This window comes from Cydia splendana, chromosome 15 (genome assembly GCF_910591565.1).
Source record: "Cydia splendana chromosome 15, ilCydSple1.2, whole genome shotgun sequence".
Classification (NCBI taxonomy): Eukaryota; Metazoa; Arthropoda; class Insecta; order Lepidoptera; family Tortricidae; genus Cydia; species Cydia splendana.
In genome coordinates, this window is record NC_085974.1 from 35,338 (window position 1) to 150,708 (window position 115,371).

At 42.0% G+C, this 115,371-nt stretch overlaps 3 protein-coding genes across 3 annotated transcripts in view; all 3 read right to left on the minus strand.

The window, feature by feature from the left end:
* The window catches only part of LOC134797345 (microsomal triacylglycerol transfer protein), an 18,676-nt gene extending 15,088 nt beyond the window's left edge, over nt 1–3,588 (minus strand). The window contains exons 1-5 of the mRNA XM_063769567.1: nt 3,279–3,588; nt 2,686–2,883; nt 2,069–2,167; nt 1,591–1,755; nt 1,340–1,492 (exon numbers count right to left, since the gene is read on the minus strand). Coding sequence (XP_063625637.1) covers nt 1,340–1,492; nt 1,591–1,755; nt 2,069–2,167; nt 2,686–2,883; nt 3,279–3,488 — 825 coding nt within the window. The 5' untranslated portion in view covers nt 3,489–3,588. The remainder of the gene's footprint in view (nt 1–1,339; nt 1,493–1,590; nt 1,756–2,068; nt 2,168–2,685; nt 2,884–3,278) is intronic.
* A 1,530-nt stretch (nt 3,589–5,118) lies between these two features.
* On the minus strand, nt 5,119–70,311 carry LOC134797452 (calpain-A-like). Its single transcript, XM_063769693.1, has 17 exons — nt 70,180–70,311; nt 58,761–58,948; nt 45,786–45,831; nt 45,236–45,350; nt 21,377–21,561; nt 18,517–18,660; nt 17,286–17,460; nt 16,937–17,151; nt 11,682–11,854; nt 10,972–11,127; nt 10,142–10,331; nt 9,662–9,734; nt 9,428–9,481; nt 8,589–8,843; nt 8,235–8,328; nt 7,740–7,795; nt 5,119–6,978 (listed from the first exon to the last, which is right to left on the minus strand). The coding sequence occupies exons 2-17, from the start codon at nt 58,879–58,881 to the stop codon at nt 6,952–6,954; spliced, it is 2,079 nt and encodes a 692-aa protein (XP_063625763.1). The 5' UTR covers nt 58,882–58,948; nt 70,180–70,311; the 3' UTR covers nt 5,119–6,951.
* An 11,946-nt stretch (nt 70,312–82,257) lies between these two features.
* On the minus strand, nt 82,258–106,667 carry LOC134797380 (ring canal kelch homolog). The gene is made up of 15 exons (XM_063769602.1): nt 106,423–106,667; nt 104,913–104,966; nt 102,445–102,598; nt 101,329–101,469; nt 101,000–101,083; nt 100,632–100,811; nt 100,402–100,541; nt 99,559–99,667; nt 99,214–99,375; nt 94,380–94,500; nt 94,066–94,198; nt 84,995–85,177; nt 84,608–84,765; nt 82,530–82,670; nt 82,258–82,401 (listed from the first exon to the last, which is right to left on the minus strand). Exons 1-15 carry the CDS (start codon nt 106,449–106,451, stop codon nt 82,325–82,327), a joined length of 1,866 nt encoding a protein of 621 aa, XP_063625672.1. The 5' UTR covers nt 106,452–106,667; the 3' UTR covers nt 82,258–82,324.
* Between the last annotated feature and the right edge of the window lie 8,704 nt (nt 106,668–115,371).

Here is a 115,371-nt window from a genome sequence, read left to right on the forward strand (position 1 = left end):
TACTGACAGGGCAGTTTTATGTGATGTTACAAGTCTAATTTTTTTTATTGCAAATACAAATTTATTAATTTTGTTGCAGACTATTAGGTATTTGTTCTTGAGTGGTCGACTGACTCCTATAATTGCGACCCTAATGTCATGACTAGCAGGAATATAAACGCATTGCAATTTCGTTCGTAGCTATTCTTGTATGAATGATACATATCCTATCCGTCGCCAACCGCGTAATTACAGCAAAAATTAATTGACTATTGATATACTTACCTTATCCCCTAGCAACAAGGTTTACATTGTAGTACCTAAACTGTGTCAACAGTTCGGGTAGGGGTCAGTGCGCGTGAGATAAGCGGCGCTATCTCCACGAACTAAGTTCACGGACGCGATACGCATTGATTTAACAGACGCGCCGCGCTGACGCTGACGTGGCTTTACGACATGGGCTGTACATTACATCACGTACAGATAATTGGGAAAGCTTTTGTTACTCAAAGTTCTTGTGTCTTTATGATTATAAGGTTTCATTTTGCTGGTTTATTTTAATTTGTTATATCGATATCCCTACTATGTAATACTAATGATGCACAAGTAACTACTCTGTCTGTCTGTTAAGGGGATCCCATGCCCCAATGACCTTCGAACTGAATCCCTTAGTTTTCTAATGTTTTTGTAGCTTATCATATTAACAACAACGGCTTTAAGCAATATAGTATCCCAGATTAACTTCAAAGTTCATTGTCTTCGAGATATTTGGCATCAAATTGAACAATTTTAGGCCAAAAAACTGGTTTTCTAGCCATTCTAAAAATAAGTATTCATCTTTCAAAATCCAGTAAACAAAAATGGAGATAAAAGATTGAAGAACCGATAGCCGTTTGCCTTATATGTAATTCTATCTGTAGTGCAACAGTAGGAAATACGATTCAGAACGAGTAAACAATCGATGAAAACCTCGGGTAGCCTCTTAACACTTAAATGAAAAGCTTAAATTACTGGAGTACTGGACTGATTTAGATAAAATTTGGTAGGTATGGAGATAGTTGTACCAATCGTCATCAACATCATCCTACGCAGACGAAGAGGCGGGCAAAAGCTAGAAATATTATAAATGTAAAAGTTTGTATGTTTGGATATTAGTATTTTTATTTCTTTAGACTCAACAATGTTTTATATGAGATAGAGTAGTTTGCAATGGCATCGACTTGGCACCCTTGGCGGTGGTAATGTATGGCCGCGTCTTACTATGCGTAAAACTTTGGTGGCAATTTAATTAGCGTGGAGAGGACTCCAGTAGTAGTATAGAAAACCCAGACAAAATCTGTGAAAGAGAGATAGAGAATACCTTTGGCTCATCATCGGATTGGGGTCTCAGTTCAAGCGGTAGTGGTGTGGGCTGCAGTACGGGTAGACGCTCTCGCGCAGCGGCTAAATCTGCAGGAGACGCGGGCGCCGGCGCGGGCGCACCCGCGCGGGCCAGCATGTGCAGTGCGCGCGCCTGGGGAATTATATACAGGAATGAGTATTAGAAAACAATGATTAGAACCAGCGAGATGATGACTATGAATGATCACAAGAAAAGAAATATTGATTAACCTTTAGCGCGTGTGATGGGTCGGTGCCGCGCAGAAGCAGCACTTCATCAGCAGTGATACTGTCGAGGACTCCAGCCGAGGTAAGTTGGTAGCGCACGACTCGCCGCCGCTCCGCGCACCCGTCGTTCTCGTCCTCGTCTACCGTTTCTTGCCACGTGCATTGCATCTGGAGACAACGTAATGAAGTACCTTGAGGGGTATTTAAATCTAACTTTAGGTTTAAAACACAGACATCATTTTTTTTTAGATTATTTTTGGCTCTGCTCATACATGGCTACACTAATTTGTGAGAAATAGCTAATCTTTTATCCTGACCAGTTGAAAATGGTGTCTAAGACTCTTACTTAGGAAACTTAAAACTTTTTACATACAAATAAAAAAGTGGTAAGGAAATTAAATAATCTACATACTTATTAAATCTATAATAAATCATTTACGTCTCCGAAAAATATAATTCCAGTATATTTATAAGCACAAACCTTGCTTTTCCTGAAGACCAGTTCGGAGACGGCATCATAGTGCACATGACAGTAGCCCGACACATCTGTCTCATTGCGCTCACCCTCCTCTGCTTGGAACTGAACAACAAACAAAACATTTTTCATCACTGATCTCTTTTACACAGTACTTAGCTGTATTTGTTGGCATAGGTATTTTGTAATCACCATAAAGTCATTATCCAAAGAAAATCTCTTTGTATTCAAAAGATTATTTAGACATAGAAATAGAGGTTCTTATTTGCATCCTACTACATCATTAACTGAGTAAATTATTATGCACTTCAGAGACATCTTATATTTAATTGAACCCACATCTAATTGCTGCATGTGTTTATCATTTGTTGCAATATTTGTTTGTAATCATCACAAACTCATTATCCAAAACATCACATTGTTTTTAAAAGATAATTACGTGTATTTATCATTAACTCAGTAAGTTATTAATGTTATTATGCAAATCATAACAATATAAATAATTAATTAAACCAAAATCAAATTAAATCATCTGAACATTTAATGATGATTTTTGGTTTTTAAGATTATTACTATTGTATGTGTGTTAGTCTGTAAATAAGATATTTAATTTAATTAATAACCTGGAACAAACTGATGAGAGCCTTCTTATAGTCCAGCACATCAGGAAGGTCCGATGGGTCAAGAAAGGCCTCTGTAATGTGGCCTTCACTCCACACGGCTAGGAACTCGGAGCTGGGCATGGAGTCCCATATAGAAGGCTTCGGGAGGAACTCTGCATTCCGGTGCTTGCCTCGGAGCATCAGCTGAGGGGACTCCAGCTGCAAAATGCGGGTTTCTTATAATATGTGAAATTATGGTTAAGTATGTTTAAAACAGACTTATTTAATTAATCCTAAACTTGTTTTAAAGCCTAAACTTGTATATAAAAAGGTAATAACTTACAACATAACAAAACTATGTTTTGTTTTTGATACCACGGCCACAGCCCTGTACTCACTCATTGTACTTTTAACACTCATTTTACTTTACCTTGACCTATAGACTTTAGACCATTTGATTATGAAGTAGGTATTATATTATACATATGTTCATGAACATAATTATTATCAATCAGTTATAACATAATGTAAACATGGGAAGAGAGAGCACATGAGTATGATATAGGAAGTTTTAAGTTATGCACAAGCCGGTAGTATAGGATGCGCAGGAGTACCGTGAAGTGCAGCAACAGCCCTTCTTCCAGCGGCTGCGCGCGCAGCGTCAGCGCGGCCTGCAGGCGATACCCCAGCTCCCCTCCCGTGGTCGCCGCGTCGCTCAGCAGCACGCTGGACGCCACCGACCAGCGCGAGGCGCCCTGTAGCGCCGGCGCCGGCTCCGCTGCGCCCGCAGCCAGATATGCGCACGCGCACAACAACACCAGCATCGTCAGCACTTCGCGTCCACGTCACACTGCTCCCGCGCGTCCTGGACAACTAGGGACACGTCCCGTAACTCCGGATATTGCTCGTAAACTGTCAAACTTGCCGGCTTTGCTAAAACTAGAACTTTGTTATCTGTTTACGTCATTACGCTATCGATACTTTTGTTTCAATATCGAAACTTGATGCTCTGTCTTTGTTTTACACTTATTTAGTGACGGAGACAGTAATAAAATGATACGAGTTGACGACTATGACCATAGAGGTACAATAATGTCAATAATATAGGGAGGGGCCAAACGACCGAACGAGATGCACTTATGGAACTTTCAGTAGGAGTAGCAGAGAAAGCGGTATTATTGCTTGTCCTTGTAACAGTCTCACTTTTTGTTTGTTTTTCACCTTTTTATTAGTATGGATTATGGTGGGCAACAAATGAATTCGACCAATCACAGTGTCGCTTTTGCGTATGTTTTGTCCCTCACGGAGGCACGCGTATACCACTTCTATACGATCCTACCTTCTATGACTATGACAGCGACAGTGACGTTTCCCCGCTATTGGTCACACTGAAATATGAGGTCTATGATTGGTCACCGTTTAAAGCGCCGAAGTTGACGAAACAAATGGCGGGAGATTTGTTTACATTTTAGAACTTTGACCGATCGTTAAATCCATTCATAATTAATTTTAACTGCAGGCCCCAATTTCACATCGGTGACAGGTGCGACGAATTGTAAAATCACTGTTGCTGACGTCACAGACATCCATGGGCTACGATTACCACTTACCATCGGGCGGGCCGTACTTCTGTTTGCCACCATCATTGTATTATTTAAAAAAACTTTATTATATCGGATAAAAACAGATATTTCTCCTGCGAAGTTTCTGACAATTGTCAAAGATTTAGAAGAATTGTAGGTAATTCTTGACAGGTAATGAGTTATATGTCGGAATTTCGTGACAATTGTAGTGTTTCTTGTGACAATTGTCATAAACTTAGCAAGAGAAATATCTGTTTTTTTCCGATATCATAAAGTTTTTTTTAATAATACAATGATGGTGGCAAACAGGAATACGGCCCGCCCGATGGTAAGCGGTAACCGTAGCCCATGGATGCCTGTGACGTCAGCAACAGTGATTTTACAATTCGTCGCACCTGTCACGTTGGTGAAACAGGGGCCTGGTCGCGCTTTTTGGTGCGTGACTAAACTCAAGGCTACTGTATTTTGACATACACTACATTTAGATACTACTGGATTAATAACGATGTGTATTGTTTCATCACGGTCTTGCACTTATTCAGATTTAGTCACTTCCTTATTTAATTATAAAGACGTGTATGAATAGTATAAGGACAGAATATAAAGACGCGATTAGCAAATCATTCTTAGAATCATATGACATCACCACACCATCGCCATTCTAGCGAGGAACGGTAATGTAACGGGACGAACGGGTGTGATCCAGTGTCCGCTTAACAGTTTTAATGGTTTCGATCTACAAGTAGGTGAGTATTATATTCTTTGGTAGGTACTAAAATTAGTAGTTTACAACCTACTGTAGTAACTTGTAACTCTGTAGAATTGGAACTGGGAAGTTGAGAACATGCAATTGTAAAACAAAAATACAAGCTGTTTGAAAATAATCTTTAATAAATAATTTAAATTGCACATGAACATTTGAAACTTATTCTATTAAATACAGCAATAAATATAACTGCCAGATATAATATCTCATTCTATAACAATATCTTAAACTTATTAGGTCGAAGGCACACTCAAGTGGCCATTTGGGGTTTTTATTTCGTAGCAATAAGGCTGGAAATGGCTACTCAAGTGTGTGTTCGTTGGTACAATACGTTTAGCGTCTCATAGGAATGGCGGGCAGGCTCATAGCTCTGTAGTATTCTTTTTTGAGGTCCTCAGGCTATAAATAAGAATAGTTAAAAAAAATATATTTGTGTGTGAAGTTAGAGAGGAAGTGAGACTTAGACACAGTTGACAAATAGACCGAGGTATGGTCGCTACTCGCTAACACAAAACTGTGACTAAAATCGACAACCCGATTTCGCACGTAGTACCTAGGTACACATAGGCACTCATCTCATCGGATTATAGCTATTCGAGTTTTGAATTGTACATATCGCGCGTAAACTCGAAAAATCGACGTGCTGTGAAATTAGTTTTGTTTTAGCGATCCTTTGCCTGTTTTTATTCATCTCGGTGGAGATAAGAACAGAGGAAATTTTTAAAGGAATATTTAGTGGATACTCTTAGCAAATGTACACAGTAGGAAACCTCACAGTTCATTTGTTATACTATGGTATTATAATCCGCCCGCCTCGCCTACTTAAGTATATCACAAGTGAGTGCAGCAAAGTGCACGTTTACGTTTGTACTGTACAAGTGTACACAGTTTGGACGGATTGGTCTTTGGTCGCCGCTCATACACCTAGCGTGCGCACACGCAGCGCCGGTCGATTTACCACAGAAACGTTCAAAAACATGCATAGCCTCCTAAAACCCAGAAGCTTCAGTTTTATTTTTGAATTTGGAACTTTGTCGTATTAAATGAAAGTTAATATTACATTAGATTTGAAGTAAGGCCATTATAAATCATTTATTTTTTCGTGATAAACTTAGTGTACATACAAAAGTAACATTATAAGGTTTAAAACATATTATTATAATTACATATTGTTTACCACGAAATGGGCTCGCCTCAGCATAATGCTGAGCTGAGAGTCAGCGCTGATCATCCGGCGAGTCCATTTGTGGGCCACGATCGCAGCTGTACGGCACGGCCTCGTAGAACGGAACGCATCCACTTGCGGCGGCTGCCAGCGCCATCTGGCCTACGGGGATAAGAGCCTCTGGGACTCAGGAGGTTATGTCTAACACCGACATGAGCAAGAGAGAGGGACGATTGGACGAATGTTATATTATGTTAGCTATAAACAACAATATCGTGATTGTTTAGAAGTAAAATGGTCAAGATTGTAGAGACTAGAGAAGTAATGGATAAATATATATCTCTCCAGGAGATACGCCACAGACTTCTCGTTAATAACAATTGGATAAATATTTAGATTTTTTGCACCACAATTTGTCCCTTTGTCCCTGAATTTTTGTGGTAAATCGTCCTAGCATACTGCAGTCACACAAACAAATAAAATAAGTAGGTAAACATAAAGGTTCCGCAACAGACAACAGCGGGCTCAACAACATGCGCGCTGACGAGTAGACACGCGCGTCAGGAATAGACAGACAACAGTGGGTCCAACAACACGCGCCTCAGCAGGACACCAACAACAGCGGGTCCAACAATACGCGCCTCAGGAGTAGACCGACAACATTGGGTCCAAGAACACGCGCCTCAGGAGGACACCGACAACAGCGGGTCCAACAACACGCGCTTCAGGAGTAGACCGACAACAGCAGGTCCAACAACATACGCGCCTCGCGATCACGAGTAGATCGTCATCAGGATCATCTGTGGACAATAATATTTATTTATTTGGTGGATATTACAAATACCTTACAGATTAACATATACACGATGATAATCGGTGATCAGGAGTAGAAAAATATTAATATCTAGCCCAACTTAAACTTATAAGGCTAGGTCTCACGCAATTATCTCATTGTTTAATTAATTAAAAGTTAAAACATAATTAAAACTAATAACCACTAAATACATGGTTATCCTACATGAAGTAACTACGATACGTCAAGTGCCATCGATATGGCGGGAAATTTGACGGATCTATGACTTTGTTTATGCATATGACAATGACAAGTTATTACCTACTCATAAATTACAATTGCCATTAAGTTTGTAAAGAGGCTATAACTCATAGATACCGATTAGTAGAGTGACAAGGATTTTAGGATAAAATTGATCTCATAATTAAAATTATGACAAAAAAAAACAAGTTTGTTTCCATGTAATTACGACTTCAACGTGATCTACATCGATTACCGAGTATGTTCCTGGTCACCGATTAAAAATCATCGAGTATGTATATGCATTTTATAAACTTAAAAACTAAACACTATTTACGCGACAAAACGGCGTAATATATATATATATCGGTAAAACTTTTACACTGGCGAACTAAAGTAACCCTTTAACCGGCAAAGACGTCAAATGACGCGCGCGTTTATATAATAAGCTCAATATCAACCTTCGATGAAGCGCCGCACCACTCGCACCACAGGTAGCAATTATTAATAAGTAATTGTTATACGAACCTCTTCCAACGAGAGAGGATTGGACTTCAACTTCGTGTCGAGGAGGCGGTAACGTTCTGAAAAATAAAAAAATAATGTGTCAATTGGAAATGATTTCTGCTGTAGGTAATTAAACTAATTAATCATCATCTTCCTCGCGTTTTCCCGGCTTCTTGCCACGGCTAGTGGGAGCCTGGGGTTCACTTGGCAACTTATCCCAAGAATTGGTGTCACTTCTCGTAGTTTTCACGAAAGCGACTGCGATCCGACCTTCCAACCCGTATGGGGAAGTAGGTTTTAATGATGTTTCCTTTTCTGAAAAGTGACTGGTAATTATACATAAATTTATTCTAGGTACATAAGTTCCGAAAAAACATTTGTACGAGCCGCGGTTCGAACCTACCCGCGATTTCCGGATTTATAGTCTCAAGCTATTGAAGAAGGTCTTCAATTTTATTCAATTGTTCTTCTTCAGTAATTAAATCAGTAGATAATAAAAAATAAACTTCTACGCACCGTGCGCGAGGTGAATTCTAGCAAGCGCTAACAGGAACGCGTCGGCCGCCAGGTGCGCCTTGGGTGCGAAGCGGACCACGCAGCCTTCCAACACCTGGGGGAATATATCAAATATTACTTCTAGGTAATAATAATATGGCTATCATGGCCGCCCTCCTGTGCGCTGTCGTTACAGTACAAAGTAAGGTGAAGCTCGACTCATAGCGCTTCGACGACCACATTCGCCACATTTTCTACCGAGGCACTTTCAGCGCTCTGCCATAAATCACGCCCTACATACGGGGCTGTGCTCTCACGCTAATAAAGTTCGCGGTCGGCACGGGCACCGGACGGGAGCACCAGCACACACAGCACCTTGTTGCTGGCGTGCACGCCGGCCTGGCGCAGCATGTCGCGCGCGCGGTAGGCGGAGGCGGCGCCGCAGCGCTGGTGGCGCGCCCACACGCCGCGCCACAGCGCCAGCAGCCGCGCCAGCGCCGGCACCTCCGCCGCGCGCATGCGCCCCGCCACGCACGAGTCGCGCAGCGCCACCAGCGAGCGGCACAGCGCCAGCGGCACACCGCCCAGCCCGCTGCGGCGCAGGGCCGAGCGCAGCTCCGAGGCGTCCACCTGCGCAAACGCATATATGCATATAGTTGGTATACCATGCAGGCACGGCGGGGCGGCAGGGGACGGCGACTTGGCATGCAGTGCTATGGAAAATGTGTCGCTGCGCAGTTGCGCCTCGTATCGGTTCAATAAAACCGGTCAAGTGCGAGCTGTGCGAGTCGGACTCGCGCACGATGGGTTCTGTACCGTTACTCAAACGGCAAAAAATCATGTTTGTTGTATGGGAGCCCCACTTAAATATTTATTATATTGTTTTTAGTATTTGTTGTTATAGCGGCAGCAGAAATACATCATCTGTGAAAATTTCAATTCAACTGCCTAGCTATCACGGTTCATGAGATACAGCCTGATGACAGATAGACAAACGGACGGACAGACAGATAGCGGAGTCTTAGTAATAGGGTCCCGTTTTTAACCTTTGGGTACGGAACCCTAAAAAAAATGAAAGACAACGAAATGATTATTAATGAAGCCTATGTGTAATTTGTACAGTAATTTTTTTAATAATTATGGCACAGATTAACTCACAGTCTAATAATTATATGTATAGTACTTATACATATTACATTATTAGCTTAGCTTACCTCTTCTACTTCCTCCTTTCCGAACAGCTTGACAAGCGTCGCCCGCAACTCCGGCTGCCAAGTATAAAAACAAATTAAAAAGTACCTATAATATAATTGTGTTTTTAGTTTTAAGATCTATTTTATAATAATATGTATGCTAGTTTTAAGGTATTTATCTATGGGCCAATAGTTGCCTGAAAATAAAGATATTTTTTTTCATCTACATGGTCGTTATATAATAATAGTACTGACTGGTATCGGCTGCCGCTCGTCCGGGAACTCGGCGTTGATGCTGCGCACGATGAGGTTGTCCTCGTTCACCTCCCTGCAACACGCAACTTACTGGGTATTACCTACTTTGTGGAGTGCTACAAACGCAGTGCCGGTGCGGTGCCGCTTAGTGAAGCGAATTGGGTATCTGTTATTGCTCAATTCAAGGTCACATAGTGCACTATAGCATATTTTTGACTACCACATAGGAGAGGTTAAAATTGGAATCTATGGTTGGTAGTTGGTAGCCTACGCTCAACACAGCAGGGAGTGTGATGAAGGTCGCTCAAACACACGTGTACTTATCGCAGATACATATATACGTGTTGGTCGCTTAACACACGAAGTATGAAAGCGGCCACGGCGAGCGCGCGCCTCGCGATGTGGTGCCGGCAGGTAGGCAATGTCCTGCTCCTGCTGCATGGTAGCTGATAGTGTGAGAAAGGCACTGCATGTACACACCATATATCAGCATGCTGGTCGGTCAGCACCCTCAGTAGAAAGGCGGCCTCGGTATGTGCTCGCCTCGTGTGTGGCACGAGCAGGTACTCTCCTGCGGGCAGGGTGAAGAAGGTAGCGACCTCTCGTGCGCGCGACCAGTGCGTCACGTCGAGGGCTCGAAGGCCTGCCAGCGAGCGCGGCGCAGTGCCACCTGAAACGTAGCAAATGTTTTAAAAACCGGGCAAGTGCGAGTCGGACTCGCGCACGAAGGGTTCCGTACCATAATGCAAAAAAAAAAAAAACAAAAAAAAAGCAAAAAAAAAAACGGTCACCCATCCAAATACTGACCACTCCCGACGTTGCTTAACTTTGGTCAAAAATCACGTTTGTTGTATGGGAGCCCCATTTAAATCTTTATTTTATTCTGTTTTTAGTATTTGTTGTTATAGCGGCAACAGAAATACATCATCTGTGAAAATTTCAACTGTCTAGCTATCACGGTTCGTGAGATACAGCCTGGTGACAGACGGACGGACGGACGGACGGACGGACGGACGGACAGCGAAGTCTTAGTAATAGGGTCCCGTTTTACCCTTTGGGTACGGAACCCTAAAAACGGACTGACAAGGAAAACTATGAAGTAGCTGTAATAATAAAATATTCTAGTCATAAAACAATAATCATATGCAACTGATTGTCAGAAAGTTTGTGTAGGTACTTACTAGGTGATAACTTGACACCTTGAGTTAAATGAAGATTTACCTCTTAGTAATCGGAATTTGATGTCAGTTCTTTCCTTAATTCCCCACATAATAATACCATAACTGGGGCACCTAATGTACATAATTTACCTGGAGGGAGCTCGTATAGAGCGAACCCGACTGCCTTTAATCTTGTCCGTCCGCGTGGGCAGTACTGCTGTAACACGGACACTACGACGTGGCACTTGCCGGCGCCCGCGCAGCCCGGGATCGATACGTGGAATTGCGGGTTCGTGCCTGTCGTCTCTGGAAATGTATAAGTTGATGTCAATTAGTGTGTTACAATCAGTAGAATGAGGAGCATAACATTGTCGGAGGTTGTTAATCTTTTCAAAATACTCAGTGAGCATTTGGGAAACTTTGCTTGTTGCTTCGCTTCTGGTCCTTTACTGATGATTCAGCCAAGCAGTGCTGAACTCAGCGCCGATAAGAAACCGGGCACTTTTATTTGGCAGTTCACGCAGAGGAGTAGGTAGGTACTTCGGCTACATTTTTTTTTTAATTATGAATTGGTCTGTATTTCATATACTTAAACCGTTGTTCTGTCTCCTAATTTATAACGTCCTTATAAGCATCCTAAACGTCCGCCGGGTTATAAGTTATAACCCAGCAGACGTTTAGGATGCTCAATACAAGGTTAGCTTACCTACTGTAGCCTCAGGAGGTCTGCCCGCGTTGACGCTCCTCCCCCACCTCCTCCTTGCTAGGACAGCTCGCCATGGTCTCCTGGCGTCGAGAGCTGGCTACGGCATCCAGTCATCAGGTCCAACGTGGACCAGCTCCAAACGAGACAAGCTCACCTGTAGCCTCAGGAGGTCCGCCCGCGTTGAAACCCCTCCTCCACCTGCGCCTGGCCAGCACAGCCCTCCAAGGTCTCCTGGCGTGGAGCGCTGGCTCTCGCATCCAATCGTCAGGGCCAACATGAACCAGCTCCAAACGCGCGAATACGCAAGCGAAGTCGGAGAAGGACATCCTGAAATACATACAAACACAGTTGCATAATAGTTATTTACGATACAACGAATGGTGATAAGATAAATTAAAACACGACCGAAGGGAGTGTTTTAAATCGACACGAGTTGAGTGAGTTGAGATGACCTATTCGCACGTGTATCGTATAAAGTTTTACAGTACATATGACCCTTTACATTTTCGACAGGCACGAAAAGTGCTTCTCCCGCACTAGACTAGTGCGGGAAAGTAGCAGCAGCCCCTAGAAACACTATAAACAAATAGGTAATGTCATATACAGAATTTAAAACGAAAGTTCTCAGCCAAAGTGTTAAATTAGTTAACAAATTGGGTGCAAAAAATAAGTAATGTTTTTTTAATTTACAATTGAAGCTCTTTCAAATGATACCTCACTTGACCAAGTATACTATTAGTTCCGAAAAAACGATTTTCTGATCTATCTCGTCGAGCAATTAGAACAAGTCCTAAAGGTTCAGTCACGGCACAGTTGACTTGTAGTGTGGTGCAGTGGATCCGAGCAACACTGTGCAACACGGTAACGTCGGTAACATTAGGTAGAACTTAGGTACTTATTTAGATACTTACGTAATGTTGCACAGTGTAGTTCCACAGTTGCTCCACAAGGGATTACCGGTGTGGATGCACCTTTAGGGAATAACTACCTCAAAAATAAAAGGGCAACACTAAAAAATCTCAATGCAGCATAGTAATGATCTGCGCGGAAAGCGCATGAAGCTAACTTTTCCCACGACCTTAGCAGCAAGCAAGTTAACAATAATAGGTAAGAGATCTTGGTGTGTATTTTAGGTACCTAAATACCTAATTATCGGAATGTCAGACAAAAAATCGTAACCTCAAGTTAGATAACTGAAGTAAATGGTGCAGTTCAGCTGACAAACGGCGTTATCGGTTCTCTTAATCTAAAATTATAAATTAATTTAAGAGCGTCATTATCAATTGAACATAAAGTCGATCAAACTTGAAATACTTGGCATTTTGTAGAATGTTTTAGAGTTACAAACCGTTCTAGGATCATTAACAGGAGCGGGAAAAAAATTATATGCCCTTAACTTACTCGTACAAGAAGAAGAGGTTTTTTTATCCACAAAAGTCTGTATGACCCATATTCTAATATATAGGTAGTAGTAGAACAGCTAGTCCAGTAACGAACGAACTACGGGGCTCTCTCCGGCCGGATTGAGAGCGTGGGAACCGGCGCTTGCGCAAGTACCGCCGCGCCGCGCTGCGCCGCTCATGTGCCGCGCAGTCGCCGGCGCTCCCATTTCCTAACTACTACAGGATATATACTTACTAGTTTACTATTATTTACAATTACAGGTACTGTTGAGTCAGGCTCTCTGGCGAATTATGCGCCGAACATCGCTATATTAACGTCTCTATTTTCCATGTAGTGTTACACCTTTTGGGAAACGGTCGAATAGATTAGTTCACAACCGGTGACAGCTTAGTATGTTGATGGGCTCGGTGTTGGTGTTGGTGTTGGTGTTGGGACCACAACACTGCCGGGAGATATCGACGCAGGCCATTTACTTTAAAATAACCCTCATAAAATAACTTCCGCTTTGTTGCAAATACTGCATATTGCACTCAAACTATGCATTGCTCTATACACGTGCGAGGTATCAAATGAAAGCAGATTTATAGACATTATATTTAGTTAATACGCTACTCCAAAATAGGGATGTTGCGGATAATCGCATCCGCATCCGCGTCCGCGGAACATCCGCATAATTTTCAACATCCGCATCTGCATCCGCATGAAATCGATGCGGAGCATCCGCATAATGCGGATGTCGACCAAGTCGGTAACAGGAACGTATTAGCGGCGGCGCCGGCTGCGGCGTAAGTGCAAGGTAATTTCGTCATTATATATAACGAAATCGTCTAGATCCCGAAAAGTCGGCCAAGTTACTGTTTATTAAATAAAACGCACCTATATTCTTGCTCAAATACTAAATGTTTCGTTTTTTTTAAATAATAATTGCTAAAAATGTAATATTTGACGTTTTTTAAGTACCAAATCTTGACATCCGCATCCGCTTCCGCGGATGTCAAAAAATCTGCATCCGCAACATCCCTACTCCAAAACATACTTATACAGTTGGGTTTACACGAATAGTTTAGGAACTTACTGTGTTACTTTTTAACAAAAGATATTTAAAACTAAAGCAGCAGTTTTGCGCCGAAACGTATTGAATTTAAATCAACTCATGATTGACCTATCCGTCTTACGTTACTGACTTGACCTAGGCATCGGCAAGTAAAGTAATAACAAGGTCAGATAAGTAGGTAGTTCCGTAGCCTAGTTTTGGTACAGCCTAGGTTAGTCAATCCTATTGCGTTTGTTAAAAACATAGATATAAAATTACATAGTAGCGTGCTCACACTTCCAAAGTGGTAAAATGTGTGTCCCCCTCCCCCTGTAACTTCTAAAATAAGCGAATGATAAAACTGAAAAAAATATGTGATGTACATTACCATGCAAACTTCCACCGAAAATTGGTTTGAACGAGATCTAATAGTAAGTAGTTTATTTTTTAATACGTCATAAATCGTAAACCGCAATTTTATTATGTTACTTGCTGCTACGGAATCCTTCATGGGTGAGTCCGACTCGCACTTGGGCCGCTTTTTTTTTAAGCTGAAGTTAGATGACTTTGTGACTTTATGTATTTAAGTAGGACCTACGTATAGAGCTATTATTATATTAACTTTACCATCCATTTCATTCCATTATAATTTGTATTCCATAGTTGAGCAAAGAAACCGTTTGGCGTATTAGTGTAGAATTGTAGATCGTAAAAAACTACATATTTAAACATTGTGAAGATTGAAGATTGTGCGCCGACAGCTCGACACAACAACGTCAATGCAAAATCTTATTCTAACTTAAGTCTTGCATTTAAAACTTCTATGTCTCCAAGGAATACAGTAACCTTATTAAAATTCTGTGTATTTCGCCTATATATCCATTGGCCATGTCATGTGTAAACAAACAGTGGTATTGTCGTGTGTTCGCATGCAGTGTTCGCACGGCCCGACCCGGCCCGGCCCGGCCGGCTGACCCAGTGCGTCGTCGGTCGCTCACCTCGCGCATGCGCGGCGGCGCGGCGCGGCGCCTGGGCATGCGACAACAACAATAAACAACCTGTTTGCTGCGCCCGCGCCCGCGCCGCGCCGGCAGGTGGTTGTAAACAGAGAACAGCAGGTTTGGTTTAACTATGTCTGGTACTGGTACGGAGGCGGAGGTCAGTTATTGAACAAATATTTAAGGCACATACATACTACACATCGGAACCGTATAGCGACGCAGGCGAGTAAGCGCGACGCGACAGACTGTGAAAACAGGCTAATAATACTGAAATTAGATGATAGATTATACATCAATTTAATTAAACTTAATGCATCTTTTTATTATAATATATGTGTGAAATCTCCGACATGACCTGAACATACACAAGCACACCCTCTGCCAGTAACACAGCTATATAAATAAATATATGAAAATATGTGCATGGGACTAACCAGTCCTCTTTTAAATACATATACTTAGCTTTGAAAGACGATGGTCTCGCTGTACGAAGCTGGCGTCCAGCACATGTACCACTTTATACAAACCACTTTATATTAAGTTTTATTTAATGAATCAATCATAACTTCACAAACTAACTCGCAACTTTCATACGAGCGAAAAAAGGAAGTGTGGTTTTCTTACCATAGACAATATAGAAGCTGTTGCCAGGTCTTCTTCTTCCTTGCGTTATCCCGACATTTTGCCACGGCTCATGGGAGCCTGGGGTCCGCTTGACAACTAAACCCAAGAATTGACGTAGGCACCAGTTTTTACGAAAGCGACTGCCATCTGACCTTCCAACCCAGAGGGAAAACTAGGCCTTATTGGGATTAGTCCGGTTTCCTCACGATGTTTTCCTTCACCGAAAAGCGACTGGTAAATATCAAATGATATTTCGTACATAAGTTCCGAAAAACTCATTGGTACGAGCCAGGGTTTGAACCTGCGACCTCCGGATTGAAAGTCGCACGCTCTTACCGCTAGGCCACCAGCGCTTCTGCCAGGTGTAATATATAATACATCGCGGAAGTCCGCGACAAACAGTACTCTTAACTAATCATCGATAGACCTTAATATACCCTTACAACAAGGTGTACATCAGTCGGATCGGACGTTAGGCAACGAGCGGTGCGCCGCGTTCCCGCGCGGCCGCGCCGCGTTCGCGCGCGCGATGAGGGCGTGTTGAGAGCGTGAGGCCGGCGCGATCCGCGCTCGCCCTGGCAGAACAGGCATCGCGTCGCCATCACGCGGCACGTACGCGGCGCTGCGTCGCGCCGGCTGTTTGGCCAGGCCTTTATGAGTCTTATGACGCTGTCCTGAGACTCCTGAGTGCTTTCGGTAAATTATCATCATTACTCGGATACGGATAAATGATAATTATCGAGATAAGACGCGGTAATAACGTGAGTGCCTTTCTCAGTCGAGTTTCTTTTTATTTTTTACTAACATTTACGTGATTCAAGAACACGACTGTGAAAGGAGTTACCGGAGTCTTTAGAACGTCATAATTAATAATACAGTGCTTTATCGCGAAGTTAGAAAGAATAGGCAAGAATAAGTTTGGTTTCTTATCGCATATCGAATGCATTCATAAGAAACTCCCCTTGTGAATGTATTATGTAGTGTATGCGGCTACTTCCTTGCTAGAACCCAATATGGCCCCCTCACAGTCAGCCATCTCTGTCAATGCCGATGATTTTCACTATACAGGTCATTAGTGTCATTACACTACTTAGTACCTACCCATACGCCTCACGAGAACTCGCCGGGAAAGAAAGATCATGCTTCCTGCTCGTCTCTACATATCTCTCACTACGCGGACAGGCCTAGTCACTCTACATACATAAGCCTCTACATTACACACATAAAAGGTTCCTCCTGACAGTCCTAACCAGAACTCATCAGTCCACATCCGTCAACGGATCAACGCCCTCTACTCCGCGCTCCCCCTCTCCCGCTGTCGCCACACACCTACATAAAGATTCTCACCAGAACTCATCAGGATGTAGCGCTCTTGCATCCAACGCGTCTCTATCCACATCTGTCAACGCCCTCCACTCGGCGCTTCCTCTTGCCCAGGCGCCGCGCCACGCGCCGCGGCCGCGCACGCGCACCAGCGCCGCGCCGCCGCGCACGCGCGCCAGCCCCGTCACCACGTACGCCTGCCCCGACGCCAGCCCGGAGCGCCGGCGCCATGTTGACTCCTTTTCCTGGAGATATTAATATTTGTGTAAATAGGTAGAGTTAAAGTCTTAGTAGAGCAGTCAGCGTGAAGGATTGATCGAGCTATCACTACCTCTTCCGCTCTGTCTGCATGTATACTCACGCTAGGAGTAGCGACGATAATGGTGGAGCGCGGCGCCGCTGAGTGCAGCACTTGCAACGTCAGCGGCTGCGGCTGCCGTTGCAAGGAGAAGGATTGAACTATCCCTCCGGTCAGTTCTTGCAGGGCTCGCGCGGTGCCCTCGGCCGCCGCGCCCGCTGCGTGCATGGCCGCGTACGACCCGTACAGCCTGCCATACAAAAACAACGGCTTTAAGTTTGATCGCTGGTTATTTCTAGACACGATCTGTAGAAACATTGTTTGCCTTTGTACTGCCTATCCTGTGCCATAAATTTGTGTTTTGTACAATAAAGAGTTTATACATACATACATACATACATACATTCTTTTAACATACAAAGTGACGGTGTAAATTTAGTAATTTACCACTTTTTAGTTGTCTTAACTGTAGGTATAAAGTAAAGACAGCTGGGGATTTTTATACTATACTGCCATGGAGCAAGGTACAAAGTGGCCCATAATTCAACGTCCTTGAGGCCATAAAGAAAAAGAAGATACTTACTTAAAATTATATGCCTCCTCCTGCCAGTGCCAGCAAGCGTGACCAAAGCAGAGAAGTTATTCAAGAGTCGAAAAAACAGTAACAGAGTTTGTTCTCCACTCGTGGTATGGCTAAAGTGAGCATTATAGAAACAACTCACTTGGCGTAGGCCTTCTCAAGCAGCGGCAGCGTGAAGTCGCCTTGCCGCGCGGTGGAGGAGAGCAGGCGCGGCACGACGCCGCGGCACGGCAGCCGGTCGTCCACCACCACCTCGCGCCACGTGCCGAACACCCAGGAACTACTCACTTGGCGTAGGCCTTCTCTAACAGAGGCAGCGTGAAGTCGCCTTGCCGCGCGGTGGAGGAGAGCAGGCGCGGCACGACGCCGCGGCACGGCAGCCGGTCGTCCACCACCACCTCGCGCCACGTGCCGAACACCCAGGAACTACTCACTTGGCGTAGGCCTTCTCTAACAGAGGCAGCGTGAAGTCGCCTTGCCGCGCGGTGGAGGAGAGCAGGCGCGGCACGACGCCGCGGCACGGCAGCCGGTCGTCCACCACCACCTCGCGCCACGTGCCGAACACCCAGGAACTACTCACTTGGCGTAGGCCTTCTCTAACAGAGGCAGCGTGAAGTCGCCTTGCCGCGCGGTGGAGGAGAGCAGGCGCGGCACCACGCCGCGGCACGGCAGCCGGTCGTCCACCACCACCTCGCGCCACGTGCCGAACACCCAGGAACTACTCACTTGGCGTAGGCCTTCTCTAACAGAGGCAGCGTGAAGTCGCCTTGCCGCGCGGTGGAGGAGAGCAGGCGCGGCACGACGCCGCGGCACGGCAGCCGGTCGTCCACCACCACCTCGCGCCACGTGCCGAACACCCAGAAGCGGAACCTACAAACACAGTCAGTCAATGCCATCGAATGCATGTCAACGACGCTTAAATATAACAAATGATTCGATCCTATCTTGAAAGTTAAGCATAAGTACTGGACCCACTAGCTGGTTGTGACTTTATCAACAAAATACAAATACAAATATCTTTATTTCACTTTAAAATGTGGTACAAAAAGATGTTATAAAAGTATATCGTGGTCACACACATTCCACCAGAAGCTGGCATGCAAAACTATAAAAGAAAACAACATCTTGTTTTGTTGTTGTCATAAAGTCACAACCAGCTAGTGAGAGCATCAAAATATCTCGGATGCAATGTGACTACATTCAACCCTTGTCTTGGTTAATAATCTACGGTAATCTATAATATATAAGTATGTAAAACATCTGGGAAAGATAAAACTATTGTTTTCTTTTCTTTCCTATTCTAGTTCTGATTTTAAAACTAGCCTCTACTAGTCTACTACAAGGAACAGTATGATGTGGGCAACATGACAAGGAGCTGTGCTGCGCGTGCGCGAGCTGCCGTGCCGTCCTCATTACCTATCACGGCGCGGCGGCGCCCATTAGGATTCAGGAACGACCCGCCGAGTTATGGTCGTATGCGCACGTACTTGTCCACACAATTACCTGGCCAATTGTGAACCTTACTGCAACGAGATAAAGCCCACGAAAGCTCTGTGTATTACATCCACTACACTACGGCTTTAAGACAAAATGCCGTATGTCTCTGTCACACCTATATATGAAGATGTGCTTTTAGGTTGCTAAGAGTGAATATGCATGAAGGCACGTCCTTGTGGACTATATTTGGGCAACGTCGCGAACTAGGCTACCCTTCCTAAATGCCTATGCATAAATTATTATTAGTTACCAGCATACTTTATGCATATTCTTATGATTATTATAATCACAAGACACTGAGCGAAACATAACAGGCTTCAAGTTTATTTTATAAAAGATAGTAAGTAAGTAGTAAGTCCTCGTAAGTGTCGTCATCACAAAAGTACAAATTTCATGAATGTCTGAGGTATGTATATGTATACCTAATCAGTAATTGCAATTTGTACCCAAAAGTAAAGTGTAGCAGCATTATCCGGTAACACACTCTACTCCACCACGCATAAAACACATTAAATTCAAGCGACCGACCTGACTAACTACTTACTCCCTCATTGATAGAACTTAGCACACCTCCTGTTATATTTTTGTATTTTTCTAATGAACAAAAATGTCAAAGTGTAATTAAAAAGTGTGGCAATGTATGTGATCATTAATAACAATTGTCCATGAAAATGCGTATGAAAGACGCCTCCCCCCTTCCCCGTGCGAGCTAATGATGAGGAAGGAGCTAAAGCTAAGAAAGAGGTGTAATTAGTAATAATTAGGGTACGATACGAGTCAAGTTAGCTGGCGCAGTCGCGCGCGGCCGGCGCCGGGGCCGACTCCAGCGCTAATAACATTCATGATTATTAGGCGGTTTCTGATTTTAATAACAGGTTATGAATTAGATCTGGATTAGTTATGGATCAGATCTGTCAATGTCCAAAGTGACATTTTTGATCGAGGAATTGACATTTTTTCAGACATTAAGTACAATATGTTTTCATAAGCATACGTATTTATTAAATATATTAAAAACGGGTCACTCACGTATTTTAAGTCGAAAAACGCTCGACATGTTTCACTCCGTGAAAAAAATAAAATGCGTGAGTGACCCGTTTTTAATATAGGTATTTAATATGTCTGTGTGTGTCTCACGGAAGTTTTGTCGTAGGTACGTATTTATTTACCTTAACGAAAAATTATATTTCTCATCTAGTCAAGTCAGTACAGAAGCTGGCTCCTTAACTGTATAAACTATAAAATCAAATACGTGTAGAAAAGTACAAGAAAGCAATCATCGGATTTATTTACTCAATATTAACCATTGACCATTTGATTAATCAATGATCACATACAAAAGTAAACGTCACCGCTATAAAAGCATTGCTGTCGTGATCATCACAGTTATAGAAATAACATACTAAAATATAACGGCAACGAGTGGCCTGCGAGTTTAGATAATAGCCGGTTAAGTAGGACCAACGAATTCAATCGATCGTTCAAATGCCGCAATGTATCTTATATCAAATGCGAGTATCGGTGACATTTGGAGAGGCTATTAGCCGGCATCGGCAGGGTGCGGTGTGGGAAGGTCACGGATTGGATTGTATTGTCGTGTTCCACCGGCGAAAGATAAGTGCCCCAGCGATTTCGATATCGATGTGCCTAAAAGAACTATCAAATAAATACGGCACAGTTTCCTTAAAAAAAATGATCTAGTCATTGTTATTGATTGCGGTGCCTATATTTCTTTTTTTTGCACAGTATAAAACTGTTCAAATGGCATACTTAATGCCTTAAGGTTTCTCTACCAGTCAACAATTGGGTCTTTAATGGACATAGGTATGTGGTAACTAAGTTAACTGACAATGCATCATACATTTTATTCCAAAGAGATACAGTTTATAAGTATGAATGGTCATTTTAATCCTGTGACCGTCAGCTGACGCGCGCGGCTCTAGCCCAATATTCACCTTCGTGCATTCCGGCAAGGTTCATGATGGCGCGCCGCGCCGCACACGATAGGCGTCAGGCTGTTGCTGTTAGTCGTAACATACTATGACAGTTTCTTGAAATTATTTCAATTCAGGGGTTTACGTTGACATACGTGAAGGCGCCCCTGTAGTGGTCCCTGAAGGAGTGCGGCGGCGCCACGCGCGCCAGCAGGCGCGGGGTGGACGCCAGCGCGGCCGCCGCGGCGCAGAGGGCGCCGGAGCCCAGGGCGCCCACCTCCACCTCCCACGCAGCGTCCTCCGCATCCGCACCCAGGAATAGTGGGGCGGAGCTCAGCTCCTAAAACAACATCAACAACAAGCCGTTACAAATAGTGTACACGACGACAACTCTCAAACAGACATAAGGGTTAATGTAAACAGGCAATGTACAATGGGTTAAGAGGCATTCCGCTAAAAACTGATCTTGTAACTACGACATTCAGATGACACCTCTAGACTCCTTAATGTACATTTATTTATCAAATACTTAGGCAGACACAATCATTTTTCCTACACCGTACACAACCCAAGTAGCATTGCAAGCTGTATATAAGCTGTATTAAAGTTTATTTGTATACTATAAGCTGTACAGTTAGGCTGTACAAAGGCTGTATAAGCGCTTATACAGCCCTTATAAGTAAAAAAAGGGCCCAAATTATACAGCCTTTGGCGGTATTAGACCTGTAGAGTAGCTGTATAAGCAATACATAAGCTGCATAATAGCTGCATTACAGCTATATTTCGGTGTAACAGGAAACCTTAACACTACAGATAATCTCTTATAAGTACGATATAAGAATATAAGTTTTAAATGAGTTATAAGAAAGAATTACAAGAGAATAATAATCATTTAAGAAACTAAAATGTCTTAATCTTGTTCATTCGTAATATAGTAATGGCGACAATAAAGTGTTATAGTGGATGGTAAAAGTAAAAGTAAATATTATACAGGACTTGAATGGAATATTACATTATTGGTAAGTGCGGATTATTATTTATTGTGAACCTGTGTATCTTTTCTGGCAAAATATTTACGCGCCTGCAAAATAACAAAGAGAAACCATAAGGAAAATATCAAAAATCGGTAAAGTTACTGTTTGTTTTTAAGGTTAGAGTATCAACAATATTTATAAATATTAATTCTAAGGCTAAACAATTTATTTTAGCTGGTAATCATAACACGGCGTTAGTCTGCTAAATATTTGCAAGTATTTCTTTAATTATATTTACAAATACGTTTTTTTTTATTGTAAAATGGCGACAATTTTTAAACAGCCTACAGGATAGTTGGAGAGCATTATAATCTTAGTAGCTGTGCTGTGTAATAAATGGAGTGTCTATTACAGCTTTTGTAATTAAAACAGCTTTATAATAGAATATTTGTATTCGTTTGGCTGTATTTCGGTTCTCCGTACATAAGTTATAATTCTCTTTAGAGATCCGTATAACAAATAAAAAACCGGTAGTGTAACTGTCATATATTCCTTTAGTTTTATAATACACTTATTTTCAGAAATCATTACACTACTATACTTATACGAGTGTAAAATAACGCCAAAAGATTCTTATAAGCGACTCTATCAGTAATACAGAAAAAAGCTGTACAATAGCTGCCATTTATTCATTTGGTTTGTTGCGAACGCAACCTTTATTTGTATAATACAGTAACTAAACGCAGCCGTCGGGCTCGGCTAGTATTTGGAAGCTTTTTCTAAAGCACCAATAGGAGCGCTCCACATATTATGTATCGCGGCCAATTAGAGGCACCCAAATCTTAACCACTATTTTCGGACATTCAAATTATGCAAATCACTCTTTCATCAGCCTCCATACGATTACCACACCACTTTTACATTTAACCGTTTAGTCAAGGAACCCTTGTAAAACCAGTACCTGGGTGGATTTCAGCACAAAAAATTTCACCATACAAAAAATTAATTTTTTTAAATGTTTAATTTAACACGATTCTAGCTGAGTAAAGTAATGGGGGGCTGTATATTGAGGATATGTATGGTATTTATACAATCATTTGTGGCTTATATTTGAAGTTATCGCTTTCGGAAAATAAAAACGCAAGATGGTGATGACAACCATGGTATGGTAATGACTCTTTTATAGACGGTAATGACACTGCATGTACGGTAATGACGATTTGGGAACTAATTTACATATGTATTAAAAACGTATTAAAAAAACAAAAACTTTTTTTAATTGTAAGACTTTAGAACTTTAATAAACATTACAAATAACATGTTTTTGAACATAAGACTAGCTACATAAATTATTTTTAGAAAATTATAAAAAATACATTTTATTCATATAAATAAATATATAACAAGTATTTTTTTTGTATAATTTTAAATAATTTATGTTCCGAAATAGGCAATTTATGTATACATTTATTTTTTTGGGTCTTTTCAATGTTAAATCATATTAACAATATTGTACTCTTATTATCAGTTTAAACCCGCATCTTCTTTTATCTACTGCATAACTTGGTATTTATGTCATATTATAAAATTACTGGCTTACCAATGAGCTTAATTTTTATGATATATTACTTTTTTTTATAGTTTGATTCATTGCACAAGTTTGTATTTTTGTTGTTTTATTAATTAACTTTAAAAATAGCTATAATGATTTAAATCCATATATATGTTGTTTAATAGCTAAACATTAATATATAATCAGTGTTTTATAAGTTGCAAGACCCCTACTTGTAATGCATGTCATAAGTTACAAAATGTTAGGTATTGGGTCCGGTGACTACCCAATGGTATAATTATTAATTGCTGTAATTATATACATCAATTAATATAATATTAACAAAAAACATAAAGCCATCACGATAGTGAGCCAGTACCGTAGCCTAAGGTCGCTTAAAACTTAATTGCTTGTTTAAATACTTTGTTTTAACACGACTAACATGCAAATACAGACTCTAAGTTGCACGATTTACATTATTAGATTATAAAAAAAAAACATTTGTATGTTCTAAGTTCTAAATGACCTAAATTTTGCCTACTTCAGTCAAAATGTTAAATAAAAACTAAGCATCCTCTAGTGTGAAAAAAATAGTTATAATATCTTCTTCTAAATTTATTCTACATTTATAAGGTAGACATTATATAGTGTTAGAAGACATAGAGAACGTTTTTCAAACATACAGCTTAATTTCATAATGAATTATAGCAAAATAACTAGAAAAGTTTCTGAGAACCGTCATCACCATACACATGAAATCATCACCGGTCGTAATTTTTTCCCGGTGATGACGGGTATGGTGTTGACGATTTGAGAGTTTCTTGTTTTTATTTCTAGAATACGAATAATAGTAGTTAATGTCTATGCTACACAATAAACTTCATGTAGTTTGCCATTCATTTCAGTAATTATTTCTAATATATCATTTGTAACTTTTTTAAACCAAAGCATAACGGTGATGATGCTCTGTTGTGACAAACTACGTTTTACAAATTTGTTCGTAATATTTCTCACGATTCAGTGATGTGACTTTATAGTGAAATCATTTTTGGCATTCTATACTAAAGTGAAAAATAGGGCAAGGACCTTTAGCGGTATTTCGTTGTTCATACACCGAGATAAGCTCACATTGACATTACCATGACGGTGTTGACGAATATTCGTGACAAAATTTTAAATATTTTTAAATGTACTTTCTCGGTGAAGGAATTATTGCATATTTTTTCATGTCTTAAACAACAACATGGAAAAGATATAAGTAAAAGAAAAATCGCAATCGTACGATAGGTATGCTATAATTTTCACTGCAAACAAAAAGGTTCAGATTTTTCCGGTCGACGGTGATGATTTTAGACACATAAAACATTTTATATAAAAAAAAACTATTAAGTTATTGGAGATGGTAATTGAAGGAACATGAAGATAATAGTTCTTAAAAACATATAAAAAAGTTGCAACTCGCACAACCTACTAGTTTTTTTTATAAAGACCGAAACATAAGTTTTCGCTGGATTTTGAAATCCACCCACCTATTGAAATTATAATAGTTTACTTCAAATCGAAGCTTTTTATTTGAGTCGTCGAGATCCTGACCTGCACGGCGGCTACAGGTTTTATAATACCCTTACAGACAGAAGTTATACAACTACTATTCTTATAGAAGAGTAAGATTACGCCATAAGAAATAGCTTTAAAACGGGGTTTACAGATACATTTGTACAGCTACAAGTGCCAAGTGATACTACAATACAGCCTGTATACAGCTTTTACGATAAAATTAGCTTGTAGTGTTTCACAACACTTAATGTTTTAAAACGGAGTTGACAGATACTTTTGTACAGCTAAAAGTGCCAAGTGTTACTACAATACAGCCTGTATACAGCTTTTACGATAGAATTAGCTTGTAGTCTCTCACAACACTTTTAGTTTTATAGTAGATTTTTTATATTCTGATAAAGCACCCCATGCTTCCGCAGAATCCTTTATAATGATTTTATACAGCTTGAGCTGTATAATGTCTGTAAAGTACCTTTTATACAGCTTAAATCTTTTCTGACACTCTTATACGTCCCTTAAATCACTCTAAGTTCTTAATTGGCTGCTATATTGATGTTGCCGACACTTCCATGCTACTTGGGAAGTGATGGTATACGAAATTGAAAAACGTGTTTATAGTTGTTGTGTATATTCATGCGCAAATATTTATTTCAATACCTAGCAGTTACAGCTGTTTTTAAATGCGTGCTGGAAGGGCAGAAGATCTCTCTGGCCACCTAGTTGACAATTTTGGAGCCATCACTTTGACTAGAATCATATTCATTAAATAATTCGTTTAAGCCCGCCGAAGCGACATGCATACAGATGATTCCCACAAACGTTTATGCATTTAGGTACTATGCAATATGCATTGAGGTCTGGACGTGACGTCAAAACCAAATACTTCAGATTGACGTGTCCGGCTGCGGCGCTTTAAATTGACTGTACCTAAATAATGCAATACTGTGCATAACGAAACGATACCTTATTAAGGTATCCGTGACCAGCAAAGTAAGTTACATATTACTATTGTGCTTTGATACCTGTGATAAATAATAAATAAATATTAAATGGGCATACCCCTGAAACTTATTGATTTAACTTCATCATCATCATCATTTCAGCCTATATACGTCCCACTGCTGGGCACAGGCCTCCTCTCATGCGCGAGAGGGCTTGGGCTATAGTCCCCACGCTAGCCCAATGCGGATTGGGGATTTAACTTAACCTTGAAATAACAAAACAGTGTCAATACCATTCACATTTTGCGGAAAGATCTTAGATGCATTTCCTAGCTCGTACTTAATTGCGGAAGGAGGCTCGGAGGCTGCCGGAGACGCACGTCTCGTCTGAGCGCGCAAATTGCGCGATTATCGGCGCCGGCGCAGCGCGACGCGCATCCCCCCTCCCCCGGTGACCCTCTGGCGCCGCTGCGGCTGTCACTGCGCATGCATCTTCCACGACCGGTTCAGACGAATACAACAAGAGCGGCATTTGATCAGTAACCTTTACCACGAGTCACTGACAACACTGGCGTATACATTTAACGAACTTATTTTTTATGCATCTCGCTTATATTAGTAGGAGCGTGATGTATAGAAAGTAAATTACGTAGATGTTATAAGTTTAAACCTACACTGTGTAGTGTTGACACTGTCAGTGACTGAGGTATGTTCGTTTATAATTATAATGTTCTTCAGAAAGAAGCTACATAGTAAACATCAATTTATTAGATTATACCCAATTTAAGCGCCAGATATGCCACATCTAATCACTGAGCAGGCATACGCGCGGTTAAGCACATCCATATTTTTCTACAACCACAGCTCTAATATCCTAGTTCACTCTACATCTCAATGCTATTCCAGTGCAGATTAGGACTTAGGAGCTACGTACATTGGATCCAATTGGCACGTCGCTCCGGTGTTTGAGCGAGACAACGCTATGCGCCTATTATGCGCGTTTTATAACGCGCAGAGCGACGACGTGCGAATCGGATCTAGTGTGCTAAGCTCAGCGCCTTAAGGACGCCACACGAGAGGTTTATTTTCTCATCTCCGACACCGATAAGTTAACCTTATATATACGTAAACGAATGATTACATGATATCCCGCTCCGAGAAAGTCATTGATCCATCACAGCGTGCATAATTGAATTTACACACTTTTTCAGCAACCATCAGGCACGGTCACGCATCTATCTTTTTCTAAGGACAGAAACTGGCATCATAGAATAGATAAAATAAACAAGAGTTTCCACGGTACGGTGCACGCGCGGTGTTCCGGTGCGGGTTAAGAAGAGAGTCGCTCGAATCAATCAATCGAGACTTTGTAAATGAGCAGGTTTAGTTCCAACCACAGACTTACATATACCATAGATGAAGCAAATATCACGATTTGTATTGAAACCAAGCGTGCCGACTTTTTACGTCACAGCCGCAATTTAGTGATGGGAAATCCTAACCGATTCAAAGACGCCGATGCCCCTCTGCCCCGCCTCTCTGCTGCTGCTCGTAGCTCTGCCTCTGCTACGATTCAATTGTCTTGCTCATACTCATAGATTTTATATCTGCGGTCTCGCTCGCTCATTCCCGCTACCCCGCGAACCTCGCCACTGACAGACGAATGATAAAGACAGACGAATGATAAACACAGACGAATGATCTTCTTCCCAACTTTTCCCTGGATGACTGGATCATGTGGAAAACAAAAATAGTCCTGTTTTTTTAACACAATACAAATTTATAAACATACTAAACGTATAAACATGTAATCGTATATGTTTAAATTACCCTCGTTTTTAAAGGTGTCGTGTAAAATTAGGACATGATTTTTTTTTATCAATAACTACTAAAATAAATTTTATAATAGTTAATATCATTCATCTGTCCGATATCAATTAAAATCGTATAGTAGAAGCGATCGGTAGAACGAACAACACTACTCGCTAAATTTGACAGACGAATGATAAACGGCCTGTTCCACGAAGTCGAAACGATGCGCGACAGTATCGCTAGTTCCGATATTCATCGTCTCTTAACTCACAACGTCAGATCAAACGCTCAAAGCAAACGCGCAATGTAATGTAAATATAGTTTTGTAACGTTAATCTATTGTTACTTAGGTATATTATTGGAATCACAATATGGAATACTTAAAAAATTGTTTTAAAATGAATTTACGCATACTATCATTTTAAAATTACTTACCCGTGATAGGAAATAATATTATGTCCTTGCCCTTTGGTGCTTGCAATTTTTGGGCTATTGCAGTTAATTATCACGCAACGAGGCATTTTTTAATTTTTTACGGACTACCGGCTGCAACAACAGGCGCGCGTGGAATGTCAATAGCGACGGCCAACGGTCGGACTTCGGACACGCGAAGTAGATGCATTTGCGTCATCTATGGTATATTTAAGTCTGTGGTTCCAACATTGATATATGAGTGATAAACTTCAAATGAATAGATGACTAGTCTCTATTTAGCTAGGTCTTTGGTCAGTCAGAAACACAACTTATTTAAGAGAATAAGATTGTGTGTGTGCAGCTCATTTTGAACACCGCACTCGTTTAGCTACTTTTGATGCCGACTGTCTTAAGAAACAGTTTAAACTGCTACCCCTACGGATAGGTAAAAAATATATATATTTTCTTAGAAATAAGTTTAGAAACAAATCCGAATATTTTCAGCAGCAAAATGTTTTTGGCTGTTGCCAAGCAATCTCATTAATAATATTAGTATAGTAGTAGGATATACCGCTCCGAGAAATTAATTGGTCGATCGCGGCATGCCAAATTAAATCTACATAGTTTTTCAGTGATCGGGCACGGTCAGCGGTCACGCATGCGCCGCAGCGCCGCGCCGCGCCGCGCCGCGCCGCGCCGCCGCGCACGCGATAGTTGCGCAACCGATGCGCACGCGCACGTCAGCTTAGGGTTGCTAACTTGCCAGGCGGCAGGAACTTTCCTATATTGTATTAATGTATAGCTAAAGGGTGGTCCGCACTCCACAGATAGAGGCCGCTTTTTGCAGCCGTTTATGTGACTACGAGAATAAACAATTGGATTAAATATTAAATGCATTTATTGTAAAATTATCCTAATTTGCATTTCTGTAACTTAAATCCTGTAAAAAAAATATAATGAAACGTACCGAGTGCTAATACCGAGATAACTCAATAATAGAATTTTACAGACGCGATTCTGAACTATAATACTATACTATAGCCATACTATAATACTGACTTTGCATCACTTTCGCACTTTCTTTAAAAACTAGGAATTTAGCCAGGATTAAGGACATTGGGTACAAGATTTGTATCTAAGGGTCTGTCGCATCATTTGTTTTATCATATTTGTAAAAAAAATTATCAGCCTTTCTATCGTCCGAAGATGTAAGAGCGATAGAGGCCCTGGTAGCCCTGGCCGCTCCAGCCCGGGCCGGGGCCGGGGTTCCGGGGTGCCTGACCGACGGAACTAATTCCGCGCGAAGCGGTGCTTAGGAAGCCTATTCGAATTGCACTAATTAGAATAGAATGGAATAGAGGGCGTTTATTTTATCTTCCTCGCGTTGTCCCGGCATTATGCCACGGCTCATGGGAGCCTGGGGTCCGCTTGACAACTAATCCCAAGAATTGGCGTAGGCACTAGTATTTACGAAAGCGACTGCCATCTGACCTTCCAACCCAGAGGGTAAACTAGGCCTTAATGGGATTAGTCCGGTTTCCTCACGATGTTTTCCTTCACCGAAAAGCGACTGGTAAATATCAAATGATATTTCATACATAAGTTCCGAAAAACTCATTGGTATGAGCCGGGGTTCGAACCCGCGACCTCCGGATTGAAAGTCGCACGCTCTTACCGCTAGGCCACCAGCGCTTCAGGGCGTTTATTCGTGACAAAAAATAAAAGAAAACAACAAGTAACACAACAACATAATAGTCACGAAACGGTCCCGGCTCAGCATGGTGCTAGCCTGCCTATTACGCTGATGGTCTTCCGTCGGGGCCATGATCTTTTACAGCACTAAGTTATAAAAAAGAACACATTAAAAAAAAATGATTTCATTCTCTCTCTCATTATCTCTCTTTTTTCTTGTATCGAATAGTATTTATCTGTGATTGGGAAATGATCGCGGGGCATCATGAAACTGCCTACCTACGACTACGAGTAATTATTGCTAACAGTTAATACAGTACATTCATGATTCGTTGCGGACGAGGAGGAGCGGAGGCGTGATATTATTAGTACATCAAACCTAATATTTTAACGTGTAAAATAATCCAAATCAAAATTATGGTATATTTGACAAATCTCTAAGGCTACCTTTCCAGTTTCCACTGAGGCGAAGATCAACTAATTACTTATATTGATTATATAATTTCCGCACATCTCTCATCATAAGTTCACGTTCTTTATTTGCAATTGTCTCCGCTCATTTCGGCTTAATTGAAAAAGCAGTTACTTAGGTGCTTCTACTTTCTAATCTGATGCTAGCAACCCGGGAATCAAAAAAACTATTTGCACCCAGAACTGTTCAAGTATTGATGGAAACAGTACTTTAATGTATGTATATAGTCACGTGACTTCTCGTAGCATCTGTCATCCCAATACGTTTTACTTTTCGTGTAGCGTTTGTCGATGTACAGTCGCCATCAGACATATCGGAGCGGCCAAGGTGTTCACAATATCTGAACACGCACTCTAACGCCACGACAATGTATCTGCTGATGGCGACTGTACGATAGTCATCTTGGCTAGGCCTCCTGTAGGTGGCATAGGAATATATAACATCTACAGACGTACCTAGGTATGTGAGTGTCGGTTTAGTGGTTACACTGTCACTTCTGTTCTGCATTAAAGCGCGCGCGTGCGCACAAGGATGTTTGTTGGGTGGGAAAGCGCGCGCGCAGGCTTGTTGTTCCAATCTCATAGTTATTCCTAAACGGCGAGTACCGTCGCCAAATAGTTGAGACCTCGAGGGTAACACACTTTAACTATACTCGTAGAGCCCGATTAGAAGTATGTAGATTATGCTGCATAATGATAACAGCCGTATTCGAAGAATGAGATACGTTTTTGTTTGAAGAAACGTCAATTTTGACACTTGTTTGACACTGACATATCCGATCCATATTATCGTTTCAATATCTAGTATTTGACGTATCTCATTGTTCGAATACGGCTGTAAGTTTTTTAGTGACACTGAGGTAAAAATAAAAACCTAAAAACTAAAAATTAAGACGTACCTATCGATGGATATTTTTATCCAAAAAATGTTAAGCATTTATGTTTTGGCTTCTGACGAAACATATGTACATATATCCGAAAATCATAATTGTTATGAGTTTCAAAAATCCTATTATTTTTCGATGTATGTAAGGCCGTAAATTAAAAATAAATAAATAAATAATTCGTTTATTTCGACCAACTTAGGATCATATTACATTAAATTACTAAAACACAAAACAATGTTGTTTTGTAATATAATGTGGTTTTTTACGCGACCTACGAAAGTACTATTCCTTTAAAGTCTTTAGGTTTCTTCAAGAAGCATAAGGACCCTTCTGTAATGTAAAGCCACTCTGTAATGTAATGCTCAGAAATATTTCGTTAAAATTGGTCGGGCTATTGGGTTGGGTGTACCCAGTAATCTGCTCATCCGACTCGCCTGCACCAACAGTAATAACACCAGCGCAAACATATCGCGACAAACACACACTAATAGCTTCTTTTGTTTAACACACACAGGACATTGTGATTGCTAAGCTTTTAAGCCTCACGTTTCAACATAAGTATATTCAAATAAGATTTCTAAGTTCGCGACCCGCTTCTCTTCAGTTTCGCGAAAGTCTTTGTTGGAGGGTCTCTGAATAGGTGTGTAGTTGTAATGGAGTGTCGCTGAATACACATTGTGTAATTGCGTATAGACGGCAATGAAATATAATATGCGATATGGTTGCGATGTCTTTAACCAACAAACTGTCAATGCATTGTGGCATCGTATAACACTGGAAATATCGCAGATACACGTGTGGATTAGGTGTTTTGTCGCTTCAAACTATTTGAAGACTACCTAAAGTACCTAAGTATTGTTTTCTGCCCCATTGGCGGCAGTAACCCACTGGCACTGCCGCCAATGCAATGGGGCAAAAAGGCGTCCGCAAATTGAAAGACGCAGCCCAACGCAAACGAGGGTGTCCAGGATTTCCGATTCCAAAATCAGACTGAAAAAAACAACTAAAACGTATCGTATACTACGTAAAAAATATATTTATTTTTATGAAAAGAAGGTGAATGTGCATTTCATTTCTTGAAAATCACATTTTCGAAATGTCAATCTTCGCACCCTTTCCGTTTATTCCGATTTCGCAAGAAGTTTATTGCCAGACTCTTGCCTACGCCTTGCAGTGGTACGATTAGAGACTCTTCAATAATATCCTTGTGGAAGGCCTATGTACCTACAGCAATCGACGTCTTTCGGCTGATAGGTGCAATGATGATGACGAGGCACTTGTTGACTAATGGGATTATGTTAGAAGCTGATAAATGCCTGTCCATATCGCACGGGACCACAAACGCTTTCACTTGGCGATTATTCCGCACGGCAGCCGATTGCGTCAACAATATCGTCAATAACAATATTATATGTATATGCATCGGTTACAGAACAATAACAGTCCCTGCGGCCAACCGGCAGCCATCACTAATGTAAACAGTCCAATTGTCAATAACATCCGTCATGCCTGCCAAATGAAAGCTACAGAATTGCTGCAACATCGTTAGTTTGTTCAGGCCACGGATTTTTTGCAGCATTCCGCATCGAAAAATAAATCTTATTCAAGAAAAAACGCTAGCTAATGTATTACTCAATAGCACGGCTTGTCATAGGAGCGGCTAAGTCTCACCGGCGATGGATCGACGCAGACTAATTACTGCATGACGATCATGTATTTGGTTTTGGAGTCGAGAAGTCACATATATGTCATCAATTCATCATGGTTGCTGTCAAGACTGGACTGGGAGCCTAGGCCTAGCCAAGATGACAATCGTTTGTAGAAAACGAAACGAAATGCTATCCTCTCTATCAATCTTCCATAGGTATAAGTGCGATAGCGACGGATAGCGTTTCGTTTCGTTTTTCTGCGAACGAATGTCATCTCGGCCCCCTAGGCCCCATGGTCCCAAGGTACTGCACTAGTTTTATCAAGGAAGATATTTTCGATCATCTCAGTATCCACTCATGAAGCTGTATCATTAATAATTGGCTGCATCCCCAAGTTGCCTATTACTACTGTAAGTAAACCGCGTAAATACAAGACACAGGCACTCAAACTAAAAACAAGAAAATACAACTTAAGTTATGTTAAGTATATTATCAGCACGTATGTCATAATTTTGAAAGGAAAGAGCCCTTGAAGCTTTACAAAACCCCGAACCATTAGAATCAGAAAAGCATCACAGGCAGAAACTTGACAAAACACTGAAACATTAGAATGAGAAAAGCCAAAGGCCTCGAAGTAGCCGCGACCTAGAGCTACGCGAGCGCTGTTCACGCCATTGTTTGTAAACTCTCGCGCACACTGTCAAGTGCCAAGACCACGCTAAAGCGATATAGCTCTTTGTCTAGTCTAAACTAATACAGAATCTTTGGTTTTCATATAAAATTCTTTGTGACTTAAGTCGGATATAAAGAAGACTTCGCTTGTAGTGACAAATCGCTTACTATGACCTATAAATCCTATTTTCATGAAATTATATGTCCGGTTATACTGACACATTCGCTGGTTTTCGTGTCCGTCCCCAACTCCCACGCCTTTCCCAGCGAGGCGAGGAAGTTTGGTGCGTTCGAGGCGAGGAAGTTTGGTGCGTTCGAGGCGAGGAAGTTTGGTGCGTTCGAGGCGAGGAAGTTTGGTGCGGTCGTGGCGTGTAAGTTGTTTTAGTTTTGATTCTCAGTGACAAGTTGATAGGTAGATTCATTTGAAAGAATCAACAAAAATAATCCCCCAATAATAATGCCCTTCGCGCATGAGAGGAGGCCTGTGCCCGACAGTGGGACGTATATAGGCTGAGATGATGATGAACAAAAATAAGAAGTTTTGTTTTTATATGACATCTGCTTTGACGTGTTTGTCACTTTCCTTCGATGCCATTATATCTACTGTTTTGCATTTTCACCGGTCTTTCACTAAGTATGTCGAATTTCAGCTTCAGTGGTAGGAAAATACAAATTATGAAGGTTACACTCATAGTTAGCTACACATAGGTATTGAAAATCGCAAATATTGTCAGTACTTCAAGCATGACGACGAGATATGATGTATCAGCTATCAACAGTGACGTAATGGTTCGGTCGGGAGTGTCGGGACATGTTACGGTTGACAGTTGGCAAGATCTCTTACAGAACAACGTATTCCTTTCAGGTTCGTACCTATCTTTATCTAACACAGTTAGGCTGTTCGCTGTCAATAGGTAGGTATACCAGAGTTAGACCAAGAAAGGTCTGCAACCATTTTGCAAGTGCAAATGTTATTCTAAACATCAAACTTCTATGTAATTATGACGTATAAATAACACTTGCACTGCGTGTGCTATCAAAATCGTTGCACACTTTACTTGGTCTCTATATTTTTCATATAGATTACCGTAGGTAGGTAATCAAAAAGCTATAATCGTAAATAAGTAATCGCCAATCAACGAAGTGCTAAGCGCAGGAATATTTATGGCTATAAATAATAGTATAGTTTATAATAAGGACGTTGAATGGATCGTAACGGGCGGGCGAGGTGCGTTGCCCGCGCGCATGTTAAGCGGCTGGTGCTGACGCAACCTGCCATTATTATGAATATTACGTGCTATTATGTATGTGGCGGGTTCACATTTCTCATATATAAAACCCGACTGCCTAAAAAAATACGTTTAAGTTTAGACTTGAATGCCGGGAACCCGCTCGGCGCTTTATAGTCACTTTCCTCTAAAAAGCGGGAATACGCTGGGATCGCGTACGAACGTAGCGCTACGAAAACGACGGCAGTGAATGCATTAAGCAGTCGGGACCCATAAGAAACCTAAATCGGTGCAAATCTTTTCAATATATCCGACTGTTATAATTGTTATAAACTATCTTGCCAATCTTGCCATTAGATATATCGGAGCGGCCGAGGTTGTCAAAAATGTCTGAACACGCACTCTAGCGCCTTGACAATCAATGCGTGTTCAGATATTTGTGAGCACCTTGGCCGCTCCGATATATCTGACGACTAGCTGTACTCTGCCTCTTGACTTGATACAGTTAACCGTTAACCGACATTAAACCCTACGGCGAGGGCATAAGGTCCACCGATGCTCAGTTAACATTGATGATATTACTACAATGTACGCTGAACTTTGATGTTTGAAGCACAATACTTGATAACAAATTACTAATATAAGTGTAATGGAATCTTGGATTGGAAAAGTTCATTGACCCTTGGCATTTGCTTGGCAGATCTCTCGAGAGATCTGCCAAGCAAATGCAAGCGCTCGCACAAAGAGAGATAGGTACCTATTGTATTCGGAAACTATTTGACTTTTATAAGACTTGAGAGTCTTGGGACATTTTGATTATCAACCATCGTGCTCGTGCGCCGGCGCCGACATATGAACGAAATAAAATAGGAATATCTTCCTCGCGCGTTGATGTCTTCTAGCGGCGCGGCCGCGGCTTGCGCCTGTCTGTCGCATGTGCCTATTTATACCCTGATTTTATTTAAATATGTTTTTCACTTCTCATTCTCATAAAGTTGGTGTTTCAGTCGCGTGTAAGACTAAATAACAAAATAAAATAAAATAAAAAAATATTTTACGCGATTAAGTCCCGTCGTCGTTGTGAATAAATGAGTGTAAAATCATCTATTACCCCGGTATTACCCTTGTTGACTTAGCAATGAAGTCCAAAACTTGCCATACCGATAAATGGCCCTGGATGTAATGGGCTACTTTATGCCTTTGTTGTATTATCTCCTTTTTCCCCAGATTTTCACTGAATGCCGCTGTGACGTTTGTTAATAAGAGTTCAGTGGTATATATGAGATAGTTAACTAAGACAGTTTTCTGTAAGTACCTACCAAAAGTTACATCCAGTTTGAATTTTTTTACCTACTCAATTTAGACTCATTATTCGTGTAAACACTATTTCTTTTCAATTACCGAGTGATCAGTATCAAGGAATGCAGTTCCACTTTCGCTTAATTTATAGCATTAGATAGTACACGAGTACATCAGTACACGGCCGCGAGCAGGAAGGTTGTTAGTTACAGACGATTACCTACTGCTTGATCATATATTCTTCACATTCCTCAAGAAAGTATAGCACTGCCCTGTGACTAGTGTTATAGTGTTGGCAGGAACTCGAGTCTTTTGAGTCTACATTTGAAGAACTCGACACGTTATTACGAATATTACGAGACTGCGCGAAAAAACTTCCCAATCTTTTAAGTCCCGAGTCGAGTTCTTTATTGAGTTTTTATTAAGCGCAACTTAAAAGGTCTCGAGCCTTCGAATAAGATTCCGTCAACAAATTTGTGGACTTTATCTAATTACTAGTAGCATAAAAGATAATAAGCGTTACTGTACGGTGTACCTATTTAACCTATGAATTTTACATGAAGACAACGCTTTAAAAAATATATAGTTCTCTGAAAAGGACTTAAGTCTCTACAAAAGACTCAGTTGAGTTTTAACTTAATTATATAAGTTTGTAAAACACAGTCAGTCTTAAATCAGAAACTCAAACTCAAGTCTTAACCAACATTAACTGTAGTAACTGTGTTAACATTATTTTCTTTCACAGGCTGCTGCTGTTCATTGTTACTAACTGCGGTCTTAATTACTTTCCAATTAAGCTGTTCATTTCATTCCGTTTATAATCCGAATTGGGTAATTTTAAACCGAAGTTTGCAATTTTCCTACATAGGAAAATGGCAGCACAGAGAAGCGCCAGCGCGTGCATTGTCCAATGCAATCCGACTAGCTATTGTCTATATTTTATAATTAAGTCGGTGTTAATTTAATACCGATGTTAGTGTAGCCCTCGGCTACAGTGAGCGTTATGACCGACGCGACGCGACGCGACGGCAGCACGGTAAAGCGCGGGTCCGTTAGCGCGCGCCGCGCCGCGCCCGCCGGAGCGCGACCGAGCGTAGGGCCGCGACCGCGACTCGCTGCAACTGCACTGCCATTCTTTCTTGCAATACGATGTCTAGCTGTGGTCCGTGGCTATCCGATTTCTTGATTGTGGTAATTTTAACCCGTACAAAGGCCAAATTTTCACTCACTATTTGTAGCACTGCCCCTGTATAACCTGCTGTGCAAATTAAATGTGAATTTTCTAGCTGAAAGATTCTCTAGAAAAGTCAATATGTTTAGCTAGACTAACTGCCGTATTCGAACTTCAAGATATTCACAAGAGACGACACGTACTAGATCCATTCTAGATAAGTTATAATTTAGATATCAACTAGTTCTCTTTTGCAGCGCAATTCGGGCAACCACAATGTCACTTTTACGTTAGATAGAGTAAGATATCTATTAGATGTGAATTGGATCTCTAAGTCATATCCTGTGGAAATCGTTCAACAGTATCTTCAGAATCGCGCAAATGTCAAATTTGACAGACTAGATCTTAAACATATCGTTATCGTATCTTGGTGATGTCTAATTAGGGTTCGGGATTTGGCGGGATTCTCCCGATTTTTAGCATGTGTTCCCGATTCCCGACCAAGTGAAAATTGTCCCGAAAAACAGCTTCACGTTAAATAGTGAAAAAGGCGAAAAAATTGTAAAATCTGTAAAAAGTAACATAAAATACATGTGGCAAGGGCAAACTAAGAAATAAATTAGTTACATTTTTTTTTTGATTATTGATACCTAATAAGTATGATAAATTATAATATAGGTAGATAATGAGCAGACATTTTTTTTGTTTGTTCAAGATCTCGAATAATTTATACTATTTTTATATAAAAACGTCTATGGGCAGAGCAGCTGACGTAGTGCCAATAATGTAAAATATCGTTTTTTTTGACACAATTACTTTAATTTGAATGTTTTTTTTCCCGACTAAGTCCCAAAATCCCGAAAAATTTATATGAATTCCCGATAATAGAGCCTTTCGATCTGGCAACCCTATATGTCTAATAGATGTCTATTTCAAAATCCGAATCGGGCCCTAACTCTAAATACACATAAACAGATATAATGTAAATAGAGAGAGATGTAGGCAAGTGACATCAAAGCGTGGAAATACTAGTTCAATTTACAATAATTTCCTGTCAAGTAATGGTAATGCGAATCTATTGATAAGCTTTTTGATACGTCAATTTCTTGCTTTGATGCAATTCAACACGCGCGTTACATTTCCATGCGTTTGTTTTTATGAGGTTTCACGCGCGTTACTTTTCCCTACATTTGGTCTATACGAAACCGCCCTTCAAAGTATTTACTGAAGCATTTATTATACCCTTCATCACCTTCATGCCATATCATAACCCAACGTTGCCGCCTGGTGACGACTACTCTGAATATATACTTACTTAGTAAGTTAAACTCCATCTATATTGGCATTTAACCATCTATATTGGCCGAATAGCGCAATAACCCTTTGACCCAAGATGACCCCGTGCCGTGAACGCCCCACTTATGATCTTATGAATCATTGCCTTTCGCTTTTCTGTAACATCTTGCTCTCGTCCGTGGTTGCGTATCTATACACTGCAAGCATCATCACTATTTAACAGATTAGACCACACTACTAGAAATATATATGTCTAGTCAAGCCAAAAACTAGTACTTACATGCAGTGGCGTAGCTAGGGGGGGGCGGCGGGGGCGGCCCGCCCCGGGTGTCACCCATTTGGGGGGTGACACCCGACCGTGAACATCAGTAGTGCCATCTATAAAAATTCGTAAAACTGTGGCAGATTGCACAACCACCATTAAGGAAATAATATACAACATGCCCACGAGGAACCCGAGAGATTTTGACAGAATATTCCTGATCATATTTAAAGACTAAAATGTCCTATAAACTGTTTAGGAATTCGCCTAGTTTCATAGTCCAGTACCACCAGCAGCCTAAAAAAGCTTCTTTTTATTGTTTCTTAGTGCAAAATGTTTTTTTGATGGCGATGTTGCTACTATGGAACCTAGTCCAAATATCCTTATTGATATAATGTAAAAAAGTGACGTACACTTTGCAAAAACTAGGTTTTACAAAAAAAGTTAAAATTCTTTTTGAGTGATAGTTTTACAAATAGCATTTATATTTTATGTAGGTACGGTCAGCCAAGAAAGTGGTCTACCACTTTTCGACTCTATCAATCAGATGATAGAGTCGAAAAGTGGTAGACCACTTTCTTGGCTGACTGTACATTACGTACAAAAACATCGAAAAAAGAATTTATTTTTCGTGAAATTGACGTACCTAATACTCTAACTCTTTTAATATTTTTTCCTTCTTTGGGCTCGGAAATGCGTGGTTTAAATCTCTCGGTTTCCTCGTTGGCACCTGGTATGTACTCGTAGCAATAATATTTTGGCGTCTCGTAGGTTTTTTTAATTCAGGACCATTGTAAAGGTTTTTTTTTTAAATTATGTGATTATTTCAGTAATTGACAAAAAAAGTTAAAATTATTTTTGGGTGACAGTTTTACAAATTATAGCATTTACATTTAATTATGTACAAAAAATCGAAAAACAATTTTATTTTGGCGAAATTGACGTAAACTCTTTTAGTATTTTTTCCTTATTTTGGCCTGAGAAATGCATGGTTAAAATCTCTCGGGGTTCCTGGTATGTAACAATAATAATTGTTGGCGCCTCGTAGGTTTTTTTATTCAGAAAGGTTTTTTTTTTATTATGTGATTATTTCTGTAATTGAGAAGCTATGTCACAGTTTCTAATTGGGTGACTCTGGACTATTTGAAATTCATTGTGAAATGGGATTTTACAGAATCTCTTTCAAATCGCGCACTTGGCAAAAAAAGTTTTTAATTTTTTTTAACGTAAATTATTTGTATATCTTTCACGGGACAATGATGACTCGGACCTTTGGGAGGCGTGCGCGGAGCCCAAGCCAACATGGAGATGCCCTTATGACACTTATGAAATGTGGGTTACACCGAGCGGATGCTGTCCTTGCCCGTGTCATAGAACGCGCGCAGAGGCAACACCCGCCAGGGTGTGGACTATTGAGAGTTCATGGAATCTAAAATGAAAGCGATGTAGTAAATTGTGAGCTATGGAATATTAAACGTAATTTTATAATTGTAAAATATTAAACATATTTTACAATTTTGATTGAATTTTGGGGTGACACCCACAATTTCCGCCCCGGGTGCCACCCATGCTAGCTACGCCACTGCTTACATGATGTCAGTTAAGCTCTGTAAAGTTTATAATTAATCCGTAAAAATCGCAACACAAACAACATTGTTTGTACCGTTTTGTACGTGATCTGTACAATACGAATATAGATAAAAGCTTGTTCAGTTGAGCGACGACGTGGGAAGAAGCTAATTAGATATACAAAAGATAAATAATTCAAATGACCTCCTGCGAGGCGATGGTGTGTGACGCGCGATGCGCCCGCGCACCTAGCTCTAGGGCAACAACACATTACTACATTATCACACGTTCAAATGTACGTAAATAATTATTCGAACGTAAAGAAACCTGGTTAGTCCGCAAATACTTAATAACAAAACTCCAGTGTTTGCGTATATTTTCAACTAACTGGATCACAAACGCTCACTCATAGAGAATAACCGGGCAGGCGGGCAAGCATACCTAGCATAGTTACATAAGTAAGGAGATCCAGACGTGGAAATGGCTGCCACCTATCAAATCCCCTGACGGCCCTGACCATAACGAACGACAGGGAGATGTGAAAGAAAATGACATGTTGCCTGACCCCAAACTAGACAACAAAGTTTTTGACCTTATAATAAGGTTCGGAGTCCCGCCGCCGAATTTCTTGTGCCGGCATCTTCTCGGGGCTGTGGTAGCTAGGTAGACCACCGGAGCCCCGGTTATAACCTACAGGTTAGGAAAAGTGCATTGTAATACGCCAAAAGTTTCATTAGTGAAGATTTGTAGCCTGCTGAGCTGAAGAGCTCAAATGGCGGATAAGCTACTTGTGTTTAGATTTGCGTGCGCGCATGGTCAGCGTCACGTGCTGCCGCGCGGCGCGGTTAGCGAGGAATCGCGAATAGGAAGCGATTGTGCGATACCGCGTAACACCCTGTAACAGCGCGCATCGTCCGTAACTATAACCATCCGCCAGTCCATCTATCCAGCCATCCATATCATATCAGTAACTAGCGTCCCGTCCCGGCTTCGCACAGGTTAACAAATTATACACCTAGACCTTTCTCAAGAATCACTCTATTGATAGGTGAAAACCGCATGAAAATCCGTTCAGTAGTTTTTGAGTTTATCGCGAATAAACATACAAACACACAAACAGACGCGGCGGGGAACTTTGTTTTTTAAGGTTGTAGTGATAGCAATCCATATGTATTTGATGTACCTAGTGTAGGTACCTACGTTAAGGTGTTTCAGTTTTGTATGGAGAAAAAAAAAAATTTTCCTGATTTTGCTCACCAATGGAGTCTCCCTACCCTAAAAACTATCTATTTCAATTTTCAAAGGAAATTCTAGAGATTGCACAATTTGAAAAGGTAGGAGTGAGAACCCCATACATTGCGTGAAAATGAACTATATTCTAAGATTACAACATATAATGAACTGATACTAAAATCGAATGAGAAAGCTAAATTTAGCGTCTAAAACACGATAAAAGCACTTTTCCTTTGGAAACAGGTGGACAACTGAAAAATCTTAACTAGAACATTTATCGTACAGTAACCAAAATCCAAGTTTACTACTAATTTAAAAAATTATTTAATTATAATATACTTATGTAGAAAGTTCGGTATCACACTACTCTCCGCTTTGATGGTAGCCGCTTAAACCATTTTCTACCCTCCGATGTAGAGTCGTTGGTTATTGAAAAATCTTTGTTGATGTTGTGCAACCTCTAAATGTTGATCGATTTTAATTTTTTTTAACGTATAATATTTTTTTATAAGTTAGAACAAGAATTCGAGCGAAGTCAGATGAAAATCGAAAATTTGGAAAAATGAAACACCCTAACCTACGTTGTTATTTGATGCCGTTTGACATAAGGAGTCGAGCCAATTGCGGCAAGGGGGCTGTCCATAAATTACGTCATCGATTTTTGACGATTTTGGACCCCCCCCCCCCCCCCTATAATCATCCAAAAATCATGCTTCAAATGACCCCATTTCCTCCTACTTCATGCTACCGTCATCCGATGTCCAGACCCCCCCCCCCCCCCCTAATTTGAAATGACGTAATTTATGAATAGCCCCAAGACTATGCCCTCAGGTGACGAACGGACTGCTAATTACTGGAATTAAGTTAATAGAATGGTTTCTGAGGACGTTTCCTGGTTGAAACCGCCACTACTCAAATTGCGAGCTCTGTTCTGTTCCCATGGTGATGCGATTCATGAGGAATTGAAGGAACTTGTATTGAATTGTATATTAAGTATATAAGGCGTTTGACTTAATGTTGATAGCTGATACTGTCCCAAACCTGATAGCCGTTTTTTTTTTTTTGATCTCACCACCGCGCCGTACTGAATGGCGCAACCTTCAGTCAATCACAATTCTGCAATCTACTTAAGGTGGGATCAGACGGTTCATTTTTTGTTCATTTTCTAGTTTCATTATTCATCTTTCACTCAAAGTGACACGTCTGAACACAAAATGAACCAAAAATTAAAAATGAATTTATTAGTGAAAGAATCCAACAATATTGGATATTTTCATTCGGCATCTTTCACTCGCACTCCGAATGAACAAAAAATGAACAGTGTGAACACAGAAATGAACGTTCATTCGGATTTTGCATATTTTTCGAATCCCGTGGGTATACTACTACTATCTACTATCTAGCTAGACAAAGATAACGTAAAAGCAATAAAATGGTGTTCAAGTGGAACGAACAAAGTAGGATATATTGCATTTCTAGGTACTCTGTATAAATATCCCAGAGTTGCAAAACAATCACCAGTAGCAAGGTATCGCAGTACAATTTGGAGTTTTATTCGGCTAGGTATACTGTCTCTCATTAAAGTGTTTTCTTTCGCTATTAACGGACCTATTACTAATAATAGAAGTTCTACAAAATTCCTTTATTTCATCCGCAAATGATTGTAATACGATTGCGGATCTTCTTCAGCTAGTTCTCTCAGTAATGTATTCGAGGCTCCAAATAAATTTCTTCTGGCGATCCAAGGTCGCAGCCACTACCGACGACGCTTTCTTTGCATCTTGTTTGTTAAAATCTTTATTAAATGATCACAAATTAAACTTATACCAAGATGCACAACTTCATTCGACGCCATAGTGAAAGAAAATTAAAAATGAATACTCTTTCCAGCAGCCGTGTGAACGTGAAATGAAAGGAAAATGAAACATTCACTCGAGTCCATTCAATCCGAGTGAACCGTCTGATCCCACCTTTAGACAAACAAACCTTGCACGAACTAATATTGAGGCTACGCTCAAGTTACTTAGGTACAATACAACATACAACCTCCACACCCGAACCAACTGAAAACTAATACTTAATGATGATTGACAGCATTTGCAAGTTTGAGTCCACGTTACGTCACGGCATATTAGCTGAGATGACAATTGCGGGAAAAACCAGGACCGGGTTGTCGTATAAATTCGAAGAACGTCTTTTATTATGCGAAGAAATTCCTAAAGCCTAGATATTTCCGAGATACCTAATGTATTGTAAGGTAAACCACAGGTAAACGTTACCGATATCTACTATAGGATTATGATGACTTAATGTGAATAAGCTACCATACTAACGTGTTGAATGACATTGTATAGCAATACAAAAGTTAGTACTCGTAATATTGTATAAATTGTATTATTATGCAACTGAGAATCGTCGCGTAGGTATGAAAGTAGTAAACTGAATAGATCTTCTGTGACCCACATACACTAGGTATACGCCTGCGACCTTGTTGGGACAGATGCGCAGGCGTTGTTTGTTCAGCAGCTTCACGAGGAAGTACGCGTCTTTGGTACAAGGTTCTACGTAGGTACACTGGTACACTTGTACATCCAATGGTATTTCTCAATTGTTCGGCACACGTCTGCTCTGATACTAATGAACGAAAAAGAGCGACTCATGCGTTAGAAGGGCTTATTCGCTATCAAACATTGGTTAGTTATTACTATTAGACAGTGAGAATCCTGTCGGTTATTTATCATATAGGAGGCAAACGAGCAGACGAATCGCCTGATGGTAAGCGATTACCATCGCTCATGGACACCTGCAACACCATGCAGAGTGTCCAGTCGGAGTGAGCTCTTTTATTGAAGGTTTGAAGGTCGCATTGGTCCGAAATACCGCGGGCGACGGTTCATTCCACAACCGTTTTGAATGATTCACGGTTAGTTTCACTAGACATATCGACCGGGATATGACACGTGATTATCTTTTGTGTTGTTGCCCGTGAACAAGATGCATGTAACTGTGTCGAAATATCGGGAGCTGGAAAACAACACTAAAAGGGAATCACGGTTCTTATCCCGGTCGATATAAGTTTAGTTCATTCCACAGTTTAGCTGTTCGAGGCAGGAAGTTCTGGAGAAACGCACAATTGAGGACTGCCAATTGTCTAGGTAAGTGTGGTGAAGACAGAAATGTTGTCGTGTAGAGTGGTGACAGAAAGAAGCGGCAGAGGGTTTAATTCGAAAAATTCCTCGGAGCACTTCCCGCTGTTATCTGTTCTTTGGTACAGCCTCGATCAAAAGCGATAAACAGTAACTTTTGTATTGAAGTTCAGATATTAAGTACTCACGTGAGGCCGCCTCCATGTGAGGCCGGAGGCGCGCTCCCCGATGGAACGAGGCGAAGCCGGGAAGTCGGGGTCCTCCCACAGCTCGGCGCCCGCGCCCGACCCGCCCCAGTACCTGCTGCAACAAATGACTGTTGTTTACTATCTACTGCCAGCCTGTATTTCAGACTACGCACGGAGTTTAAAGGAGGCAAACAGCCCATCTTAAAATAGTAGGTATGATAGTTGTTAGAATCTTACAAGAAACGGATAAACTCCACTTATATATCGAGTTACCCCCTGTTCATAAAACTTAGCAAACCGTTGTCAAATTGTGTCTATTTCTCACAAGCAGAAATGTCTGTGGGAACTCTGCGCGTGCGACGAGCCCGTTTATTCGGTCTGCCTACGCGCCGCCGCCGCCGCCGCCGCGCCGTGTGAACATCACTGCACTTGTACGAGATAATTACTTATTATTGCAACGAGATAAGGTTCCATGGGTGGAATACGAATGGGCTGGGACTGGGACGGTTACACTTATGTAAATCCTATTAAGTGAAGGAGCTGTTTATACCTGGACCTGGAGAGGGTGGAGTGGTCATCGCGCCGCGGCCCGCCATCTGTCAAAGTTAAAATCTCTTTAGGTGCGAATTTCCCATATTTTATTCCCATACTATCGTGTAAATTATTTATCTTTGCCGCTAATACAAGTTCATCTAGAACTTATATATATTCCCTCTTAACTAAGCGCTAGGTGAAAAGTGTTAGGTTTCCTGGCTACCTACTTAACATAAATACATATTGTCCACAACTTCGTTATTAAGAATAGTTTTTCGCTGAATATTACGACTTACGACCTTTGTGCTAAAAACGTCACTTGCGATTACGCCAGACGGTTGACGGTCGTCAAATCGTCATTGGCGAATCTAGTCCATCAACCTTCAATGGTCATGTCGTCTGTGCCGGCGCAAGAGCAAATAAACCGAACCATTTCACAATAATATCCTTTGGGCTTGTATTAGGCGTCATTCAATTATCACCAGTGGAACTAGACTGCTGTCGCTAGCTTATAAAAAGATGCATCTTAGCGACAAATGTTGCGATTGTGCCGCGTTAAACCGACATGGCGAATCGCTCGTGGATCAACCTTCAATTGTCATGGTGTCGGCGCCTGCGCCGAGGGCGGAACGGTCACAGACTCACATTGATACTTACTGATGGTATAGAATAATCGTCTATAGATTTTATGATACATTTAAATCGGGTGCATTACATTTGTTATAATTACTTTTCATATATTATAGTTTGATATATCGTTATTTTGAATAACGTAATAAATGGCATACTACCGTAATACCTAATTAACGGTATACATAATGTTATTATGGTATAATGGTCATAAGGTATATTTACACTTCGTCTAATATACATTGCCATAATTATTACATACTCTAAAGCATATTATTTGTTATAACAAGTGACATCACATAATTATTTATGTGGCATAATAGTTGCATAACATAAATGGGTTAGGTTAGGTTAGAACTCCGACCTCCCTAGAATAAAATAGCTAGCAAAAGCAGTAGGTCTGCGTACTATTATAAAAAATATGTAAAACTTTACGTTATCAGTAAATAAAATATGACAAAAAATGTTATACAATATATGTATTTATACTTGATAAAATTGTATGAAGTATTACGTTATAAAAATACAAAAATATAATATAACAAATGTCATTATAAAATATGTCTATATACTATTAGAAAATTATATTACATTAGGCATTATACCAATGACAGTTTAGATGAAATCTCAATATAATAAAGGAAACGTATAATAAAAATTACATTGTAACATACAATATTATATCAAGTTTAGTGGCGTTATAACAAATGTATGATAGTTTTTTTATAATTATATTAAGCATTACACACCCCTTTAAATCCCGTTTTCATATGATACCGATATTGGATATCGAATCACTTAAGTCTAAAGATACCTAAAATGACAAATAATAATAAAAATATAGGCAAATGCACGCGATACGAGTAAAGTTCCGTTTTAGTTTGAGGAAGATCGTGTTACTTTATTTAATTAAACAATAGCTATATCATTTTCATTGCGTTTGTATATAGATAGACGAAGTACCTAATATGTACCTATTTGTAAATGATCGGGTTGCTTCCTCGCACAAAATAATATTAATAAGATATTATTGTATTCCGTGCTTCCTCGTCTAGTCTCTATACTTAATGTAATATAACCTACATTGTCGTCACGTCAGTTCACACGTGCTTCGCGATGAAAAGCGGATATGTGTTCTTTCCGTCAGTGTAGTCTAGTCGTGTCTCTGCCTTCATCGACAGACAGAGCTAACATGTAGATTGTAGGTAGGTTTGAGCTGTCAGTGTATGAACTTAATTTGATTCTTAGTCGTACTAACATAACTTACAAGTTATATATATATATATATTCGTATACATATAACTTGTAAGTTATGTTAGTACGACTAAGAATCAAACGGAGTCCAAGTTGGACTCCGTTTGATTCTTAGTAGTCCAACTATAAGTACCTATTCTGACCTATTACAAATTCCTAAGTACTTACCTACTGAGACTAATGAAAGGGTAGTTACTAAAGATAGGAATTTGTAATAGGTCAGAATAATTATAGTTGGACTCCGATATAAATGTACGTAGACCTAAATTCCAGAATGCACCGTAAGTAACGTTATAAACAAAGTAGGTTTATGAAGCCGAGCCGAGCCGCGGTACGCGTAATACCGTCCACACTGTTCACTAACTAATAGGAATCCTTAAGACGAAGACATAAGGTCCAAAAAAATTCAGTAACAATTTGATTTATAACGTTCCTTTGACATAGTTACATGTTGTCCCAGCGGCCCATTTTAGTTGATCGTAATCGTAGGTACGTAGATACAGACGGTACAGTCATCACATATATCAATCAGAGCAGCCAACATATCGGAACATGCACTAATGCCTAAAATCGAAACGCCTTTGTTAATAGAGACTTTGTTCAGATGTTTGTGAACACTTTGGCCGCTCCTAGATATCTAATGGCGACTGTATATACCTAAGTACAGTCAACTAAAATGGGTTAAATGGGCCTCTGAGCCAACAATGAACTATGTCAGAGTCGTTATAATTTAAGTCGTAAGTAATATTTTTAGTTTTACCTAGTTCCATGGCCAGGCAAGTATTTTATTTATTCCACGGCAAAAGGTAAAAGGCCGCCATAAGGTTATGGCATAGTAAACTTTAATGTAATAAATAAGGCCTTATTTTGATATATACCATCGTCCACACTGTTAACTGTTCATCGGTGGACATTATTACAAAAGGCTAGGTAAAAGGCCGCCATAAGGTTATGGCATAGTAAACTTTAATGTAATAAATAAGGCCTTATTTTGATATATACCATCGTCCACACTGTTAACTGTTCATCGGTGGACATTATTACAAAAGGCTAGGTAAAAGGCCGCCATAAGGTTATGGCATAGTAAACTTTAATGTAATAAATAAGGCCTTATTTTGATATATACCATCGTCCACACTGTTAACTGTTCATCGGTGGACATTATTACAAAAGGCTAGGTAAAAGGCCGCCATAAGGTTATGGCATAGTAAACTTTAATGTAATAAATAAGGCCTTATTTTGATATATACCATCGTCCACACTGTTAACTGTTCATCGGTGGACATTATTACAAAAGGCTAGGTAAAAGGCCGCCATAAGGTTATGGCATAGTAAACTTTAATGTAATAAATAAGGCCTTATTTTGATATATACCATCGTCCACACTGTTAACTGTTCATCGGTGGACATTATTACAAAAGGCTAGGTAAAAGGCCGCCATAAGGTTATGGCATAGTAAACTTTAATGTAATAAATAAGGCCTTATTTTGATATATACCATCGTCCACACTGTTAACTGTTCATCGGTGGACATTATTACAAAAGGCTAGGTAAAAGGCCGCCCTAAGGTTATGGCATAGTAAACTTTAATGTAATAAATAAGGCCTTATTTTGATATATACCATCGTCCACACTGTTAACTGTTCATCGGTGGACATTATTACAAAAGGCTAAGGTCCACCGATGGGCAGTTAACAGTGTTGCTGTTTGTACCTAACATGTCCCCTAAATATGCGTATCGCCTTAGCTTCACCGGAAGTCAGGTCGCTGACTTACATCCTTATATCCGCTTATTGTAAAGTTCGCAAGCGACGGATGTAGGTAACTTAGGTCTGTTTTATCCAGGATACTTATTATCCTGGATACTAAAAATATGAGCGCCGCGTAGGGAGTTCGTTTGACCAACGGCAAACGGTGTAATATAGGTTTTTAATCCGTGCTTTTATAACTGAATACAGACATACTTACTTACTTACATAAAGAATGGAACCTTTTTATAGGCCTCTGGGCGGCGAGAGGATAAACCGAATGGTAGGCGTAAAAGCAAACTAACTTTACAGAATAGCGAAATTCTTTGCCTGTTAATAAAACAATGGAAAAGAAAAGACCTTTCTACTCACGATTCACTACGAGTATTCTAATTCGGGTCACGACTTAGCAACTTTTTGCATAGTATCAAATGTCATTACTTTCTCAAAATATACCTCACTCTTCAGAGTTCTGTTAGACAGGTAAGAAACTTAATTTAGAAACTGAAATATGTAGATGTCCCTAAACTGATAAAGTGACCTCCGGTGCCCGAGCCAAGCGGTCAAACCGGCGTTTTCAGCTTTAACCTTACTGCCATCTGCACCGGGCCACGGTGGTTCCCGTTCCAATTACCGTACCAATACAGCTATAATGTGACATCTTTCTCGAAGTTTGAAAGACTAGACTAGACGTCTTGACCGTAAATACCAACATAGGTACCTATATCTAGGTTATCATTTCTGAAAATTAATCTAAAGAAACTACACAAACTACAACAATACTAAAACAAGAACATTTGCTAAAACAAGAGTTCGAATAATATCCATCATTATTATATTTATAGTATGTATTGTATAAATATGTGGTAGTTTATATATATTTTATTTATTTATGTACTTATATGTTTAGTTTTTTTTTTTAATTCAATCAATAGGTATATTTCTATCTCTGCACCAATTGTGGACATCTCTGTTTGGCCCTATGGTTGACTGGTAGAGGATGCCATTTGGCATTAAGTCCGCCATTTGTACATTGTTGTATATATTTTGTGCAATAAAGTTTAAATAAATAAATAAATAATAGTGTATAAACAAGAAAATCTGTCCGCACCAGCTGGCGGTGGGTTCTTATCTATTACATAGATCCACTAACGACCACAATTAGCGGCGCTGCGTGTGCGCACCCAGCAGCGCAAGTTTTTGTTCAGACAGACCACACGCGACATTGCTGGCCACTTATGTCGCAAATGACGTGAAACACGACACTCATTATGTTAGTGTTATTTTATTACCGTTCAGTCTTCAGAACGCTCATGTCTGTCCGAATGTTTATTGTTAAACTTGTGGGACACTTGTCTTTGTCTTGTGTAGGTACCTACATACTATGCTTACTCATGCGTTGTCAACTACATATAGCCTTGACTATAGCAACACTTTTTATTTATATAGTCCCTATAAATACAAGTTTACATCGACTTGGTAAACGACAAAGTGTGGCTCTGTTACAATAAGGCTTAGGTATATACCTACCATCATAGATTTATAAGGCATAGGTAGATTGAGTGTTCGTACATCCCTAGTGAAGCCATTTCAAGTGCGACGTCACGTCGCACTCGTGTCACCGTATTCGATCGGCCCATGGTCTAATAGTTAGGGAGGCGAGGTAGCTAAATGGCGTAATTCAACGGCGCCGTCGAGACCTATCAAAATCGAAAGATAAAATAATTTCGAAAAGAAAAGCTCGTATGGCAAAAACCATTTTAGCGGTGGGTTTGGCGTGTACGGTTTTTCAAAAATGTTAAAAAAAACAGTTACTTGGGCATTCTCGAGCGCGTCAGATATTCATACTACGTATGCCCCGAGTGCCTCTGATAACAACGGTATACTAATCTGCCGGTTTGCGTGGTGGGGGTAGGCATATAAAGTAGTCAAAAATGCAAAAAAAAAAAATTTACTCGAGCGCGTCAGATTTTCGGAAGGGGTGTTAAGTAGGCCCCAAGGAAGCTTCCTTTAAAAAAACTGACGATTTCGGCGTGACGATAAGTTACGATGAATTTTTGAAAATGCAAAAAAAAAAGTTTTTTTGAAATACTCGAGCGCGTCAGATTTTCATAGGGGAGGTTTATCTCGGTATCCTGAAAGCATATTTTTTTAATCTGACAAAAATGTTGGTGGGTTCTCTTAATCTGACCGAAAAAGGTTTTTTGGTTTCTTTTTTTTCCTTTCTTTCTCCTTGATAAAACGGGGAATTTAAGAATGACAATAAAATTACCTTTTTTGTTAATTTAAACTTTTTTTTTGTAAAATGTATCGTTCGCGACTTATATGCCGCAACGCGTTCTTAGGAAGACGAAATGGCTCCTCCACACTTCCGGTCATGCGGAAACCGGCAGATTTTGTATTTTTAGTAAGTTTTAGATTATATTCTTCAAAATAAAAAATAAAAAAATCGCGCTCGAGAATGCCGGATTAACGTTTTTTTTTTACAAGTTCGCGACCCTATAACTCGGCGGCGTCAAAGACTTATCGTCAGATTAGTTAAATTTAGTATTTAAACACTAAAATCAACCCCCAATATCTTAATCTGAGGCGCTCGAGTATTTCAGACTATCCATTTTTTTTTACTAATCTGATCGTCTATCCTAGGCGCGCGTCACTACATATAGAGCTAAATACTTTACAAGGTTGTTCTATTAGGTCTAAGGTATCTCTCATATCTTAAACTGCCACGCTCGAGTATTGCCGAAAATTCCCCTATTCGCCTCCCTAACTATAATAAAACATGGTCTTCTATTCCCAGAGTGACACGGGCCTACGTCACAATAACATTGCCACTTTATTTCAACATAACATGTTACATGGGTACATTATACCTATGGTTAACAAGTTAAAATATTTCTTTATAATTTTATAATTTTCATTTATATGTATTTTATCTTAAATTTTACAATAACACGTCATTTTTAATTATTCGTTAGCAATATCTTCCGATTCACGACAGAAATTTCAGACGTTCGGGTAATTCTGTTTACATTACTGGCAACACAGAATAGCGCTGTCACATTTGACAATTCGGATCTAGATAACTTCATGCCCTGACCGTCATCCTTGTCGAACGCGTGTTAATTGTTATTTCCTTCTCGCTCAGTGTCAGCAGTCGCAGTGTTTTCCAAACTTTTCACGTCGTAAGCTTGGTAATTAATGTGTAACTATGAATTAGTTTTTCAAACGTTTGTCTTGTATAGATAAATAAAGTTTAATTTAATACATTAGATTTGTTTTATTTTACTATGTTTCTACATGAAGAACTTAAACTTAATGCCGTTAAAATAATTTTCACCGTTGGTTAAAATTCTCCCACATTTTAAAGTTTGAGAACCTGTAAACAGCATGATGACGTAGGCCCGTGTCAGTTAGGTCATACGCGAATCTCGGAATAGAGTACCAGGCGGAGTATATTATTATACCATGGATCGGCCCTGGCAGTACTCAAGGTCACGTCGGTTTGTGTACACCTCCCGTTTAAAAATCGAAAACACAGGAAAAATGGTTGTTTGTGCATTGAATGGGTGTCAGAACGCATTATATCATAAAAACAAACCGACTTACATTACATTTCACGCGTAAGTATAGAGTTTAATGTGATATGTATATTTCCCAGCTTTACCCGCTTACCGGATACCGCCATCAGCAGCAACGCGTCGACACTCCCCCTCACCCCCGTCCGGACACCTCAACAGGATTCTGCTGTCGAATAACTGGAAGTCACTACTACTACTACTAGTCTCACTCCTATCCTTAGTTAATGTTAAAAATCCCTCGAAATTGGCACTTAACGTAATGCACCACATTTATCATCTTACATTACCTAACATCAATACACACGACACGCACATACACACTCCTAATCATAATTTTAATCCTTGCATCCTAGACCTTAATAAATCTTGCAAATTAACAAGTAAGCTCAACCCTCTGGCTACACAATGTAATGTCAAACAGAAAAGTAAGACGCATCTTAATAAGTTATTTTTTTTCTTATTACTCATACATACAGTACCTACAATATAGGGGATATAATTAATATACTGGAAGAAATCGACCATTCATTTGTCTGCAAGTGCCATAAATCGAATACGCCAGAGGATTGTAAGGAATTGTTGTCTAACTCTAATATTAGGGTTCTATCATTAAATATCAGAAGCCTTCACTGTAACTTCGACGACTTTTTGGTGACCTTGAAAAGATTGGCTGTGGACTTTGACGCTATCGTTCTAACTGAGTGCTGGCTAAAGAAAAATGATATAATACCGCAACTGGAAGGATACGTCTCTTTTGCCTCAACTAAGTACATCAATCAGGCAAGTGGGGTGGTTGTTTATGTCAGGACTCGGTGGACTCCCTCGGTAGTCGAATCAGTTTTAGATGAGGCTGATTGCGTGGTAGTGCGAATTCCAAAATTATTTACTCTAGTCGGAATCTATCGGTCCCCATCCTTTAGAAATACAGACAACTTTTTAAAATCACTCAATAGTTTACTACTGAACCTAGCTACAGATCCCTGTGTAGTGCTGACAGGTGATATAAATATTGACATCTTACAGGATAACGTCGCTACCGCGGACTATCTGTGTCTCATGGCAGAGTTAGGGTATTTAGCAGCTGTTAACAAGCCAACCCGTGGTGGAGCATGCCTTGATCATTTTTTCATCTTTTCAAGGACCAGTATTATTCCGGAGTCCATAGTATGCTCATCATCAATAACTGACCACGACTTGATCTTACTGGGTATTTCCTCTACTCGCTCATCTAATCGCTCGGTTGGTAATAGTGGTAAGTCCCGTATTCGTGCTGATTCTGACGCGATTGCCTCCGAATTGGAGCACCAAGACTGGTCTCCGGTTCTGAATGAAAATAATGCATCCAAATCGGCAAATATCTTTATGTCTATTCTAAGTTCCGCGATCGGGAAGCACAGTCACCGAGTTAAGTTAAAACGGTCAATACATCCATTTAAGCCGTGGATGACCCGTGGACTTTTAAAATGTTCTTCACATAGAGATAAACTTCATGCTGATTATAGAGCAAACCCCAATGATCCCATTAAAAGGCTTATTTATACTAGATATAGAAACTTTTATACTGATCTTCTCCGTAAGCTTAAAAATGAATACAACAAGAGCTTACTGGTAGCTAACAAAAACAATTCTAGAAAACTCTGGAACTCCATCAAGGATATGACACATTCGCACCCTGTGAAAAGTAGTTCTGATATCTTGGGTACCATCGAGTCTACGGAAAAGGCTTCCCTAAATCACTGTAATAAATATTTCTCTTCTATAGGCGAATCTTTATCAAACAAAATTCTATCCCACCTAGGTATCTCGCATAACGACCTTGCCTCTAAAGCTCGTCAACTTGGTAATTCTCCGACACATTCCTTCTTCTTACATCCAACCACTACCGCGGACGTCGGAAACCTCATTCGAGGCCTAAAAGAAGACAGTGCGACGGGTCTTGACGGAATTTCTAATCGCCTGATAAAAAAAGTTCAAAAGTACATAGTAACTCCTCTCACCCACGTTTTTAACCTAAGCCTCTCATCTGGGGTCTTTCCGGAAGTCTGGAAAACCGCAGCAGTTTGCCCTATATTCAAAAGTGGCGATAGGAGCTCCCCGGTCAACTATAGGCCTATTTCTCTTTTAAGTACCTTTTCAAAGTTGCTTGAAAAAATTGTTAATCAACAGCTGGTCAACTACTTGGACAAAAATGGTATCATTGCTAACAACCAGTTTGGCTTCCGTAGAGGCAAATCTACCGAAGACGCCGTTACCCTTCTGACAAATACTGTTGCTAACTATCTGGACAAGGGTCTAAAAAGCATTGGAGTCTTCCTAGACTTGGCCAAGGCTTTCGACACGGTTTCTATACCCATTTTACTATCGAAGCTTGAGGGTTCTGGTATTCGGGGTCTTGGCCTAGAGTGGTTTCGCAGCTACCTTACCAATAGAAGGCAATGTTTAAAACTGGGTACAGCGACAAGCGACCAATTGGGATTATCTTTCGGAGTTCCTCAGGGGAGCATTCTGGGTCCCACATTGTTTTTAATATACTTAAATGATCTGGCCTCAATAGAAATGCAAAACGCTGATATGATTAATTACGCTGACGACACGGTGATTATTTTTCGCGGGTCGACTTGGGGTGAGGTCTTTGAAATTGCCCAACAGGGCCTGCGTCGAACCGCGAAATGGCTGAGCAGCAACCTCCTGAGCCTAAATTGTGACAAAACGAACTATGTGTGCTTCTTTAAAACTAGCGCATCGAGTCCACCAAGTAATACTAGTTTAGTACTACACACCTGCAGTGATCCTACCGCTGTTGCCCTTCGTTCCGACTGTACCAACTGCCACTTTATTTCACGTGTAGACGCCTTAAAATACTTAGGCGTAATAATTGACGAAAAACTATGTTTCAAGCAACATATTGTCGCGACCGCAAAAAGAGTACGGAAGCTCATATACACGATGAAATTACTGAGAGATGTTGCCGATAGAGAAACCTTAAAACTAGTGTATTTTGCGCTTTGTCAGTCGGTTCTAACATATTGTATCTTGGCGTGGGGGGGCTCAGCATCCTCTTCATTGATTAGTTTAGAGCGCGCTCAGCGGTCAGTCCTTAAAGTTATGCTCAAGAAGTCGCCACTTTTTTCAACGGACAGTCTTTTCAGGGAGGCCGGCGTACTTAGTGTTAGAAAACTCTTTCTGGTAAAAATTGTCACCAGGGCCCACCGTGAGGCCCCGCACTCAGCAGGACCGGCTGAATTTAACAGGCTCCGAATTCGTTGCTTTAGGATACCATTAATGCCCACGAAAACTAGTTTCTGTAGACGTTTCAGTTCCTACCTAAAACCGTTCCTTTACAACAAGTTCTGCAAGATTTTTGACCTCCAAAAAATGACTGAAAGAGAAGTAAACATTGCCGTAACTAAAACATGCTTGGACTGGAACTATCACGAGACTGAACGCTTCTTAAGAAACATTTATCCATAACTGAATCTATCACTCCCTCTCTACCCCACACCTGTATTTACAAACACACACACACACACATACACACACACACACGCTCACTCACACATCCTCACTCACTTTAATTTGTAAATTAATTTAGTTAGTAACTAGTTGTAAGCTTCCTCTTAATCTAGTTAATCTCTTCTTAAATTAGTGAACCTAACTTTAACTCCTTTTATACTAATCCTTAGTTATTTAAATGTCGGTAATATTTTCTGTAAAACTTTCTAATGTCAATTGCTTTCTAGGAGCCCAAGTCACAGGCATAGCCTAGTTTGGGATCCACCTGTGTCCATGTGTATGTAAGATCGTTTTCTTTTGTCAATAAACATATTCTATTCTATTCTATTCTATTCTATATTTTTACGTAATCGTAACTAAAAAAATCCAATGTTTCGTCAGCCGCCATTTCTTATAAATGTTGCCAGTGTAGTGAATATTCTTTCCTCAAAATGGGACATGACGTTTACATTCTAAAATGAATACGCTTTTATTGAAGTTCCTTGTATAATCGTATAAAAATTATATATTTTTAAATATTTCATTATTTTATTTCAAATTATGTAGTAATTTTATGCACATTTTAAATAAAAAATTGTAAAAATGTATCAGTTTTTTTTATTGAAAACTACAGAAATGCAAAAAATCCTTAAAAGGAACATAAAAAGCTTTTGCTACAAAATCAAATCTACACACTTACAAATTATTAATAACCAAGTGTTAAGGATGTGGTTAAAATACCCCACTTTGAGGGAAATATCTATATACTGACCACACGTTTTTGTTTATAGGTATGTGTTGCTGAGCGTAAAACACGAGCCTCGCACGCACACATCGATCGTGTTTCGGCTTCACTTTTGACAGGTTAGCCGTATGGGGACTATCTGTCTATGCGTTATTACTTATTAGTTTAAGCCTACCATATGATAAAATGTAATATCCTGACAAAAGTCCGGATCAACCTCAAAATCCTGACGGACGATCGTTTCTCCAAGCCAGTTGGCAACATATAAGTCAATGTTGGCATTGTTGGCAACCACAATTGGCCATCTAATTTAATAGCGAACATTTTGAAAAACGGTGTTTGGTATGGAGATAGTTTTCCTGGGGAAGGACATTAGATAGTTTTTATCCCGGAAATCATGCCTTAAGGGGGTGAAAAGGGAGCTGGAATTTATTATGGAAGTGATAAATGGAAATAGGTACTAATTCTACGCGTATAAAGTCGCAAGCAGAAGCTAGTGTTCTTATAATTTGATTGACACTTAACATCGGCATGTAACAGTCATAAACTCCGCTCGATCGACTTATCAAAGATCTAACAATGGTTCCCGCACTCTCGGTTTCGGCGGTTTCGGCGCTTTCACTGCGATCCGCCGTGAGATAACAATACGGAGCATGTTGAGTTCGGCTTGCGATGCGATCTTACGGGACGGCCGTTACTGTTTCAATTCTGATTCGGTAAAGTTATGGAAAATTGGAAAGCGTGAAAGTGGATCGAATATTCAAAGGCATGTAGGGCTGGCAAGTAACAACTTTACATATTGATTGATTTAAACGAACACGATTTTTACTCATTAAGTATGTATCTATACTAAAATGGGACGTTATCGCTCTTATGTACTTGTTTTTATTACTTTTTGGCGTAACATATGCAGCTTTGAACCATCGTTACAGCTAATTCTGGATATGTCATCATGATACGAATAAACCAATGTGAGTCGTACCTACTACATTACTTAAATTAGGCCTATTAGGTTTGATGTTGGACCACAAACTTACCAACGCTATTGGTTTTGGCAAGACCCCGGTAAGTGGCTGTCTTTCCACTGAGGGGGAGTTGAGAGGAAACGTGAGGGAATCAACCAATAGCATTAGTTCTCTTCTCCGCTGCGCTCAATTACAACCAATAATATTGGTTGATGCCCGCACGGCTCCTCTCATCTGCACTCATGTCAGCCTCAGTGGGAAGGCAGCTGTACTGAGCCGTCGTATGTAGGTACTCAACTCACTGTCTTGGCCGTTGGGCTTGTTGTGGCCGTCCAGGCCGTTGGTGGCGTACGTCGTCGGAGGCGGGAGCAGCGCGGCGCGGGTGCATGATTCCATACTTACTGGCGTGGCCGTTGGTGTTGCTGTGACCGTTGGCGTACGGCGTCTGGGGTGGGAGCTGCCCGTACGCATGACAGCTGTACTCACTGGAGTGGCCGTTAGGTTTGCTGTGGTTCAGCCCGTTGGCGGCGTGCGGCGTCGGCGGCGGGAGCGGCGCGCGCGCATGGCTGTACTCACTGACGTGGCCGTTGGTCTTGGTGTGGCCGTTCAGCCCATTGGCGGGGTACTGCGCGGGCGGCGGGAGCGGTGCAAGGGGCGCGGGCGCGGCGGCGCTGCGTGTGCGCATGAACTTCCTCATGGCGCGCCGCAGGTCAGCCGCGCCGCCGTGTGCGCGCGCCGCTGACGCCGCATCGCCGCGTTAGCAGCTGCAACAGAACATAGTTTTGTTAAGTAGGCATGCGAATGTCACTTAAATATAAGAATATCATTAATACCATACCTATAAATAATAATAAATCATTTTACTTCAAGTAACTTTTACAGACTCATAGATATTGTTAGTATGTACTTACGTATAGCTATGTTAGTTTTTACACTTATCACTATATATACTTACAGAATAAATATAATTAAAATTTGATTCATTAAAATAATGTTTCTAGAAGTACAACATACCAAGTAGCGTTTAAACATAATAAGTACTTCTAGAAACATGCATATTATCACAGTGCCTCATATATGGGCAGTCATACCTATGTACTTCAATTTCAATTAGAGACCCTCGTTCCGGGTCATTCCTGATGCAGAGGCTGTCTATCGCGGTCCAGCGTGGCAACGCGGCGAGCGTGATGGGCACCTTTGCATCTGGAAGGGCGCGGGACTGGTTGTTTGATTGAGTTATCGGTTGTGGCTTTATTTAGCTTAGTTTTAATTTAGTTTAATTTAGATTAGAGACAAGATAAAAGCGTACGTAAATTAATCGCGCGCCACAGTTAATGTAGTAAATAAAGGTAGTAGACCCCGCAGTAATTCCTCAGCCAGAAAAAACTTTACAGTATGATAAAGTATCAATAAATAATAAGTATTGTATAAATATCCAAAGAATAATAATAATAGAATTAAAGTAAATACCTAAAGTCTCAAATCGTTAATATCTTTTTACAGAAAAATGCTCCGTTCAAACTTTCTTCACCGGACATATTCATGTAACGTATTGCAACAATATATGAAATATCCAAAAAAATATCCCAGCAGAAATACCAATATTAATAAAATATAATTTTTTGGTGTGTCTTGGACCGGAAAATTGCTCAGTCTAATTTTTTCACTGGAATGCCAGCTTATTGCCGTTTTATACCTACAAAATGAAAATCCAAAAAAATTCCCATGTAACTATACTATTTTCAGAAATTGCCTTTTTACTCGCTGTGGAAAATTTCTCTATCCATTTTATTTATTGAATTAAGTTCACAGTTTTCTTTCCATTCATCTATAAAAACATCCAAAAAAATAACGAGCGTATTAAAAACGAAACATAACGGGAACAGTGTGTAGGGAGTGGAGTACAAGCGGGGTGCGTGAGCGGTACCGGCCGCCGCCCGCGCGCGCGCCGCGCCTCGCCCTATACTACCCGGCGGTGCACGGTGGCGGCTTGCTGCTTTTCTATACTAAAAAACGTAATTCAAGACCAAAAAAACTTACTACAATGTTGCCACTGCTGCAATAATTTTTTTGTAAAATATACTTGGTCAAGCAAATCTTGTCAGTAGAAAAAGGCGGCAAATTTAAAAAATGTAGCGAAGGATTATCGTCCCGCTAGAAGCACAAGGACGCTAATCTGCACTAAACTGCTAAAGGAAGACGGTACATTATTTCGTAACCGCGGGATCGATTTATCTTCGCTTCCAAAATTTCGGTGTCCTGGATGATATTTCTTTTGGATATTTTGGATTTAAGTGTATACGTGACTACTCAGTATATATTTAAAAAGAAATCAGGCTGAGAAATTTTCCACTCTCAGTTTTTAATAGTTCTAAAATACATAAATTTGGGTATGCATTTTTTTTGGATTTTCTTACCCTCTACGCTAAATTATATTCTAAGATCATATAAGAAGAAAAAATTGACAGAGCAATTTTCCGATGAAAATGAGCACCAAAAAAAGGAATTATCATAAAAAAATATTCTCATGTTTGGCAAAAGTTTTAGATTTTTTTCTAGTATCACATGCTGATAGAAATAACTTATTTGGTAAAATAATTTTGGACGGAGGAATTACTCGGTTCAATATATAAACAGATTTGTATTTTTACGTATAAAAACCTAACTTAGGAGTGTTTTTTTTTTTGGATATTTCATATGTTAGTTTCGGCTCATACTATACAATAACCAAGCAAAATTTCATCGACTGAGGAATTAATGCATGGGTCTCCATACAACATCTTGCTTCGTTTACTCCACTAAGTGGCCGGGCTAGCGGCTTCTGTGGCTCTTTTATCACATGCATCATATTTACGAAGTGTCAAATAAAAACAGCAACTTAATAATAAAACAGTACATAGTTAAGTACGTTTATAAGAACTAAATGGCATAGTTAATTTAAAAAAAAAAAAATTTTTTGTTTTCTTTTTTGTTTTTTTTTGTTCAAAAAGTAATTAAATGTAGCATATAGCGTTGTTGTAACACGGGCATTACATTTAACTCAACCAAACAATTGAAATCTGTGACATATCAATGTCATTTCGTACATCAATCGACCGAGATTGTACAGTCGCCATCAGATATATCGGAGCGGCCAAGGTGTTCACAATATCTGAACACGCGCTCTAACGCCCTGACAATAGAGGCGTGTTCCGATATTTGTGAGCACCTTGGCCGCTCCGATATATCTGATGGCGACTGTACTTAAGTTTAGTAGCAAATGTATGAACTCATTCTAAACATGTCTAATCAATATGTAAGCCGGCCCTAAGGCAAGTGTACACGCTTGTAGAGGCCTTAATGGACTTAATTAGAACATCGGTGTCTTTGAGAAAGTTACTTGATTTAAGCTCAGGAATGCACCCTTGAAATTAACGGAAATAAAAAAAAAACACGGTGTAGAACCTTTTGGAAATTAAACATGAAACGTAGACAGACACCTGGGCGACCACGGCTCTAAATTCCTAAAGGTCCTATAGGTATAGAGTACCTACCTGCTATTTTAAGACGAAACAGGAGCTGAGTTTTAAGTATTTTAGGTAAATATACCCGTCTAGCTAACGGAAGCGGCACCTAAAAGTAGTGCGATAAGGACAAGGCGAAAAATCCTGCGTAAAAATCTCAAAAATCGAGGTTTCGTACTCCTCTGTTTCCTCCTCCAAAACTTAAGAGATAAGAGATAAGAGATAAGAGATCTTTATTTGCATACCATAGTACAGATGTTATATACATGGACCCTAGAAAGGGTGTAGCAAAAATTTATGGTTCACAATTTCACAGTTTTGGTTATTATTACTACTGACTTATACTTAGGTTTCGATATTATAATACTTATACATTTTCTAAATTGCACTTTTAAGTTGTAACAGCCTCTTCTAACGAATACTTGAATCTTATTACCTATAAACAAGGACCAATCGTAACCAAATTTGGAAATCTAAATGATTATGAAATTATCCGTGTCGGACCGTTTTGCTTTTTCGGCTAATTGATATCAGTTTTGAATGCCACGCCTCTCATTGCGGCATAGTCAATTAGGCCATTTTGGCCATTTTTGAAGGGCTCTAGCGCCTTAAAAAACAAAAATATCAAAAAAAGCAAAACGGTCCGACACAGATATTGACAATATTACTCTGTGTTGAAAAAATCATTGCTCTAGCTTCAAAAACCACGGAGGAAAACGAGGAGTACGTTTGTATGGAGAAATGACCACTCCCGTTGGCTCTTAATTCTAACTCTTTGTTATCTGTATGTAGGGTTTGCACGACGGATCCGAAATGTATGGGAAGATCCGCGGATCCGGATCCAGATCCGGATAATTTCATACATTTCGGATCCGGATTGCAAACCCTATCTGTATTGAATGTTGTTATTGCTTTTTATTTTGCACACGTCATTAATCATTATTATGATTTGATAGCTGTTGGTCCGAAACGCGAATACAAATTTTTTATTAATAACAAGAAGTTACAGGTCGTGTTGGGATAGTGGGTACATTCTGTACATTATGTCTTCTAAATTACGATTATAAAATCACAAATAGGTACTTAATTATTCATTATAAAAAAAAGATCACTGTAAAAATAACAAAATTCATTAAATTATCCATAATATTATTAAAATTATTCAATGTTAGTATGTCTCACAACAGTTTAAATTCGAGTATTATGTCATAATAGGTAGGTTAAAGTATTCTGCATAATCGTAGAACACTTCGCTCATGAGCCACATTATACTTAAAGCCCGCGGTGGTAGCTGCGTTTCTGACATTATCGGGTAAGCGATTGTAAACAGACGGTCCAGCGCAGTATACAGATCGCTGGGACTTGGTGAGTCTGGGTGTTTCGACGACCAGTCTGTTTTTATGCTCATTGCTCCGGAGATGGTAGTTGTCGTTTGTTCCCTTGAGTTTGAACTTATTTAGATTTTCGTGTGTAAACACGGCTACCTGATATAGGTAAAGGCAGGGGAGGGGCAATATGTTGAGATCCCGGAAAAGGTCTCGTGCTGGGGCATCTGCTGGTTTACCGGCCATAATGCGGACGGCACGCTTGTGCATACAAACACGCGATTCCAGTCCGATGCGCGGGCCCATAACTCCACTCCATATGTGAGGAGTGAGTGCATAGTTGCGTAGTAGCACTCGCGCACCGCGCACAGCCCGGCGGTGTTCGCTAAGCGCCGTAGCGCATAACATACCCGTCCCAACCTGCCACACAGCTCATCGATATGGGACTCCCACGTTAATGCGCTGTCGAGCTGAAAACCTAGAAGGCGTGTGCAGGAAACTTGCTGTATAGGGGCACCGCCCGCACACACCTTCAGGGTTGGGCTCGGGTGACCATTTAGCTTGAACGTCATGAAGCATGTTTTTTCTTTGTTCATGGCCAGGCCGTTAGACTGGAACCATTTGTGTAGTTGTTCCATGATGTCATTTATCGCTCCCTCCAACTCACGTTCAGAGGATGTGGTGACAACTGCCGTGACGTCGTCGGCGTACATAAATATCTCAGCGCCTTTTATCGCCTTTGGCAAGTCGTTTAAAAGGACGCTGAACAAGGTGTTGGAAAGACACGAGCCCTGGGGAACGCCCATGAGGTTTCGTAGTTCCGCGGAAACAATACTGCCTCCCGCGCCAACGACGACCTGTGCTCTGTCTGTCATAAATGACAGTATTAGCTTATTTGCCTGGCCCCGGATGCCGTAGTACGCGAGTTTGTCGGCGACGAGTGCGTGGTCCGCCGTGTCAAAGGCGCGCGATAGGTCGCAGCAAATGACGCCAACATGGCGCTCTGGCTCGCGGGCGCTCAACACGCCGCGCACCACCTCACGCACCAGGTCTGTGGTGGACCGGCCTTGTCGATAGGCGTATTGGCTCTCGGACAGTGCGTTCCGCGGTGCCCAGAAACTAAGTAAAATGAATCACGGAGAAAAAAATATTTTACAATATTACCAGATTGTATAGTAAGTAGTTATGATTCTAGTGTAGGAAAACAGATATCAGCCATGTTTAATATACTCGTATTTTGGACAATATTAGAATATTCTAGTTAAAATATTCTAGTACACTAAAACTCTGATATCGTTTTGGTAACAATCTAATAGTAACAGAGTAAAATATGCATTTAGCATACAACACTTTACAATAATTGCGATGTTTACAATATTTATTAATACTGTTCACCATCATCTAGTTTAACACACCAATAATAAAAGTGTGTATTACAAAATCTTTGTTTAGGGTCCATCTTATGTAATTCATTTATAGGTACTAGATTTTCTCGTACCTGTTAGCGGATTTTTAATACCTATTACTTACTCGAAATTTCTTGATTACTATGAATATTTTTACACATAACTAGATACGTTCTCTGTTGTCTAACATACTCTTTTTAATGATAACAATAAAGAGTGGTTCCAGCAACAATAAAAATTGTTGGCATTACAATATTATTGCACACTAAACAAAATATTATTTGCCTGTAACGAAAAACTGTTCAGTCCACGATATGAGCTAACTGCGGCCCCCCGCACCCCTGCGCCGCCGCCCGCAACGCCCAGAACATTCTGTCATTTTCACCGAAGTCCGGACAGAGTTCATTTCAAGTGTCGCCAATAATAAATGAATCAGGTTGCATTCCTGTTTAGATCACCGGTTTTAGCAAATAAAAGTGTCTGTGTGTAGTGAACAAAGGCGGACGAAGCGGATAGCGGTTTAATTGAAAATTTATACATATGTTGCTAATAGTGATAAGGTTATATTGGAGTGTTCTGTTTGTGTGTTGTGTTTGTTACCAAAATTATCTCTGTGTTATATTTGCCATACGCTCACTAAAATTGCGGCCGATAATTTATGTTATGTACTACTAAAATTAAAACGAATTAAAAAAAAAGTTTGTTTTTACTTTACTCATAGTAATTACTTAGGATTGAGATTTTTCTGTTTATGTTTCAGGCCACCACACCTATACCACAAACATCATTATTGCGGACTAAGCCAATGTAGGTACTAGGTACTTACTGCCGAGTTAAACAGAATAATGTTAAACACCTTAGGTAAGTCTTCGTCGCAACAAAAGCATGTTAAAGCGAAGACTCACCTAAGATATTTAACCTAACTCTGTTTCACTCGACAGTATATTACAATTTCAGTCCGCAATAATGATTTACTGAAAACAAATATAAAACCCGTTAAACTCTACAATATATATAGTAAACAGAACATACAGTTTATTTCGGGCCACAACAATTATATTTAACACAAACATAAATCTGGTATTCTCCAATACTGCATATAGTAAACAGAAATTGTTGATTATTTCAGTCAGCTAAAATTATACTTAAAACTAATAAAAAATCTGGTGAACACTAATGAAATATCTGATAAACTCTACCCTGTCCTATAATGATGGCTTCAGATAGGTTTTGTATACTACACAAAATTTATTTTCGCCGATACTAGGTATGTGGGTAATAGGAACTAGAAATGATGTTTTAAAGAACTAGAATTTTCTATTAATGTGTAAAAAAAGTCTAGTTGTCACATATAATACAATAAAATCAAGTTAAATTTACAATATTCTGGTAAAGAACACTAGATTTTTTTCTCCGTGATTTAAGTACGCTTTTCGTCCAACACGCTTTTAGGCCAACACGCTTTTCGTCCAACACGCATTACGTCCAACAGACTTACGTCCAACACGCTTTTCGTCGAACATGTTTGGATCTGATTTGTGTCATAGATAATTTTACCCCGAGTGTTCTTAGCCATGTTTCATGAAAATCTGTTCAGCCGTTTGAAGATCATCAGCCCTTTTCGTTGATGAGGGGATCTGACTACCTTCCATATGTCCTATTGATTCGAAATTTGGTACCGTGTTACTTCAATGATATTGAAACAACATGGTAAGGTAACCCATGACTTTAAATATGACATGTTAGAGTAAGGTTTAGATTTCGAAGGTGGGTAATTAAATGGGATAAATTAGACTCCATTTCCACTGCGGCAGAAACAAAATGGACAAATAGCGACTTGGACGAATCGCGATATGGACGAACGGTGTAAATGATACTTGACGAACCACGTAGTTGACGAACTAAGATTTGGACAAATGGCGACTTGGACGAATCGCGATATGGGCGAACGGCGTAAATGATACTTGACGAACCACGTAATGGACAAATCGCTACTTGGACGAATTACAATTTGGACTAACAGCTATCAAATCATTATTATAGTGGCCCGGCCAACGAAAGAAAAGTCTTCTAGAAATCGATTTTCGCTCATGTCGTCTCGGGTATGGGTGAATATGGTATCAATGCATTCAGTATAATGCCCTGAACCCAAATATATGAGATGACAAGCGCGAAAGTGGTGGGGGTAGTTGTGACGTCATAAAGTCGGCAGTACAAACTTTTTTTTTGTTTTCGTTTAAACATACCATGTGGGGTACCTACCAAATAAAAGGGCTTTGTGAGTAGATCACAAATATATAACATACTGTAACATTTTCAATACTTGGTCTAACAAATTATTAGAAAACGTTCAAAAATTTCACAATCCACTGTTGACTTCGAACTGCTATAAATTGAAAATGGCTGAATGGATTCGTCCAAAATACATACCAAGTGACTGTGAATATCCTCTATATAATTTAAAAAAATAATTAACCAGATATATCAAAAAATAAGAAAAGTACATCAAGGCGAAAAAAGCATAATTTTCTGTTACATTAAACTACAACTATTATTAAAACAAACAAAACAACTAGACTGTTGACATATATTTTTGTAGTGGTCTTTTCACTAGCTTTCATTTGGTACCCATATTGCTGTAGTAAGAAAAAAAAAACCGGGCAAGTGCGAGTCGGACTCGCGCACGAAGGGTTCCGTACCATAATGCAAAAAAAAAAAACGAAAAAAAAAGCAAAAAAAAAACGGTCACCCATCCAAGTACTGACCACTCCCGACGTTGCTTAACTTTGGTCAAAAATCACGTTTGTTGTATGGGAGCCCCATTTAATCCTTTATTTTATTCTGTTTTTAGTATTTGTTGTTATAGCGGCAACAGAAATACATCATCTGTGAAAATTTCAACTGTCTAGCTATCACGGTTCGTGAGATACAGCCTGGTGACAGACGGACGGACGGACGGACGGACGGACGGACGGACGGACGGACGGACGGACGGACGGACGGACAGCGAAGTCTTAGTAATAGGGTCCCGTTTTACCCTTTGGGTACGGAACCCTAAAAACAAACCCTCCCCCTCTCCATTTTTCATTTGCGGGCTTCATTTTCAAAATTTATGTAACCTGTGTCACTACCACAATTCTGACGAATTCAACCACACCTCACATGTCAAAAACCGTCTAGCCGTTTAGGCTGTAGGGCGTGCCAAATAAATGGACATATATACATACCCACGCTAGTAATACGCTACCCTCCTTCTGATGTAGTCGCGTAAAAATACGTTTCCAGTAACAAAATAGTATAAAATAGTATTTTTACCCGACTACATCAGAAGGAGGATAATGTCTTTCGAGCGTGGGTATGTAGGTATATACGTCTTTTTATTTGTCACGCCCTACAGCCCAAACGGCTGGACGGTTTTTGACATATGAGGTGTGGTTGAATTCGTCAAAATGGTGGTAGTGATACAGGCTATATACATTTTGAAAAAGACGCCCGTAAATGAAAAATGGAGGGGGGGAGGGTTTGTTTTTTTTTTCTTACTACAGCAATATGGGTACCAAATGAAAGCTAGTGAAAAGACCACTACAAAAATATATGTCAAAAGCCGGGTTTTTTTGTTTGTTTTAATAATAATTGTAGTTGAATGTAACAGAAAATTATACTTTTTTCAACTTGATTTACTTTTCAAATTTTTTAATATATCTGGTTAATTATTTTTAAACATTATATAGAGGATATTCACAGTCACTTGGTATTTACTTTGGACCAATCCATTCAGCCATTTTCAATTTAGAGCACTTGAAAGTCAACAGTGGATTGTGAAATTTTTGAACGTTTTCTAATAATTTGTTAGACCAAGTATTGAAAATGTTACAGTATGTTATATATTTGTGATCTACTCACAAATCTCTTTCGTTTGGTACCCCACATGGTATGTTTAAAAAAAAATAAAAAAAAGTTTGTACTGCCGAATTTATGACGTCATAGCAATTACCCCCACCACTTTCGCGCTTGTCATCTCATATATTTGTGTTCAGGGCATTACACTGAGTGCATCGATACCATGTTCACCCATATCCGAGACGACATGAACGAAACCTAACCTAAAACCTGAAAAAACGGCCTTCTATTAGCGGTTTGGTTTAACAAAAGAAAACAATGCCTATCATCGGCACTGCATTCGGCAGGTATAGTCTAATAATCTCTCAAGTGGATTCAGATATTTTAAAACCGTGCGACTATAATTGGGCAATCGACCTACTATTTTAGTATCTAAGTATGATATAAAAACGCAGATTAGGTAGGTTACCTACGTAGCGTAGGTACCTTACCAATAACTACGTAGTTTTTTGTTTCCATGTTCGTCCTCCCGTTTTCTAAGAACAGATTTAGCTATTGGAGTAATAAAATTTGTGATTCTTCTTCGCACTGTCTCATTGAGATAACTACCCTGTTCACTTGTGGTAAGTACCTATGCTAATTGAGGAATACTCGTGTGTCACGAACGTCATTATGTAACCAAACACTTCGCCCGTTACCGACTAACTGCGACTAGAGCCTTTATGGCTCAACAAACACTTAGGTTTTAAGTTTGAATATAAGCAACCTGTATACTTGTGGTATGTGGAGTCCTCGCGTGTCACGAACGTCATTATGTCACCAAACACTTTGTCGGTTACTGGCACTACACTACAGAGTTTATAGTTTCCAGTTATTAATACCTAAATGTTTTTGCACTGCCCCCTTGATCTTGTAGGTGGGTAGGGTACTTGTGGTATGCTAATGAATGCGTGCGTAGTCCTCGTGTGTCACGAATATCATTATGTCACCGAACTCTTTGCCTGTTACTGCCATTGTTGCCTAGAGTCTTTATGGCTCAATTAATAAACACTTTAGTTTCAGGTGGATTTTGTATTTAAAGATGGCTCGCTAGGCTCGACAAACACTTACGACGTTACGACGAAGCCTTAATTGTAACTCACAGCTCACAGGTGTCTGGGCGGCAAGCGGCAACCTAATCCCAACAATTTTGCCGCCGGCACCAGTCAACCCCGAACAGAAAACAGCTCATCAGCCGCAACTTTACTGGTATGTCAGGTGGGATTAGGGTTGCCAACCGTACTATATTATATAATATTGTACTATATTTTAGCTCTCTGTACTATATACCTACTTTTGGAAAAATACGCTAAAATACTATATTTCCGATTAAAGTATATTACACTCATGTTTAGTATTTTATCTAAAAGTACTATATTTTTTGAAATGTACTATATTTTTTTTAAATGTACTATATTTTTGATGCCTTATCCTGGAAAATACTATATTCCACCAAAAAAAAGTTGGCAACCCTAGGTGGGATGTACCTACCTATGGTCACAGGTATGTCAGGTAGGTATGTACCTATAGTCACAGGCTGTAACTGACTAGATAACATAAACAGTACTTACGTACTTTACACATAACTTGAGGAAGGTACTTTATAGACACAATTAACTCTAGCGTTATCTCTTCAATCTTCATGACTTTATCATTATACGACCAGTTAACTACCACTACATTTTTTCCAAGCAATTTAGCAGATCTGACCACTAAGTTAACTACCACTACATTTTTTCCAAGCAATTTAGCAGATCTGACCACTAGGTAAGTAGACTTTCCGCAACAGTTTCGTGCACTCAACAACGGTACCAAAAGCCTTAATGGCCCTAACGTTACATTACAACTACACTACCAAGCAACTCTTTAACTCATTACTTACGGTGTGCATAAACAGCGGTAGCTACAACAGCAGTAGGCATAAAACACAGTAACTCACTGTTGTTCACTTCACTTGTTTTTCGTGATGCACTTCACTCGCGGCGGTAAGTACGTCCGTGCTCGGCGGTCGCGCGGCGACTGATGGCACTGATGGCAGGCGCCAGGCGCAGGCGCTCCCCCCGCGGTACATACCTGTTGCGGGTTGCCCATTCACTACACACCTGTTTGCATGCTGCAGGTTTGCAGCAAGCTTGTATGCAATCACAACATACAACTCATTCTTAAGGGCTCTATGCATCTTGCAACAAGACTTAGGCCCACTTGCACCATTCCACCAACCCGGGGTTAACCGGTTAAACCTGGAGTTATCATGGTTACCAGTACAATTTGACACTAGGTTAATGGTTTAACCGATTAACCATGGGTTAGTGAGATGGTGCAAGTGGCCCTTAGTCGGTAATTTAAAAAATCGGACTCAATTTGTTGCAAAGTGAGTGAAGCTACTCCCCCATCCAAATCTTTATATTTTAAGTACTTAAAAAATGCAATCCAAGTTATCCAAACACGCGTTTATTATATACGTAGCCTCGGGACACAAAGCCGCCATTAAAACATCTTTGTCCAGTAAGTACTTATGCTACGCGTTTACTCACGCAATGTTTACTTCAGGCGCCTGAAACTGGGTTAAGTTTCGACACCACCACAAAAGTATTTATTACAATGTCGCTTTGAGATATTTTTTTATGATTTTGTTTGGATTGAAACATTTACCTTTATTGTGTTAAGTTATTAGAGAATGGCAGATATTGACGCGTATTGTGATCCACTATTTTTAATGCTGACTGTACCGTCTGTACCTACTATCTACCCAAAGTAGTGCAAAATATTGTAGCTTGAGGTCGCTTTAATTTGACATTGTCATAAAGCTTCATTATGTCTAGGCCAAACCCTTCTCCAGCTTTTATTTATGGACAAAATATTTCTTACTTACTTTACGCAAAAGTAATACGAGTAATTCCTTCATTTACGTCGTACTACTCGTAAGTATGTTACCTAGGCAGGTATTGCAGAAAAAGTGCACTCTCAAACTCAACGTCTCATATTTGTAACTCTACCTACACTAGCGCTACCAAGCCAACCCAACTATATTACAGCTACATTAGCGCTACCAAGCCAACCCAACTATATTACAGCTACATTAGCGCTACCAAGCCAACCCAACTATATTACAGCTACATTAGCGCTACCAAGCCAACAAAACTATATTACAGCTACATTAGCGCTACCAAGCCAACCCAACTATATTACAGCTACATTAGCGCTACCAAGCCAACCCAACTATATTACAGCTACATTAGCGCTACCAAGCCAACCCAACTATATTACAGCTATATTAGCGCTACCAAGCCAACCCAACTATATTACAGCTACATTAGCGCTACCAAGCCAACCCAACTATATTACAGCTACATTAGCGCTACCAAGCCAACCCAACTATATTACAGCTACATTAGCGCTACCAAGCCAACCCAACTATATTACAGCTACATTAGCGCTACCAAGCCAACCCAACTATATTACAGCTATATTAGCGCTACCAAGCCAACCCAACTATATTACAGCTACATTAGGGCTACCAAGCCAACCCAACTATATTACATCATATTACAGTAAAATGCTTCAGGAATGAACTGGTTGTAAAGAAAAACTCAGCAGTGAAATATCGACATTTATTGAAGAAATCTCTACAATTCACTAGCTAGGTAATACAAAAATAACTACACTAACACTCGAATAGTAAAATACAATAACAAACCGACAGATGTCAGATACTGAATTACGTTCTAATTTATAAATTTTCTTAGGCTATGTGACTACATCCTTCTTTAGGCTGCAGCTATGTGCGAGGATGCGTAGCGAGGACTAGCTGTGTTTGTTAAGAACCAATATAATATTGTATGTGTGACTCTATTGGTTCTTAACAAACACAGCCATCGCCACGCATTTTCGCACATCTCTGGTGGAAACGCAGCCTTAACTCGGGAAGAGAGTATTATTATCCGATCTTGTCAAAAATAATTACTGTTTTAATTAGGTATACTAACATGAATACACCAGACAACTACAGTTTACAAAGTGAGCCGCTGCTCTATGATATTGATACGCGTGGTTATAAAAAATGTAACATACTCTAATTAGTCTAATTTCGTACGCGGTGACCATTTTATTTTGTTACACACGCTGTTCACATAGCAACAGAGACAAATTACCGAGTATCCATTTTCAATAATACTAATTTAACAAATACAGCAAAAAGTATTCGGTCTACACCTAGCGAGAGTACTGAGATAACATTTCTTATTTATCAATGAGGTAAGTGTCCCTCCTGAATGGAAGGGCTTCCAACGCATTGCCACAAAAATTTCATTATAATTATTTTTTTCAATAATATGTATTATTAATAAAACTGCTCTGGAACGCGAATTTAATGCTCTTAAGCAAGAAGTCTCGCTACCTCTCACCTGCACTAAATGTAAAGCCATGGATCGTGTTGATCGTTTTTACGCTAAATACCTAATCCCAAATACATTGGCAGTTATTATTATTAGATAGGTACTATATGTATAATAGCACACTTACCTCACTGGCTTCGCTAATAAACATAATGACTAAACAGTTATTGTCATTCACCGTTTGCGGGTGAGCAATGACATAAAGCTAAAGTAAATGGCTAATAACTGACCATGCAGTTAACAAACCATCATAAAATACCTGGCTATTTTTGTATGCTTAGAATAAATTTAAATATAACACTTTAAACCCTTGCGTTTTGTACACATATTTAATTACACAAACGGGTCTACCGTCCTGTCCCGTCCCGTCCCGCCCCGTCCCGTCCCGACCCTTCCCGTCCCGTCCCGTCCCGCCCCGCCCCGTCCCGTCCCGTCCCGTCCCGTCACGTCCCGTCCCGTCCCGTCACGTCCCGTCCCGTCCCGTCCCGTCGTCGGGTTCCGTGACCACAGCTGGTGCAACTCAGCTGAAACGTCGGAATTAAAGGTAAAAACAATGAAATTATATCGCGGTAGACCCGTTTGTGTAATTAAATATAAATTTAAATATTTCATGCATATATAATTTGAGAAATATTGTAATTTTTTTTGAGAAACCTGTCACCCGTGAGATAGTCAGTTATAAGCGATTTACCCTACACATTTGTTCGTAGGTAACTTGGCAGTTTATTCCCACTCGCACCTTCCAATAACGAATTTTGGAGCAAAACATGGGATTCAAGTTTAATTTGAGCAGGGCTTCTGATAAAGTACATCGCCCACACTCTTAACTGTCCACCCGTGGACCTTACGCCTTTTGTAATAAGGTCCAAGATGGACAGCCAACAGTGTTGCTGTACCGTAATGAGAGGCCACAGTCACAATAATAAGTCACACTACACTTATTATTTTATTATTGTACACTATTATTTTTATAATTACCTATATTGGGAATCACCAGTAACAATGTGATATTGGACCAATTAAATGTGTTGCTCCAAAGATTTCGCTACTTGAACATGGTTGCGGTGTAGAGAGCACAGTTTTAACACAATAGTATATAACACTTACATAATAATTATAATAAAATGATACAATCAAATGCAACAGGAATGTGAGTTTGAGCGTCGATGCTTCAGTTCAGTTCAGACCAATACTCCGCGTATAGCGGCGTAAAATATTGCAAGTCAGCCGGAGTAGATGGCGCTATGACTATTAAGGCGTGGGAAAATTATGTGGTGAATTGGTTGTCATGTGCTGCCAATTAAACAATTAGATTAAATTAAAATCCTTCGGTTTTTACCCCCAGTTAGGTTTCTGGTAGAAACTCGACGCTGTGAGATTCTTTTCCCTACTATGTATTTTATTATTTACGTATAATATATAAAAAGTACCTAATTTTAAGTTTTTTTTCTTTATCCAAATTTTACTTGTATGAAATCAATATGAGTGTTTGGATCTTCGAGCAACACCGGCTTCCGACACATCGGAAGGGAGGGGCCCAAGCGATATCTCACCGTACAAATCATTCTGCCATTTTTCGCGGGGGGAAAGGTGCACACAGTCGCACTTCTCACACACTTACATACAAAATCCAATCTGTGCTGACGACACAAATACATAGAAAATGACACACGTCAAAGACAAATCATGCAAACCTCGATCTCTTTTTGTGTACGGACGAGTCACAAGTGTCACAACACGCACACTAACACATTTTCGTTGAAGTATGTTATTGTATTCTGAGAGATGAGAAGTCGGATTTGTCGCTCGACCGATCCGCAATTTGTACTGAGCGAGCAAAATCGATAAATCCAACAATTACATGAGACTAAAATATAATAATTGTGTTTGAATGTAATTAAACGTATGATATGTAAAAAAAACAAAATTACATGTGAAATGTAACACTTTCTTTTTGTAAATTTGATGTCCGCGACCTCTTTTTATAACAAAAAACCGAGAAAACAGGCATTTTTGTGCAGCAGTGTTCACGCGCGCGTCTGGACTCGGTCTAGTGAAAAATCCAAGTGCAACTAGTTTTATTACCCGCGCTAGATTAGATTGACGCGCTAATCTTGTACCTCGGCAGAGGGGAAATAGTGCGAATGCCGCCTCCCTTCCGTGTTGCTCGAAGGTTTGGATACATTGTAAGTTAAGTTGTTTAAGAGCCCATCAACGTGCACACTAGCGCCACTGCTAATTAATCGTGATTATTTAAATTTAACGACAGGTATTTAAACAAGGGGGCCGCTACCAGTGAACGCATATACATGGAAGCATTCTGTCCGCTCAATTATGACCCAACGCAAACTACCCCGCGATAGGCGGCACTTACAAACTGCTCGATTGGCAATCTCAGTACGACCGAGATGACAGTCAGTGATAAATGGCTAAATTGATTTATAAAAACAACGTTTTTTTGTAATTAAAAATATCTTCATGTGTCGTGAAGTGGTGCAGAATTTATTTTAGTTCATACCAAGGACAGTGGAATCACTTTTCACTTGTAGTAAACAGATAACTTCAGTAAAATTAGGAATAAACATGACGATTTGTTTTCAATACTACCGTGCTAAGCTAAAACGTAACAACTGCATACGACTTTCATAACAACATACGACTTTTTAAATTGCGAGGATAATAGGGATGGTGTTATGCCAAATGAAGTAGACTATTTTATTAACTTGTGTTTGATTTAGGTAATTTTTCTAAATGTAGTAATAAATTCCTTCTTACAGATTTGTATTTTCCTTTTTTATTTCATGAAATCGAGCTATAAAAAAACTACCTAGTTATTTCAAATTAATAATCAAATTTGGTATTGTCATATTACATTACTTTCCATTCAGATTCCCACAAGATGCTATTCGCAGAGAACTATGGAAAAAAGCTGTCCAATTAGAGAGCCATGAAATTGAGTGGATGCCTGGCAAGATATCTAGAATATGTTCTATTCATGAGATATAACCCGTGAGATAACATACCCGGTCTCCTATATGTAGATACATTTTTTCTATCACGCTTTCACTGAATTAATTAAAAAAATACACACATTATCTGAAAATGTTGATCATTTGAATCCACCCTCTATTGTCACATATATGTAGGTTCTCTATCAAACCATTTCCGTCGGTAGAAAAGAGCGGCAAATTTAGAAAATGTAAGCGCGCGAACGGCTGTGGTCCCATACAAAATTTTAATTTTGCAATTTTTTTCTACTGACAAACTTGCTTGACTGACTATATACTCGTACATATAAAATATTTCCATTGGAACTGAAAGTGGGGATTTATTGTGACTCCGCCTGTTCAAATATTTTTGACCCGATTCGTGTACCCATGTAAATTTTGCAGACTGTATAGCCAGTCCGATTTCTAAGATCAAGTTCGCCATACATTTACTATGGCGTATCTTAGAAAAACGGACAGACTATACCTGAACGTGACTTCGCACTGCCATACAGATTGATAATAAAATATACAAAATACTTATTATAGCGGAATAAATTTATACAACAATGATATATTTACTTATGTTGAGTTAGTTTGTCATTTCATAACAACATTTTAACTAGTTATCTTTTAATCTGCATTAAATTATTATACGTGAATTATTTGACTGGTTCTTCAATGTATGGTATAAACCTATCCCTGTCCAAGTCATATTCTAATCAAATATGAACCGCGAACTCTCAGCGGCCAGTACGTACAGCAAGAAGGTTATTAGCGGATTAATGTCGCTGATTGGTAGTTATTGACATTATATAAATCATAAATCATAAATCATTTATTTTTCGTGATAAACTTAGTGTACATACAAAAGTAAAATTAAATGCTTAATACAAACATAATTACAAATTGTTTACCACGAAATGGGCTCGCCTCAGCATAATGCTGACCCGAGAGTCGGCGCTGGTCTTCCGGCGAGTCCATTTTGGTGGGCCACGAACGCAGCATAGCTAAGTGTATATGCATTTCATCTACACTTAGCTATGTACCATTAGTGTAATAAAGATGACTATTATTTCGTTTACCAGCTTTGATTACAGGCTCTGTAAACGCGTCGTCTTATTTGAATGTAGGCGTAATTGTGTATGTGTTCTAATTTGGCCCGAGAATTTGAACGGTAATGTTCCTAAAGGCGGTTTCCATACTAAATATATGCGTTCACTGGCCGCTACGTACTGTATTGTGTATTTCAGTACCTTTTTGAATACATCAAATTAGTTTTTATGTTGCGGGATTCGTCAATCTATGCGTCCAAAGTTAAAACGGCCTTTTTTTTATGAGGCCCTAGTTCGACGAATCCAGCAACATAAAAACTAGTTTGATGTATTCAAAAAGGTACTGAAATATACAATACAGTACATAGCGGTCCCTTTTTTTAAATACTTGTCGTTAAATTTAAATAATCACGATTATTTAGCAGTGGCGCTAGTGTGCACGTTGATAGGCTCTTAATTAGGTAAAAATTGACTAAAGAAAAAAAAACACTTCGCATTTTATACGAGAAGGAAAAATATCTAACGACTAGTTATGAACTGTTAGGCCGACGACGTAAATACAGTTGTTACACAAAACACTTGCGTTACGCAAACGTATCCGTTACTATTTCCAGACTGAGGCATCCATTGATTAAGTGACAGATCTAGAACCCTCAACCCTCATTTCTCTCGGGTTCATTTTAGGGCCCGCACTGAGAGAAAAATCACCACCAGGAATTAATAAACAGTTCTGTACTGGGGGAAAAAATGAAGTTTTAGTAGTAATCATGGAAGTTTCACTATTTCTGTAAAATTTATTTATTTCTACAAACAGCTCAGTAATACTAAATCTAATTTCAGCAAACAGACTTTAGTAAATGGAGCATTAAACAAAGTTCAGTATTTGTTACAATCCATTTTTATTACTACTAAAATTCTCCGATTTTTACTAGTAAAGTTTGTGATTTTTGGAAAAAAGCATCTGTGATTTCAAGTTATGATTTTAGTAAATGTCTCACTTACATAGTTTTGTAATATCTAAAAAACGAGTTCGCGGGAATAACATTACCCCATTTAAAATAACAATTCAGTTGTTACTATAGCGACATTACAAAGTTTACTGGTATTTAGTAGATAGACTTGTTGTGTTTATGTTCATTGTTGTACCAATCACTAAACGAGTTTTGTAATACCAACACAGCTACTTGCTACGTTCATTTGGTTAGAGTTAGTATTGTGTCGGATGTCGGGCGGGCGTGTCTCGTGTCTTCTTTGTTTAAAACATACTTAAGTTAAATAATAAATTTAGGATATATTGTGGGCCATGGACATATTAACCCGCGACCTACTGTGTAGTTGGGGTCTACAGGAATATATTGTTCTGCAACTTCGAGCTAGCTGTTGTTATTCTAGTGATAATGACATCAAAGGTAAATCTAAACTGTTTGCAATTCCAACCTCCCTAGCACAGGTGCGCCGCGAGAGCATGTTGCGCGCGTAATAACTACTAGTCTCTTTCTGACTGTATGAATAAGAAAGGAATGGGTAGAATATCTCGACAGGCTTTTATAGTGCCTCTTTAGTACAGAGATATACTACCAAATGCTTTTTTATTCATACAGACAGAAATAGAGACGGGTAGCTACCACGCGCGCGACATGCTCTCGCGGCGCCCGTTTGCTAGGGGCGGAGGAATTGCAAACAGTTTAGTTTTTGCCTGTGACGTCATTATCTCTAGAATAACAACAGCTAGCTTGGAATCGCAGTACAGTTTAGTAAAACCTATGACGTCATCGTCTCCGATATTGCTAAAGCACGCTTAGAATTACAAAACGGTTAGTTTTCACCCATGACGTCATCACCTCCGATATTGCTAAAGCACCTCTCGGAATAACAAAACCAAATTTCTGAAATTACTCTAGCATACTTCAAATTACAAATATAGAAGTTGTATTTCCTACTAAATGGAAATTGCAAAAGTCAATTTGTTCCTATTAGTTGACTCTCCTTGTCCCCGGATTAAGTTTTATTTTTGTAATTCTAAGTGTGTTTTTGTTAGTTTTTTCTCTCAGTGCGGGCGGGGGCTCAGCCCCGCGCTCCTATAAAGACAGTTTTGTCACGAAACTACATAATAATAATTAAGAAAGACAGCTGTCTGAAGGAAATACACCTTCAACGTACTCGTCCTTACTTAAGACAGGACATACGAGGAGGGGGAGGGTCCGAGAGGCCCTCCGAAGGCGCCGGCGGGGGCGAAGTCCCCCACTCCTACGAAGACAGCCGCGTCACTCGAACACCGCTTCGTTTCTAATATTATACAACTGCGTTACGTTCAGGTTAGTCGTCGGCGTCCGAGCTGGAGTCGGGGCGGTCGTAGGGCTCCCAGTCGGGCTGGGCGGGCGGCGCGGGCGCGGAGGGCCCGGGCGGCGGCGAGGCGCGCTCCTCGGAGGAGGAGCCGCCCGACTCCGACGAGCAGCACACGGCGCCGAGACCCGGCTGGATACAACATTATTACTATTATATACACAGAATCAACCACATTCTGCGTAAGCATTAAATATCTACTTATATTTAACTTTGTAATAACCGAGTCATTTTTAGGGTTCCGTACCTCAAAAAGAAAAAAACCCTTATAGGATCACTCGTGCGTCTGTCTGTCCGTCTGTCACAGCCTATTTTCTCCGAAACTACTGGACCGATTAAGTTGAAATTTGTACACACATGTAACAAGTTTGTGACCCAAAGACGGATGTAACGTAAACAAATGAATTTCAAACATGGGGGCCACTATTGGGGGGTAAATGCGAAAACCAAAAAATAAAAATTTTCAAACTATATCGTGTTGCATGTCAAATGAAGGAGCTCATTCTGACAATTTCAAATGTATATATTTTTTATTTTTAGAATAAACCGTTTAAAAGTTATTCAAGAAAATAGCCAAAAAATGATCACTCTCCCCCTTTATCTCCGAAACTACTAGGTCTAAAATTTTGAAAAAAAAATACACAAAACAGTTCTTTACCTATAGATGACAGGAACACCTATAAGAAATGTGCAGTCAAGTGTGAGTCGGCTAGAATTACTAAGTTTTTGATCAGACCCCTATGGGTTTTATAAAGATAATTCACTCACGTTTCACTTAAAAAAATACATTGTTTGTGTAATGTACGGAACCCTTGGAACGCGACTCCGACTCGCACTTGGCCGGTTTTTTTACTTCAGATGACGTTAATTTACAAGAACAAATGCATGAATTTTAAAAAAATGGGTAAACGTTCTGTCATTTTCAAAAATATTCTTATGAATTATTTAAAAAATGCATCCTCTCGAGAAGAGCAGCAACAATATGCGAGAGTCCGAACGAAGAACGAAGTCGTTTCGCGCTCGTTCGACCGATTCATATAAAATGTGCCTATAACATTTGGAAAATTTTATCAATCCGTCCGGGATCCCATCATCAGATATCAGAATAGTTACCACGGGCAGCCCCGCCGGGCGGTGGCTCTCCGGCAGCAGATGGTAGGAGCAGGAGGAGGGCGGCAGCGGCAGCAGCACGAGCGGCAGCGGCAGCGGGAGCGGCAGGTCGAGCGCGCCGCACGACGACGACAGGTTGCCCACCAGCTCCACGCGCAGCCCGCACACGCGCGCCACCGCACCCCCTCCACCCCCTCCCCCTCCCCCTCCCGCCGCCCCGCTGCGGCCCAGGCGCGGCATCGTGCCCACTGTAATATCAGATCGGCATTAGGCAATACACTTCCCATATTCAGTATGGAAACTTGACAACTAGGCAAATAAACTTCACAACTAAACCATTTTTTGGAAACTATTTTATGATTACGATTAATCGGCAGGTCAAAAACACTACGGTGGGTTTCAAGCCTTTGCAAAGGCCGAGTGCGGCGGAACACCGAAGGCCAGAAGCGTCGAATAGATGCTGCGCGCTTCGTTCACTGCGAGAGGTTAATGCTTAAACAGCAAACGGTAATTGGTACAGTCATCAGTAAAAGTATCTTACACAACTAGGGTCGCAAAAATATATGATGCGCTCTTATTGCGCTCCAAATAAGAACGTGTCACATATTTTTGCGGCCCTAGTCGTGCAAGATACTATTGCTGATGACTGTACGTGGTTACCTTGATGTTGGTGTCTCTGCGCGCGCTGGTGTCGCTGGTTGTTGAACTCCAGCGTCTGCGCGCGCCCGCCCGCGCCGCGCCCGCCGCGCCCCACGCGCCACCACCAGTACCCCCCCCGCCCCTCCCTCCCCTGTCCCGCCTGCACCCCCTCCCCCACCCGGGCAGTAATGCGTACCTTGGTGTTGGTGTCTCTGCGCGCGCTGGTGTCGCTGGTTGTTGAACTCCAGCGTCTGCGCGCGCCCGCCCGCGCCGCGCCCGCCGCGCCCCACGCGCCACCACCAGTACCCCCCCCGCCCCTCCCTCCCCTGTCCCGCCTGCACCCCCTCCCCCACCCGGGCAGTAATGCGTACCTTGGTGTTGGTGTCTCTGCGCGCGCTGGTGTCGCTGGTTGTTGAACTCCAGCGTCTGCGCGCGCCCGCCCGCGCCGCGCCCGCCGCGCCCCACGCGCCACCACCAGTACCCCCCCCGCCCCTCCCTCCCCTGTCCCGCCTGCACCCCCTCCCCCACCCGGGCAGTAATGCGTACCTTGGTGTTGGTGTCTCTGCGCGCGCTGGTGTCGCTGGTTGTTGAACTCCAGCGTCTGCGCGCGCCCGCCCGCGCCGCGCCCGCCGCGCCCCACGCGCCACCACCAGTACCCCCCCCGCCCCTCCCTCCCCTGTCCCGCCTGCACCCCCTCCCCCACCCGGGCAGTAATGCGTACCTTGGTGTTGGTGTCTCTGCGCGCGCTGGTGTCGCTGGTTGTTGAACTCCAGCGTCTGCGCGCGCCCGCCCGCGCCGCGCCCGCCGCGCCCCACGCGCCACCACCAGTACCCCCCCGCCCCTCCCGCCCCTGTCCCGCCTGCACCCCCTCCCCCACCCGGGCAGTTCACGCTCTCGTATATGTTCTCGCCGTACACGTTCTGGCGAGGAAAAAGGATGTAGATGTAACTTCAGTTTTTCCACCAATCACTTTTATATTATTAACTATCATTACGAGCCCGTCGTGACCCACTGCCGGGCAAAGGCCTCCCTCCTCTTCTTCTTCTTAAACCGGCATTTTCCAACACACTAGACAAATACATTCAATTGAACACTAATCCAGTCGTTTCCCACTAACCTGTTCGGCCTCGGCCCTGTGTAGCCGCTGCACGTACAGCGGCCGCCACCGCGCCGCCCCCGCGCCCGCCGGCCCCGCACCTCCCCCCGCGGCCCCGCTCACCGACACGTTGGCATATCTGTGGGATAACAAACAGACTGCTAAACCGAGGCTAAAAAGTGACTCATTGCGTCCGAAATATTTTCAAGCTGAAAAGAAAAAAGAGCACCACTAGTTCTATAATAAACAAAACAATCTTCTCTTTTGAACTCGTCTAACTTCAATCGCACCTCGACTACACTTAAAAATACTATAGTTGCACTTACGTAGGTTGAACACGCGTGGCGGGAGCGGTGGCGGAGGCGGCGGCGGAGGCGGCAGCGGAAGCGGGCGCGGCCGCGGGTCAGGCTCTCTCCACGATGCAGACACCTGCGTAGCTTCTGCCTAACGCCATTGGCGCCGGCAGCAAACTCCAACTATCTATTATAAATAAATAAACAAGTAGTTTAATATAACGAAATTTTGCGTCAAGTAACTCCTTCCGCTGTGGGGTGGAGGTTGGCCAATCTGTATGGAATACTATTACTTTGTTGTGTTTAAGTACTCACCAGTGGCGGGATCATACACTTCGACGGAGGCTAAGTTGGCGGCGCCGTCGTCGCCTCCGACCACGTACAAGCGGCCTTCGTGGGCTACGACTCCGGCGTTGCGGCGCGCATGCGCCATTGGGGCTACTGGTGACCATGTCCCTGTATACAACATGATATTCATTAGACATTAATCTCACTTTAAATTAATTATTACTAGTTAGACCTAACCAAGCTACAACTAGATAAAACTAAAACATAACTAAATGTAAAAAATCTCCCTTAACTCAGCCGCTTCCGGGACACTCCCCAAAATGCTGGCGACATCCCCCTCTGAATCGTCAGGCCTAGCCTCTGAGCAAAGAACGAGCCCGCTCGTGGGTCGCCTGAGACGCCTACCAATCGAGCCGACACTTCCTTCACAAATTTTTTGTTGTCGGTCGACCAAGGACCCAATGTTTTCACTGCAAGCGCCGCAAACTCGTATTCGTTCGTTAAGAACTATCTTCACGCTTCGCTTCAGTGTCTGTGCCTGGTCCGCGGCTGTCCCAGGCTTCCGAGCAGACCCCTCAACGTGGGACGGGGCCAGCGAATCGACGCAGGTAGCGTCCCACGTTGAGGGGCGACCCAAGCTCCATGGCACGAGAGTGCAGCCGTCAGGTCTCTTGCCGTCAGCCGCCGAGAGGCCTGACGGCTCCAAAGTCGCGGGAAGAGAGGCGGTGCTGAGGGCGCGGCGGATTAAATCATTCAGAGTAGAATGCCTGTAAAAACGACCAGCGCTCATCCTGCAGTGCAGGCCATGCAGTCCTAGAGTGTCCACTGGTTGGGCGTCCAGCGACTGCACGCATGGGCCTCACAAGTTTTCATGCCCAGACGAAGACATTAATTAACTAATACCGAAGAAGTATTCGTTAGCGTGGTATCTCATCCTGAACGTTATCTGAAGTATGTTATGTTACCGGCGGTCTCGCTCCAGCGCTCGACGGAGCGGCGCACGGCGGGCCCGTCGTGGCCGCCCACGGCGTACAGCGCGCCGCCCACCGCGTTACGTTATCTGAAGTATGTTATGTTACCGGCGGTCTCGCTCCAGCGCTCGACGGAGCGGCGCACGGCGGGCCCGTCGTGGCCGCCCACGGCGTACAGCGCGCCGCCCACCGCGTCACGTTATCTGAAGTATGTTATGTTACCGGCGGTCTCGCTCCAGCGCTCGACGGAGCGGCGCACGGCGGGCCCGTCGTGGCCGCCCACGGCGTACAGCGCGCCGCCCACCGCGTCACGTTATCTGAAGTATGTTATGTTACCGGCGGTCTCGCTCCAGCGCTCGACGGAGCGGCGCACGGCGGGCCCGTCGTGGCCGCCCACGGCGTACAGCGCGCCGCCCACCGCGTCACGTTATCTGAAGTATGTTATGTTACCGGCGGTCTCGCTCCAGCGCTCGACGGAGCGGCGCACGGCGGGCCCGTCGTGGCCGCCCACGGCGTACAGCGCGCCGCCCACCGCGTCACGTTATCTGAAGTATGTTATGTTACCGGCGGTCTCGCTCCAGCGCTCGACGGAGCGGCGCACGGCGGGCCCGTCGTGGCCGCCCACGGCGTACAGCGCGCCGCCCACCGCGTCACGTTATCTGAAGTATGTTATGTTACCGGCGGTCTCGCTCCAGCGCTCGACGGAGCGGCGCACGGCGGGCCCGTCGTGGCCGCCCACGGCGTACAGCGCGCCGCCCACCGCGTCACGTTATCTGAAGTATGTTATGTTACCGGCGGTCTCGCTCCAGCGCTCGACGGAGCGGCGCACGGCGGGCCCGTCGTGGCCGCCCACGGCGTACAGCGCGCCGCCCACCGCGTCACGTTATCTGAAGTATGTTATGTTACCGGCGGTCTCGCTCCAGCGCTCGACGGAGCGGCGCACGGCGGGCCCGTCGTGGCCGCCCACGGCGTACAGCGCGCCGCCCACCGCGTCACGTTATCTGAAGTATGTTATGTTACCGGCGGTCTCGCTCCAGCGCTCGACGGAGCGGCGCACGGCGGGCCCGTCGTGGCCGCCCACGGCGTACAGCGCGCCGCCCACCGCGTCACGTTATCTGAAGTATGTTATGTTACCGGCGGTCTCGCTCCAGCGCTCGACGGAGCGGCGCACGGCGGGCCCGTCGTGGCCGCCCACGGCGTACAGCGCGCCGCCCACCGCGCCCACGCCGGCGCCCGAGCGCCGCGCCGACATGTCCGCGATCGGCTCCCAGGTGTCCGACAACGGGTCGTATCTGGTAACAGATGAAGGTTTTTAATTATATCTCTCTTTTTAATTATTCTCTCGTTCTACTTGTCCAGTGTTTCCCCCAGCACCGAACACTCACCGTTCCACAGAGTGTAGGCATTGCCTTGCGGCGCCGTCGTAGCCGCCGACGGCGTACACTTTGCCGGCTAACACGCCGACGCCGACTGAAGACCGTCTAGTACTCATGCTGGCTAGGTCGCTATTAGAACACGCACCTCTCTACAGAGTGTAGACATTGCCTCGCAGCGCCGTCGTAGCCGCCGACGGCGTACACTTTGCCGGCTAACACGCCGACGCCGACTGAAGACCTTCTAGTACTCATGCTGGCTATTGGGCGCCATTCGGTCGCGCCGGGCATTAGGACTTCTGCGGAGCTTAGGCCAGATGTGCCGTCGAACCTACAGAAATATGATAAATTAAGACGAAACGGGAGCTGAGCTAAAAGTCAATTTTGAGATTTCAAGCTGAATATACCCGTCGCTCTGACGGGGCGTGAGAGACTGTATTTGTGTGTGTAATGCACGCACACAGATGCGTACGCTTGCACCCGCGCGCGCCTCATTGCCGACAATTTGCAATGTTATTTTTCGTGCGTTACTGCCACGAGGCGTTCACTTATTACTTACTGTGTTGCGATTGAATTTTTTGACCCGGCTTACGTTTACGGAACTCGATAATCTTTCTACTACTGTGACTTGGCTTTGTTTACTTGACTTTGCTGATCAGCTTATTGTTTTGGACTCCGTGAGTTGTGGTTACCTATTGGACCGCACGCAATTCATCTACCTTTATTCAAGTAATTAAGCGTAATTAGCCGAAACCTTTATAAGAGTGTAATTCATAAGAAGTACATAAGATATAATTTATGTACTGGTTTGCTGTTAGCTTTTAATTGTATCACTTTACATATATGTTACTCAAACAACTAACACGGTTACACTGTTGTAAGAACATTATTTTTCAGGTAGGCCTTATTATACCTACTATAGGCCTTATTACCTCCTAGTACCTTAGTAGTAGTAGTACTACTACGGAAATTGATTCAAAGACTCAAGACTGACTTAAGTGGCAGTAGGGTGTAGGGTTTTTTCTAGGCTTAATGAGTTCGCTGAAGCTTATTTTTTATACTTAGCGCACAGAACCACTAGTTTAACAGTATCAGCTCTAACCACATGTCACCATTTTGTCCTTTACGTAACAAACTCAGGGGCCCAGAATATCCGATGTACCTATCAAATCAAGGTTCTGTACCAAATAAGGCCCGGTTATTATAGTTCGTTATTTTTTAGCATTAGAAAGAAGGTAAACAATCATGACGTGTCTTTTTATTAATAATTATTGAAAAACGCTTTCAAAAATTAGTTTATATTACTTATGAAAGCAAAAGAATATAAAAAAGTATATGATTAATACATACATACATACATACATACAATCACGCCTATTTCCCGGAGGGGTAGGCAGAGACCACGGATTTCCACTTGCTACGATCCTGACATACCACTTTCGCTTCCTTCACATTCATAACATTCCTCATACACGCTCGCCGGTTTAGGGTGCTCTTGCTCATTAATATGATTAATATGATTTATAATTCTAACATATTTGCTATGACTTATTTTTCAATGGTAATTTTTAATAAGACATGTCAAAATCTGTTACCTTAATGCAAAAAAAAACGAACTTTAAGCGTGCTAACTTTCAAAATTTCATTTTTTATAAGATAGTATAAGTAGATGGGCAAAAATTTTGCGTCCATGTCCACCAGTGAGTAAGTGATTGAGATACCTAAACATTTAACTTTATAATGTAAAATGATATAATTTACTAACCTACTCGTTTAATTTCAGGTAGGTTGAATCAGGAACCAAGTAACCATGGGGAGGAGCAGTATTTACTAACATTTTCTTTTTGGGTCTTCAGAGTGTATCGTTTCCTTTTTTTTGCACATATTACACTTAAATATATATTCTCTGTGTAAACCCTTACGTCTTTCAATGACAAAAGCAAGATCAGCAAATGTACAATTTGTATGATCGTGCCTGATATTTGAGATCACAGAAAATAAATATTTTAAATCCACTATTCTGCGACCTTCTAAAATTTTGTTTTATCATGATTCATGATCAAAAAGCTCGGATTCAATAGTCATATCAAACGTCGATTATGCAGTTGATGATGAGCTTGCATTTTCTACCATTGGTGCTGCAAATGCATCAACCGGTGGCGATAAACTTTGCCCTCTTGTAAAACAAATTACTATTGTGATTGTGTCCAGCAAAAGGCCAAAATTCGGTTTACTTTCCTGTTTAAAATATTACTAATTTATTCATATTTCAGATTAGGTACATAGGTAACTGTCTGAATGTTACAATGCCAGCTGGCAAATTCTATCACATTTGTTTGTTTGGTAGTCATGGTAACATTCACTTACATTGATATCCTTATTAAGATCTGTATCTTATTATCCAGACCTTAAAATATTGCCACCGTTGCCCTTTAAAAAAATACTGTTTAAATAATTGGCTACTCAAACAATGCTTTTATAGTATAAATAATGACTACACAAAAATGGGTAGTATTGTATATAATGCACGAAATAAGGCCCGATTCTTAAGCGGGTTTAAATTTTGAGGCCATGTCCGCTAATACTATAGACAAAATATCAAGTTTAATAAACACAAAAAAAAAACATTGATGGGCCTTATTTTATAATTTAGGCCTTACTTTGTAATTTAAAGTAGAGTTAGGCCAAGAAAAATCTATAGCGATTTTGATAGAACACGCAGTGCAAGTATTATTTCAAACGTCGCTTCTATGAAATTATGACATATAAATAACACTTGCACTGCGTGTGCTATCAAAATTGCTGTAGACTTTTCTTGGTCTGACTCTAAAATATTCTTTATTACACCACAAACATAAAAACAAATTTAAAAAAAACCGGCGAAGTGCAAGTCGGACTCGCACACGAAGGGTTCCGTACCATTATTTATAAAAACGGTCACCCATCCAAGTACTGACCCCGCCCGACGTTGCTTAACTTCGGTCAAAAACCGGGCAAGTGCGAGTCGGACTCGCGCACGAAGGGTTCCGTACCATAATGCAAAAAAAAACGGAAAAAAATGCAAAAAGAAAACGGTCACCCATCCAAGTACTGACCACGCCCGACGTTGCTTAACTTTGGTCAAAAATCACGTTTGCTGTATGGGAGCCCCACTTAAATCTTTATTTTATTCTGTTTTTAGTATTTGTTGTTATAGCGGCAACATAAATACATCATCTGTGAAAATTTCAACTGTCTAGCTATCACGGTTCGTGAGATACAGCCTGGTGACAGACGGACGGACGGACGGACGGACGGACAGCGAAGTCTTAGTAATAGGGTCCCGTTTTACCCTTTGGGTACGGAACCCTAAAAATCACGTTTGTTGTATGGGAGGCCCCACTAAAATTTTAATTTTATCCTGTTTTTAGTATTTGTTGTTATAGCGGCAACAGAAATAAATCATCTGTGAAAATTTCAACTGTCTAGCTATCACGGTTCGTGAGATACAGCCTGGTGACAGACGGACGGATGGACAGCGGAATCTTAGTAATAGGGTCCCGTGTTTTACCCTTTGGGTACGGAACCCTAAAACCGATTTACAATGTAGATAAAGGTAGCAACAGGCGGTCTTATCGCTGTTAGTTCTTATTCTTCGTTTGTTTAGCATTAGAGTGAAGGTGACGTGTCTTTTTTAAGCATGCAATCGTATAATTATTTAGCTTTTTTTGTAATAGTTATGTACTTAGTGGTTAATATTAGTATTTACTATTTTTTTTTTCAATAATGCTTAAAAACGAAGTATGTATAGACATGACAACCAAATATTAACGCCATTGTAGGACAGGATATACAGAACATGAATCATTAGTACTGTCACGCTCCGTGATTGTTGAGCCATTTAGGGTTCTAGCTAAATTGGACATTCCATAGAGCACGAGTAAGTATGGAACAACCAATTCAGCTAGGACCCTAAATTGCTCGACAATTACGAAGCGTGCCTGTAGGTACCTAAAAATTTTGTTAACCCATTTTAACCATGCAATAAAATATTTTTGATTTTGATTTCTAATTTGAAATATTAGAATCAAAAAGTTCATAATAGATTGTATATCATAACTACAAAAATGTGTTCCCTACTCTCAACCCAAAACCCCTTGTATCTTAGGATCTAGATATTTTCACACAAGACGGTTTATCGATAACTTCTTACATCACTAGATTATCGACATTAAATGTCGACTATTACCCATCACTTTTCTGGCTGTGTACGTATTTAGAAACTTGACTCCGCCCCTAAAATTAGTGCGATAGGGACAACTGCAGCTGAGGCGAAAAATCCTGCGTAAAAATGACAAAAATCGAGGTTTCGTAGTCCTCTTTTTCCTCCCCCAAAACTTAACCAATCGTAACCAAATTTGGAAATCTAAATGATTATGAAATTATCTGTGTCGGACCGTTTTGCTTTTTTGGCTAATTGATATCAGTTTTGAATACCACGCCTCTCATTGCGGCATAGTCTATTAGGCCATTTTGGCCGTTTTTGAAGGGCTCTAGCGCCTTAAAAAACAAAAATATCAAAAAAAGCAAAACGGTCCGACACAGATATTGACAATATTAATCTGTGTTGAAAAAATCATTGCTCTAGCTTCAAAAACCACGGAGGAAAACGAGGACTACGTTTGTATGGAGGAATGACCACTCCTGTTGGCTCTTAAACAAATTACATCAATTCAATTAAAAGCTCTCTATTTGTTACTTGCATGATAATGTTGATATCAAGCCTTACGATCGGCTACGAAAAAGTAAAATGGCAATGTGGCGAATTCCCAGCATTTCTTGAATTTAATCCTCAACAATTATAATCGGTGATTGTTGCAAGTAATAAATTCCACAACATATTTGTTGCTATTAGAAGTAGATAGGTATATATATTTGACGACCGGTCTGGCCTAGTGGGTAGTGATCCTGCCTGTGAAGCCGATGGTCGTGGGTTCGAATCCCAGTAAGGCAGTGAACGGATATACATGGAAGTATTCTGTCCGCTCAATTATGACCCAACATAAACTAGTAGTTCGCCCCGAACTGAGAACTCGCAGTTAACCAAAAATTATTATAGAGCGATTGACTTTGTTGCACCCACTTAGGTATCGTATAGTGCAGCGGTTCTTAACCTTTTTCCATCCACGGACCCCTAGGAAATCAAGCACAAGTCCAAGGACCCCTTAATAAAAAAAATCAGCAATATATTTTAGACCGGTGAGTATAGGTGAGACTGCGGCGGACCCCCGTACATATACTCGCGGACCCCCAGGGGTCCGCGGACCACAGGTTAAGAAACACTGGTATAGTGCGACATAAAATAGTAGAAAATAAATGAGAGCACCACTTTCTACGTAACTGTCACATTTTTGACGTAAAATGCTTACACATGGCAACAATTTAGTATGGACATTTTTGAGTTCCATTATATTCGATTTCTACTATTTCATGTCGCACTATAGGCGGCAATAAGGCGGCAATGGTACAAAAATCGCCTGGATTTATTGCAAGGTCTGTGTAGCCCTTGACTGATAGATTTAAGCAAAGAGTGGTGCCCTCTAGTGGAACTTTTTTGCATCCATTTTGAAGTGCCATCTGTAATTCTTAACCAGAAATATCAACGTCAATATCAGGGGGGAGAGGCATAAATAGCGTCTAAGTATGTTGCGAACGTAAAAAACTTTGAAGAAAGGTTTCAGGATATTTATTAATACACGAAAACAGATTAGATACTTTTAAATTGACTGTTGATGTAAATAAATTACCTATCATACACGGCTGGAATAACACACAATTGACCACGAAACACAATTACACGCAGCAGGTTGTGAATCTACCCGCCATAATCTTTCTAATTTTTTGGTAATAAAGTTCTCAGCAACTGTGATGGCGTATGAAAACTTTGTTTCTTTTAACATTGTAAAACTGAAAGTATTTTTATTTATCTGAATTATGTCGTAGTACAGACAATAAATGGGGTGCTATAATATTTTGAGTTTTATTTGACAAAGTTGTTTTTTTGTGACAATCGCCTCCATGGCAACGATGGCGATAAATAATCTGTTCTAACAGATGTTTTTTTGTTTGATCCATGCCTTAGATACAAGACTTTTAAGACGTTCTGACGAAATAAAGTGAAGCCATATAAAAAAAAAGTTAAGCGTTAAGTAATATAGATGTCGCTTTTTTTCGAATAAAGTGGTTTATATACGACTGTCCCTCCCCTAGATTTAAGTCATCATAGAAATCATAGAGATTAAAATAAACTGTATCTGTGCTAAGCCGAAATATTTCATGTCAAATACCTATATTATGTTTATATTATTTTATTTTTATCTTGCTAATTATTTCAAAAAGGTAAATTTAAAAACGATATTATAAAAGTGAAAACCGAGCACTTTCATTTGATACTAAATTCGACCATGTTTTTTGCAAATAAAATGACCAGCATAGCTAGGCCCCTCACAAACAGCTTTTTGGCCTTCTAAGCTCTTCTACCTCAATAATCCCTTAATCGAGCCTGCTCATAATTTAATGACTAAAATATAATGCCCTCAACTACACGTTTACCCAATTTTATTTAAATTAGAACAAATTTACTTAAGTTCTTGAGTATCAAATAGGGCTTCCAAATACCGGACTTCTCACAATACCGGTATTAATACCGAAACTGTCTTCATCAATACCGGGATCCCGGGATCCCGGTATTGAATATGAATTGCTTTAAAAAAATATAGTTTTATTAAAAAGGGGATTTAAAAAGGGTTACTGTAACACCAGATATGTCCTAAAAGCTTTTAGAACAATAAACAATCAATGTCGCCATCTGCATTAATTTTATTTCACACTCCAGGTTGGCAATAATTTTATTCAACTGGTTGACTTCACCAGTCACATTTTTAGTCCAACAACCCACCAGCCGACTTTTTTCTAATTTCCGCCTAAATTAGTTAGCCATACTACAGTTCCTTGTTCCTTGCTCTTTTCTTTAACATTTTTGATAAAATTTTAAGTACTAACTATATTAATCTCACTGTCAGGATTCAGCCACCACCAATCATCAAATATTTATCTGACGTTCAGGCAACGATCTTATTTCAATAATAAAATAAGGGCTAGATGCAAGTTAGATGCGTCTGACGTGTAGTAAAAGCTTCTTAATACAGCCGAATATGACCATTCTAATGGATATAAACGGTTTATACTGCAAATTTTCCTTGTTTTTAAAAATACCGGGATCCCGGTATTGCATTTAAAAATACCGGTATTGAAAAATACGTTTAAAAAGACGGGATCCCGGTATTTCGGGATCCCGGGATCCCGGTATTGGAAGCCCTAGTATCAAACTATCTTCTGACAGTTCAGCTTAAAAACATCGAAATGCCGGGTCGTGCCGCTAGCCAGCCGCGTGATCCAAGTCGAATGCAAGAACTTCGCTTCGCTTCGCTCGCTCGTTCGACTATTCGATTATAGGCGGTACTTACAAACTGTTCGATTGGCAACCTCAGCACGATCGAGATAACAGTCAGTGACACATGGCTAAATTGGTTTATAAAAACAACGTTTTTTCATAACTAATAATGGCTTCATGTGTCGTGAAGTGGTGCAGACTTCGAGCAACACCGGCTTCCGACACATCGGAAGGGAGGGGCCCAAGCGATATCTCACCGTACAAATCTTTCTGCCATGTTTCGCGGGGGGAAAGGTGCACACAGTCGCACTTCTCACACACTTACATACAAAATCCAATCTGTAATGACGACACAAATACATAGAAAATGACACACGACAAAGACAAATCTTGCAAACCTCGATCTCTTTTTGTGTACGGACGAGTGACAAGTGTCACAACACGCACACTAACACATTTTCGTTGAAGTATGTTATTGTATTCTGAGAGATGAGAAGTCGGATTTGTCGCTCGACCGATCCGCAATTTGTACTGAGCGAGCAAAATCGATAAATCCAACAATTACATGAGACTAAAATATAATAATTGTGTTTGAATGTAATTAAACGTATGATATGTAAAAAAAGAATTACATGTGAAATGTAACACTTTCTTTTTGTAAATTTGATGTCCCCGACCTCTTTTTATAACAAAAAAACGAGCAAACAGGCATTTTTGTGCAGCAGTGTTCACGCGCGCGTCTGGCTGGACTCGGTCTAGTGAAAAATCCAAGTGCAACTAGTTTTATTACCCGCGCTAGATTAGATTGACGCGCTAATCTTGTACCTCGGCAGAGGGGAAATAGTGCGAATGCCGCCTCCCTTCCGTGTTGCTCGAAGGGTGCAGATGTTATTCTGCTCATACCAAGGCCAGTGGAATCACTTTTCACGTGTAAGTAAACAGATAACTTCAGTAAAATTTGGAATAAATATGACGCCATTTTTTCAATACTACCGTGCTAAGCTAAAACGTAACAACTGCATACGACTTTCATAATAACATACGACTTTTTAAATTACGAGGATAATAGGGATGATGTTATGCCAAATTAAGTAGACAATTTTATTAACTTATGTTTGATTTAGGTATTCTATACCGTCATTATAGCCAACTTTGCCCAAGTTTTTTGAAAAAACACGAATTTCAAAAAAAATATATCTAAATATATATCACATCATATGACTTTGTTTTGCTCAGCACGTCCATAGTGATCAATGAATTCGTTTAACAAATACACACAATCTGAAAATGTTGATCATTTGAATCCACCCTCTACTGTCACATATATGTAGGTACTCTATCAAGCCATTTCCGTCAGTAGAAAAGAGCGGTAAATTTAGAAAATGTAAGCACGAACGGTTATGGTCCTATGGAATTTTAATTTCGCGCCTTTTTCTACTGACAAACTTGCTTGACCTGCTATATACATGACTGAAACATGAACTGAAAGTGGGGATGAGCCTTTATTGTGACTCCGCCTGTTCCCAAAGGCGGTTTCCATATTAATATTCTTCCACTGCAGTAAGGGCATTTATTTGTATGATGACACAGATATTTGTTCCTGAGTCATGGTTGTTTTCTATGTATTTAAGTATTTATATATTATATATATGTCGTTGTCTGAGTACCCACAACACAAGCCTTCTTGAGCTTACTGTGGGACTTAGTCAATCTGTGTAAGAATGTCCTATAATATATTTTTTTTATTTTTTTTTCAAGAACAAAAGTACCTATGAAAACGCACTTACCCGCCCACCGCATAAACTGTCCGGTCCACAACACACACGCCGAGCGTGGAGCGCCGGCAGCACAGCGCCGGGCCTACCGTCCAAGCGTCTGTTGCTGGGCAGTATATATCTACGCTGCGTACACGCAGAGTACCTTGAAATACAATAATATAGTCAGAGATTTACTAATTTGTACCTTTTATCAGTAGAATATAAGGATGCCACCACACAACCGTCCCCGGAACGTCGACGTTTATTTAGTCAACTCTATGGCTGCTGCTGGACGGAACGTTGTGTGTGGGGTAGGATTATGACATTTATGACATTTGACGTACCGTTGAACCCGCCGACGGCGAGTACTTTCTGATCGAGCACGGCGAGCCCGGCGCGGCAGCGGCGCGAGGGCAGCGGTGCGCACGCGCGCCAGCGACCACACTCTAAGTGGAACGCCTCCACCTGCACACACAATACTAACTTTATAGTAGACGCAAGGAGCGGCGACCATAACCATTACGAGACTTCAAGCAGAACATCTTTGTGAGCCTTTTATTTTTTGGTCTGTTGGGTAAAAAAACGAATCCTCGGGCGACTGCCCCGCTTGCCACCTCTTAGAGCGGAGACTAGATGCTCATTAGCACCTAGAATTTCGTCCATCGTCCGTCCGTTCCTATCTTTATCGCATACCGATGACGACGCTTTATCGATGCTGACGATCAATGCCAATGTGCGAATCGATGTCTTTAATTTTCTTCGCATAACACATTTCAAGAGGAACGCCTCCATCTGCACATTACGGTTCGATAAGTGTGAAATTCTGGCCACTTTGCATAGGTAGATTTAAAATACCGTTATGGCGTTACGATATGGGGTCGGGAGATATGTAAATATTGTGCCCGAATGATAATTAGTCGATATATATTAGAGTACGTTTAAAGAATAGGTATGCGTGAAATATTGAATACGAGTTAAGTACTCACCTCCCTCACAGCTTTGGGCGCCTGTCCGCCCACCACGAGCAGCGCGCGCACAGTACTCACCTCCCTCACAGCTTTGGGCGCCTGTCCGCCCACCACGAGCAGCGCGCGCACAGTACTCACCTCCCTCACAGCTTTGGGCGCCTGTCCGCCCACCACGAGCAGCGCGCGCACAGTACTCACCTCCCTCACAGCTTTGGGCGCCTGTCCGCCCACCACGAGCAGCGCGCGCACAGTACTCACCTCCCTCACAGCTTTGGGCGCCTGTCCGCCCACCACGAGCAGCGCGCGCACAGTACTCACCTCCCTCACAGCTTTGGGCGCCTGTTCGCCCACCACGAGCAGCGCGCGCACAGTACTCACCCCCCTCACAGCTTTGGGCGCCTGTCCGCCCACCACGAGCAGCGCGCGCACAGTACTCACCTCCCTCACAGCTTTGGGCGCCTGTCCGCCCACCACGAGCAGCGCGCGCACAGTACTCACCTCCCTCACAGCTTTGGGCGCCTGTCCGCCCACCACGAGCAGCGCGCGCACAGTACTCACCTCCCGCACAGCCTTGGGCGCCTGGCCGCCCACCACGAGCAGCGCGCGCACAGTACTCACCTCCCGCACAGCCTTGGGCGCCTGGCCGCCCACCACGAGCAGCGCTCGCGGCGCGCGCGGGGGCCGGCGCGGCCGGGCGCGCGCGCACAGTACTCACCTCCCGCACAGCCTTGGGCGCCTGGCCGCCCACCACGAGCAGCGCTCGCGGCGCGCGCGGGGGCCGGCGCGGCCGGGCGCGCGCGCACAGTACTCACCTCCCGCACAGCCTTGGGCGCCTGGCCGCCCACCACGAGCAGCGCTCGCGGCGCGCGCGGGGGCCGGCGCGGCCGGGCGCGCGCGCACAGTACTCACCTCCCGCACAGCCTTGGGCGCCTGGCCGCCCACCACGAGCAGCGCTCGCGGCGCGCGCGGGGGCCGGCGCGGCCGGGCGCGCGCGCACAGTACTCACCTCCCGCACAGCCTTGGGCGCCTGGCCGCCCACCACGAGCAGCGCTCGCGGCGCGCGCGGGGGCCGGCGCGGCCGGGCGCGCGCGCACAGTACTCACCTCCCGCACAGCCTTGGGCGCCTGGCCGCCCACCACGAGCAGCGCTCGCGGCGCGCGCGGGGGCCGGCGCGGCCGGGCGCGCGCGCACAGTACTCACCTCCCGCACAGCCTTGGGCGCCTGGCCGCCCACCACGAGCAGCGCTCGCGGCGCGCGCGGGGGCCGGCGCGGCCGGGCGCGCGCGCACAGTACTCACCTCCCGCACAGCCTTGGGCGCCTGGCCGCCCACCACGAGCAGCGCTCGCGGCGCGCGCGGGGGGCCGGCGCGGCCGGGCGCGCGCGCACAGTACTCACCTCCCGCACAGCCTTGGGCGCCTGGCCGCCCACCACGAGCAGCGCTCGCGGCGCGCGCGGGGGGCCGGCGCGGCCGGGCGCGCGCGCACAGTACTCACCTCCCGCACAGCCTTGGGCGCCTGGCCGCCCACCACGAGCAGCGCTCGCGGCGCGCGCGGGGGCCGGCGCGGCCGGGCGCGCGCGCACAGTACTCACCTCCCGCACAGCCTTGGGCGCCTGGCCGCCCACCACGAGCAGCGCTCGCGGCGCGCGCGGGGGCCGGCGCGGCCGGGCGCGCGCGCACAGTACTCACCTCCCGCACAGCCTTGGGCGCCTGGCCGCCCACCACGAGCAGCGCTCGCGGCGCGCGCGGGGGCCGGCGCGGCCGGGCGCGCGCGCACAGTACTCACCTCCCGCACAGCCTTGGGCGCCTGGCCGCCCACCACGAGCAGCGCTCGCGGCGCGCGCGGGGGGCCGGCGCGGCCGGGCGCGCGCGCACAGTACTCACCTCCCGCACAGCCTTGGGCGCCTGGCCGCCCACCACGAGCAGCGCTCGCGGCGCGCGCGGGGGCCGGCGCGGCCGGGCGCGCGCGCACAGTACTCACCTCCCGCACAGCCTTGGGCGCCTGGCCGCCCACCACGAGCAGCGCTCGCGGCGCGCGCGGGGGCCGGCGCGGCCGGGCGCGCGCGCACAGTACTCACCTCCCGCACAGCCTTGGGCGCCTGGCCGCCCACCACGAGCAGCGCTCGCGGCGCGCGCGGGGGCCGGCGCGGCCGGGCGCGCGCGCACAGTACTCACCTCCCGCACAGCCTTGGGCGCCTGGCCGCCCACCACGAGCAGCGCTCGCGGCGCGCGCGGGGGCCGGCGCGGCCGGGCGCGCGCGCACAGTACTCACCTCCCGCACAGCCTTGGGCGCCTGGCCGCCCACCACGAGCAGCGCTCGCGGCGCGCGCGGGGGCCGGCGCGGCCGGGCGCGCGCGCACAGTACTCACCTCCCGCACAGCCTTGGGCGCCTGGCCGCCCACCACGAGCAGCGCTCGCGGCGCGCGCGGGGGCCGGCGCGGCCGGGCGCGCGCGCACAGTACTCACCTCCCGCACAGCCTTGGGCGCCTGGCCGCCCACCACGAGCAGCGCTCGCGGCGCGCGCGGGGGCCGGCGCGGCCGGGCGCGCGCGCACAGTACTCACCTCCCGCACAGCCTTGGGCGCCTGGCCGCCCACCACGAGCAGCGCTCGCGGCGCGCGCGGGGGCCGGCGCGGCCGGGCGCGCGCGCACAGTACTCACCTCCCGCACAGCCTTGGGCGCCTGGCCGCCCACCACGAGCAGCGCTCGCGGCGCGCGCGGGGGCCGGCGCGGCCGGGCGCGCGCGCACAGTACTCACCTCCCGCACAGCCTTGGGCGCCTGGCCGCCCACCACGAGCAGCGCTCGCGGCGCGCGCGGGGGCCGGCGCGGCCGGGCGCGCGCGCACAGTACTCACCTCCCGCACAGCCTTGGGCGCCTGGCCGCCCACCACGAGCAGCGCTCGCGGCGCGCGCGGGGGCCGGCGCGGCCGGGCGCGCGCGCACAGTACTCACCTCCCGCACAGCCTTGGGCGCCTGGCCGCCCACCACGAGCAGCGCTCGCGGCGCGCGCGGGGGCCGGCGCGGCCGGGCGCGCGCGCACAGTACTCACCTCCCGCACAGCCTTGGGCGCCTGGCCGCCCACCACGAGCAGCGCTCGCGGCGCGCGCGGGGGCCGGCGCGGCCGGGCGCGCGCGCACAGTACTCACCTCCCGCACAGCCTTGGGCGCCTGGCCGCCCACCACGAGCAGCGCTCGCGGCGCGCGCGGGGGCCGGCGCGGCCGGGCGCGCGCGCACAGTACTCACCTCCCGCACAGCCTTGGGCGCCTGGCCGCCCACCACGAGCAGCGCTCGCGGCGCGCGCGGGGGCCGGCGCGGCCGGGCGCGCGCGCACAGTACTCACCTCCCGCACAGCCTTGGGCGCCTGGCCGCCCACCACGAGCAGCGCTCGCGGCGCGCGCGGGGGCCGGCGCGGCCGGGCGCGCGCGCACAGTACTCACCTCCCGCACAGCCTTGGGCGCCTGGCCGCCCACCACGAGCAGCGCTCGCGGCGCGCGCGGGGGCCGGCGCGGCCGGGCGCGCGCGCACAGTACTCACCTCCCGCACAGCCTTGGGCGCCTGGCCGCCCACCACGAGCAGCGCTCGCGGCGCGCGCGGGGGCCGGCGCGGCCGGGCGCGCGCGCACAGTACTCACCTCCCGCACAGCCTTGGGCGCCTGGCCGCCCACCACGAGCAGCGCTCGCGGCGCGCGCGGGGGCCGGCGCGGCCGGGCGCGCGCGCACAGTACTCACCTCCCGCACAGCCTTGGGCGCCTGGCCGCCCACCACGAGCAGCGCTCGCGGCGCGCGCGGGGGCCGGCGCGGCCGGGCGCGCGCGCACAGTACTCACCTCCCGCACAGCCTTGGGCGCCTGGCCGCCCACCACGAGCAGCGCTCGCGGCGCGCGCGGGGGCCGGCGCGGCCGGGCGCGCGCGCACAGTACTCACCTCCCGCACAGCCTTGGGCGCCTGGCCGCCCACCACGAGCAGCGCTCGCGGCGCGCGCGGGGGCCGGCGCGGCCGGGCGCGCGCGCACAGTACTCACCTCCCGCACAGCCTTGGGCGCCTGGCCGCCCACCACGAGCAGCGCTCGCGGCGCGCGCGGGGGCCGGCGCGGCCGGGCGCGCGCGCACAGTACTCACCTCCCGCACAGCCTTGGGCGCCTGGCCGCCCACCACGAGCAGCGCTCGCGGCGCGCGCGGGGGCCGGCGCGGCCGGGCGCGCGCGCACAGTACTCACCTCCCGCACAGCCTTGGGCGCCTGGCCGCCCACCACGAGCAGCGCTCGCGGCGCGCGCGGGGGCCGGCGCGGCCGGGCGCGCGCGCACGCCGCCGCGGCCGCCGCGCGCCGCTCCGGCCGCATCAGGTGGAACGACAGCGCCTCGATCACCAGGTCCTTCACCTGGAACCGAACCTCCTCTATTAGTACATGAAGTTTATACGAGATATACGCGTGCAACTCGAGCGTCCTCCTTAGAGAACGTTTCATTTTATAGATAATCAATTCGGTCTACGATAGTTAATTAAGCTAAGACTATAATAAACTATTTCTATTCTATTCTATTCTATTCTACTAACGACTGACCTGCACGCCGGCGGAGGCGAGCGGCTCGGCGGCGGCGCGCGCCACCAGCACGTCCTGCGGCAGCAAGGGGAGGCGCACGTGCGCTAGTAAAGTGCCTAGGTGTGCGCGCCTGCAAACATACCCATACTTTACTATATTTTTTTTTTTTTTGTTTTTTTTGTTTTATTGAGAAACAAACAGTCTTAAAATAAACATATGAACAACTTAGCTAGTAGCTACAAATTAATTTCGGTATAGACCTATAGTTCCCTAATTTACAAAGATAATTTACAAATGTATAAAATTAGTGTAAACTTATAGTACCCAATTACATAAAAATAGAATAGATGTAAAAGAGAAAAGACTCAAATTACAAGTATGCGGTTGCTTGCAACATTTCACACTTTCTTTACTTCAACAAAGAATATACAGTTTTCTTAAACAGACCTAATGAACTGCCAAACAAGTCTGCGTCCATACATTTTTCATTGTACTGCTTACATGCTTACATGCGCGCCCAATATATGAATGCTGTGCGTGTTTCGTTCTGCTGTTAGGAATGCTAAATAATGCCTTACTACGACAATGTCACAAATAGGGTATAATGAAATGGCCCAGGAAGGGAGAAAACCGGAACTAATTGTAACTATTTCTAGATTTTCTAGTTAGTTGAGGAAAATGAGCCGAAATCTGTAGATAGGTAGGATCTGTAGACGGCATTAGCCGGAAAATATCAAGATGTTCTTGCTTAAAAGCTGTCAAACCCTTCATCGCTCGCAAACTCTGATGTACAATATTCAATTTATAAAAAAAAATTGTGTCATACAATGGCGCCCAACATTAATAATTCAAAATTTACATTACCTTGTTTCTGGTTCATGCCTCATCCACCGAAGCACAGCGTCCAAAATTACTTCTTCGTCAGGGGCAGCAATACGGTCGCTGTCTAACAGACGGGCGAGTGTTTCCGCTGAGAGACCGAGAAACTCGTCTTGTTCGAGAACCTAAAACAAAAATTTAAAAATCATCAATTAAAATAATAAATGAAGCAATACGGATCAGTCGATGCGACGCCGTATATGTTCAGTTAGTACCTGAAGAAAATGGCGGTCCAGGAACCTGTCAGCAGCTTGAGCAAGTTCCGAACAAGCGTGCAGCTCTGCGAAGGCGCGGATGCCGAGGGCGTTGTCCGGCGCCAGCGCCGCCGCCAGGAACGAGCAGCACGCCGCGCGCGCGCCCAGCACCTGCAGCAGGGACGCCGCCGACAGGATGCTCTGGAAGAGAAGGTATTTAGTTGACTGAGCGAAGCGAGGTCTTAGCACCACAAAGGATACGGACAGTGAACTAGCCCATTGAGATATCTATGGGAGGGTAGGCTAGGTAACTCGGTGGGCTAAATAGGTGGGACTGGACTAAATATCGGATGGGTCGACTGCGTTAATGTACTGACTGTAATAGGTACCTGTACGTTCTCCTCGTTGATGATCAGGGAATCAGGATTATACACGTAGTCGACGATGGCTTGCAACGCTTCCGGCTCCACATTCTGTTAACAGAAAAGTATATACCTACACGGTCAAAAAAGAAAAACACGATATAAATTTAGACAAATTCAAAAGGTCTAAGGCTCAGCGAAGAACGCTACATAGAGGTGTGATTCCGTGCGTGGCTGAAGGAAAGCTGACATTGAAATTGAAACCGACTTTATTGTTAAGTCAAAGTATTTTAAAATGCGGACCGGGAGACCGAAGACTCGGAGACCCTTGTACATCAGCTAATTTGGTTTTCGACCTGTATGGTGATGGTGGGCATCGTCCTCTCATCGAATTGCGTGAACATGGCTCTGAAGTAGGGGGAGCTCGCGGCGAGCACCGCCCGATGTGCGGCGACGCCTTCGTCCTCCGAGTCCCCCGCACCGCCCTCCGCGCATGCCTGAGAAACAAAAACTGATAGAGTTTTGGAATCTGCTTCCTCATAATAAAATAATACTATTTTATACAATCGTGATATAATAGAGAGCTTTTCAGTCGAGTACCGTGTTTAGGCAACGAAGCTTGCTGAGTTGTCTAAGTGAGGTACGAGATTGAAAAGTTTGATTATATCACTATTGTATACAATACTTTTTCTACGCATCAACAAAAATAATACTTTAAACTAGTAGAATCATACAAACAAACCAAACCAAAAGTATACAGCTAAGATACGCGAGCAGCCGCTATACCTTCATACTGGTACGCGCCCTGGTCGACGCGTTGGTCACGACACCTTCTCGTAACTCATGAGGCCCTGGTACTTGCTCCGCGCTATATTAAATTTATAGACTGTTGTTTTCTCGATTTTAAGGCCACCGTAGCCTATGGAGACTAACAAGCAACGCTAAGTGGTTTTCGTAGTCTATGGATGTTGCTATATTAAGGGTGTTACATGCGCGTTTCTGACTTATGAAGCAATTGTTAATACTATACAACCTAAAATAAATAATTTGAGCTATGGTTTTGTTTCGTTCTCTTGCGCGGCGAGCTGTGATTGGTCAATTTCATTATAGTTGAGTTTGGAGCCCATACATTAAAAATACCCAATTGCAGTTTGGTATACAAAATCTTAATTCAAGAATTACAGTCGATGAGTAGAAAAAAAAGCATTTTTGCCCAAGTGGAAGCAGAGACGCTTCGCTCAATTAACTATCTATCTACTTTAACAACTTACCTGGAGCCTGACATCGCAGAGCGAGTCATCCCTACGCAAACGCACCAGCGCGTCTAATAAGCGCGTAGCATGCGCAGCGTGTGCACCGCCCGCCGCTTCGGCGCGCTGGGAACATTCCTCTATAACGACGACTTCACACAGCGGACCATTACAGTGGGAACTCCGTCCGTAGTAGTATTTTCTCGACTTGTGACTACTTACCCTCAGTCGTACGTCGCAAAGCGTGTCATCACTGCGCAGGCGCGCGAGCGCGTCCAATAAGCGCGTAGCGTGCGCAGCGCGCGCGCCGCCCGCCGCTTCTGCGCGCTGAGAACATTCATCTAGCGATGATTGCGATGCGCATCGGACCATCAGGCTAGAAACATAAAACAGATATGTATACCCAAGCCACGCAAGACAATTTTATCAGAAGAGGCGGCAAATTTTGATAAATGTAGGCGCGAAGGCGAAATTTCGATCTACCGTATTAAAATGTTCGAATTTGGCGTCTTTGCCTGCTCTGGAAAAAATAGACTAGGTATAGAATATTCCTGTCTTAATGATAAAGAGCAAGCTCTTATAACCGACCATTAGTTAATTGAGACATTGCAATCAATTTACATGTATAACCGTTAGTGTACGGCCTCAGTGATGAGCGTCAAGCGACGCGCGGCGGCGGGGCGTGCAGCGTTGCGTCGAGATTGTGCTGTTCTCGAAATTTTCCCTTTCTGTGCTGAAGTAGGTACAGTTTGAAACAATGTGTTTGGCAAATCTTGTAACATCTTACCTAATATACTGCATAACTGAAATTGCAAATGTACTTCACACGGTTGTTTTTGTTAACAGTTTTAAAATATTATAGTCCACAATCCCAATTGACATAACATTTGACGTTAACACACTGCTCACAACTTAGACATACTTTGTACCCTAATTACCTGCTAGCACTACCCCCACCACGACCGCTAAACCCATTTTGTCGCAAACGCGACCAAATTCTTTTGTTTAATCGTTTAGTGTAGGAGATAAGACAAATACCATGGAAGCTTAAAAGCAAATATTTGGCAGCAGTCATTGCAATATAAAAAAATATACTAATGATAAAAGCCCAGGAGTAAAACAATACAAATTTCCCAAACAGGTTATTTGAGGCAAAAGGTGTAAAGTTATCAAAAGTAAATATGTCATTCCATAAACTCTAAAAATAAATTATACCTATGTATAAGGGAATGTTCTCGAGAAAGTTGGACATTTTCTGGAAATTGCTTCGGAAAGGAATTCTCAGTAACGAGAACGTTCTCATCGGCACTTCACTATCGTGCACTAGTCGCTCGCACACGTTTGCATTTGTTAAGCATGGACTCGCATCGCATCGACTCATGTTAAGCATCGCTCGAGCGTCCAGCGTCCACGCTCCACACAGTTTGCAAAGTTAGGCTGCGGACTGGACGCGCCTGACCGGCGGTTAGCTTTATCAGAACTGTCAAAAAAATAGCGTCACATTCACATGCCCGACAGTTTTCTGAAATGCCCCCAAAACAGATTCAAGTCTCTACATTTTGATCGAGTCATTCGTACATGCCGCACGCGCGCCCCGAAATGATTGAATGAATGCTCCTGCATTTTTTGCATGCAATATAAATATCATCTTTCAGTTTTACATTCACCTCTAAATTAATAAAATAAAACAATATTTATTAAAAATGTCATACCCAAAGGAAAATATTCGTCCGTTTATCTTCATTTGTAAAACTCATCCTCTAAACAGGTAGATTACATTTACTCCACAAATAAAAACATTAACATCACTCCTGCGGGCGTACAAGTATGATGACATTCGACAGGTGGAACTTTAAAAACTATCCATCCATATATTTACACATAATTTATGTAATAGGTCTTTCAGAGAACTAAATAAGTGCACGGATTTAGTACGTGTTTGTCGTGTTTTATGTGTTTTAAACGCCAAACTTTTATTCACCAATAGTCTTGTAGTCGTCTGTGACATAACTGACAGATCTATGAATGAATTTGAGTTCAGCCTTGCGATGAAGGCGCGGCGCGGGCGCATTGCGCAAGACGCAGCTCTGCCTACAATACTACACTCATGTCGAAACTTGAAGGCCAATCTAGTCTGCAACTTGTATGTGTGTAGGTAAACAAAAATTCTTAATGTGAATTAGTATGTTTGATTATGATTTTAATATTACAAAACAGAATTGTTTTGCTGCAGATCAAGCTGATAGATTGGAGTTTATACACAAGTCCCATCCCTAATTTAAATTTTTCAGTATTTTTTACTTAAGTTATAGTTATGTTTGAATATTATTTCAATATTTACTCTTTTCTTGTTGATATTAACAAGATTATATACTTGTCATGTTTAGTCTTAGTACCAATGACAAATTTTATAATAAGTAAACATTATTTCAATCTGGCTAAGAACTACTCTAGATAATGCACAATAATTAGATAACAAACCAATTTCATTGGTAAAATTACAGTTCTTTTTCCATTGCAATTAAGTATTGCATATTAAAGTCTGTAAAAAGCTAACTTTGCACCTGCCCGAACAGAACAAAGTGAGAGAGTGTCATTAAAAACATCATATTTTCATAGAAATTTGACATTGCCACATTTTGTCACTATTAATTTTGAACAAACTTAGCAAAGTTCACAACATGGTTTACCTGTAGCGGCCCCTGTCCCCGTCTCCTTCCACCGCGCTGCTCTCCTCGGCTGCCCTGTAACCATAAAGAAAGAACTAAGTTTCCAACATTGTCATATTATACTGAGCTGAGCTGTAAACCTCGCCAGTTGTCTTTGCATAGCTTAAATCTAAATAAATATACCTATGCTCTGCCATTTGGCAAGATTTTCTAAACCCAAATATTTAGTTTGCATATCCTCAAAACATGCCAAGGTTCAAATCTCTTTGATATTAAAAAATAAGAAATCAACTTGAGAATCTTGTTTTCCTTCCTTAAATTGCAATAAATAGTAATAGTATAGTTTAGCGCGGCGCGCTCATTCTTTCTTCCGTGACTTTAGCAATATCAAACAGTGATCTATATCTGAATCCCTAAAATATTTTCTCCTATCTTTGCATTCCCTAATATTGTTGGTCATAATGATCAGATGTCCTAACGCGCGTATTCCCTAATTTTGGTTTCCCTATTATCGAATGGGCGATTTTTTTTGTCCTAATTGCTTTTTCCCTAATGACACTTTCCATATTGAGTATTTATCCTATTGTTATGTAGCATAATTCTTTTTTTGCCTAATTATTGTTAGGCCTAAAAATTATATATCCTAACCATCATGTTACCTAATTTCACTTAGCCTATCGTTGCTTGACCTAACACTCGTATGCCCTAATTTTGATTTCCCTATTGCGTTTCGTTTTTACAATGGTCGCAGTTCTAACCTAACCTAACCCACTTTTGTGGCAGCAGTTCGTTTTTGCGAGGATCACAGTTCTAACCTAACCTAACCCACTTTTGTGGCAACATTTCGTTTTTACAATGGTTGCAGTTCTAACCTCACCTAACCCACTTTTGTGGCAGCAGTTCGTTTTTGCGAGGGTCACGGTTCTAACCTAACCAAACCCACTTTTGTGGCAACAGTTCGTTACCATTCATTATGGAAAGTAATTGTTATGATAATTGATCAATAGGAAAAGTAACTGTTATGACGATTGATCATTAGGGTAATAGCCATTAGGTCAAAATAGTTAGAACATGTTATTTTATGCCAAACATTGTTAGGGATTTTGAAGAATATGGTAAAAAACATTAGGGATCTTGATAGTTATGGTACAAATGCTTAGGGCAAATGAGTCTGAGGCTAACCATTACATTATGGAAAATAATCGTTATGACAATTGATCGTTAGGGCATGTGCCCATTAGGACAAACCAGTTAGGGCAAGTGACTTTAGGACAAACGTTGTTAGGGATTCAGAATGACACCCATCAAACAGCCTTTAATTTTAAGAAACCTAAACAATAACGGTAGGTATGCACATAATTGAGTAAATAGAGGTATAAGCAGGTAGCCAGCAATAGCTGTTTAGAAGTTAGAAGGTAGTTACATAGTAGCACTGTGATATATTATAATGTTCAGGCTCTTAGCATGAAGACTGTAAGATTAAGCGAACTATCAGATCGGAAAATACTTTATAATTATTAATGTTGCTTACATTTGCCTGTCGACGTCCACGGCACGCATGTGTCTCCAGGGGTCCTGTTCCGCCTCCGCGGGCCCCTCACGCTCCGGGCCGTCCAGCGCGCCAGCTCACTTAAAACACTTCCACTACACTATATCACTTCATCACCAGAATATTCCACTTAGTTATTTACTATTTTTAAGAGATTATTGCTTAAAATGTAATTTACAGTTCGCAAACTGCACAAAAGCACAAAATCGACGGTTCGATTTAATGCTGAGTTTATTTTGTCATGTCAACATTGACATTTTGCAAACCATTGACAGCTGTTTGTTTGACAACTGAAGAATTGATTTTGTAAAATCCACAAAATTATATCAATTCTGGATTATTTCTAATTTATTTCTCTCATTCAAATTGACAATTACGTACCAAAGTATATTTTCTTTATTATAATATTTAGTAAATCATAATAAATTACAAATTAGACTGATTTCTTGAGCGCCATCTAGGATTTAACCACATGACAGCTAGTGTTACCTTGACAGCTACATCAGCTTAAAGTTATTGCAGTAGTTTAAAATTATGCCCAGAGATGGCGCGGTATTCAATAATTTTTATTCGTAGGAATTCGATTTTTTTATTGTATAAAAAATACCTAATATAAATTCTTATTCACCGATTCGAAGAAATTCAAAGGTGTATGTGAAGTCCCCAATCCGCATTGGGCGAGCGTGGGGACTATAGCCCAAGCCCTCTCGCGCATGAGAGGAGGCCTGTGCCCAGCAGTGGGACGTATATAGGCTGAATTACTATTATTTATTATATTCACCGATTATTAATAGGTACCGTATCCTTGTTAGTCGCTAGTCCTGGCAAGTAGGAATTGAAAAAAATCATGGTAGCAAGTACCTACCTAGGCAAGTACAGTCAGCAGCAGATATACCTGAGCGGGCAAGGTGTCCAAGAAAACATATACACTTCAATCGTCACAAAAATAAGGACATTTAAGTTGTCATTTTCACGTAGGCTTTCAGTTCGTCACATACGAGTATATCTTAACTTCTGAGTTTTTCTTTAACACATACACCCTTATTTAATCACAATGACAATAACGGTTAGAAAGTCAGAGGTAACTAAGGGTCTATATTAATTCGCATAACGTAATACTCCTAATTCAAATTGGCATAACGTATATTACGCATAACTTCTAAATCGCATAACATTATTCCGTATAACTGAGTACGCATAATATTAATGCGCATAACGTAAATTGTCATAACGACGACTTGGGATAAATATAATAAGCATAAAGTTACTTTACATAATTATTAAATGGTATAAATATAAAAGGCAAATTAATAAAAATGTAGACAGAGCGGCTCGAATTAAGGTTCAGTAGGTTCAGAGTACGAAGTTTTAAGTAAAAGTAGCGCTTTTTTTAGATCACTATACGTAGTACTATTAGTTATTCTGTGACAATACGGTTGCCAAAAATGTAATTAGCAATCTTGCAGCTTTTCTCTAGGGACTTCAGCGATTCGAATCCTGAGTTTTTGACTTTTGCTCGATAAAAAAAATAACTAAAATAGCTCAAAAGTGCACTTAAAAAAATTGCACAAATAAAATCAAAATATGAAAGTTATTTCTAAAACCTAAATATATTTAAATCCGGTTCCGTCAATGTTTTAAAGCAAAAATATTATTATTTGTTACAAGAGCTTCGCTTCGTTTCGCTCGATCCATCCTAAGACTTGTGAACCTGACCTAACCGAGTTGGTTTTGCCCTAATCCATCTAATTCTCATTGCTTTATTAAATTATGCTAATTCATATTGTGCCAAATAAAGTTATAGTTAATAATGTTATGCATATTTAAATTATGCGTATTCATTATTATGCGCAATCAGAGTTATGCTTTTTTAATATTATGCCTGTTCAATGTTATGCACAATTATGTTATGCCAAATCTGTTATGCGAATTCATATTATGACAATTAATGTTAGACGTATTAAGGGGCACCCGGTAACTAAGCATTCAAATTCAAGCTGCTGTCATTAATACCTACACGCACTGCCAATCACGTACGTCAGCAGCGAGGGTGCCACCAATTGCTAAGCAGTTGTTATTTCAATGGTAACTAAGCATCAACATTTGATCGGTTTAACTTTTTAAAAGATATTGTAGCAGCTACGAATTGACACCTCCTTTCTTAAAGAAGTATTTTATCGTCAAGTGTCAAACTTAGACAATAAATAAGTAGGTTCTACGAGAATGATCGGTTTTTTATTTTAACTGTCATAGGCGGCCGTTCTTCCAAACCGTAGAGCATATATATGTTAATATATTTATTTAGCCCGCTTATTGTACTAAAATATACTATACTTACAGGGTGGCCCATTTAGATCGGTCAGTATGGGAAAATCTGAAACTATAAGATACCTACACCGATCTCTTCTTAGGAACCATATGTCATCGATTTTAGTAACAAGAAAAACTGCATTCATACATTTAAAAAATATGTGTACTCAGCTCGGGAATCGAACCCCGAACGTTTTGAAAAATAAAACTAAGACTATTTCTATTTAGATAGGTATCGATTGTGTAGGTCTTAAGCAGTAAATGTTACTATGATACATGATGTCTGAAATGAATAAAATGCATTGTTTTCATATCCTTTAATTTATTTTAGTAAGTTTTCGAAAAGACCACCTTTTTTTTAAATACATTCTACATACATTTTTTTAAATGTACGAATGCAGTTTTTCTTGTTACTAAAATCGATGACATGGTTCCTAAGAAGAGATCTGTGTATGTCTTATAGTTTTAGATTTTCCCATACTGACCGATCTAAATGGGCCACCTGTATAGTACTAAAATACGATGCTCCGAATCGATCAAAGAACGAAGGAGAAAATAATTGAATTGAAACGTAACACGTTCACTGTCCCAATCTGACATGTAAACCTTATGGCTTTGTAATAGAGGCTAGCCGTGGCCCCCCGTGAGGAGCACGGGCAGTAAAGGTGTTAAACATATCGAACTATAACTCCTCTCTTTATTTTGTTGGTTGGACTCATGATCCGCAAGAACGGTGCCTCCTCTTCTGTAGATGTATGCGATAAAAACATCACTGCCATGCATATACGTAATATGCTAATATGATAACTGTTGACCATAGGAATGACGAATTTTGTTTTTACAACTTAGCAGAGAGGATAGAGTATACGGAGTTATATATATCTTTGAACTTATTGTTAGTATAACCTAGCAGTAAACATCAAATGGCATTCCGCACAGGAGTAATCTGGAACGCCCACTGCGGGTTCAAACCTACAACGTCCTGTTAGAAGTCGCACAATGTATACGCTACATGTGACATATCTTCAAAAATTATATAAACTAATGCGAAATTAACATAAAACCAGAAGACACAAATTAATAATAGAAATGAAACCCAAAAAAATAAATATAAAAAGCTGTAATCTGTAGGTGTGTGCGACTGAGATTTGAACCCGCGGTCTCTGCTTTGAAAAGCAAACGCCTGTTACTGAGACCACAACGTGCCTTGACAATTGGCTCTAAATTCGGCTTCAGTTAGCTTTCGCTATGTGTCATTCGTTTTGACGATTCTGCTAAAAGAAATCGTTGCTTATCATGAACAGTGGTACAACTAAAAATGAAATGCTATTGCATTTAATATTCTATCTTTTACTGGTAAGATTTAAAGTCGAATGGCATTTCATTTTGTTTTGTGTCACTGTTCATGATAAGCGTCGAAATAGTTTGTAGTAAGTTGACCGAGAGGCCCCTGTCAAATGGTTGAAGGGCAAAACGTGAGATAGATGTATGCGATGACAATACTGTACTCCTTTCGATGATTGTCAAAACGCTTTACCTGAAATTAGCATGGCTATTTTTCATTCTATATTCGACCATACTCGTATGCTTTAAACGTCTATTTTTCCATATTGTTCAGATATATTTGACACGTTGACCGCTTAGATACCAGTGGTTTTTTGACAGCTAAGGTATCAATGACTTGTTGTAAGTGTAGAAATTAATGAATAGCGACTGTTAAGATCTTTGTGACACGTTGAGCGCTCACAAGTAAATACTACCATGACAGTCAACAACTTTTTGACAGCTTAAACGTTTACCTCTCTTTGAGCACCTGGAGTGTATAGCGACTTCTGCTGCTGACTGTATTACATCCTGTAGGATTTCTCACGTTAGGTACATTTAATCGCGTACCTACATGTATAAGTAAGTATCCAATTCCCCTAAAGCGGCAAAAACCTACCTACATCCATAATTTGAGTTTCACACAGCGGCGGCGGTAAAAACTTGCGCGCCGCACATTGCTATCAAATATGAACAGGCGCTGTTTGTCAGTAATTCATGGGGGTTGGAGCGGAATGGGGTTTTGGTAGCAGGACCATGGGAATTACTGCGTAGATAGACGCGCTAAGAGATAGCTAGCTTATTAATAATGTTCTTAGGTTTATGCTTACTTCATTTTGATACAATAAGAACTTAATAAGCACCTTAATATTAAATAATATGGGAACGCTTTCATTTCGCATTGATTCCTAGTATTCCTACCGTCCTACAGTTCTACCTAATAATACTTACTATGTTAATTATTGACATATTAGATTTTGTTCCTTACCTACTTATTTACAAAATAAAATATGTAGGTACTTATTTACATATAATATGTAAGTATGTAGGTATGCAGAAGTGTTAAGCTAGTTAATAGTTTTGCTGACTGTACTTACTGTACTGACCGTTATTAATTCTAGATTCAACGCAAATGATAGTCAAGATTCTTCCTTTAGGTATTACCTATTTACTTCAGAAAGAAGCATACATGTATACCTATTATTAGCATACTTACTACCCTATCTACCACTAGAGGTACAGTCTACAAAAGCAGTGATTGGGACGTAGGTACCTACTAGGTACATTATTACTTGGCCTTAAGTACACTTTATACAGTACAGAGGAGCGAGCCCGTTCCTGCTCTCGGTTTGGTTCGGTTCTAATCTTCGGGCCGTGTCATGCTGAGACAGCAACTACACGACCCGTGTCTACGACGACCCCTGCTGACCTCTGTCGTCCTTGGATTTATTCAATGTCAGATGGTGCAATAAAACCTTTGTCTGGAGCATTGGAAGAAAACATAGGAATCACACGAATATTTATGTACTTACTTAAACTTGTTTAACCGAAAGGACTTTTAGTTCGTGTTCTTAGCTGAAAGTAGTAGGTGATAAAGGCTTCCGTACAAATGTTTTTTACGCGACATTCTAAATGGGTACAGTCAGCTGCAATAATATGTTACTCTTCGAAGGCCGCAAAAATATGTGACACGCTCTTATGGGTCTACAAATAAGATCGTGTCAGATATTTTTGCGGCCTTCATTGTGTGACATGTTATTGCAGGTGACTGTACAATGGGTACAGTGTGCAATGTTGAGCTACGCATCCCGGAAGATAGGTACCTACCGTGTCGCTTGGCCAAAGGCGGAAACTCCTAATCTAATGGAACCCATGCTTTCGTAATCACTGGGCCCTTAAGTTCGCTCATTCGGCAACATTCAGAAATGAGCGAACCACTGAACACAAGGACACGGCGCGGGGGGGAGCGGGCGATCGATCACGCCAGCTGGGTGTGTGTCCCCCGCGGCTGACACCCCCGCTGGACCGGCGAGGAGGGTTTTTACTTGATATTTCTTACAAAACTACTTAAAACCGTAAGAAAACATATAGGGACTTATGAAAATAGAACAATCTGTCGGATTTGAGCGATTTTTAGTCGTTTTTTATCGAATTTCTACGATTTTCCCGAACAAAGACTGCACCTAACCCTGTCTGTACCACCAAACGCTAGAACGCGACGCATGATAAGCACCACTCAAGTGCGAGCGAGACAGGGTTACCGGCGTTGCGCAATCGACCAGCTGATTTTGACTGTTGCCAAGCGGGCATGTTGGAAGGGATTATAAACAAAAGCGAGCTTTGAATATGCATGGTGTGATATTTGAACGCCCCTCGTTGCACCGGCCGCCTTTTAACCCAAAACGACGTAAGTAAGTAAGTTTTTTGAAGGTTTTTACGCCCTTTTAATAGTAAAGCGTTGAAGAGGACGCTTAGAAACAAAGGACGCATTCTGGCTGAATGTTTGAAGAGCTCTCTCGCAACTTTTTTACGACATTTTTAAGTTCCGACGGCGAACATGAACATGATAAGTATTAAGTAGGGAGCGCCGTCAGTCTACTACTGTCATGATGATGACGATGATGATGTTAGGCGCCATTCATTTATTACGTAAGATGATTTTTGCCACTTTATGAACCCCTTCCCTCCCGTGTGTAAGGAAAAATAAGAAGAGGCCGACCCGCTCCCCCCTATTTATAATATTTATTAGGTACTTACGTTAAAATCTAAAATAATTTTTTTTTCGGTAATAATCAATTTTAGTTTTATTTTAAAGTTTTTCATTATCATTCATCTTTACATACTATTTTGATCTATCCAGGGGCGCAAATATCACTCAGAAAGTGGATCTGCCACTGGAACATCTTTGGAACAATAGGCTTTCAAAGTAAGTATGTAGGTACATATATAATCATAACTTCGCGCATATCTTACGTAAGAACTATCAAAACCCCCTCCCACCAGTCCCATCTCCTTAAGAAAAAATAAGACAGGGCCGAACCCCTCCTCCCCTAAATCGTCTTATGTAATAAATAAGTTTTTGGCAAAAATGTCATTTTTGGTACAAGCTTTTATCACCGAATGTACTTTTTTTTCCACAGACAACTAATACTCATCGAGACAATTCTAAAAACCCCAAACACAATTAGGTTTCGTTGTTTTATCACAGAGTTCCTATGGCCACCTTCGGTTTCCATCATCAGATCAGCTCGATGACACCATAATATTGCATTGTCACCCGACTTACGTATGTATGCAAAATTTCAGCTCAATCGGAAACCGGGAAGTGGATCAAATTTAACTTGCAAGATTTGATTACACACAGACAGACAGACAGACAGACAGACAGACAACGGTCAGGTGAAACTAAATAAAGGCTTGTAATGAATGGCACCTTACCTAACTAAAATAGTTATCTAACATTTTTAGATTATTTTTATAATTTTACCCTTAATACTTACTGTACGTCCTTGAAAAAAATATTATTGAAGGATTCTAGGACTGAATTACGAATAAACACAGAAAAATCGTCTTTATAAAGACGCTAAAATATGGCCGAATACCGAATATTCGGCCCCTCTCTCGGCCGAATACCGAATATTCGGCGACCGAATATTCGGCATGACATGCGAACATTTTGAGTCACAATTATTATGAAAATTGTTCGCCAAAAAAGCACAACGTTTGCTAAGATATATTTTTATGTTGACCAGAATTAATGCATGTAGTTAGAGAGTCAATCAAATAAGACCCATGATATAAAAAAATATTTTGTAATCAACAAATGCTCAAAAACGTGCATTCGTATTTAACTACTTTCCAAGAATACATTTTAAATATTAAATTTACCTAGTTTTTGGTTATTTTTTTGTGTAATTTTTCTTTGTAGGTAAGTGCAACAGATATTCGGTATTCGGCCGAATATTTAGTAGGCAACATTCGGCCGAATACCGAATATTCGGCAAAGTGGCCGAATAGGCCGAATACCGAATAGTTGCCGAATATTCGTGGCATCTCTAGTATATAGTACAAAAAAAAATCAGCCATATCGTATCTGGAGGAGCCCAACTTGGTATGTTATGAACATTATTTTTGTTTTAAATATTTAAAAAATGCCTGAAATGTAATGATTATATTTTTTTCTACTAGTCGACTGTAATTCTTGAATTAAGATTTCTTATACCAAACTGCAATTGGGTATTTTTAATGTATGGGCTGCCAACTCAACTATAATATTCATATCGATACAGTTTAGTCAACTATAATGAAATTGACCAATCACAGCTCGCCGCGATCAAGAGGACGAAATAAAACCATAGCTCAAATTAATTATTTTAGGTTGTATAGTAGAAACAATTGGTTCATAAGTCAGAAACACGCATGTGACACCCTTAATATAGCAACATCCATAGACTACGAAAACCACTTAGTGTTGCTTGTTAGTCTCCATAGGCTACGGTGGCCAATATCGAGAAAACAACTGTCTAAAAATTGAATTTAGCGCGGAGCAAGTACCAGGGCCTCATGAGAGTCATGAGTTACGAGAAGGTGTCGTTGACCAGCCCGCCGTAGGGCGCGGGGCGCGGCGGCCGGGTCGCGTACCAGTATGTAGATATCGCGGCTGTTCGCGTATCTTAGCTGTATACTTTTGGTTTGGTTTGTTTGTATGATTCTACTAGTTTAAAGTATTATTTTTCTTGACTAGTAGAAAAAGTATTGTATACAATAGTGATATAATCAAGCTTTTCAATCTCGTACCTTACTTAGGCAACTCAGCAAGCTTCGTTGCCTAAACACGGTACTCGACTGAAAAACTCTCTATTATATCACGATTGTATAAAATACTATTAGAATCGCCTCATAAAGCCCTTTCATTATGCTACCTTTCTGAAAAAAAATGTTTCCATACAAAAAAAATTAGTACTTACTCAGCACTCCCTTACTGGAACTGCAGGTCAAAATTTTGTTTTGACCTCTAGTATGCGTGTGCCAAACGGCTAAACTGTACATTTGCGCTTTTGTTGGGTACCTACACCTTACACTGACACTAATAGGAAGGCGACTATAATGGTCCCCTGGCGGGCGGTGCATCCATGCAAATGTGCAATATCCGCATCCGCCCGGACTCGCTGCAACTGCAAACCGCAAACATGGACATATGGAATGGACAGGCAGCGATGTACTACATACATATCGGGAATCTGGTATACAGACAGTATAGGTACTTATGTAGTATGTATAAATAAATAAATAGGTAAA

Excerpts from the sequence above, each read along its gene's own strand:
- LOC134797452 (XM_063769693.1), bottom strand. The coding sequence starts at position 58,881 with ATGAGGAAGTTCATGCGCACACGCAGCGCCGCCGCGCCCGCGCCCCTT. Across the intron at positions 10,332-10,971 it reads TCTATACGAGCTCCCTCCAG|GTGGCACTGCGCCGCGCTCG; the intron begins GTAAATTATGTA and ends GCTACGTTTCAG. Across the intron at positions 8,844-9,427 it reads GAAAGGAGGAAGTAGAAGAG|GTGGACGCCTCGGAGCTGCG; the intron begins GTAAGCTAAGCT and ends GCGTTTGCGCAG.
- LOC134797380 (XM_063769602.1), bottom strand. The coding sequence starts at position 106,451 with ATGCGTGCCGTGGACGTCGACAGGCAAAT. Across the intron at positions 101,470-102,444 it reads TTTGCGACGTACGACTGAGG|GCATGCGCGGAGGGCGGTGC; the intron begins GTAAGTAGTCAC and ends TTTGTTTCTCAG. Across the intron at positions 100,542-100,631 it reads TGGACCGCCATTTTCTTCAG|GTTCTCGAACAAGACGAGTT; the intron begins GTACTAACTGAA and ends TTTTTGTTTTAG.